This window comes from Notolepis coatsorum, assembly GCF_963971535.1.
Source record: "Notolepis coatsorum genome assembly, chromosome: 8".
In the NCBI taxonomy this organism is placed as follows: Eukaryota; Metazoa; Chordata; class Actinopteri; order Aulopiformes; family Paralepididae; genus Notolepis; species Notolepis coatsorum.
In genome coordinates this window covers 41,797,395-41,941,573 of record NC_140172.1, presented here as the reverse complement: position 1 = coordinate 41,941,573, position 144,179 = coordinate 41,797,395, and the positions used below count along the sequence as shown (strand labels likewise).

Here is a 144,179-nt window from a genome sequence, read left to right as displayed (position 1 = left end):
TAGTCCTTGACCCCCGACCTCCTGAAGTCCACAATCATCTCTTTTGTTTCGCTGACGTTCAGGGAGAGGCAGTTCTCCTGACACCACTGTGACAGATTCTCTACCTCTTCCAGGTAGGCCCTCTCGTCGTTGGCAGAGATCAGGCCCACCACTACTGTGTCATCAGCAAATTTGATGATTGTGTTGTTGTTCCGCTGTGCCACGCAGTCATGTGTGTACAGGGAGTAGAGGAGGGGGCTCAGAACAGAGCCCTGGGGGGCCCCTATGTTGAGCGTGATGGATGAGGAGGTGCAGTTGCCTGCTCTTACCACCTTGGGGTCTGCCCGTCAGGAAGTCCAAGACCCACTGGCAGAGGTCATAGTTCAAGCCCAGGTCCCTGAGCTTGGCTATGAGTTTGGAGGGGACTATGGTATTGAATGCTGAGCTGTAGTCGATGAACAGCATTCTCACATAGTTCCCCTGCCTCTTGTCCAGGTGTGATGCTGCTGTGTGCAGCACATGGGCTATGGCGTCCTCCGTGGACCTGTTGGGGCGATATGCAAATTGCAGGGGGTCCAGGTTGATGGGGAGGGAGGAACAGATGTAGCCCTTCACTAGCTTCTCAAAGCACTTCATGGCTATGGAGGTGAGGGCTACAGGGCGGTAGTCGTTGAGGCAAGCGGCGTAGATTTTTTGGGTACAGGGATGATGGTGGACTTCTTCAGACAGGTGGGGATGACAGCCTGTTCCAAGGACAGGTTGAAGATGTCAGTGAATACCGGGGCCAGTTGGTCGGCACAGACTTTTAGGACGCGGCCGGGGATGCCGTCCAGTCCTGCTGCCTTCCTGATATTCACTTTTTTAAAGGTCCGCCTCACCTCATGCTCTGTTACCCTGAACACTGAGTCTCCATCAGCAGACCCCCCCCCCCCCCCCATTGCCGTGGTTTGTAGGCTGGTGTTGTTATTCACAGCCTCAAACCTCGCATAGAAGGAATTGAGATCATTTGCTAAGGAGATGTCACTGTTCAGTTTGAGGGAGGTGCCTTTGTAGTCTGTCATTGTTCTGAGGCCCTGCCACATACCTCTAGAGTCAGCCTGTTCAAACTGAAGTTCAACTTTATCCCTGTAACGCCGTTTTGCCTCTATTACTGCTCTCCTGACGTTGTATCTTGCCGTCTTGTGTTCTTCCATGTTGCCTGTCACCAGCCCGGTGTTGTAGGCTGATGTGCGCACTTTCAGAGCCTCACGGACGGATTTATCTACCCAGGGCTCTTGATTTGGGTATATTCTAATTGTGGTAGAGGGGATTGTTTCTTCTACCAGAGTACAGACAAAGTCAAGCACCGTTTCAGTGTATTTGTTAATATTGGCTGTGTTATCACGGAATACACTCCAGTCTGTGCATTCAAGCGCAGCTTGGAGTGTCTCCTCTGACGTCACGGTCCAACGCTTAACCTCTCGCGATACTACCGGCGTTCGCTTGAGACTTTGTTTATACTTTGGCAAAAGAAAGATGGCGGCGTGATCGGACTTACCGAATGGACTAAGAGCCTGTGACTTGTACCCATTCTTAAGTTGCGAGTATACATGGTCTAATATGTTCTCGCCTCTGGTGGGACAGGTCACATGCTGATAGAAATTCGGCAACACCTTTTGAAATCAGGAGGTTGATCATGTTAAAAAAATTGTTTGATGAGAATAAATTGTCGTTTAATTTGAGTAAAACTAAATTAATGTTATTTGGAACAGTGAAAGTTATGATAGACAATGTATGTATTGAAAGAGTAAATCAAATCACATTCCTGGGGGTGATCATAGATGACAGGATAAGCTGGAAACCACACATCAGTCATGTAAAATCCAAGAATTTTGTCAACCAAAGGTCACTTCTCATCCTCTACCATGCACTTGTAGTCCCATATTTAAATTATTGTCTGGAAGTATGGGGTAATACTTATCGCTCCAATATATCACCTCTTTATATTCTGCAAAAAAAGGCCATTAGGATTGTGTACAATGCTAAGTACAACCAACACTCTACCCATTGTTTTTACAAGCATCAGCTTTTAAATTATGGGACTTGATCAAAATTAAAACGGCCGAAATCATGTTCAAAGCTTTGCATAACTCTCTTCCAACCCCCATCCAATATCGGTTCACTGAGAGGGTAGGAACCAGGATTTATAATCTTAAGGGAAACAAACTCCAGCTACCGGGTGTAAGAACCACTCTAAAATCTATGTGTATATCTGTTTGTGGAGTAAGATTATGGAATGGATTGGACGAGGAGGTTAAATTGAGTAAAAACATATACCAGTTTAAAAGAAAGTTAAAAAAAGGAATATTGGAAAGGTATAAGGAGGAGGGTGAACATGATGGTTGGCATTAAAAGGAGTATGTATATAAAATATGTATTGACTGGTCAGACTCATGTGTGTCTTGTTGAGATGTCAGGGGAATGTGGGAAGCGGAGCTGTGTTGCATGTTGTGTGTGTAGCGGTTGATGGTCGGGGTGTGGGGAATGGAAGTTCACAGGCTTGGCTTCTTCCATCCCAATTTTCGGACCATGGGTGGGGTCTGTTGTTGCTGTTGTCTATTGTTTTGTGGTGGTTGTAGTGCTGTTTTGTGGTTGTCTTGTATTGTATAGGTTGTAGGGTTTGAAATGAACAAATGGAACTGATACTGATACTTGTTTAGTTTAAGAATAGGGGGCAGGTAACCATAAGATTTATTCTTCTTCCTGCTCCTTTTGCCCATGGTAGAGCTGTATTTATGATTTTGTATGAAAACTGTATGATTGTATTGCTTCCATTGTTATGGTTTGAAACCGACCCCAATCGCACAACACAAGACAGGTATTAGAGTAAGCCAAAACAGGGCAATATTTATTAAATAACAAAAAGCGGCACAGTCTCTTTAAGGGAGAACACAAAAAACACAAGAGTCCATGAAATACGAAACTGCGGCACTGTGCCTTTAACAGGCGAACAGGCTAAGGGACCAGGGCTAAGGACCAGGGCTAAGGGCCAGGGCTAAAGGCCAGGGCTAAGTGTCAGGGCCAGGACCAGAGCTAAGGGCCAGGGCTAAGTGTCAGGGCCAGGACCAGGGCAAGTGTCAGGGCTAAGTGTCAGGGCCAGGACCGCTTACAGGGATGAGGACAGGGTTACGACAGCGGAGGCCTGGCACGGGGACAGGGGCCCGACAGCGGAGGCCGGGCACGGAGATCCTCCTCCCGTCCCTACACCGAGTAGGGCTCTGCTGCTCAGGAAGGAATCCTCCTCGGATGCTGCAGACGGGCAGCGCAGAACAAAGGGGGTCCGAGGGGAAACGGGATGGGCACACGCCATCCTCCCGTGGAATAATAGGGAGCGACGACGAGCCGGGGTCCGAGGGGAAACGGGATGGGCACACGCCATCCTCCCGTGGAATAATAGGGAGCGACGACGAGCCGGGGTCCGAGGGGAACGGGATGAGCACACGCCAAGTCACGCCATCCTCCCGTGGAATAATAGGGAGCGACGACGAGCCGGGGTCCGAGGGGAACGGGATGAGCACACGCCATCCTCCCGTGGAATAATAGGGAGCGACAACGAGCCGGGGTCCGAGGGGAACGGGATGAGCACACGCCATCCTCCCGTGGAATAATAGGGAGCGACGGCGAGCCTCACCCCAGGAACGAGGATCACGAAGAGACGCCTTCCTCCCGTGGAATCGGGAGCGATGGCGAGCCGGCTTGACGTCTGGAGTGGGAACACTGGAAACCTCCCGTAGAGAATTAGAGAGCGAAGGCGGTGTCCCACTCCAGGCAAACGGCGACAGGTGGTGATGGCTGGCACGTCGTCTCACGCCGGAGACGCGGCAGGTGATGGTAACGTACAGAATACAGAACGAACACAGAGTCCAGAACACAGAACGACCCGACAAGGACTGGAGGGGAGTCTGCAACCTAAGTACTCTCCAGACCTGATTGCAAACTCCCAACAGGTGCGTGAAGGTAGAGGAACAAGAATGTCCAAGGGTGGGGGCTGGTGAAGAGAGTAGACAGGGAAAAAAGGTCCAGGGACAGGCGAATCCTCACAGTACCTCCCCCTCCACGGGAGCCACTGGGCGACCCAAAAATCAGACAGCGGGGCAGGGGACATGACAGAGCAACAAACAAACAAAAAACTGGCCATGCTAGCAGGGGAAGCTACACCTAAAGTGGGGCTAGCAGAGGGACAGGGTAGCTGCCAGGGCATTGCTAGCTACAGGGCCTATGCTAGCTGTACTGCTACATTAACATAGAGGCTGCGCTAGCTGCCAGAGCTAGGCTAGCAGACAGGGCTGGACCAGCATGAGAACAAGCTAGCTGAAAGGACAGTCCTAGCTGTGGGGAACAGGGTAGCTATCAGGGGAGCTAACGAGGCTAACAGGGGAGCTAACAGGGGAGCTAACAGGGGAGCTAACGAGGCTACCAGGGGAGCTAACAGGGGAGCTAACAGGGGAGCTAACAGGGGAGCTAACAGGGGAGCTAAAGAGGGGAGCTAACGAGGGGCTCTCTAATACACTGTCTGTGCTGGCTGGGGTCGTCGACTGGTCGGGTCGTACTGTTATGGTTTGAAACCGACCCCAATCGCACAACACAAGACAGGTATTAGAGTAAGCCAAAACAGGGCAATATTTATTAAATAACAAAAAGCGGCACAGTCCCTTTAAGGGAGAACACAAAAAAACACAAGAGTCCATGAAATACGAAACTGCGGCACTGTGCCTTTAACAGGCGAACAGGCTAAGGGACCAGGGCTAAGGGCCAGGGCTAAAGGCCAGGGCTAAGTGTCAGGGCCAGGACCAGAGCTAAGGGCCAGGGCTAAGTGTCAGGGCCAGGACCAGGGCAAGTGTCAGGGCTAAGTGTCAGGGCCAGGACCGCTTACAGGGATGAGGACAGGGTTACGACGGCGGAGGCCTGGCACAGGGACAGGGGCCCGACAGCGGAGGCCGGGCACGGAGATCCTCCTCCCGTCCCTACACCGAGTAGGGCTCTGCTGCTCAGGAAGGAATCCTCCTCGGATGCTGCAGACGGGCAGCGCAGAACAAAGGGGGTCCGAGGGGAAACGGGATGGGCACACGCCATCCTCCCGTGGAATAATAGGGAGCGACGACGAGCCGGGGTCCGAGGGGAACGGGATGAGCACACGCCATCCTCCCGTGGAATAATAGGGAGCGACGACGAGCCGGGGTCCGAGGGGAACGGGATGAGCACACGCCATCCTCCCGTGGAATAATAGGGAGCGACGACGAGCCGGGGTCCGAGGGGAACGGGATGAGCACACGCCATTCTCCCGTGGAATAATAGGGAGCGACGGCGAGCCTCACCCCAGGAACGAGGATCACGAAGAGACGCCTTCCTCCCGTGGAATCGGGAGCGATGGCGAGCCGGCTTGACGTCTGGAGTGGGAACACTGGAAACCTCCCGTAGAGAATTAGAGAGTGAAGGCGGTGTCCCACTCCAGGCAAACGGCGACAGGTGGTGATGGCTGGCACGTCATCTCACGCCGGAGACGTGGCAGGTGATGGTAACGTACAGAATACAGAACGAACACAGAGTCCAGAACAGGGGAGGGGAGTCTGCAACCTAAGTACTCTCCAGACCTGATTGCAAACTCCCAACAGGTGCGTGAAGGTAGAGGAACAAGAATGTCCAAGGGTGGGGGCTGGTGAAGAGAGTAGACAGGGAAAAAAGGTCCAGGGACAGGCGAATCCTCACATCCATGTGGCAAATAAAAACTCTGAATCTGAAAAAAATCTCTGGACATGCGCATATGAGCAAGTAGGCAGTGTAAAAAGGTCATGGTGTGAGGATGGTGGTTTCTTGCGGAGCCCAATAGCAAAACACAGGAGGAGAGAATGGAGCGGTTTAGGGTTCTTTAATTATTCTTCCCAACCAAGCAGAGTATAACAGGAATGTGAACAACACAGAGGTTATAATGTTCTTGGGGGGGAAGAAGAATGAGAGCAGGTGCACTTCAGTGCAGCTGTCGGCAGCGCGAGAGAGAGGACACGGGTCTTGCGCTTGAGAGCGAGCAGGAGTCCTCTTTGCGGGGCTCGAGACGTCAGGGTGGAAGGACGCTGGGGCTCGAGACGTCAGGGTGGAAGGGTGCTGGAGCAAAGTCCTGGGGCACAAGAAACAGAAGGTTAGGGCAAGCATAAACAGGGGTAGTTACAGCTGGTCTTCAGGTAGCGTCGTCGTACCTCGGTAGGCAGTTTAACACTGCGACGTTGGATGACGGGTTCTGTTAGTTGAAGTAGGGAACGCGCTTGATGAGGTGATCTCCTGCAGCCGCGCTGATTGCTCCTCATCTGGCAGACACAAGCTCTGATCGTGACACATGGTGCAAGATGAGGGTATGTATGCCCTCTCAGTTATATTTGCCCTACAATAGATATAGTTACAATATATATATAATCTAATAACTAATATATAATCTAATATATATCATCTAAAAATGCTAAATATAGGTAGGTAAGTATACAGTATAAACATATGTTGCAGTATTCTAATCTAATATATATAATCTAAAAAACGAAATGCTAAATATATGCTCTGATGAAGTAGTATACACATAAGGTGCCGTATGCATAAGGTAGGTATGCCGTGATGTACTTCGTACGTTATATTGTCCGTTTAGGTAGTCCGTTTAGGTGGGAGTCAGACACACTCAGTATTGGAGGTTCCTAGTAGTTAGATGTCTGGCAGCGGTCCCTGCCCACTGTTGTGGAGCCTGATGGCCGCCCGCTGGTATGAAGGATTGGCCGAGGAGGTTAGTTGAGTGTCAGGGGGTATGAGTCTGTGACTGAATGTGCTTCTCATCTTGACTAGCTCGTCATAGAGTGGGTGGGAGGGATTCTCCAGGATAGCAGCCAGATTCCTTCTCATCCACCTCTCTGCCACCACCTCTAGTCTGACCAGCTTGACTCCCACCACGGAGCTAGCCTTCCTCACCAGCTTGTTCAGTTTGTTGGTGTCCCTCGAGTTAATGTAGCCCCCCCAGCATGCCACAGCATAGAAGAGGACGCTGGCCACTACAGACTGGTAGAATGACTGCAGCAGTCTATTGCACATGTTGAAGGACCTGAGTCTCCTCAGGAAAAACAGCATGCTCTGTCCCTTCCTGTAGAGGGCCTCTGTGTTGTCAGACCAGTCCAGTTTATTGTTCAAATCAAATCAAATGTATTTGTAAGGCCGGACAACACACGTTAATGTCCCCATGGGCCGGACACGTCTTCTTTAAACAAGTCAAGAAGAAACATCACAATGGATCAAGAACAAAACAAAAAGGGGGGATCTCCCTTCTTAGATGTCGGTGATAGTAGTGTTGCAATAAAACAGGCGAAACAGTTGGTCGCCTCGGATGGTGATGGGAGTCGGGGGGGGGGGCTCTTCTTGTCCCTCCGGAAGTCCACCACCAGCTCCTTGGTTTTACTGGTGTTGAGTTGGAGGTGGTTGCTATCACTCCACCCCACAAATCTCTCCACCAGGGCTCTATACTCCTCCTCATCGTCGTCTGTGATGTAAATTCCGGACGACTCACCAAGGACGAACCAGAGAGCTGCTGATAAGACTTTGCAGTGAGACTCCCAACTGGTATGCAAACTGCAGGGGGTCAAGGGATTCATGCACCAGGGGCTTGAGGTGTTGCAGGACCAGCCTCTCGAACGTCTTCATGACATGTGACATCAGAGCGACTGGCCTGTAGTCGTTGAGAGTGCTGGGTCGTCCCTTCTTGGGCACAAGGACAATGCAGAAGGTCTTTCAGAGCTGGGGCACCCTCTGTCTACAGCTTCAGAGAGAGGTTGAAGAGGTGTTGGAGCGGTGCTGCCAGCTGGGCCAGGGTTTGGTGTTGTCCGGTCCTCTAGCCTTGTTCACACTGGTTTTGGAGAGCTGCCTCCTGACCTGGCTGTTAGTGATGGTCAGGGTTGCGGCGGGGAAAGCTGATGTCTCCATGGGTAGTGTGCTGTTGGCTGAGGTGGTGGGGTTGGTGTTAGTGGGTGGTGGTGAGCAGGCTGCTGCTGTTGGGGGTGGGGTGCCTGTGCTGATGGGTGTCGGGGGAGGGGTGCTGGTGCAAAGCTTAGCATTGTATTGTATCTTAGTACTTTTATCATGTCTATTTTATTATCTATTCTATTTTATTCTATTATTATTTGTATTTTGTTCACAATCGAAGCGGGCATGGCCACCTTCATTTCAATGACTTGTGCAGTGGTCCGTTGGTCATGGGACGGGGTTGCACGCCGTTCAACCAGGTCTGTGAGCACGCAGGAGCTCCTGCAGGAGCACACAGGAGGACGCAGGAGCACGTACATCACATGCACAGATGTGCACGCGCGTGCACACAAGAATGCACTGCACTCAACTCATGTGCCAACTCGCCATGTACCCACCTGGCTACTTTGCATAACAATAGCTCAGGTCGTCAGGTGTGTTCAAATACGCCCTCGGATACATTCACACAAAACTTGTGAATGAAATGTGTTGCATTCCATTCCTAGAGGCAATTAGGCATCGTCTTTATTCTGTGCACACGCGAGGGAACATGTATGTGCATGCACGGGAGCGCGTGCATGCGCCCGGGAGCGAGCGTGCACGCGACGTCATTAAAACAGTGCAACCAGGTATGAAATCACCAACGCACCACTGGTCTTGTGTATGTATGTGATGAATAAACCTCTTGAATCTTGAAGTTGATGGGTGGGGGGAGGGGTGTGAGGAGGAGGCTATTCATGGTCAAAGCGGTTGAAAATGTTTACCAAATGGGATGAGGAAGGCTCAGATAGTTACTGTCTATATAGTATTATTAATATTAGTATTTTATACATTTGGTGCCAGGGCCCTATCCATTTAAGAAAAGGAAAGACGACGTTCCACTGCCAAACGTATGTTTGGAAAGCCAAAAGGACCACATTTATGCCTCAATTACCCACCCGTTTGTACAATAATAAACAATAATCGTCAATTATTGCCGAATTGCGTAAGAGGTGCGGTGCCGTGGCGTACGGATGTAGAGACAGCCCTGCGTTACTGCGTAGCGTGATTTTTTTCCGTAGCCTCTGTGAGCGAAGCCGCTTTTTGATTGCAGCGAAGAAGAAAAAGACGCTCTCCGATTGGCTAACTCTAAGCCTAACCACGTCGAAAGAGGGCCTAAGCATAACCACTTCGAAAGAGGGCCTAAGCATAACCACTTCGAAAGAATGCCTAAGCATAACCACTTCGAAATAATGCCTAAGCATAACCACTTCGAAAGAGGGCCTAAGCATAACCACTTCGAAAGAGGGCCTAAGCATAACCACTTTGAAGCAGAGAATATATACAAGGCGGAAGAGACCCTTCGGAGCTAAACCAGGTATTTTCTTCTTCGCTGTACGCGGCCTAGCCAATCAGAGAGCGTCTTCGCATACAGGGGCTACGGGGATAAAAATCACGCCCCTGGCGCATCTATGCCTTCTACAACGCTGTTCGGTTTCCGGGTTCCTCTGATTGGCCACTAAGCCCACGTGACCCTACGCTAGCACGCCCCCCTTATCGCCGCCAGTTATCGCTTAGGCCCGCGCATGCGCATGAGCCGCGACAAGCCCCTTCAATGACAGAGCTCTCATATTTGTGAATGCATAAACTATATCTTAAATTATGGCTATGTGTCTAATAATTTAAGATATAGTTTATGCATTCGTAAATATGAGAGCTCTGTCATTGAAGGGGCTTGTCGCGGCTCATGCGCATGCGCGGGCATAAGCGATAACTGGCGGCAATAAGGGGGGCGTGCTAGCGTAGGGTCACGTGGACTTAGTGGCCAATCAGAGGAACCCGGAAACCGAACAGCGTTGTAGAAGGCATAGACGCGGCCCTGGCGTGCGTTATTCTTTTTCGTAGCCGCAGTTTGCGGAGACGCTCTCTGATTGGCCACTGACGTTTCTGGTCATGTGACATGTGCACCCAATCGTGTGACGCCTGTTTCTTTCACTGGTTAAGCTTAGGCACTCTTTCGAAGTTGGTTAAGGTTAGAGTTTGTCTTAGAGCAGGGCGATAGAACGCCAGCCCTGATTCCAAACTCTAACCTTAACCAACTTCTAAAGAGCTTAACTAGTGATAAACTAGGCGTTAGGTAGTTTGCATGCTGTTCGAGGCGGAAATGGGCAAAGACAGAGGCGTCACGCGATTGGGCGCACATGTCACATGACCAGTAACGTCAGTGGCCAATCAGAGAGCGTCTCCGCAAACTGCGGCTACGAAAAGAAATAGCGCCCCTGGCGTAGGAGTGGCTCAAATTCAGTCCCGGAGGCGGGAATTATCACCTCAGTGCCTTCTTCTTCTTCTTCTTCTTGTTGAGGTTTAACGGCGGCCGACCACTTATTAGGGTATGTGCCGCCATCTACTGGTATCCTTTACCTCCTACAAAATCCAATTCCCCTCACCTTCATGGAGTGCAACTAATGCTGCTACTTCCTGATTGATCCCCCCTCTGCGAGACACTCCTTGCCCCCTGCTGCCTGACTCTGTACTCCTTGGTCACCCGCTGCCCCCTTATTCAATTCCCTAACCACCTCCTCCAATGTCAGACCTTCCATACCCAAATGTTGAACCGCTATCCTAACAATCATTTTTGTTCTATCTGTTCTACCCTCAATCTTTGCCGCAGTATTAACTACCCCTGCCACGAAGCCCACAATACTCAATTTCTCCTCCCACACCCTCTCTCTATCCCCCTGCCCTACCCTTTCTGCCAACTGCCCTTCTCCAAACCCCTGCACCCTAACTTGACTTCCTTGTCCTACCCTCCTAGCCGCCTCTGCATACGATAACTTACCCTCCCTTCTAACACTCTGAACCACTACCTCCCTCTTCATCACCTCACACCCCCTAAACGCTACACTATGCTCCCCTCCACAACTACAACACCACAGCTTCACTCCCTTTCCACACTTCCCATAGTCATGCTCCCCGCCACACCTAGCACACCTCTGTCCCTTCCTACATGAAACTGCTATATGACCAAACTCCTGGCACCTGTAACATCTCAGAGGACTCTGAACAAATTCCCTAACCCTATACACCCCATTCCCTACATACACCTTACTTGGAACAACCTCACCTTCAAACTTAATCACAACTGTCTCCGTCATTACCCCATCTGCCCCCCTCTTCATCCTTTCTGCACCATTAACTTTCCCATTACGCACATCTCTCCCTAACTCTTCCACCAGCTGCTCTACGCTAACCTCCACCGATACCCCAGCTATCACCCCCTTACATCCCCCCTCCCTCTTCTCCCCTACTCTCACTACCTTACTTATACCCACCCCTCCAATGCTCCTCATCTTCCTAGCCCTCTCCACCTGATCCACACTAACACACCCTACGGCCAGATTCCCATCCTCCAAAACTCTCGCATACTTTACCTCCCCTAATTGCTTATCTATGAGTTTGGGCAACTCGAAAAACCCTAATTTCCGCACTCCCCCCTCCCCCTCAAACCTAACCACTATATGAATCACTTCTGCAACAACATTTCCTCCACCCTCGCCTTCTGACCCACTCGAGCTATCTCCCCTACCCTTCTTCCTCTTTATCCCCTTCCCACTGTCCCTGCTCCTCTTCTCCACCTTACTCCACCCTTCTCCCCCGCTCTCACCCCCCTCCATACTTTCACCATCTGACTCCCTTCCCCTATCACTACCATCCCCGTCCATACCGACACCTCCCTCGCTCTCACTACCCGCCCCAGCTCCCAACGTCGTGAAGTATCATTTGATGAGAGTAGGCGCTGGTTTCAAGAGGAATTCAGACTGGAGATGGTTTTCAGAGGCAATGGCTCAGTTGGTGAAGAAAGTGATTTAATGCAGCATACAAGCATGGTTTCCACAGCACAGTAACAAGACGTCCATCCATGACCCAGCCTCGGCTAGACTGAGTCCCTTACAATGGTCAAACAGGGTTTTTATCTAAATTGTTGACCCCTCTTCTCATCAAAAATGAGCTGCTCCAAATCACACGTATTACAAAGGTTTCTTTGATAAACAGGTTTTTAACAACAATGCTCTTGTGATCAGGGGTGGGTCAGGGCCCCACCCTGGGTTTCTGTCTGTGTGTGTGTGTGTGTGTGTGTGCGTGTGTGTGTGTGTGTGTGTGTGTGTGTGTGTGTGTGTGTGTGACATGAAACTATTGTGTGACTGATTAGGTCAGTCTGGGGGATTGTGTCCTCCAGCCCATGGGGTGTGGCCAGGGGTGCAGTGCTGGACAAACGCGGTCAAACGGCGTTTGGCCTTCGTCACTGAGGCTGAAGTATGCGCAATCGCGCACGGATATGTACCCGCGTGTACGCGCGCAGTCACGCACACAAAAATCCGCTGTTCCCATTCGTTGTAACTAAGTACCGGCCCGGCCCGCGGCCACCGTTTTACATAACAAAAAGCACAGGTAGACTAGGTGTCTCCAACCACGTCCGCGAGTACACGTATAAACGGATAATTTTGACAACAACAATAGTATCATGTTCCTACCTGCAACGCAAGGATGCCACCGCCGCCCAAGAGAAGAAAGATTCAGCTCGGCTTCGTACAAAGCAAACTCAGTTTCGCGGCTCGACCTCCTCCGACGCCGGCGCCTCCGACTCCACTGAGTCCAGCAGCAGTCCTCTTGCCACTCCAGTACAACAAGGCTCTCTGCACAGTAGAGAACTTGCTCTTAATATTCTGGTTAAATCTGCTGTAATGTATATGTTCTAATGTTATCTGTTTTGTTGTATCAACAGGAGTCACAGGAGGACCATGAAACCATGCCCACCACTAGTAGAAAAAAAGCACCACCATCACTGAATGACACAAATAATGTAAGTGATTGATTGAAAAGTTTATTAACAGATTGCAGAATGGGTACAGTACAGCTAAATACATACAATTGTTAAGGGGATGCAGACCAGAGAAAGACTTTCGTCTTGTTTACATCAGGGTCCCCCATTTTCAATTCATCATAACATATATGACATACACGACATACAGATAGACAGTACTGCTACATCTATACATTTATGACATACCAGATTTGCAAATACAGTACTGTTTGTGATACAAAAGTTTCATACGCTGGGAATGTGTTTTGATGTTCTCTGCACAGTAGAGAACATGCTCTTAATATGCTGGTTAAATCTGGTTAAATCTGCTGTAATGTATATGTTCTAATGTTATCTGTTTTGTTGTATCAACAGGAGTCACAGGAGGACCATGAAACCATGCCCACCACTAGTAGAAAAAAAGCACCACCATCACTGAATGACACAAATAATGTAAGTGATTGATTGAAAAGTTTATTAACAGATTGCAGAATGGGTACAGTACAGCTAAATACATACAATTGTTAAGGGGATGCAGACCAGAGAAAGACTTTCATCTTGTTTACATCAGGGTCCCCCATTTTCAATTCATCATAACATATATGACATACACGACATACAGATAGACAGTACTGCTACATCTATACAAGAGTGTATATACATTTGATGTGTCATTCTCTTTCATAAGTTTGGAATGTGTTTTGATGTTTTTTTTCTGTCTTTGTTTGTTTTTTCAGCAGGGAGATGGAATTGTTCAACCTGATTCCAGTACAGCTTCACCGATACCTGACCTATGGTCAGACAAGATGTGGAAAGAACGACAGGCCAAATACCCGTGGCTGGATTGTAAAGATGGGAAGTTCGGCTGTAAAGTGTGCTCAGCCGTTCCGAAAAGCCGAGGTCAACGATTTGCAGCAGAATGGACCAACTACGAGATCACACACAGTGGAACAGTAAAAGCTGCTATGCTGATGACTCTCAGGAGAAAGGTGTGTACCCACAACACCTCAAGTGCGCATCTCCAAGCAGAACGCATTCTCAATGACGCAAAAAAACAGAGAATTGAGAAATCCACTGACACCATGCTCGTATCAGAACTGACGGCTACAAATAATGTTTTCCAGTCTGTGTACTATTTAGCAGAGGCGGACAGGCCGTTTTCAGATAGTGTTGATCTGCTGGCTTTACTAGAGAGAACTGGGTCTGACACTGGCTTCAGCTTGCACTCAAGAGAGAGTGCAGCAAACATCACCAAGCATATAGGTACAGAAATGTGCAAAGAATTTTGCAAACAAATCCAATCCATAGAAGGTAAAATTTCAGTTCTGATTGATGAGTCAACTACCCTTGCAGATAAAACTACACTGATTGTGTACCTCAAAACTGAAAGTTACAAGCACCTGGACCCAGAGTTCTTATTTTTAGATCTGATTGAACTTCCCAACCAAAAAGCAGAAACAATTATGCACCATCTGTTGAAATGCCTCAGTGAACATGGCTTTGATGATGCATATTTGAAGAAGCACTTGGTTGCATTTGCAAGTGATGGAGCCAGTGTCATGTTGGGACGCAAAGCTGGTATAGCTGCAAAACTGTCGGAACTGTATCCTAACATATTGACCTGGCATTGCTTAAATCACTGTCAAACATGCTACCCGTGAAATCATTAACCTTGTGCGGGTTGTGGAGATAATTTGATTCATGGCACTGAATCCCCTTTCACATTCTGCAGTGCTACATGGAATTACTTTTGTGCAATTCAATAAAGGCCTAAGCCCATCAGGTATCATTTCTCCATTGCTCTCAGTCTCAATGAAGTCCCTGAATCCATCAATAGTACTGTTAAGGGGCAGCCTGAATCTTTTGCACAGATGCTTTATTTCCACCTCGCCAAATCCTAGTGGCATTTCTTTTGGCCAGCTTTTACACTCAAGAACTTGGAGTTGTGCAAGCAATTGAACATACTGTGCTTCAGACTCTTTCTGTGCCACTAATGATGACCCCTTAAAAGATGCAGTGGTGAACAACCGATTGGTTAGATTATTGCTCAGACTTCTGATAAACTGTTTCCGGTTGATGGAAACAATTTTCGGTCTGTCTGTCAGATCAACTGTGCCAAATTTACCTTCTTTTACTGCAGTTTCAGCTTCAAGGACTTTGTTGCCTTGTTTTTCTCCCATTGCATCAATGAATTTAATGCAACGCCTCATACGTTTGTCTGCAGAGGTTAGTGTCATTTGGCGGTTTTGCAGAGCATCTGAAAGAATGCTTAACTCACTTAGGGTGTCGTACAGCAGTGCTAAATCTAGCAAAAACTGATATGAAGTCATTTTCCTGAATAGACCTTCATATGTTTTCCTATCAGCGCTCTGTCGTCTCTCGTCTGTCATTGCCATGCTGAAATGAGCACAAAGTGCATCATAACCATCCCACACTGCAGACACTGTGCGGAAAGAACTGGATACCCATCTTGTGTCTAGCACATGGCCAATTTTTCTCACTTGTTTTTCCAGGCTGGCTGCACACACTTTCAGTTGCTCTTGGTTTAGTGGTGATCTACTGTACACAGTATACAATTTATGCATAAACACCTGGAAATGGTTCATAGCTGTGATCTCATTAACTGTGTCACCTACAGCAAGTTCCAGCCGGTGATTTAAGCAATGCCAGGTCAATATGTTAGGATACAGTTCAGTCAGTTTTGCAGCTATACCAGCTTTGCGTCCCAACATAACACTGGCTCCATCACTTGCAAATGCAACCAAGTGCTTCTTCAAATATGCATCATCAAAGCCATGTTCACTGAGGCATTTCAACAGATGTTGCATAATTGTTTCTGCTTTTTGGTTGGGAAGTTCAATCAGATCTAAAAATAAGAACTCTGGGTCCAGGTTCTTGTCACTTTCAGCTTTGAGGTACACAATCAGTGTAGTTTTATCTGCATGGGTAGTTGACTCATCAATCAGAACTGAAATTTTACCTTCTATGGATGTTATGCGTTTGCAAAAAAAATTGCGCATTTCTGTACCTATATGCTTGGTGATGTTTGCTGCACTCTCTCTTGAGTGCAAGCTGAAGCCAATGTCAGACCCAGTGTCCCCTAGTAATTCCAGCAGATCAACACTATCTGAAAACGGCCTGTCCGCCTCTGCTAAATAGTACACAGACTTGAAAACATTACGTGTAGCCGTCAGTTCTGATACGAGCATGGTGTCAGTGGATTTCTCAATTCTCTGTTTTTTTGCGTCATTGAGAATGCGTTCTGCTTGGTGATGTGCACCTGAGGAGTTGTGGTAACACACCTTTCTCCTGAGAGACATCAGCATAGCAGATTTTACTGTTCCACTGTGTGTGATCTCATAGTCAGTCCATTCTGCTGCCAATCGTTGACCTCGGCTTTTGAAGACAGATAATTTCGTAACGGCTGAGCACACTTTACAGCCGAACTTCCCATCTTTACAATCAAGCCACGGGTAGTTGGCCTGTCGTTCTTTCCACATCGTGTCTGAGTCTGACCATAGGTCAGGTATCGGTGAGGATGTACTGGAATCAGGTTGAACAATTCCATCTCCCTGCTGAAAAAACAAACAAAGACAGAAAAAAACATCAAAACACATTCCCAGCATATGAAAGACAATGACACTAATGGACCTATCTCAAACCCTGCCCTCTTTTCTTGATCCTCCAATCACAGCTGTCGCTTATCTCGGACTTCCTCGTACAAACAAAGTTTGTCCGAGGTAAGCGACAGCTGTGATTGGAGGATCAAGAAAAGGGGCAGGGTTTGAGATAGGCCTCTATGGATGGATTGCAAGTTAACATTCCATGGCAATCACAGACACAGCCCATCTTTTTAACACAGCCCATCGTTCACACCAAACTTGATGAGGGGGCAGGGAATCAGGGATTCAATGTGGAACGCTCTACCCAAAGCTGTAAAGGAATGTGAATCACTACCCACTTTCAAAAACACTCAAAAAACAACTACGGGAGACTGCAATTCGAAACTGGCCCCAGTTGTACAGTAAATTACCAAGTATGGCTTTGTCAGTATTCCAATGTACAGTGTCCCCCCCCCCCCACCTCCAATGTACAGCCCCCCATCCATCCACCCACCCACCCAACCTCCTCCAATGTACAGTTTCTACGTCAAATGTATATACACTCTTTTTCTGGACACTTTTTGTATCACAAACAGTACTGTATTTGCAAATCTGGTATGTCATAAATGTATAGATGTAGCAGTACTGTCTATCTGTATGTTGTGTATGTCATATGATGAATTGAAAATGGGGGACCCTGATGTAAACAAGACGAAATTCTTTCTCTGGTCTGCATCCCCTTAACAATTGTATGCATGTATTGAGCTGTACTGTAGGCTACTGTACCATTCTGCAATCTGTTAATAAACGTTTCAATCAATCACTTACATTATTTGTTTCATTCAGTGATGGTGGCAGGGTACTTTTTGTACAAGTGGTGGGCACCGTTTCATGGTCCTGTTGATGAATAAACAAAACAGAGACATTAGAACATATACAATTAGTCAACTGAATGCTTTGTATCTTGTTTGCTAATTCAGGTTAAAGACAGCTGATTTAACCAGCATATTAAGAGAGCAAGACTAGAAGAATAGAATAGAATAGAAATACTTTTATTATCCCGTGGGAAATTAGACACTGCAAATCGCTCAACATTTAAACATTTAGACAGGACAGGTCACAAATTAGAATAATAACACAAATCAAATCAAGTTGCCTAGGATAAGAGTAGAGTAAAATAAAATAGGATAAAATGAAATGAAATAATATATACAGAAATAAATACGGTAAGAATATACTGAGCATACGGAGCATGGGGTAAACAATTTGGTCAATATAATTATAATTATAATTTAAATCTAACTAAATGAAATATGAACTATATATTCCAGTATTCAGTGTAACTAGGTGCAGTATGCTTTAGGTAGTCTATTGTCCTCCTTGGGTTCCAATAAGACTTAGATCAATGTCTGGCAGCCGTCGCTGCCCCCTGTTGTGGAGCCTGGAGGCCGCTAGTCGCGTCCTCCTGCCACTATTGAGTTGCCGCTCTGTGCTCAGTGATGCAGTGAGGCACAGTGATGCATTATATAGTCTGATGGCTGTTGGAATGAAGGACTTCCTGTGCCGTTCAGTGCTGCATTTGGGTAGTGTGAGCCTAGCACTGAACATGCTCCTCCTGTCAGCCAAGTCTGTGTATAGTGGATGGGTGGGGTTTTCCCTGATGGCCTGGAGCTTAGCAAGGCTCCTCCTCTCCGCCACCCTCGCTAGAGAGTCCAGCTCAACCCCAACCACGCTGCTGGCCTTCCTGACCAGCTTATCCAGCCTGGTTGTGTCCACTGCTCTCAGTCCGCTGCCCCAGCAGGTCACAGCGTACAAGAAGGCGCCCGCCACCACCGACTCATAAAACATCCTCAACATCCTTGTACAGACATTGAAGGATCTCAGCCTTCTGAGGAAGTAGAGTCGGCTCTGGCCCTTCTTGTATAGTGCTTCTGCATGTTTTGACCCGTTCAGTTTGTTGTCGATGTGCACACCGAGGTATTTGTACACCTCGACCATGTCCACATCAACTCCCCTGATGGAAACGGGGGTCACGGGTGCACTCCTCCTCCTCCCTAGCTCCACCACCAGTTCCTTGGTCTTCGCCACATTTAGCTGCAGGTGGTTTTTGTCGCACCATGTGACAAAGTCCACTACCAGTTCCCGGTATTCTCTCTCGTCACCGTCCTTTATACATCCCACTATCGCAGAGTCATCAGAAAACGTCTGAAGGTGGCAGGACTCTGACCGATAGTGGAAGTCGTTGGTGTAGACAGTGAAGAGGAAGGGAGAGAGGACTGTCCCCTGCGGGGCCCCGGTGTTGCTGACCAGTCTGTCTGACACACAGCTCCGTAGGCGCACGTACTGTGGTCTTCCCGTCAGATAGTCCACAACCCAGGACACCAGGGGGGCCTCTACTTGCATCGCCTCCAACTTCTCACCCAGTAGCCCAGGCCTTATGGTATCGAAAGCACTGGAGAAGTCAAAGAACATGATTCTCACAGTGCTCCCCGGCTTGTCTAGGTGAGTGTAGGTTCGGTTCAGCAGGTAGATGACAGCATCCTCTACCCCCAGTCGGGGCTGGTAGGCGAACTGGAGTGGGTCTAGGTGGGGTTTGGTCACCGGGCGGAGTTGCTCCAGGACTAACCTCTCCATGGTCTTCATTGTATGAGAGGTTAGAGCCACCGGCCTGTAGTCCTTGGACATGCTGGGACGCGGGCACTTGGGTACAGGGACCACACAGGAGGTTTTCCACAGTGTCGGGACTCTCTGCAGCCTCAGGCTCATATTGAATATGAACTGGAGCACATCACACAGCTGAGAGGCACAGGTTTTGAGTACCTTTGGGCTCACCCCATCTGGACCCGCAGCCTTGCCTGCGTGTAACTTGCTCAGCTGTGTACTCACCTGGTCTGCAGAGAGCCATACTGTGGGGGTTTCGGGTGTTGGGGGGGTCTATCTGGTGTATGTTATGATGAATTAAAAATGGGGGACCCTGATGTAAACAAGACGAAAGTCTTTCTCTGGTCTGCAGAGAACATCAAAACACATTCCCAGCATATGAAAGACAATGACACTGTCACTAATGGCCTCTATGGATGGATGGCATTCCATGGCAATCACAGACACAGCCCATCGTTCACACCAAACTTGATAAGGGGGGGCAGGGAATCAGGGATTCAATGTGGAACGCTCTACCCAAAGCTGTAAAGGAATGTGAATCACTACCCACTTTCAAAAACACTCAAAAAACAACTACGGGAGACTGCAATTCGAAACTGGCCCCTACAAATGTCCTAACCCAGTTGTACAGTAAATTACCAAGTGTAAAGGCCATATGAGTGTTTTGTTTATTAATATTATTATTATTGTGCTTAGGATAGTGTCTTATTTATATTTGAACACTAGAGGGCTCTCCGCCTCCATTATAGCCACTCTTCTATAAATAGCCTAGCTAATCAATGGAATTGCGTGCACCTGCTGAGGATTTACTCTCAAAACTGCTTTCACTGTTGGAACTGCTTATCTGTAACAAACAATTGACAACTGTTCTGTTCAACATCATCATACATCTTTCCTTTGGACAATAAAACCCTGCAAACTACATCGGCTGCAACTTGGACATTCAACTCATTCAACATCCACAACTTTGATTGCTGAGTATAGGAAATATCTAAGTGGGTGCATCGTGACGCTTGTCGATTCATTGGGGAGCAACAAGCGGCCACTACAAAGTTTGAGATTTCCCTCATACAAAGTTTGAGAATTCCCTCATGAAACATGAAAAAAAAGGATGTGAGTAAAAAGTACAGGACAACTTTCCTCACGAATGGAAGAGAGGTAAGAAGATTGGAAACTTTATTACCTGAAATTGAAATGGATAGTAGCGTGAAGAGCTGTAAACGCCTTCCGTGAAGATAGAAATGTTTGGACGCTATGCTGTAATTGCAAATGGAAAAGTGAGTCGGGACATTGTCACATTGTTGCGGTTCCGTGCGAACGCCAGAGGAGGATCCTTACGTCAGACTAATTAATTGTGATATTGTGGATTATGGAACGGACTGGAAGCCGTATTAAATGTAATGGATTGGATGCCGTATTACGTTGAACCATCGCAATTAATGCCGTCTGGACGTATGGAAATTGTAACTGAGGGGTACAATTCCCTGACTGTATTGATAAGTATGGTATCATTAAACCACTACCGTCTTATGTACATTCCTACTGGCCATACAGTACACAGGTATCTAATGATGAACACTTCCCCACAATGACTCGGTTCCACACAAAGCTGTATTTAAGTATTTATTAGCAGAAAAAGGTACATAATAGACTTTACTTTACTTCACTTTGGATGCGCTTATAAGGCAAAGGAATGTGCGTAGGCAAATCAATAACGAATGTCCATTCTCATATTACGCAGGAGATAATCATACAACCTGAATCTTAGGGAATTATATCTATGGTACACTAGTAATATAGCGGGAGATACTGGTAGGGTCCCCCCGGTTGTAAGCCAGCAAGGGTAGAGGATTTGTCGGTAGTAGAGTCTGGGTCAACGATGATAAGGAGACTCCGAGTACAGGAGACGGTGCAATAAGATCTTGATCCACAGACGAATACAGCTGTTCTCCGTAGCATGTAGCTCCACATGGAAGAAAGCTAGCCGGCCTCAGACTTCTGAGAGGCAGACTCGACGTGGCTCCTCACAGGTTAAATCCCACACACTTGTGGGTGTCGGCGATTCTCCGCTCCATTAATTACAGGACCAAAAGCAAATATAATCCAGCCGAAAAGGGCTATGCAGTCGTCGGTAGGTTATCCAGTGTACATAATCCACACGGTTCTCGTCTAGGGCCCCTCGGGTGAAAGCGCCATGATAAGCAGCCCAGCCTGGATAAGCACTCTAGCTGATACGAGGAAACGTTGGTGATGCTGGTCACTGTAGAACTTTAGCCGCACGATACACTATACACAAATAGACTATTACTGACTTAATAGAATAGGTCGAACTCGACGGTACAGCGTTAAACTCTGACACTTCAGTTATTAATTCGCACGCGGTCTCAATGCTCTATTTGGGGCCAAACAGGCCATACTTCACCACACGTCGTATCGTGGGTAAGGCTTCAACTTTAGTTACTAAGACTAAGACTTTAGTTACTAAGACTTCTGTAAGCTCAGCATTCAATACCATAGTCCCCTCCAAACTCATAGCCAAGCTCAGGGACCTGGGCTTGAACTATGACCTCTGCCAGTGGGTCTTGGACTTCCTGACGGGCAGACCCCAGGTGGTAAGAGCAGGCAACTGCACCTCCTCATCCATCACGCTCAACATAGGGGCCCCCCAGGGCTGTGTTCTGAGCCCCCTCCTCTACTCGCTGTACACACATGACTGCGTAGCACAGCGGAACAACAACACCATCATCAAATTTGCTGATGACACAGTAGTGGTGGGCCTGATCTCTGCCAACGACGAAAGGGCCTACCTGGAAGAGGTAGAGAACCTGTCACAGTGGTGTCAGGAGAACTGCCTCTCCCTGAACGTCAGCAAAACAAAAGAGATGATTGTGGACTTCAGGAGGTGGGGGTCAAGGACTACAGCCCCCTCAGCATCGACGGGGCACCGGTTGAGAGAGTGAACAGTTTCAAGTACCTCGGAGCCCACATATCCGAGGACTTGACATGGACCACACACATTGACAGTGTTGTGAAGAAGGCACGACAACGCCTCTACTTCCTCAGGCGCCTAAGGAAGTTCCAAGTCAGTCAGAAGATCCTTAGGAACTTCTACTCATGTACAATAGAGAGCATCCTGACCGGCAACATCACCTCCTGGTTTGGGAATAGCACTGCACAAGACCGTAGCAGACTACAAAGAGTGACACGTTCAGCCGAACGCACAATTGGAGGGGGGCTTCCCACACTCCAGAACATTTACAACAAGCGGTGCAAGGGGAAGGCTAAGAGAATTATTAAGGACTCGAGCCACCCGAACAACTGCCTCTTTGAACTGCTGCGGTCAGGCAAGCGATACCGGAGTCTTAAGGCGAGCACAGAAAGACTCAGAAGAAGCTTCTATCCCCAGGCCATCAGGCTGCTAAACGAACAATAAACACTATGCAACAACCATCAAATGCACACAGCACACACACCCACACTCACTCAAACAAACAACACACTGCAGCACCCACTCTCCACACTTTAGATCACACAAACACACTTTACACTTTATATTGATTGATAAAGGATTTGCACTACAACTCGTACACCTACTGTAAATTGTACCTAAATTGCACCCCATCCCATTTCTGCCTTGCACTATATAGTATTGTATATTAGTACACTGCACAGTATTGTATATTATATGGTAACTCAGTTATGTCTATTCTGCATCGAACATTGTACATATGTCTAAACTGAACACTGTGACCTCATTTTTTTTTTTACTTCTAATTTTACTATGTTATTTTATTTCATACCATCTTGTCTTGCACAGTCTCTGGAGCGTAACAGTAAGAAGCATTTTGTATAAAAGTATTCTGTACTTCTGTATGACAACTATTAAAGAAACTTGAAAACTTCTGACTAAGTGCTTCTGTATTCACCTGCGCCGTATTTATCCGCTTAGATGAATAAACTAGTACCAGCTTTATTCCTGTCTCATATCCTTGCGCAATACCGTTCATGTCCAGGCATGTCCCCGGCGGTGACTTTGAACCCGACATTGAAGGTATGGCCATGGCGCCTGTGGACCGCTGTCCAATAGGAGAATGAAATATTATGGTCTGTACTAGGCTAAAGGGATATTCCGTGTATATGTACAAGGAATATACAAGGGATATCAAACGATATACAAATATTATGCAATATATATCAATCAATAAATATATATATTCGGTTTAATCTGATCCTTCGTAACAGCCGCCTCCTAATTAGTCCCACCTAATTAGCTAAGCAGAGACAGATTAACCGCACTGTCCACTACTCAATGTCTGTTGTGAGGGTAGGGCAGTTCACAAAGTCATGGGGTCATGGTCGTCATCAATAGTATCGGGGAGCCTTGGCAACTCTATTAGCCTCGCCACGGGTCGGGTGTAGATCCGCCCTTGGACGAGCACTTCGACCGCTCTGACCTTTCCGTCGGCACCGGTGATCACTTTGCTTACGCGGCCAGCCGGCCACATAGCTCGGGGTAGTGACTGGTCGATAATCATGACGACTGTTCCTTCTGTCAAATTGTCTCTCTCTTTCACCCATTTCTGGCGGGTCTGTAGAGACGGTAGATAGTGGAGTAGGAAGCTGTTCCAAAACTTGTCAGCCAATACTTGACTGTACCTCCACATTCTTCGGCCGTTCGCTTCTTCAGGCCTGTACACTGTCTGTGGTAGCGCGGGGTCCAGCCGCCCCATCAAGAGAGTGTTGGGGGTGACTGGGTCGACATCTGCTACATCACTTGAGACGTAACCGAGGGGCTTTGAGTTCAAGTTCAAGTTTCTTTAATAGTTGTCATACAGAAGTACAGAATACTTTCATACAAAATGCTTCTTACTGTTACGCTCCAGAGACTGTGCTAGACAAGATAGTATCAAATAACATAGTATAGCATGTAATTTAGAAGAAGAAAATGAGGTCACAGTGTTCGGTATAGACATATGTACAATGTTCTGAGTTACCATATAATATACAATACTATGCAGTGTACTAATGTACAGTACTATATAGTGCAAAGCAGAAATGGGATGAGGTACAATTTAGGTACAATTTACAGTAAGGTGTACGAGTTGTAGTGCAATCCTTCATCAATAAATATAAAGTGTGGGGAGTGGGTGCTACAGTGTGTTTGTTTAAAGTGGGTGTGTGCTATAAAGTGTGTGGAGTGGGTGCTACAGTGTGTTTGTTTAAAGTGAGTGTGTGCGTGTGGATGTGTGTGCTATGTGCGTTTGGTGGTTGTTGTTGTGTAGTGTTCATTGTTCGTTTAGCAGCCTGATGGCCTGGGGATAGAAGCTTCTTCTGAGTCTTTCTGTGCTCGCCTTGAGACTCCGGTATCGCTTGCCTGACCGCAGCAGTTCAAAGAGGCAGTTGTTCGGGTGACTGGAGTCTTTAATGATTCTCTTAGCCTTGCCCTTGCAACGCTTGTTGTAAATGTTCTGGAGGGTGGGGAGCCCCCCTCCAATTGTGCGTTCGGCTGAACGTGTCACTCTTTGTAGTCTGCTTCGGTCTTGTGCAGTGCTATTCCCAAACCAGGAGGTGATGTTGCCGGTCAAGATGCTCTCTATTGTACATGAGTAGAAGTTCTTAAGGATCTTCTGACTGACTTGGAACTTCCTTAGGCGCCTGAGGAAGTAGAGGCGTTGTCGTGCCTTCTTCACAACACTGTCAATGTGTGTGGTCCATGTCAAGTCCTCGGATATGTAGGCTCCGAGGTACTTAAAGCTGTTGACTCTCTCAACCGGTGCCCCGTCGATGCTGAGGGGGCTGTAGTCCTTGACCCCCGACCTCCTGAAGTCCACAATCATCTCCTTTGTTTTGCTGACGTTCAGGGAGAGGCTGTTTTCCTGGCACCATCCCGCCAGGACCTTGACCTCTTCCAGGTAGGCCCTCTCGTCGTTGGCAGAGATCAGGCCCACCACCACTGTGTCGTCAGCAAATTTGATGATTGTATTGCTACTCCGCTGAGCCACACAGTCGTGTGTGTACAGGGAGTAGAGGAGGGGACTCAGAACACAGCCCTGGGGGGCCCCTATGTTGAGGGTGATGGATGAGGAGGTGCAGTTGCCTGCTCTCACCACCTGGGGTCTGCCAGTCAGGAAGTCCAAGACCCACTGGCAGAGGTCATAGTTCAAGCCCAGGTCCCTGAGCTTGGCTATGAGTATGGAGGGGACTATGGTATTGAATGCCGAGCTGTAGTCGATGAATAGCATTCTCACATAGTTCCCCTGCCTCTTGTCCAGGTGTGATGCTGCTGTGTGCAGCACATGGGCTATGGCGTCCTCCGTGGACCTGTTGGGGCGGTATGCAAATTGCAGGGGGTCCATGTTGATGGGGAGGGAGGAGCAGATGTAGCTCAATACTCCCTCGATCTCCGTGAGGACTGTCATTAGGACTTCTTCCGCCACGGTCTGGGCCCCAAGCACGGCGTACAGGGCTGTCTTTATTGAACGTACTTCTCGTTCCCAAGTTCCACCGAAGTGAGGTGCATTCGGGGGATTAAACTGGAAATCAATCTGGTATGGAGCGAGGTGGGTCTTAAGTTCTGGGCCCATAGCTTGGAAGCTCTCTCTCAGCTCTCTTTCTCCGCCTTTGAAGTTTGTCCCGTGATCAGACAATAATATAGACGGTTTGCCTTTCCGCGATGTGAATCTTCGGAAGGCCATAAGGAATGAGTCTGTGCTCATGGTTGGAAGGAGTTCTATATGCATCGCTCGGGTGGTCATGCATTTGAATACAATACCCCACCGCTTCTCGGTCCCTCTTCCTTTCTTTACATACAGCGGGCCGAAACAGTCCATACCGGTGGAGTGAAAAGGCTTGTCGCCGAGTCGGAGGCGACAGGGAGGTAGGTCAGCCATCCGGGGTATACTGGGCTGTGCTCGCCATTTACGACAGTCTAGACAAGTCCGCTGGAAACGTCGTACTGCTTCTCTCCCTTGCAGTATCCAATAACGACGTCTGATCTCCGCGAAGACTCTCTCTGCCCCGGCGTGATGCACATCCTCGTCGTATTTCTTTATGATCAGCTCTGTGACCTTGTGTCGGCTGTTTAAGACTATCGGGTACTTGACGTCATCCGGTAAGTCTGGAGCTCTCCGCAGACGACCACCCACTCTGATGAGACCATGGGCGTCGCTCTCGGGGGCTAGGTGGAGCAATCTGCTGTCTGACGGGACGGGCTTTGCTCCCTGTAGACAGTCTAGCTCATCAGGAAACGAGTCTCTCTGGGCTCGTTGTAGGAGAAGAAGTTCTGCTTCTTCGTAGTTAGCTGCAGTAATGTCAGTAGTGAGCTGAACCTCTGGGTGGTGCCACAGGAATGTCTTTAGCTGCGCACTCTCAAGGGTGAGGCAATCGTCTATGTCGGGGTCTGTGGAGACGAGTGTGGTCAATCCACAGAATATAGATTTCTTGTTTTCTGCCTCCTCTTTACTCGCTTCCCGTGGGGTGGGTGTAGGCCACTCTTCTTCCGGGAGCTTGAGGAACTCTGGCCCGTCACTGTATAGGTTGTGACGGGTGAGGTCATCCAGGGACATTCCCCGGGTGATGACGTCAGCTGGGTTGTGTTTTGTGTCCACATACCTCCAGCTTGCTGCTTCTGTTAAATCTTGGATCTCTGTGACTCTGACTCCCACGAAGACCTTGTATCTACACGAATCAGACCGGATCCATGTGAGTACTGTCGTGGAGTCTGACCACAAGATTGTTCTTTGCACCAGGATGGTGAGTTCACGTTGGATTAACGTGGCGAGTTGCGCTCCTGCTAGGGCTGCGCAGAGCTCTAGACGCGGGATAGATTGTTGCTTGCGTGGGGCTATTCTTGAGCGAGCCAGGATGAAAGCAGTATGTATTTCTCCTCCCTCCTCTCGGGCACGCAAGTAGGCCACCGAACCGTAGGCTACTTCGGAGGCGTCGCTGAAGACGTGCAGGTCCATCTGGCACGTCTCCGGCCTCACTGTGGGTGGGAAGTAGCTGCGGCGTATGTTGACACCTGGGAGTGAGCTGAGTTCTGTCTCCCACTCTCTCCATGTGGAGGCAAGGTGTTCGGGTATGGGGTCGTCCCAGCCCTGGTCCTTGTCCCATAACGCTCTTACAATCATCTTTGCCCTGGTGGTGTAAGGTAGAATACATCCCAACGGGTCATATTGTCTGGCGAGTGTTCTGTATACACTCCGTCTTGTGGTCGGTAGTGTAGTCGACCTTCCCTGCTCCTTGGTCAGGGGTGTGTGTTTATAATGGAGCGAGTCTGTTTTGAAGCGCCAGACTAGTCCTAATGTCATTTCTTGGGCTTCTCCTGGGATGGTCGCCATCCAGGTCTCGCTGCTTGCTGCCTTGTCCTCGGGGGAGAGGCTGCGCAATACTTGAGGGTCGCTGCTGGCCCACTGCCTGAGATCAAAGCCGCCTTTGATCAGGGAGGCGCGGAGCTTGAGTAGAAGGGCCTCGGCTTCTTCTGGCGTCGAGACGCTTTGCAGACAGTTGTCCACGTAGAAACTATTTCCTACACTTTGTCGGACCTCTTCATCAGCTGCTGGGTCCTCTGCGACGTGTTTTTGCAGTGCAAACGTAGCACAGCATGGGCTGCATGTGGTTCCGAAAGGGAGGACTTCCCATTGATAGATGGCTGGTTGCTCGTCCCCGATCCTCTCTCTCCATAGGAACCGCAGCAGGGGCTTGTCCTCCTCCACTAGTCTCACCTGCAGGAACATCCCTTTGATGTCGCCGCTGATGGCCACCTTGTCTTGGCGGAAACGTAGTAACACGCCTAGTAGAGAGGGGCCGAGTGTTGGGCCGGGCAAGAGCTCTTTATTCAGATTTTGTGATCCGATCTGGTAGCTGCAGTTGAACACAATACGATCCTTGCCTTTGTGGTGCGGCACGTACCATGATTCGGTCGTCTGATCGGCCTCTTTAATGTCAATTTTCTTTATGTGTCCCGCTGTGATTAGCTTGTCAATCTCAGCGCGGTACACAGTCTCTTGAGCGGGGTCTCTGGCTAGGCGCCGCTCTGTGTTCAATAGATACCGCTCCGTCGCTTCTTTTGGGGCGTGGAAGGTAGGCATACCTTCTCGCCTCAGGAGTGGAGTTGCGTATCTCATCACTCCGTTGACTTTGACTCTCTTTGTCCCCCGCTCGAGGAGGGCTATAGCATAAATGTCTTCCTTGGAACGAATGTCTTTCTTTTCGTTCTTAAAGGGCATTGTCTCTAGTGTCCATAGCCTCTCGACATGCTGTAGGAGGGTGGTGTCTTCTTCTGTCACTCTGGAGTGGAGGCAGCTAGTGGCTGCTGTTCGGTTAAGAGACCTAGCGAGGGGGCCTTGTAGTGTCCATCCTAGGCGGGTCTCGACTGCTGCAGGACAGCCTCTGGGCCCTGTGTGGACCCGGTCCATCGGGACGATGAGGTCTGCATGGTCGGAGCCTATCAGCAGGGTCGGGGTGGCACCGTCTATGAGCGGTATAGGTAGTTGACGCAGGTGCACATATTTATCCATCAGCTTGGCGATGGGGTAGGTGTACTGCGACAGGCCTATGTCTTGGCTGGTGAAAGCGTTAGTGATCCTATACCGTCTCTCTGGCTGCCCGCTTGCTGCGATAGTGAAGGAGACATTCTCGCCCTTTATCGTCTTTAGATCTCTTCTTATTGTCCGAATCGTCATCTGGTCTTCGCTCCCCCGCAGCCCCAGCTGGGCCGCAGCGGACGCGAGGAGAAGGGTCTTCTCTGACCCGTCGTCAAGGACGGCGTAAGTGTCCATGACCTTGTCTTGGTAACTCAATGTTACGCGGACCACCTTTAAGAGCACCCGGGTGCCCCCGCTGCTGGCGGGGTCAATGTACATAACACTTGCCTTTGTGCTGCTTGAGGGTGCAGGCTTTCTTCTGTTACTGTCGTGTAGGACGTCTAAGTGGGCTCCGTCACACCGACTACACCTCTTCTTTAAGCGGCAATCGGCTGCCATGTGACTGCGCGCACATCGGTAACAGCGTCGGTTGGACTTTATCCATTGACTCACCTCGTCGGTGGTCATCTTCTTGAACGTGTCACAGTGTGACAGCCAGTGTTCCTTTTCGCAGTACGGGCACACCATCTTCCACTTCTCTTTCATCGAGGGGGTACTGTGGTTCTTGTTGCTCTGTACTGATTCTGATTGGTGCGTGACGGTCACCAATCTGCGGCCATCGTTTGCTCTCCTAGGTCCCTCTCTGGAGCTTGGTGTGCTCCGCATGAACGTATCCAACCGTAGGCTGTTGACTTCTCTCGCCAGGAAGTCGGCTAGGTCTAGGAGGGATGGCTCGGGACCGTTAGGATCACGGTGGTCTCTTTGCCGCCTGAAGCGCTCTTGTCGGGCGGGCAGAAGCTTCTCTAAAATCCTCTCGACATTAGAGTTCGCGTACAGTTCGTGCATACCCTTTTCCTTTTGCGCCCCCAGCATCCCTACCAGGGATTGTACCTTGATAGACAGGTCATCTAGTGAGCGGTTGTCTGTGGCTGGGGGTAGACGGTCAATATGCCTTATCTCTTGTATTACGTAGTCCCATATGCGTCCATATCTTTGGTCGAGTGCTGCTAGAGCCGCGGTGTATGGGGTAGTAGAGGTGGCATATGCCAGCGCTATATTGTGCGCTCGGGGCACCTTGAGGTGCTTTAATAGGATAGCATATTTGTACGGTTCATCAGCTACATCGGACATCATTGTCTCTAAGCACATTCGTAGCTCTGTGTACTGTGCTCTGTTCTCGTGTGTGAAGTCCGGGAATGTCGGTGTGCCAATGTACGATGCCATGGATGGCTGGCACATCGGTGAGCGTTGGAAGAGAGGCCTCCTAGGCGAGTCTCCTCTTACGTGTCTTGGTGGGCTGGTACCTGCTGGGTACCATGGCCCGCGTACCCAGGTGCTGTTCCTCGGGGCTGGTCGTGCGTCAAGCTCACCCGTGAATTGAGTCGGGGGTCTGTAGCGCAGAGCCGCAGGGGTAAAGCCTGGGCTGTACTGGACCTCCTGGTCCTGTGGAGTACTGTGCTGCTGTTGGGCTTGACTCTCCTCCTCTCCCTCTTCTTCTTCCTCTGGCAGGTCATCTAGATCCTGTAGTCGTCTATTTAGCCTCTCCGCGGTATAGACCGTTTCTTCCCTGTAGCTGGGTCTCGCTTGGACCGGTCGGGGAAGGGGTTCGGAGAGGGGTATAGGCTCTCTCTGGTGGTCGGGCTCAGGGTCGCTTGATCGGGTAGGGGAGGGTGCCCTTGACCCTTGTCTTGACGAGGCCCTGGAACCCCGTGCGGAGGGAGGGGGGGTTGCCCTGGTAATCAGCTGCTCCATTATCTGCGCTTGTAATCGGTCGCGCTCGGCTTCGCGCTTGGTGAGAGCGAGGTCGCGCTCTGCTTCTCTTTGGGCACCGGCAGCGGCGCGCTGGGCTTCGGCGGCGGCGCCCTGGGTTTCGGCCCGGTCTCTTCCCATATTCTCTTCCGTCTGGAGGCGTCTAATCTCTAGACGTATACGGTCTTCGTCACTCCGTTGCTGCGCTTGAAGGCGTTCTCTTTCCATGGAAGAATGTTCGCGCTCACTAAGCGTCTGTGCTTGGAGTCGATCGCGCTCGGTTGAGGCTGCCAGGCTGGCGAGGAAGGCCTGTGCCAGCATCTTGTCCGCCTCGCTGGGGGAAGACGCTGGTTGAGGTGATCCGCTCCTGGTAGTACTCGTTGGAGATCCGTTCTCCTGTGGCGAGTCAAGGAGATCCATCTCTGGGGTGCTCGTCCCTTCTTGTAGTGGGTCGAGTTCCATCCCTGGAGGGCTTTCTTTATCCTGGAGCTCTCCGGGGACTACTTCTTCGGTCTTGGCGGGGGGTAAAGTCATGTCAGGTCCCTCCTGGTCCCCACCGTGAGCTTGGTCAGTTACGTTAGAACCCACTAGGGCCTCTATTGGCGGGGTAGCCTGGTCGATAGGGTCGGACATAATTTTACTATCTACTTTTTCCGCGTTTACCGTCTGTAGAAAGCTAGGTAGTATACTGGCAACGTAATCCTCTAAGTACTGAGGTGTCTGCCGTCTACGCTGCGGGCGATCTATTTTAGGAGAACCGTTTTGTGGAGTGTTCATCATTGGCCATGTTAATATTAATACCACTATATTAATATTACGCTAATTACCCTCCGGCTCGAAGGACCAATTGTAACTGAGGGGTACAATTCCCTGACTGTATTGATACGTATGGTATCATTAAACCACTACCGTCTTATGTACATTCCTACTGGCCATACAGTACACAGGTATCTAATGATGAACACTTCCCCACAATGACTCGGTTCCACACAAAGCTGTATTTAAGTATTTATTAGCAGCAAAAGGTACATAATATACTTTACTTTACTTCACTTTGGATGCGCTTATAAGGCAAAGGAATGTGCGTAGGCAAATCAATAACGAATGTCCATTCTCATATTACGCAGGAGATAATCATACAACCTGAATCTTAGGGAATTATATCTATGGTACACTAGTAATATAGCGGGAGATACTGGTAGGGTCCCCCCGGTTGTAAGCCAGCAAGGGTAGAGGATTTGTCGGTAGTAGAGTCTGGGTCAACGATGATAAGGAGACTCCGAGTACAGGAGACGGTGCAATAAGATCTTGATCCACAGACGAATACAGCTGTTCTCCGTAGCATGTAGCTCCACATGGAAGAAAGCTAGCCGGCCTCAGACTTCTGAGAGGCAGACTCGACGTGGCTCCTCACAGGTTAAATCCCACACACTTGTGGGTGTCGGCGATTCTCCGCTCCATTAATTACAGGACCAAAAGCAAATATAATCCAGCCGAAAAGGGCTATGCAGTCGTCGGTAGGTTATCCAGTGTACATAATCCACACGGTTCTCGTCTAGGGCCCCTCGGGTGAAAGCGCCATGATAAGCAGCCCAGCCTGGATAAGCACTCTAGCTGATACGAGGAAACGTTGGTGATGCTCGTCACTGTAGAACTTTAGCCGCACGATACACTATACACAAATAGACTATTACTGACTTAATAGAATAGGTCGAACTCGACGGTACAGCGTTAAACTCTGACACTTGAGTTATTAATTCGCACGCGGTCTCAATGCTCTATTTGGGGCCAAACAGGCCATACTTCACCGCACGTCGTATCGTGGGTGAGGCTTCAACTTTAGTTACTAAGACTTCTGACTAAGTGCTTCTGTATTCACCTGTGCCGTATTTATACGCTTAGATGAATAAACTAGTACCAGCTTTATTCCTGTCTCATATCCTTGCGCAATACCGTTCATGTCCAGGCATGTCCCCGGCGGTGACTTTGAACCCGACATTGAAGGTATGGCCATGGCGCCTGTGGACCGCTGTCCAATAGGAGAATGAAATATTATGGTCTGTACTAGGCTAAAGGGATATTCCGTGTATATGTACAAGGAATATACAAGGGATATCAAACGATATACAAATATTATGCAATATATATCAATCAATAAATATATATATTCGGTTTAATCTGATCCTTCGTAACAGAAATGAAATTGTTCGCTTGGACATCACTGATGTGTGGCAATAAAATTCCCTGTTCCATATAGCCCTACATCAGTGAAAATTGGAAGTTTCTTTTCATTGTAGTATATTACGTTACTGCATAATTTACTAAGCAGAAAGAAAAGGAAACTCACTTTTGAAGGCTCTGACGCCACACACCAAGTGAATGCAACGTTCAAACTACAATAAGGATAAATAAAAAATAAAAAGGATAAATAACATGTCTGAAGCCAAGATGAGGCCAAACAGTCATGGAGGTAGTAAAATAGCCTCTATGATTAGAAAGGTTGAAGCTGAAAAGGCAAGCTTAATGGAACGCCTTGCCAATTTAAAGAAAAGGCAAGAGCTTGAGAAACAACAAAGCGATTTGGAATATGAGACTGCCCTTGCCAATTTAAAGAAAAAACAAGAGCTTGAGAAACAAATGTATTTGAAATATGAAACATTGGAAAACAGACAAGCCAAGCAAGCAGCCAAACCGGCCAATGAATATCGCAACAATGGTGCTGATGTTTTTACTAATCACTGTGTTGATTTCAGCTCCAAGGAGTGCAAGCACAAGATACGTAAACTCCCCCTAGAACTTCACAAGTCGTGGTCGGAGTCCAGAGGAAAGGACGGTGAGGAGGAGGACAAGAGGACGACAAAGCGGGCGCGCCTCACGTTCCCTCCAAGGAGTGGATTGTTCCTCAGAACGTCGATGACGATGATGATGGTGGTGAGGAGGACGGCGTCGATGATGATGATGATGATGGTGGTGAAAAGAGCGACGTCGATGATGAGGAAGAAGAGGACGACAAAGCGATCGCACCTCATGTTCCCTCCAAGGAGTGGACGGTGGAGGGTGACCTGCTGGAGCCTTCCCAGAGGGTTCCTCAGAATGAACCAGATGACAATGGTGATGTGGGTGGTGAGGAAGAAGACGGCGTCGATGATGATGTCGATGATGAGGAAGAAGAGGACGACAAATCGGGCGCGCCTCACGTTCCCTCCAAGGAGTGGATTGTTCCTCAGACAGTTCCTCAGGGCGTCGATGACGTCGATTATGATGATGATGGTGGTGAGGAGGACGGCGTCGATGGCGTCGATGATGAAGAAGAGGACGACAATTTGATCGCATTTTATGTCCCCTCCATTCTGACTGTGCCTCAAGAGGACATCGAAGATGGTGAGAAGGAGGAGGAGGACGTTGATGAAGATGGGAATGACGATGACTATTCAATCCCACTTTATGTTCCCTCCAGGGTGTGGGTTGAAGGCGACCTGCTGAGTCCTACCCAGAGACTTCCTCAGAACGAACCAGACGATGATGATGATGGGGACGGTGAGGAGGACAACGTTGATGAAGAGGAGGACGCCGATGACGAAGGCAGAGAGGAAGAAGCAGTGACAGAGGAAATCGCTGTGTCAGACGCTGAGAGGGAGAGGTACAGTGTGGCAGCTGTGGGGGAGAGTGCTGCAGAGGAAATGCAGGAAGAACCTGAAACAGCACCAGCAAACCCAACCATTGACTCTGCTACATGGGCACCTGATGAAGACGAGGATGAGGAGGATGATGAGAGAGAGGAATCAGATGACTCCACAGATGATGAACGTACTGGGAAACCAGATGATGTGTGCGGCTGCAGCTCCTCAGAGAGTGAGGCAGAGGAGGAGGAAGATGCACACAACAGGGCCACTACTGAACCTCCAGTGTTTAAAACGAGAGCTCTCAGAAGCAGGACAGCAGCAGTCGCAGCCAGTCCAGGAGGGCTGACCGGGCGGCACCGTCCTGAGGAGGAGAGGGACGGCAGCATGGAGGTGCATCTCCCGAGACGTGACTCTGCTCTGCAAGGACCTGCTGAGGACGGGAGTGTTGGAGGAGATGACGAGCCGGTGGAGGAGCAACTGCCTGAAGAAGCTTGTCAAGTGAGGCCCATGGAAGCCCATGGTGTTACCGGGGCCGGTGGTGACCGAACACTTTTGAATGTGCCAGTTTCCAAGAGGAGAAACTACAAAAGACGACGGCGTAAGGAAACCTGGGAAAGAATGGCTGAGACTTCCCGACCGACTTACCGCCGACAGCCATCCTGATTACCCTGATGGAGAGCCACAACCAGTAGACATTGGCTATATGCCTATCAGAGCTATATGGCTCTGTTGTTTAAAAAAAGAGGCATTATTTCTTTGGCTCAAATATATCTTGTATGTTTATATTTTAGAACAGTACCCATAATAATGGAACCAGTTGTTGGACCAAAGTCTGACCAACAGCCTAGTGCTTGAAGTACTTTGAATATTATGGAAATACCTTGACTGTTACTTGACTCGCTAACTAATTTGTTCTTCCCATGCACAGGGACAAGCGAAAACCAGGACCCAGTCAAGCTTATTTGTGTTTGGAATTATGATTTGAAATTGATTATGTCGGTAGCTTCTCCGATATATATATATATATATATATATTTTGTAACTGTTTAGTTTAAAGCACAATTAGGCGCCAGTATGTAGAACAATGGCCAGCTATAATGAACACTCACCTGACCATGTTATTTGTTTTATAATTGTGTAGACACAATTAGGGGCCGGTGTAAAGGCCATATGAGTGTTTTGTTTATTAATATTATTATTATTGTGCTTAGGATAGTGTCTTATTTATATTTGAACACTAGAGGGCTCTCCGCCTCCATTATAGCCACTCTTCTATAAATAGCCTAGCTAATCAATGGAATTGCGTGCACCTGCTGAGGATTTACTCTCAAAACTGCTTTCACTGTTGGAACTGCTTATCTGTAACAAACAATTGACAACTGTTCTGTTCAACATCATCATACATCTTTCCTTTGGACAATAAAACCCTGCAAACTACATCGGCTGCAACTTGGACATTCAACTCATTCAACATCCACAACTTTGATTGCTGAGTATAGGAAATATCTAAGTGGGTGCATCGTGACGCTTGTCGATTCATTGGGGAGCAACAAGCGGCCACTACACCAAGTATGGCTTTGTCAGTATTCCAATGTACAGTGCCCCCTCCCCCACCTCCAATGTATACTCGGTAGATAGTAAATTATAACACTACCTCATGCATACTGCACCTTATGTGACACTGTGAATAATGTGAATATTCCTCAGCTAGTCAGATAGTAAATTATATTGACCATATTGATCAAATTGTTTACACTGCCTGTGTTGTTTTTTACTACCTGTATACTGTGTTGTTTTACTACCTGTACCCCCTCCCCCCCATGCTGCTATGATGCCTGAATTTCCCCAAGGGGATCAATAAAGGAATATCTTATCTTATCTTATCTTAATGTACAGCCCCCCATCCATCCATCCACCCACCCACCCAACCTCCTCCAATGTACAGTTTCTACGTCAAATGTATATACACTCTTTTTCTGGACACTTTTTGTATCGCAAACAGTACTGTATTTGCAAATCTGGTATGTCATAAATGTATAGATGTAGCAGTATGCTTTGTATCTTGTTTGCTAATTCAGGTTAAAGACAGCCGATTTAACCAGCATATTAAGAGAGCAAGACTGTATCTGGTGTATGTTATGATGAATAAAAAATGGGGGACCCTGATGTAAACAAGACGAAAGTCTTTCTCTGGTCTGCATCCCCTTAACAATTGTATGCATGTATTGAGCTGTACTGTACTGTACCATTCTGCAATCTGTTAATAAACGTGCAATCTGTTAATAAACGTTTCAATCAATTACTTACATTATTTGTTTCATTCAGTGATGGGGTACTTTTTGTACAAGTGGTGGGCACCGTTTCATGGTCCTGTTGATGAATAAACAAAACAGAGAACATTAGAACATATACAATTAGTCAACTGAATGCTTTGTATCTTGTTGTATGTACCCATTCTGCAATCTGTTAATACATTTTTCAATCAATAGCAAGGCAAATCATTACTGAATGATTATTCTTCCAATGTGATTGTGTGGCAAATACATTTCTTTGTAAGAATATATCTGCATTTTGTCAGTACAAGATTAATCAGTGATCACATTGAATTAAAACATGATTATTTCCAGTGCCACGATTATTTATTTCAAGAGAAACAAAGAGGCAAATAGCCTACCTTAGTCAATCTGGACAAATACATTAGGGCCTATAGACTAGAAAAAAAGAAAAGCTGTTTTAAATGCGGTTACTTGCCTTGTTGTGGAGTGGCAGGACAGCTGTCTCTGTTGTGGGGGGCGCGGGCGTTGGTATAGCGAAACTAAGTTTGCTTTGGATAAGCTGATTCTTCTGAAGCTTTCTTCTCTTGGGGAGCGGCGGTGGCATCGTTGGTTCAGGTAACAGGTTGCGTTGCAGGTAGGAACAGAACATACTGTTGTCAAATGATCTGTTTATATCTGTTTGTATTTGTGGGCGGGGGCGTGGTTGAAGACGCGCTTTTGTTATGGGTGGCCGGGTACTTAGCGCACAACAAATGGATAGAGCGCATTTTTGTGTGCGTGTCTGCGCGTACACGCGAGTACACATCCGTGCGCGATCGCACGTACTTCTGCCGTGTAACCGCGTGTGACCACGACTGCACCACTGGTTATAAGCACTTAAATAAAATACAGCACTTAATAAAATACAAATACAGCACTTAATAAAATACAGCAACGTTGAAAAGTGATTAATATTGCAGCGTGGGTGACTGCAACTGATGACTGCGATGTGAAAGAGACCTCAAAACCTACTCTAGCGAGGCCTTTAACCTTGAACTGGAGAGTCTGGACTGGTCAGATGAACTCAATGGTACACTGGTTGAAGAAACTTGGCTTGGCTTCAAAACCAAATTTTCATCAATACTAAACAACATGGCCCCCCTAAGAACCACCAGGGTAAAAAATCGCGCTGAGCCATGGATGCACACTGAAATACTGACCGCTATGAAAGCCAGAGACAAAAAATGCTCTGAGTTTCGTAAAAGCCAGTCAAAGCTTACCAAAAGCACGAGCAGTGAACTCCAAGACCACGTGACTGAACTCAAACTAGAAAGAAACAGACTAAGAAATGACGTAAACTCCATGATCAAAACTGCTAAAAAGAATTTCATCAATGACAAAACCGAGGAAAACAAAAATAAACCACGTGAACTTTGGAAATTACTCAACAATCAACTAGGCTGCAGTAAAAAACTTAAAACCAGGTTCTCAAACATAAACATAAAGACGGACAACACGCTCATCACAGACAAGCTGGATGTAGCCAATTACTTAAACACTTTCTTCTTCACCACAACACTGGTAAACAAACTACCCTCCCACTCAGGGCAGTATGGGGTAGAACACATAGTAGCATACTACAAGAACCTAGGCGTCCACAAAGACGACTTCAAACTGGAAATGGTAACTACAGATGAGGTACTCAAAAAACTGAGCGCCCTCCAACCAAACAAGGCCACTGGCCATGACAACATCCCCTCCAAATTCCTCAGAGACTCAGCAGCAGCCATCACCCCAGTCATCACACACATAATAAACCTCTCCATAAAACAGGGACACGTCCCCAAGGACTTCAAAATTGCGAGAGTAACACCCCTGCACAAAAAGGGCAGCAAATTAGACCCGGGTAACTACCGCCCTGTTTCTATCCTTACATCCATCTCGAAAGTCATGGAAAAAATAGTATACGAACAGATCGAAAAGTACCTCGCGGAAAAAAATCTAATCTACGAATTCCAATCTGGCTTCAGAACATCCCACTCCACTGACACATGCCTTCTCTACTTGAACGACCACATCAAACAAGAGGTGGACGCGGGCAAATACTGCGGCATGGTCATGCTGGACCTACAAAAGGCCTTCGACACTGTCAATCACACCATTCTGATTGACAAGCTAAAAGCAATTGGTTTATCAGTGAGCTGGATACAATCCTACCTGGAGGGGAGGGAACAGATGGTGGAAGTAAACGGTACCCTATCCCCCCCCCTCACAGTGAGCTGTGGTGTTCCACAAGGAAGCATACTAGGACCGCTACTATTCCTAATTTATGCAAATGACATGTCGTCAGCTTGTGACTGCAACTTGTTCCTGTTTGCGGACGACTCAGCCCTGCTGGTCTCTGACAAGAACAAGTTACAGGTTGAAAAAGCCCTCAGCTCGGGAACTAGGCAAAATCTGCATATGGCTCGCCGACAACAAACTATCATTACACATGGGCAAAACAGAGTCCATTCTCTTCGGTTCAAATAACAAACTCAGCAAGACCGACGGCTTCTCGGTTACAGTGGGTGACAATATTATCACAAGGAAAGATGAAATTACCTACCTGGGTTCCATCCTAGAGGCTAATCTTTCCTGTGACAAAATGGCATCCAATGTAATAAAAAAAGTCAACCAACGAACGCGATTCTTGTACCGGATCTCCTCTCTGGTAAACAAGAATACCCTGAAGACTCTATAGCAGGAGCACTCATTCAAGGGTACTACGACTATGCTTGCACCTCATGGTACCAAAGCACCTCAAAAGGCACTAAAAAACAAATTACAAACATCTCAAAACAAGCTAGTCAGACTACTACTTGACCTGACTCCTAGAACCCACCTCACCCCTGCCCACTTTGACAACCTAGGATGGCTTAGAGTAGACGACAGAGTACAGCAACTTGCAATGGGCCTGGTCTACAAGATACACTACGCGACCAAGGTACCCATGTACATGTCAAAATACTTCCCAAAGGTCAGTGAATACCACGATCACAACACCAGAGGGAGCTCCACAAATCATGTAAAACCCAGATTCGGCTCAAACAAGGGACTAAACACGTTTCGCAATTATGCCACATCAATGTGGAACGCCCTACCTAAAGCTGTAAAGGAATGTGAATCACTACCCACTTTCAAAAACACTCTCAAAAAACACCTACGTGAGACTGCAATTCGAAACTGGCCCCTACAAATGTCCTAACCTAGTTGTACAGTAAATGACCAAGTAAGGCTTTGTCAGTATTCCAATGTACAGTGTAAAATGTGTGTGTGTCCCCTACCCCCCCCCCCACCTCCAATGTACAGCCCTCACCCAACCCACCCAACCCCACCCATCCAACCTCCTCCAATGTACAGTTTCTACGCCAAATGTATATACACTCCTTTTCTGGACACTTTTGTATCACAAACATTACTGTATTTGCAAATCTGATATGTCATAAATGTATAGATGTAGCAGTACTGTCTATCTGTATGTCATGTATATGTTATGATGAATTGAAAATGGGGGACCCTGATGTAAACAAGACGAAAGTCTTTCTCTGGTCTGCATCCCCTTAACAATTGTATGTATTGAGCTGTACTGTACTGTACCCATTCTGCAATCTGTTAATAAACTTTTCAATCAATCAATCAATCAAAGGCGAAGTGAACTCGAGCTGAACTCCAGCGTCGCGGCAGGTCGCGTCCGCGTTCAAGTACAACACAGCGGCGGCCTCTCTCGCTGCCGCGTGTCACGTGGCCGTCACGGCCAATCAGGGCAACCCCGGAAATAGGATCCGTTGCTGAAGCGGTACACGCCAACAGCGTCCCACCCATAGATATATATAGATATCTATGGTCCCACCCTCCACTCCGGTGCCGCCTCCACTTTAACTTTCTGTCATCAACTTCCAAACTCCGCGCCAGCATCCTAGGGGGTAGGGGGTATCTGGGTTGGAGGCGGTCTGGACAAGTATTAGTGGTCTGGACAAGTATTTGGACAAGTATTTGCACTACTGCGCACCATTTTCAACTTCACTTTCGTCTCGTTTACATAGGTACATAGACAGTAATGTTACATCTAGACATTTATGACATGTAATAATAGAGTAAACTTGTAAATAGACAGTAATGTTACATCTAGACATACCAGATCTAGTAATAATAATAATAGTCCCTCAAACTGCAGGACATGTAAACAGTCAAGTTGCAGAACAACTGTTTGCACAAATGAGAAAGAACAATTACTTTTTAACGCAGCAACTACCATCGACCCATCTGTTCCTGATGAGAAACATCCTAGAACACTTCAACAACAACAAAAACAAGAAGCGAATGGACAACATCAAAAAGCTATTTGGGACGACAGCGGTGGCAATAAACAGCTACCACCAGGCTGTATTGGGTACATTTTCTACTTGCACTTGCATTAAAGATATTTAATGCATTAATCCTGTTTTTAATTGATCTAGGAAATAATGTATAAATGTCTTCATTCATCAAGTTCACTGTTCCTTACTAAGCTGTGTTTGTCATCTGCTTACAGTGTCACAGGAAGCAGTCCTTGATCTATCACTGGAAGCAGCAAGGTGTGCTCCCTGAAGCTGGTTCAGGTCTGCCCCCAGCAATGGCATGCATGTGTTACGATACGATACGATACGTGGTGCCTTCCTCCTCTCACCGACGCCATTCCACTCATCTTCACCTCAGTGCCGCTACACACCCTACACGACAGCAGACGGCAGACGTTTCAAGTTCTTCCTAACCTTTCTGTTGACTGGACACACATCGTGAGTATCTACCTGGTTTAATTTCATGGAGTAAGTAGGCAAAAAAAAGAAAATAGTAGGGATTCGAATCTGATACCAAGATCTAGAATGATAATTTCTTATTCGTCTAGTTTGGACGGGGATTGATTGGGTGAAAAGATGAGCCAAATGAGCAACAATTGATGTATTATGAAATGAAGGCTAGTGCTTTTTGTGAGTGACTCAAATGTTAAAATGTAGATACATGGAATTGTTTGTAATAATAACATTACTGATAAGACAGATCGTGACTAGTGTAGCCTAATTTGAATAACAAATCAAAAGTAGGTATTCAAATCTATAGGTCAAGTGTGATTAAAATCTGTTTTACTATCGATGCAAAGAGCATGTAGAGAGTTAAGTCGTCGACTGCAGAACTTTCTCGGCCTTCACATACTCCCCATGCGCTAGGCCCTTTCGTGACTTTCGGTTTGCAAGAATAGAAACCGAAAGTCACGAAAGGGGCTACCCATGCGCATGCTGCACAGATTGCCAATGGAATTTGGAACGTTTCGTCAGAGACCTCCAATAGGGGGTGCAGAGCCGGGTTGGAGACGGTCTGGACAAGTATTTGCACTACTGCGCACCATTTTCAACTTCACTTTCGTCTCGTTTACATAGATCCCCCATTTTCAACCTTAACTTTCGTCTCGTTTACATAGGTACATAGACAGTAATGTTACATCTAGACATTTATGACATGTAATAATAGAGTAAACTTGTACATAGACAGTAATGTTACATCTAGACATACCAGATCTAGTAATAATAGAGTAAACTTAACTTTCGTCTCAGTAACAATGTTCATAAAGTGTACATCTAGACATTTATGACATACCAGATCTAGTAATAATAGAGTGCTACAGTGTAGGTTAGTTAGGACAAGTGCATGACAGTAAGGTTAGTTAGGGTTAGATTTTTTTTATTTAGATAATGGTTGAAGTAGTGAGTCTTTAGTCGACGGCGAAAGATTAGACGGGATTCGGCTGTCCTAACTGGGGTGGGTAGTTCATTCCACCATTGTGGGGCAAGGACTAAGAATAGGTGACTTCTCTTTGATGACCAGACTTCTCTTTGATGACCCTCCCGGAGCTTGGATAGGAGTAGGAATAAACTGTACATATACAGCACTGTTTGAACCTGGCACACAACATACTTCACATGTCATTTTTCTTTTTGTGGAGACGAAGATGATGAGTACCGGTCTTCTCCTCAGACATATAAAATCAGTTTTTCAATACAAGTACGACTCAAGACACAGAACATTAGTATGCAAAATAAAAAATTAACACAGATTTTGAGTGAATGAAAACTTTATTTCAACAAGATTGCAGAATGGGTACAATACAGTACGGCTCAATACACACAATTGTTAAGGGGATGCAGACCAGAGAAAGAAGTTTTGTCTTGTCTTCTCGTACTGAAAACGTGACTGTTAGCACAGAGACGGCTGCAGTTACACACAGGGCCATTTTCTTGTTCTGCCGGCGCAGTGCGCGCACACCACACTGTGAAAGAGTTCTTCTTCTTGTTGTGATGTGAGAAAGAGTTAGGAAAAAATTGACTCTTTATACTCTCACGTGCTCCAGTCCACACGCATGCGCATACACATTGCGCACTCCAACACATAGCGAGAGAGCCCCCCCCCCCCCCCCCTCATCCGCAATACTTGTCCAGACCACTAATACTTGTCCAGACCGCCTCCAACCCGTCCAGCCTGGCTCTGCGGCTCTGCAGATACCCCCTACTCGAGACCGCGGTCAAACCGGACGCTCCTGTTTTTCGAGTGCGCGATTAGTTCCAGGTTTACGGTAATGCATTAAAACAACCACGGATGCATTCAAACAACCCTGGGAAGCTGTTGACTTTCGAATACAGTCTCACAAGTAGATCTTACAGAAATACTTAATATGACATTGACTGCGCATCGAATCAATAGGACGTTTCGTATGTGCAGTATTATTGAACATCGAATCAATAGGACGTTTCGTATGTGCAGTATTATTGAACATCGAATCAATAGGACGTGCAGTATTATATATTCGACCACTAAAGCTACAGACAATTCCACCGAGGAACACTTCCGGTGAGGATTTCAAAGTAAAGGATGGCATGTGGTTAATTTCTATTATTTCATAAGTAGTTTATGACACTGCCATGTTTGTACTTAATACACATGAAAGAAATGGTTTTTATCCCACATCAGTTAGTCGGAAATGCTCATTGTTCTATGGAAAGGACTTTGAAACTCAAATTACTCAAAAAGTACACAGTAAAAAAAATCATTATTTGTGCAAGTAGTCTAAGAAGTACTAAGTACAACCGTGGCAGTTTCATAAACTGCTTATGGAAGAAATGTTTTTTTTTATCCCACATCAAAGTTAGTCGAAAATGCTCATTCTTGAGGACTTTGAAACTCAAATTACTCAAAAAGTACACAGTAAAATTTGTGCAGTGTATTTTTTACTGTGTAGCAAGAAAAAGTCTGCATGCGAGGGGGGATTCCAGTTCATTACGCGGTTAGCTATTAATGTATTTGAATGGCGAAAACGTACGATTATCTGTTCAAACTGTTGGTCATCGGAGACGGCGCACATTTTCTCCTTGTTATGTTTTGGATAACGGATTCGTACCTCTACTCTACGATGAAGCTCAACCAGACAGAAGAGGAGAGAAGAACAAAATGGAAAAGGAGATCCAAGTTCAAGTTTCTTTATTAGTTGTCATACAGAAGTACAGAATACTTTTATACAAAATGCTTCTTTCTGTTACGCTCCAGAGACTGTGCTAGACAAGTATAAAATAATCCACGGCGACTTCTATTTTCAAAACGGCACGGAGCATAAGCACCGTGGGGACAGCGACCATTCACACAGGCTAATCCGGACAAAAAGAACAGGCCCCCGACTGGCAGAATGGACGAAATACTTTTTTGTCCCTTATCCTGCTACTCTCGGGAGACGTGCAGCTAAACCCCGGACACAGCCACGTCAGGACGCGAACCCAGACGCGACGACTGGGTCTGGCCGCTGGAGCTACAGGATGCAACGATGGCTTCGGGTGTCTACATCCCACCCGACACCGGAGCAATCAACACATCCGGTCAGCGAGACATCACCACAGGGAGCCGGCGGGATGGAATCAACACACAGACGCTAGCAGATGAACCAGGACAGGACAGGATAAAGAATCACACCCACCCCCCCTCACACACGGACCAAATAATAACAACACAGCCCCCCCCCCCCCACCGCGGGACACCCACCCTGATCAAAGGATCCCCCACCTCGGACATCACAGAGCCCCCCCCCCTCCCCACAGACGAAGAATTCTACTTTGATGAATGAATGAGAACTTTATTTAACAGATTGCAGAATGGGTACAATACAGTACGGCTCAATACACACAATTGTTAAGGGGATGCAGACCAGAGAAAGACGTTTGTCTTGTTTACATCAGGGTCCCCCATTTTCATTTCATATTGACATTTATGACATACTCAACATACATGACATTTATGGCATAGGGACATATAGGTATTTAGTACTGATACATTTGTGACATATACGGTATTCAAATATACAGTACTGTTACTCATAGATCCTGACAGAGTATATACATATGATGGGGAGGGGACTGTACATTAGGAGGGGGTGGGTGGGAGAGAAATATACGTGCGGTGGGGAGGAGACTGTCTATTAGGAGGGGGTGGGGGGTTTGGGCATTTACGGTGGCCAGTTTCGAATTGCAGCCTCCCGTAGGTGCTCTTTAAGAGTGGTTTTGAATGTGGGTAGGGATTCACATTCCTTTACAGCTTTGGGTAGGGCGTTCCACATTGATAATTGCGAAACGTGTTTAGTCCCTTGTTTGAGCCGAATCTGGGTTTAACATGATTTGTTGAGCTTCCTCTGGTGTCGTGGTATTCACTGACCTTTGGGAACAGGGGAGGAAACTAACTTTTTGGCTTACCAGCCAACTGGCGAGTATCTGATTTTTTTTACCAGCCAAACAGATTTTTTACCAGACAAAAAAAATCGCTAATTGTGATAATTACTTCTTTGTATGTCTTCGTCTAAATAGATTTTCAATCATAGTAAAATAATCACACCGTGTCTCTACTCTTTAAAATATGTATTAGCATAAAACATTAATCTCTACTCTTCACAATATTAGCATAAAACATATTAACATGAAAGAGGTATCTATTCTGGACTGGGTTGGGCTGAACTGGGCAGTGAAAGATGCTGGGTTGGACTGGGTTGGGCAGTGAAAGAAAAAAACCGAAGTATGTTGTGAAGTGTATAGATAGATGTGAAATATATAGATGTAGCAGTAGTCTATCTGTATGTCATATGTTATGATGAATTGAAAATGCCGTACTGTATTGTACCCATTCTGCAATCTGTTAATAAAGTTTTCAATCAATCAAGTTAACTTTGAACCTCGGTTGTCAAGCCTCGTCAATGTTGTGTATGCATCTGGGTAGGCACACTGTGCCTTTAAGACAGCACGGTGGTCTTACGACAGTACCGTCAAGTGTTGTGATAACGTCAGTTGGGTTGGTGTGCTGTTGTACACAGTGCACTGGTTGAGCTTAGCTAGCCCCTTTCGTGACTGCGATGTGCAAGCCAGGGGCTTTTGAGCATGAAATAAAATGTCTAACCTTACGTCGTAGTCCGGTGCTTTTTTGGAAACATTATAGTCATAACAGATACACCTAGCTGGCTGCTTTGAGCACACGGGGCTAACGTTAGCTAGCAAGCAGCTATCGCTAAAACTAGAAGCTAACCACTGTATACATTTCCAGTAGACTAACATTACACCTCTGTGATTTAAATGTGTCCTTAGTAACTTATACTCGAGGGTTGTACTAGGGTTGGATGCAGTTCCCCGTTGGTCAGTCTGTCTGTTTTCCATCTTCTGCTGTGTTTAACGTTATCCGTTTGCGAGTGCTCCTGATGGCTAGCCTAGTAACGCAGGACTTTTATCATTATATGTCCGCGGGTTGGCCAGTACTGTGCAAACTTTTATTAAACATTATATGTCCGCGGGTGGTCTTGTGCAGTGCTCTCGTGGCACTGTCAACTAAAGCGAGCACTCAGAAGACGCGCACCGTTTGCCAGTGCAGTGATTGCAGAATGTTTTTTTTTTGTATACTCGCCAGACTGGCGAGTGGTCTTCATGAATCACTCGCCAAACGTAAAAAATACTCGCATTTGGCGAGTAAAGTGGCCTAATTTCCTCCCCTGTTTGGGAAGTATTTTGACATGTACATGGGTACCTTAGTCGTATAGTGTATCTTGTAGACCAGGCCCATTGCAAGTTGCTGTACTCTGTTGTAAGCCATCCTAGGTTGTCAAAGTGTGAGAGTATATACATTTGATGAAGAAACATTGGAGGAGGTGGGGTGGGACTAACGTTAATAGGTTCCAATATCCATGGAATATGGATATATAAAATTGGTTGTTGCAAATGCAATCTGTCTGTGTCAATGAAGTGTGAAGTCACAGACAAACATAGCTGACAGCAGCAGTCCTCCTCCGCGCCGGAAGCACGACCACCACCACTCTCACCGGAAGTGACTAGCTGCTGTTATTGTTGAGAGAGAGAGAGAGCTGCTGATAATGGCGGTGTCTCGTCGCTCCTCGCAGCAGCAACAAAATACTTTACAATGTCCCCCACCCACCCCTCCTACCCAACCCCCCCCACCCCACCCACCCAACCACCTCCAATGTACAGCCCCCCCCCCCACCCACTCAACCCCACCCCACCTACCCAACCTCCTCCAATGTACAGTTTCTATGTCAAATGTATAAACTCTCTTTTCTGGACTCTTTTTGTATCACAAAAAGTACTGTATAATCTGGTATGTCATAAATGTATAGATGTAGCAGTACTGTCTATCTGTATGTCATGTTATGATGAATTTAAAATGGGGGACCCTGATGTAAACAAGACGAAAGTCTTTCTCTGGTCTGCATCCCCTTAACAATTGTATGTATTGAGCTGTACTGTACCGATTCTGCAATCTGTTAATAAAGTTTTCAATCAATCAATGCATGCAAAAAATTAAAACGCAGACAGTACCGCTCCTGGCCAGCAGGTGCCACAAGTACACAACCCATTATTTATTATTTAATCAACAAATGTGTATAATTGTGTTTCCCACATGCAATCATGCAGAACGAGCTGTTTTTTTTAGTGCTTATCAGAGATATACATGTAATCTTTTTCAGGAAATACCCCATTCAACATTATGAGCTTTATGAGTCAATATTTACTTCATGTGTCTTTTTCACTTTAATGTAATCCGCTTGAATGAGTCTCTACAGTCCTCCATAGTTCTTCCAACCCCAGATGGATCTTTACAACTCTGACTAAATATGAATTAAGAGCAAAATATTGGACAAAGTTGGCTGCAGCCTATATCCTAATCAATTTGCTTTCTGTACCTTAGGTGAGAGCCATCTCCTGTTTCAGTGCTATTAAAACATGCCAAAGAAAAAACTGGACGCATTGGACACCAGTTCCACTTCCCAGACAACATTGGACTCATTTTTAAAGGTACAGTTATTCAGTGTAAATTTAATTAAAGTAAAAAGTATAATATCCCCCCCCCCCCCCCCCCCCCCCAAGATATTTGGACTCCACTCTATTTCAGTTTGAATACATCTACAAAACACCAGGAACATACTATTTTTTAAGCCTTGCAACAACTAAGTGTTGTTTAAAAGAGGGTGCAACTCACTAGGAGGGTGAACTGATTATGGTGTAATTAACATGTCAATTCTGCTTAGTTGTCCCTTAAGTACCTCTCTTACATTTACCCTTCTTGAGTAAAGTATATAGTAGATTAGGTTAATAAGGGATCCTAGCTTTCACTTGGATTCTCGTGCTCAGTTGGTTTCGTAGAAAGAGCAGGCATTCCTAATATTTTGTACAGTCAGTGTATATTATAAAGACCAGCATTGTGTTGTGTAACTGAGGGGTACAATTCCCTGACTGTATTAATAAGTATGGTATCATTAAACCACTACCGTCTTATGTACATTACTACTGGCCATACAGTACACAGGTATATGATATGAACACCTCCACAATGACACGGTTCCACACAAATCTGGGTTATAATAATATTTATTAGCAGCAATGATAGTATATTACAATACTTTACGTAGGGTCGCGCTTATAAGGCGAAAGAATGTGCGTGAGTAAATCAATAACGTAAGTCCATTATCATATTACGCAGGAGATAATGAATACCACCTGTATCTTAGGAATTATATCTATGGTACACTAGTAGGGCAGCGGGAGATACTAGTAGGGTCCCTCCGGTTGTAGGCCAGCAGGGGGAGGAAATGTTCGAATGCAAACTCTGGATCAACGGGGAATCAATAAGCTCCAGCTACGGGAGTCGGTACATTACTCCCTTGATCGGCAGACGAAAGCAGCAGCTGTAATCCAAGTATGCGTGCAGCATAGGTGAAAGCCAGCCAGCCTCTCCAAGAGACGGGCTCGAGTGATGTTCCTCACGGGTAAATCCCACACAGTAGTGGGTGTAGACGATTCTCCTCCGCTCCAACAGCCACAGGACCAAAGCAATATAATAATAATCCAGCCGGAAAAGGGCTCTGCATTCACCGGTGTAGATTCTCCGGTGCGCGGTACTTCACATTAACTAGGTCGAACTTGACGTTATTCCACTAAGCTCTGATACTTTTACTGTCCTATTCGCACGCGGTTATAAGTGCTCTATTTAGACGCACGGTTGCTCACTTCACTTGGTCGTTGACTCGTGATGAAGGCTTTTACGGTTGAGGGTAACACGTTTCTAGGTTAACTTGACTTTAGGCTAAGTGCTGCTGTATCCACCTGCGACGTATTTATACGTACGGCGAATAATCTAGTACCAGCCTTATTCCTGTCTCGTATTCTTGCGCCGAACCGAGCATGTCCAGGCAAGCCTTGGCGGTGACTTTGTACTAGACCTTGGGGGTATGGCAGTGGCGCCTAGTGGATCGCTATCCAATAGGAGAACGAAATATTATGGTCTGTACTAGGTAAAAGGGATATTCCGTGTATATGTACAAAGAATACACAAGGGATATCAGACGATATACAAATATTATGCAATGTATATCAAGTAGTAAATATATATATTCGGTTTAATCTGATCCTTCGTAACATGTTGATTTGTGAAAGTACTCTTAGTCACCTCTAACTCCCCATCTCCATGATCCTTGTAAAAAGCAACATCATTTATCTTTTTACAAGCTACATTTGACAACATTCTAGATCAAGCAATGTCAAAATTTAGTAGTGAGTACATTGGTGATGTAGTACTTTTCTAAATTGTATGTATTGTGTATTTTCTATTGCAGAAGACGCGTCCAAATAACGAGCCGGCCAGCCAGAAAGGAGCATCGAGTCAATCTCCACGTCCTGGTTCAAAGGTCGGCCATTCATTGATTTGTAGCTATATTATCGTACAAAAATTAGGATTGTCCTTGACTTAAGAAAATCTTAGTTGACTAATCAGATTTCTTTCTTTTCTCAGTCTAATAGAATATTCTATTTAACCTCTTATCCATCAGGCAAAAAAGGGGCTAGTTTTGCATAACACGCCTGACGATTGCATACCCAAAGTAATTTGCGATTTATTCTTGAACCACTTATGCATGAGTCTGGTCTCTTTTGAAAGGAAACACTCTGAACCTTCTTTCACAACAGGAAGAATCACTCTGAGTGCTAATGTAATAGACAGAGGTTTGAACACAATGAAATAAAAGTTTTGTTTACTCACATTTTTGTTTACTTGTCGCCAGATGCCTGTTTTTGACTTCCAGCTGAGAGGTAGGAGCTGGAAAACATAACTGTTCCATAGCCTGAAGTCGTATCTAGTACAGGTCCAACGTTGATAACAATCCCATGGAAAATGAGTGTTTTATACATGTTTTTGTAATGTGTGTACTGGCAATAATTCTGCATTATTATCCAAAATGACCGTCCGTTCATTCAGACGCGCAAGTCAAAACAAAGAACTTGTTGGTCTTCTTCTGCCCCTTTGTCGTTGAAAGCCCTCACGTGGGATATTGTTGGCTCTAGAATTTCATTGGCTACAAAGGCGGTCAATAATTTTTACCATCAGAGGTGACTGGTCCGACGGTCCGTTCAGGTGGTCACTTGTCCGAATGTCTTGTCAAATGACGCTCGTCGGTTGTTTGGTTTTGTAACCCGAGACTGGAAGCACCCAATAGGTTGAGTGTGGTGTCGATCAAACGGTGGACAATTTTACTTTCCAACAATGTATTGGTTGATCGGGAAAAACGCAGCCCGAAGCCAATAGGCGAGGGGAAAATGCCACGACGTCCGACGTTTAAGAGGTTAATAAAGCAAAAACAGAATTTGTGATAGATTGCAACCAATTTGACTGCAGGAACCCCCCCATTTCTGTTCTTGCTGCCTGGATATGTGATTTAACCTGAGCAGAAAATAATGAAACTTTGATTATTCTATGATAATTACTGATGAAGATTTGAAGCCCAAACAGGCCTACAGTGAAAAGTTATGGCTTTTCACATTTGACCTGTGATTACAGAATCACCATCTGGCCGATTGGCATGATCCTTTCATGTCTATTGTTATGTCATTGCAAAACATTAAACAAATCTTTAAAAAATATAAAAATGACACCGCCTGACAGACCAAAAGACTGATGGACAGACAGATGCTATGATTCAACTGGATTGTTTGCTGAAAAGTGCGTCTGAAAAGTTTTACCCCGATCTGATCTCGGTCCATGACGTTTGGGAGACCAAAAGCCGGTACACCCAGTGAACACGCCCATCATCTAAAGCAGGGGTGGCCAACCTTTTTTGAACCAAGATCTACTTTTTTATTTACCACCTAGCCCGAGAGCTACCAGCCAAAATTGTATATTGTATGTAAGCCGTCATTTGAGGCTTTATAAAAGCAGCATAATGAACACAAATCTGTCAGTGCCGAGTCCGACCTCATCTTAAATAACAAACAGCATTGCTTGTTGTAGTTAACAAGGAGAGGCAGAGTTGATTTAGCAATTTTTTTTTTTTTTTTTAAATAATCAAATTTTATTAATCAAGATCTACTTGAAATCAGCCCGCGATCTACCTGTCGATCGCGATCGACTGGTTGGGCACCACTGATCTAAAGTAAAAAACTTTTTAAAATCATGAGCCACAAACTCCAGACTGTTCACTAGCCTTTGTGAAGAGGTTGGGTCTGTCAACCAGCAAACATAATATTATTTTATATTTTATACAGTTGATGTAATTAAAGCTTGTTATTCCATCATTTATTTTCTTTGTTTACAAAACCTGGACCATGCTTTAGCGCCAGCTATTTAGTAAATCTATGCATTTCAAAAGTAATTATTTCAGTGAATCTCTTAATTACATCAATATTGTGCTGTCAGAACAGTATTATCTTGGTATGTGAAGTATTTAATGTTCTTTACAGATCATTTCAAACTTGTTTAACAACCAGGAAATCCAGTAGCGCTCCAGTAGCACACCACATAGCGCGCTGAGTCGCGAAGTGGTCGTCCCGGGTTCGCTTCCCACACCCGGTGACCATTTGCAGCATGTCCTCCCCTCTTCTCCTCCCGTTCTCCCCGTTCTCTGTCGGTCCTGCGTGACCACGGGTGGCTGCAATTAGAAACTGACCCGGTAAATGTCAAAATCACACCACCCCTCCCCCCAAACCCCCCACTCAACACCCTCCAATGTACAGTTTCTTCCCCCTCGGATGTATATTTTTCTATGATCTCTTTTTTTATTACACAGTAGTAGGCTACTGTATATTTGTATGTCTTGTATGTCATAAATGTCTTGATGAATTGAAAATGGAGGACCCTTATGTAAACAAGACGAAAGTCTTTCTCTGGTCTGCATCCCCTTAACAATTGTGTGTATTGAGCCGTACTGTATTGTACCCATTCTGCAATCTGTTAATACAGTTTTCAATCAATCAATGTACTGTAACGTTTCAAAGTTTCACGTTATTGACGACTCTCGAGGCAGTTGTTATAGTTCTCACTCAGGTCTTTATTGCAACTTCAGGTATACAAGTCTGGGTGCATCACCTCTGCCTGCCATTGTAAGACTCATCTCCCAACTTCCCATGCCTCAAGAGACCGCACCCTAGGTGCCACACCCTCGTATACCTTTTCCAGGTCAGCCCTTGCCCCCTCCCCTCTGCCAACCCCCGGCTTGCACGACCAATAGTGTCGCTGCCAGCCCCAGGTTGGCAGAGTGACAGCTCGGCTGACCAACCGACCCAAATCCCAGGGTCGCTACAGTACTTACAAAGAGGTAGAGCGGTTGTCTGGTAATCGGATGGTTCCCGGTTCGATTCATGCTCCTCTCGGGCAGCGCATCGAAGTGTCCTTGAGCAAGACACTTAACCCCTTATTGGTCCTGATGAGCAGGTTGGCACCTTGCATGGTTGCCTCTGCCATCGGTGTGTGAATGTGTGAGTGTATGGGTGAATGTGAGGAACACAATTGTAAAGTGCTATATAAAATGCACCATTCATGATAAATTTGACAGGTGGCTTTCGTTATAGGAGAGACAATGCTTTCTATACAATGGCTCATTGCTGCCATCTGGTGGTCAGAAGATAATTATTGAAGCTGTAAGAGATTTGCTGAAATAAATAGTTTTTTAATGTTTTGGTTTATTGGGTTTATCAATTACAAGAGTGCTTTTATAGAAAGTTTGAAAAATAGGTGGAGCACGGTCCAGGTTGTCAACAAAGAAAATAAATGATGGAATAACAACAGACACTGGCTGGTACCATGAGTCCATGACACAACCATGGCTCAATGAGAGAGAGGTCTGGAAATGTGGTCCGCTTTAAAATGAAGCGTGCTGGCTTCACTTTAAATATATAGAAAATCTAGTGCTGTCTTTGGCAATGTAGTTATTGATTTACTCTACATGTATTATTTTCTATTACAGAAGACTAACCCAAATGGCAAGACAGCCACCCTCAGACAGGCAGCATCAGATGGACAGCTTCAGACGGACAGCTTCAGACAGACAGCTTCAGACGGACAGTTTCAGACAGACAGTTTCAGACAGATAGGCAGGCAGATACGGCCCTCCCTAACACTTGAAGCCGCAAAGACATACCTACACTGTATGGTCTTCTCCCACATTGAATATTGCCTTCTAAACTGGTCATTTACTGGGGCCACAGCCATGAAACCCATAGAACAACTTTACAACAGAGCATTGAAGGTATATGACAGGAAACAGTACTCATACCACCACTGTAAAATCCTGGATAAGCATCAAATTTAAAATTTTGAAAACCTCAGACGTTATAAAAGTTCCTGCTTTGTATATAAATGCCTGCACAGATTAGCCCCTCCCCCTCTCAAGGAGTTTATCCACGAGAAAAGGAACACTGGATTAGCCACTAGGTCAAACACCAGAGGGGATTGTGAGGTCCATTTTAGAAAGACCGCCTTCAGCAAAAATGTTCTATCGATAAAGGGAAGTGGAACATGGAACAGCCTTCCGGTCCCCTTAAGGGAATGTACCACCCTGTCCACCTTTAGGGGCCAACTCAGGAAATGGCTGTTAGACAGCCAAATATGCACTCATTAGGGATGTTAGTGATGTTGTACTGACTGAATGTCATGTTAGTGTGGTCATGTCAGTGATGTCAGTTTTTATGAATGAACGTTGTATGGTCTGTTTTGTGTTTGTTTTATGTTAGGACTACGGGTGGAAATTAGCCCTGTGCTATTCCCGGCATATTTACGTCCTTATCATGCTGTGATGTTATGCATACACTCATGTAAATGATGTTCATTAATTTGCATTGTCCTTAATAAACAAATCTTTAAATCTTAGCTTCAGACGGGCAGCTTCAGACAGGCAGCTTCAGGCAGACAGACAGACAGGCAGCTTCAGACAGGCAGACGGACAGCTTCAGACAGACAGGCAGCTTCAGACAGACAGGCAGCATCAGACAGACAGGCAGCTTCAGACAGACAGGCAGCTTCAGACAGACAGGCAGCGTCAGACAGACAGACGGGCAGCTTCAGACAGACAGGCAGCGTCAGACAGACAGACGGGCAGCGTCAGACGGGCAGCGTCAGACAGGCAGCTTCAGGCAGACAGACAGGCAGCTTCAGGCAGACAGACAGGCAGCTTCAGACAGGCAGACAGGCAGCTTCAGGCAGACAGACAGGCAGCTTCAGACAGGCAGACAGACAGGCAGCTTCAGACAGGCAGCGTCAGACAGGCAGCGTCAGACAGACAGACGGGCAGCTTCAGACAGACAGGCAGCATCAGACAGACAGGCAGCATCAGACAGACAGGCAGCTTCAGACAGACAGGCAGCTTCAGACAGACAGGCAGCGTCAGACAGACAGACGGGCAGCTTCAGACAGACAGGCAGCGTCAGACAGACAGACGGGCAGCGTCAGACGGGCAGCGTCAGACAGGCAGCTTCAGACAGACAGGCAGCATCAGACAGGCAGCTTCAGACAGACAGGCAGCTTCAGGCAGACAGACAGGCAGCTTCAGACAGGCAGACAGACAGGCAGCTTCAGACAGGCAGCACATGAGGTCCTGGAACAAAAAGGTCTTTAGCCACAGCGCAACATGCAAACAAATGTTTTAACTAGGGATGTTCGATATTGGCTTTTTTACCGATACCGATATTGTCCAACTCTTAATTTCCGATACCGATATCAACCGATACCGATATATGCAGGGTTTCCCCCCCCCAAAAAACAGAATAATTTCAGGTAATTAACATTACATATCTCTTGTCGTGGAATTAACACAACATTATGCATACTTTTGACAATAAATAAAATCAGAATTTGTTCTTACTTGCTTGCCTGGGTAAATAACGGTTAAATAAATGTAAAATAAAATATATAAATAATTTGAAAACCGATACAGATAATTTCCGATATCACATTTTAATGCCAATATCGGCCGATAATAACGGTAGGCCGATAATATCAGACATCCCTAGTTTTAACCACAACAGAATACAACAGTCCACATGATGGACTTAATGTTTGGACTTATTGCGTCAGTCTGGGAGGAGAAAATCAAGCATTATCTTGGAACTGGCTAGCTAGATAGATAGTAAATTAGTAATACCTTCTTAACACTTTGAGTGCCATGGGCGCGTTGTCGTTAGTTCATGCCGACTGTTGAATGCCACCAACGCTATATAGCGTTTGTTTGTCGTATTTTTTATTTATTAGCGATTTGAATTCATATTTCATCAATCGAGCCTCACTCTAGTGCTGCAGACTCTCTTTGAGCTCCATTGGGAAAATACCACCCCCTATCGTCTCTCCCTGTGTAACTGCACCCCATTGGATTTTTCCGTCAAGCCATCTGAAGAGACCGAAGTGATCGCTGAGCCGCAAAACAACGTGGAATACATATTTACAGTACCCAACGCTGAATCAATAAACGCGATCGATATTTGGAATTGGGATCAGGGATTGGAATAATCTTTTTGGAGAACATCTGATCTGAGGTAAGCAATTTATTTTACCAGTCCTGGGGTAATCGGATCTATTTTCACAGAGATATCAGCGTTTGCCCCATGTGTCTGTGTGTGTGTGTGTGCGCGCTGGAAATACAAGCTACATTTGACAACATTCTAGATCAAGCAATGTCAAAATTTAGTAGTGAGTACATTGGTGATGTAGTACTTTTCTAAATTGTATGTATTGTGTATTTTCTATTGCAGAAGACGCGTCCAAATAACGAGCCGGCCAGCCAGAAAGGAGCATCGAGTCAATCTCCACATCCTGGTTCAAAGGTCGGCCATTCATTGATTTGTAGCTATATTATCGTACAAAAATTAGGATTGTCCTTGACTTAAGAAAATCTTAGTTGACTAATCAGATTTCTTTCTTTTCTCAGTCTAATAGAATATTCTATTTAACCTCTTATCCATCAGGCAAAAAAGGGGCTAGTTTTGCATAACACGCCTGACGATTGCATACCCAAAGTAATTTGCGAGTCTGGTCTCTTTTGAAAGGAAACACTCTGAACCTTCTTTCACAACAGGAAGAATCACTCTGAGTGCTAATGTAATAGACAGAGGTTTGAACACAATGAAATAAAAGTTTTGTTTACTCACATTTTTGTTTACTTGTCGCCAGATGCCTGTTTTTGACTTCCAGCTGAGAGGTAGGAGCTGGAAAACATAACGGTTCCATAGCCTGAAGTCGTATCTAGTACAGGTCCAAGGTTGATAACAATCCCATGGAAAATGAGTGTTTTACACATGTTTTTGTAATGTGTGTACTGGCAATAATTCTGCATTATTATCCAAAATGACCGTCCGTTCATTCAGACGCGCAAGTCAAAACAAAGAACTTGTTGGTCTTCTTCTGCCCCTTTGTCGTTGAAAGCCCTCGCGTGGCATATTGTTGGCTCTAGAATTTCATTGGCTACAAAGGCGGTCAATAATTTTTACCATCAGAGGTGACTGGTCCGACGGTCCGTTCAGGTGGTCACTTGTCCGAATGTCTTGTCAAATGACGCTCGTCGGTTGTTTGGTCTTGTAACCCGAGACTGGAAGCACCCAATAGGTTGAGTATGGTGTCGATCGAACGGTGGACAATTTTACTTTCCAACAATGTATTGGTTGATCGGGAAAAACGCAGCCCGAAGCCAATAGGCGAGGGGAAAATGCCGCGACGACGACGTCCGACGTTTAAGAGGTTAATAAAGCAAAAACAGAATTTGTGATAGATTGCAACCAATTTGACTGCAGGAACCCCCCCATTTCTGTTCCTGCTGCCTGGATATGTGATTTAACCTGAGCAGAAAATAATGAAACTTTGATTATTCTATGATAATTACTGATGAAGATTTGAAGCCCAAACAGGCCTACAGTGAAAAGTGTCTTGTCAAATGACGCTCGTCGGTTGTTTGGTCTTGTAACCCGAGACTGGAAGCACCCAATAGGTTGAGTATGGTGTCGATCGAACGGTGGACAATTTTACTTTCCAACAATGTATTGGTTGATCGGGAAAAACGCAGCCCGAAGCCAATAGGCGAGGGGAAAATGCCGCGACGACGACGTCCGACGTTTAAGAGGTTAATAAAGCAAAAACAGAATTTGTGATAGATTGCAACCAATTTGACTGCAGGAACCCCCCCCCCCATTTCTGTTCTTGCTGCCTGGATATGTGATTTAACCTGAGCAGAAAATAATGAAACTTTGATTATTCTATGATAATTACTGATGAAGATTTGAAGCCCAAACAGGCCTACAGTGAAAAGTTATGGCTTTTCACATTTGACCTGTGATTACAGAATCACCATCTGGCCGATTGGCATGATCCTTTCATGTCTATTGTTATGTCATTGCAAAACATTAAACAAATCTTAAAAAAATATAAAAATGACACCGCCTGACAGACCAAAAGACTGATGGACAGACAGATGCTATGATTCAACTGGATTGTTTGCTGAAAAGTGCGTCTGAAAAGTTTTACCCCGATCTGATCTCGGTCCATGACGTTTGGGAGACCAAAAGCCGGTACACCCAGTGAACACGCCCATCATCTAAAGTAAAAAACGTTTTAAAATCATGAGCCACAAACTCCAGTAGCGCTCCAGTAGCACACCACATAGCGCGCTGAGTCGCGAAGTGGTCGTCCCGGGTTCGCTTCCCACACCCGGTGACCATTTGCAGCATGTCCTCCCCTCTTCTCCTCCCGTTCTCCCCCTCCTCTGTCGGTCCTGCGTGACCACGGGGTGGCTGCAATTAGAAACTGGCCCGGTAAATGTCAAAATCACACCACCCCTCCCCCCAAACCCCCCACTCAACACCCTCCAATGTACAGTTTCTTCCCCCTCGGATGTATATTTTTCTATGATCTCTTTTTTTATTACACAGTAGTAGGCTACTGTATATTTGTATGTCTTGTATGTCATAAATGTCTTGATGAATTGAAAATGGAGGACCCTTATGTAAACAAGACGAAAGTCTTTCTCTGGTCTGCATCCCCTTAACAATTGTGTGTATTGAGCCGTACTGTATTGTACCCATTCTGCAATCTGTTAATACAGTTTTCAATCAATCGACTCAAACGACTCTCGAGGCAGTTGTTATAGTTCTCACTCAGGTCTTTATTGCAACTTCAGGTATACAAGTCTGGGTGCATCACCTCTGCCTGCCATTGTAAGACTCATCTCCCAACTTCCCATGCCTCAAGAGACCGCACCCTAGGTGCCACACCCTCGTATACCTTTTCCAGGTCAGCCCTTGCCCCCTCCCCTCTGCCAACCCCCGGCTCGCACGACCAATAGTGTCGCTGCCAGCCCCAGGTTGGCAGAGTGACAGCTCGGCTGACCAACCGACCCAAATCCCAGGGTCGCTACAGTACTTACAAAGAGGTAGAGCGGTTGTCTGGTAATCGGATGGTTCCCGATTCGATTCATGCTCCTCTCGGGCAGCGCATCGAAGTGTCCTTGAGCAAGACACTTAACCCCTTATTGGTCCTGATGAGCAGGTTGGCACCTTGCATGGTTGCCTCTGCCATCGGTGTGTGAATGTGTGAGTGTATGGGTGAATGTGAGGAACACAATTGTAAAGTGCTATATAAAATGCACCATTCATGATAAATTTGACTCATGGCTTTCGTTATAGGAGAGGCAATGCTTTCTATACAATGGCTCATTGCTGCCATCTGGTGGTCAGAAGATAATTATTGAAGCTGTAAGAGATTTGCTGAAATAAATAGTTTTTTAATGTTTTGGTTTATTGGGTTTATCAATTACAAGAGTGCTTTTATAGAAAGTTTGAAAAATAGGTGGAGCACGGTCCAGGTTGTCAACAAAGAAAATAAATGATGGAATAACAACAGACACTGTCTGGTACCATGAGTCCATGACACAACCATGGCTCAATGAGAGAGAGGTCTGGAAATGTGGTCCGCTTTAAAATGAAGCGTGCTGGCTTCACTTTAAATATATAGAAAATCTAGTGCTGTCTTTGGCAATGTAGTTATTGATTTACTCTACATGTATTATTTTCTATTACAGAAGACTAACCCAAATGGCAAGACAGCCACCCAACAAGGCGCATCCAACCAACCTCCACATGAGCTTCCTGGTCCAAAGGTCTGTCATACATTGATATATAATGATATTATCATATAATTCAGGTTCGTCCACAACTAAAGAAAATATTAGTTTACTACTACTACTACTAATAATAATAATAGGATTTAGTGTGTTGTGCAATTGAATTACCTATTTAATCCACAAATCTATAAAATGACATTTCCCACATTACTATTCTGCAAATGAATGATAGCTCAGAATAAAGTGGTATGAAACACTTGCCAGTAGTGTAATCAATGCATGGCCATTAGCTGACTTACCGAGTCCCATGGTCCAAGTTCTAAGTTCTGGCTGTGTTCCAAGTGAGCCAGCCAGCGTCAGACAGGCAGCGTCAGACAGACAGCTTCAGACAGACGGCGTCAGACAGGCAGCATCAGACGGACAGCTTCAGACAGACAGCTTCAGACAGACAGCTTCAGACAGACAGCGTCAGACAGGCAGCGTCAGACAGACAGCTTCAGACAGACGGCGTCAGACAGGCAGCTTCAGACAGGCAGCATCAGACGGACAGCTTCAGACGGACAGTTTCAGACAGACAGTTTCAGACAGATAGGCAGGCAGATACGGCCCTCCCTAACACTTGAAGCCGCAAAGACATACCTACACTGTATGGTCTTCTCCCACATTGAATATTGCCTTCTAAACTGGTCATTTACTGGGGCCACAGCCATGAAACCCATAGAACAACTTTACAACAGAGCATTGAAGGTATATTACAGGAAACAGTACTCATACCACCACTGTAAAATCCTGGATAAGCATCAAATTTTTAATTTTGAAAACCTCAGACGTTATAAAAGTTCCTGCTTTGTATATAAATGCCTGCACAGATTAGCCCCTCCCCCTCTCAAGGAGTTTATCCACGAGAAAAGGAACACTGGATTAGCCACTAGGTCAAACACCAGAGGGGATTGTGAGGTCCATTTTAGAAAGACCGCCTACAGCAAAAATGTTCTATCGATAAAGGGAAGTGGAACATGGAACAGCTTCTAACAGCTTCTTAAGGGAATGTACCACCCTGTCCACCTTTAGGGGCCAACTCAGGAAATGGCTGTTAGACAGCCAAATATGCACTCATTAGGGATGTTAGTGATGTTGTACTGACTGAATGTCATGTTAGTGTGGTCATGTCAGTGATGTCAGTTTTTATGAATGAACGTTGTATGGTCTGTTTTGTGTTTGTTTTATGTTAGGACTACGGGTGGAAATTAGCCCTGTGCTATTCCCGGCATATTTACGCCCTTATCATGCTGTGATGTTATGCATACACATGTAAATGATGTTCATTAATTTGCATTGTCCTTAATAAACAAATCTTTAAATCTTAGCTTCAGACGGGCAGCTTCAGACAGGCAGCTTCAGGCAGACAGACAGACAGGCAGCTTCAGACAGGCAGACGGACAGCTTCAGACAGACAGGCAGCTTCAGACAGACAGGCAGCATCAGACAGACAGGCAGCTTCAGACAGACAGGCAGCGTCAGACAGACGGGCAGCTTCAGACAGACAGGCAGCGTCAGACAGACAGACGGGCAGCGTCAGACGGGCAGCGTCAGACAGGCAGCTTCAGACAGACAGGCAGCTTCAGGCAGACAGACAGGCAGCTTCAGGCAGACAGACAGGCAGCGTCAGACAGACGGGCAGCTTCAGACAGACAGGCAGCGTCAGACAGACAGACGGGCAGCGTCAGACGGGCAGCGTCAGACAGGCAGCTTCAGACAGACAGGCAGCTTCAGGCAGACAGACAGGCAGACAGACAGGCAGCTTCAGACAGGCAGCTTCAGGCAGACAGACAGGCAGCTTCAGACAGGCAGACAGACAGGCAGCTTCAGACAGGCAGCGTCAGACAGGCAGCACATGAGGTCCTGGAACAAAAAGGTCTTTAGCCACAGCGCAACATGCAAACAAATGTTTTAACTAGGGATGTTCGATATTGGCTTTTTTACCGATACCGATATTGTCCAACTCTTAATTTCCGATACCGATATCAACCGATACCGATATATGCAGGGTTTCCCCCCCCAAAAAACGGAATAATTTCAGGTAATTAACATTACATATCTCTTGTCGTGGAATTAACACAACATTATGCATACTTTTGACAATAAATTAAATCAGAATTTGTTCTTACTTGCTTGCCTGGGTAAATAACGGTTAAATAAATGTAAAATAAAATATATAAATAATTTGAAAACCGATACAGATAATTTCCGATATCACATTTTAATGCCAATATCGGCCGATAATAACGGTAGGCCGATAATATCAGACATCCCTAGTTTTAACCACAACAGAATACAACAGTCCACATGATGGACTTAATGTTTGGACTTATTTCGTCAGTCTGGGAGGAGAAAATCAAGCATTATCTTGGAACTGGCTAGCTAGCTAGATAGTAAATTAGTAATACCTTCTTAACACTTTGAGTGCCATGGGCGCGTTGTCGTTAGTTCATGCCGACTGTTGAATGCCACCAACGCTATATAGCGTTTGTTTGTAGTATTTTTTATTTATTAGCGATTTGAATTCATATTTCATCAATCGAGCCTCACGCTAGTGCTGCAGACTCTCTTTGAGCTCCATTGGGAAAATACCGCCCCCTATCATCTCTCCCTGTGTAACTGCACCCCATTGGATTTTTCCGTCAAGCCATCTGAAGAGACCGAAGTGATCGCTGAGCCGCAAAACAACGTGGAATACATATTTACAGTACCCAACGCTGAATCAATAAACGCGATCGATATTTGGAATTGGGATCAGGAATTGGAATAATCTTTTTGGAGAACATCTGATCTGAGGTAAGCAATTTATTTTACCAGTCCTGGGGTAATCGGATCTATTTTCACAGAGATATCAGCGTTTGCCCCATGTGTCTGTGTGTGTGTGTGTGCGCGCTGGAAATACAAGCTACATTTGACAACATTCTAGATCAAGCAATGTCAAAATTTAGTAGTAAGTACATTGGTGATGTAGTACTTTTCTAAATTGTATGTATTGTGTATTTTCTATTGCAGAAGACGCGTCCAAATAACGAGCCGGCCAGCCAGAAAGGAGCATCGAGTCAATCTCCACATCCTGGTTCAAAGGTCGGCCATTCATTGATTTGTAGCTATATTATCGTACAAAAATTAGGATTGTCCTTGACTTAAGAAAATCTTAGTTGACTAATCGGATTTCTTTCTTTTCTCAGTCTAATAGAATATTCTATTTAACCTCTTATCCATCAGGCAAAAAAGGGGCTAGTTTTGCATAACACGCCTGACGATTGCATACCCAAAGTAATTTGCGAGTCTGGTCTCTTTTGAAAGGAAACACTCTGAACCTTCTTTCACAACAGGAAGAATCACTCTGAGTGCTAATGTAATAGACAGAGGTTTGAACACAATGAAATAAAAGTTTTGTTTACTCACATTTTTGTTTACTTGTCGCCAGATGCCTGTTTTTGACTTCCAGCTGAGAGGTAGGAGCTGGAAAACATAACGGTTCCATAGCCTGAAGTCGTATCTAGTACAGGTCCAACGTTGATAACAATCCCATGGAAAATGAGTGTTTTACACATGTTTTTGTAATGTGTGTACTGGCAATAATTCTGCATTATTATCCAAAATGACCGTCCGTTCATTCAGACGCGCAAGTCAAAACAAAGAACTTGTTGGTCTTCTTCTGCCCCTTTGTCGTTGAAAGCCCTCGCGTGGGATATTGTTGGCTCTAGAATTTCATTGGCTACAAAGGCGGTCAATAATTTTTACCATCAGAGGTGACTGGTCCGACGGTCCGTTCAGGTGGTCACTTGTCCGAATGTCTTGTCAAATGACGCTCGTCGGTTGTTTGGTCTTGTAACCCGAGACTGGAAGCACCCAATAGGTTGAGTATGGTGTCGATCGAACGGTGGACAATTTTACTTTCCAACAATGTATTGGTTGATCGAGAAAAACGCAGCCCGAAGCCAATAGGCGAGGGGAAAATGCCGCGACGACGACGTCCGACGTTTAAGAGGTTAATAAAGCAAAAACAGAATTTGTGATAGATTGCAACCAATTTGACTGCAGGAACCCCCCCATTTCTGTTCTTGCTGCCTGGATATGTGATTTAACCTGAGCAGAAAATAATGAAACTTTGATTATTCTATGATAATTACTGATGAAGATTTGAAGCCCAAACAGGCCTACAGTGAAAAGTTATGGCTTTTCACATTTGACCTGTGATTACAGAATCACCATCTGGCCGATTGGCATGATCCTTTCATGTCTATTGTTATGTCATTGCAAAACATTAAACAAATCTTTAAAAAATATAAAAATGACACCGCCTGACAGACCAAAAGACTGATGGACAGACAGATGCTATGATTCAACTGGATTGTTTGCTGAAAAGTGCGTCTGAAAAGTTTTACCCCGATCTGATCTCGGTCCATGACGTTTGGGAGACCAAAAGCCGGTACACCCAGTGAACACGCCCATCATCTAAAGTAAAAAACGTTTTAAAATCATGAGCTACAAACTCCAGTAGCGCTCCAGTAGCACACCACATAGCGCGCTGAGTCGCGAAGTGGTCGTCCCGGGTTCGCTTCCCACACCCGGTGACCATTTGCAGCATGTCCTCCCCTCTTCTCCTCCCGTTCTCCCCCTCCTCTGTCGGTCCTGCGTGACCACGGGGTGGCTGCAATTAGAAACTGGCCCGGTAAATGTAAAAATCACACCACCCCTCCCCCCAAACCCCCCACTCAACACCCTCCAATGTACAGTTTCTTCCCCCTCGGATGTATATTTTTCTATGATCTCTTTTTTATTACACAGTAGTAGGCTACTGTATATTTGTATGTCTTGTATGTCATAAATGTCTTGTTGAATTGAAAATGGAGGACCCTTATGTAAACAAGACGAAAGTCTTTCTCTGGTCTGCATCCCCTTAACAATTGTGTGTATTGAGCCGTACTGTATTGTACCCATTCTACAATCTGTTAATAAAGTTTTCAATCAATCAATGTACTGTAACGTTTCAAAGTTTCACGTTATTGACGACTCGAGGCAGTTGTTATAGTTCTCACTCAGGTCTTTATTGCAACATCAGGTATACAAGTCTGGGTGCATCACCTCTGCCTGCCATTGTAAGACTCATCTCCCAACTTCCCATGCCTCAAGAGACCGCACCCTAGGTGCCACACCCTCGTATACCTTTTCCAGGTCAGCCCTTGCCCCCTCCCCTCTGCCAACCCCCGGCTTGCACGACCAATAGTGTCGCCGCCAGCCCCAGGTTGGCAGAGTGCAGAGTGACAGCTCGGCTGACCAACCGACCCAAATCCCAGGGTCGCTACAGTACTTACAAAGAGGTAGAGCGGTTGTCTGGTAATCGGATGCGGCAGCGCATCGAAGTGTCCTTGAGCAAGACACTTAACCCCTTATTGGTCCTGATGAGCAGGTTGGCACCTTGCATGGTTGCCTCTGCCATCGGTGTGCGAGTGTATGGGTGAATGTGAGGAACACAATTGTAAAGTGCTATATAAAATGCACCATTCATGATAAATTTGACGCGTGGCTTTCGTTATAGGAGAGGCAATGCTTTCTATACAATGGCTCATTGCTGCCATCTGGTGGTCAGAAGATAATTATTGAAGCTAAGATTTGCTGAAATAAATAGTTTTTTAATGTTTTGGTTTATTGGGTTTATCAATTACAAGAGTGCTTTTATAGAAAGTTTGAAAAATAGGTGGAGCACGGTCCAGGTTGTCAACAAAGAAAATAAATGATGGAATAACAACAGACACTGGCTGGTACCATGAGTCCATGACACAACCATGGCTCAATGAGAGAGAGGTCTGGAAATGTGGTCCGCTTTAAAATGATGCGTGCTGGCTTCACTTTAAATATATAGAAAATCTAGTGCTGTCTTTGGCAATGTAGTTATTGATTTACTCTACATGTATTATTTTCTATTACAGAAGACTAACCCAAATGGCAAGACAGCCACCCAACAAGGCGCATCCAACCAACCTCCACATGAGCTTCCTGGTCCAAAGGTCTGTCATACATTGATATATAATGATATTATCATATAATTCAGGTTCGTCCACAACTAAAGAAAATATTAGTTTACTACTACTAATAATAATAATAGGATTTAGTGTGTTGTGCAATTTAATTACCTATTTAATCCACAAATCTATAAAATGACATTTCCCACATTACTATTCTGCAAATGAATGATAGCTCAGAATAAAGTGGTATGAAACACTTGCCAGTAGTGTAATCAATGCATGGCCATTAGCTGACTTACCGAGTCCCATGGTCCAAGTTCTAAGTTCTGGCTGTGTTCCAAGTGAGCCAGCCAGCGTCAGACAGGCAGCGTCAGACAGACAGCTTCAGACAGACGGCGTCAGACAGGCAGCATCAGACGGACAGCTTCAGACAGACAGCTTCAGACAGACAGCTTCAGACAGACAGCGTCAGACAGGCAGCGTCAGACAGACAGCTTCAGACAGACAGCGTCAGACAGGCAGCTTCAGACAGGCAGCATCAGACGGACAGCTTCAGACGGACAGCTTCAGACAGACAGCGTCAGACAGGCAGCTTCAGACAGACAGCTTCAGACAGACAGCTTCAGACGAACAGTTTCAGACAGACAGTTTCAGACAGATAGGCAGGCAGATACGGCCCTCCCTAACACTTGAAGCCACAAAGACATACCTACACTGTATGGTCTTCTCCCACATTGAATATTGCCTTCTAAACTGGTCATTTACTGGGGCCACAGCCATGAAACCCATAGAACAACTTTACAACAGAGCATTGAAGGTATATGACAGGAAACAGTACTCATACCACCACTGTAAAATCCTGGATAAGCATCAAATTTTAAATTTTTAAACCTCAGACGTTATAAAAGTTCCTGCTTTGTATATAAATGCCTGCACAGATTAGCCCCTCCCCCTCTCAAGAGTTTATCCACGAGAAAAGGAACACTGGATTAGCCACTAGGTCAAACACCAGAGGGGATTGTGAGGTCCATTTTAGAAAGACCGCCTTCAGCAAAAATGTTCTATCGATAAAGGGAAGTGGAACATGGAACAGCCTTCCGGTCCCCTAAGGGAATGTACCACCCTGTCCACCTTTAGGGGCCAACTCAGGAAATGGCTGTTAGACAGCCAAATATGCACTCATTAGGAATGTTAGTGATGTTGTACTGACTGAATGTCATGTTAGTGTGGTCATGTCAGTGATGTCAGTTTTTATGAATGAAAGTTGTATGGTCTGTTTTGTGTTTGTTTTATGTTAGGACTACGGGTGGAAATTAGCCCTGTGTTATTCCCGGCATATTTACGTCCTTATCATGCTGTGATGTTATGCATACACTCATGTAAATGATGTTCATTAATTTGCATTGTCCTTAATAAACAAATCTTTAAATCTTAGCTTCAAACGGGCAGCTTCAGACAGGCAGCTTCAGGCAGACAGACAGACAGGCAGCTTCAGACAGGCAGACGGACAGCTTCAGACAGACAGGCAGCTTCAGACAGACAGGCAGCATCAGACAGACAGGCAGCTTCAGACAGACAGGCAGCGTCAGACAGACAGACGGGCAGCGTCAGACAGACAGACGGGCAGCTTCAGACAGACGGGCAGCGTCAGACGGGCAGCGTCAGACAGGCAGCTTCAGACAGACAGGCAGCATCAGACAGACAGGCAGCATCAGACAGGCAGCTTCAGGCAGACAGACAGGCAGCTTCAGGCAGACAGACAGGCAGACAGACAGGCAGCTTCAGACAGGCAGCGTCAGACAGGCAGCACATGAGGTCCTGGAACAAAAAGGTCTTTAGCCACAGCGCAACATGCAAACAAATGTTTTAACTAGGGATGTTCGATATTGGCTTTTTTACCGATACCGATATTGTCCAACTCTTAATTTCCGATACCGATATCAACCGATACCGATATATGCAGGGTCCCCCCCCCCCCCCAAAATGGAATAATTTCAGGTAATTAACATTACATATCTCTTGTCGTGGAATTAACACAACATTATGCATACTTTTGACAATAAATAAAATCAGAATTTGTTCTTACTTGCTTGCCTGGGTAAATAACGGTTAAATAAATGTAAAATAAAATATATAAATAATTTGAAAACCGATACAGATAATTTCCGATATCACATTTTAATGCCAATATCGGCCGATAATAACGGTAGGCCGATAATATCAGACATCCCTAGTTTTAACCACAACAGAATACAACAGTCCACATGATGGACTTAATGTTTGGACTTATTGCGTCAGTCTGGGAGGAGAAAATCAAGCATTATCTTGGAACTGGCTAGCTAGATAGATAGTAAATTAGTAATACCTTCTTAACACTTTGAGTGCCATGGGCGCGTTTTGTCGTTAGTTCATGCCGACTGTTGAATGCCACCAACGCTATATAGCGTTTGTTTGTCGTATTTTTATTTATTAGCGATTTGAATTCATATTTCATCAATCGAGCCTCACGCTAGTGCTGCAGACTCTCTTTGAGCTCCATTGGGAAAATACCGCCCCCTATCGTCTCTCCCTGTGTAACTGCACCCCATTGGATTTTTCCGTCAAGCCATCTGAAGAGACCGAAGTGATCGCTGAGCCGCAAAACAACGTGGAATACATATTTACAGTACCCAACGCTGAATCAATAAACGCGATCGATATTTGGAATGGGGATCAGGAATTGGAATAATCTTTTTGGAGAACATCTGATCTGAGGTAAGCAATTTATTTTACCAGTCCTGGGGTAATCGGATCTATTTTCACAGAGATATCAGCGTTTGCCCCATGTGTCTGTGTGTGTGTGTGTGTGCGCGCTGGAAATACAAGCTACATTTGACAACATTCTAGATCAAGCAATGTCAAAATTTAGTAGTGAGTACATTGGTGATGTAGTACTTTTCTAAATTGTATGTATTGTGTATTTTCTATTGCAGAAGACGCGTCCAAATAACGAGCCGGCCAGCCAGAAAGGAGCATCGAGTCGATCTCCACATCCTGGTTCAAAGGTCGGCCATTCATTGATTTGTAGCTATATTATCGTACAAAAATTAGGATTGTCCTTGACTTAAGAAAATCTTAGTTGACTAATCGGATTTCTTTCTTTTCTCAGTCTAATAGAATATTCTATTTAACCTCTTATCCATCAGGCAAAAAAGGGGCTAGTTTTGCATAACACGCCTGACGATTGCATACCCAAAGTAATTTGCGAGTCTGGTCTCTTTTGAAAGGAAACACTCTGAACCTTCTTTCACAACAGGAAGAATCACTCTGAGTGCTAATGTAATAGACAGAGGTTTGAACACAATGAAATAAAAGTTTTGTTTACTCACATTTTTGTTTACTTGTCGCCAGATGCCTGTTTTTGACTTCCAGCTGAGAGGTAGGAGCTGGAAAACATAACGGTTCCATAGCCTGAAGTCGTATCTAGTACAGGTCCAACGTTGATAACAATCCCATGGAAAATGAGTGTTTTACACATGTTTTTGTAATGTGTGTACTGGCAATAATTCTGCATTATTATCCAAAATGACCGTCCGTTCATTCAGACGCGCAAGTCAAAACAAAGAACTTGTTGGTCTTCTTCTGCCCCTTTGTCGTTGAAAGCCCTCGTGTGGGATATTGTTGGCTCTAGAATTTCATTGGCTACAAAGGCGGTCAATCATTTTTACCATCAGAGGTGACTGGTCCGACGGTCCGTTCAGGTGGTCACTTGTCCGAATGTCTTGTCAAATGACGCTCGTCGGTTGTTTGGTCTTGTAACCCGAGACTGGAAGCACCCAATAGGTTGAGTATGGTGTCGATCGAACGGTGGACAATTTTTACTTTCCAACAATGTATTGGTTGATCGGGAAAAACGCAGCCCGAAGCCAATAGGCGAGGGGAAAATGCCGCGACGACGACGTCCGACGTTTAAGAGGTTAATAAAGCAAAAACAGAATTTGTGATAGATTGCAACCAATTTGACTGCAGGAACCCCCCCATTTCTGTTCCTGCTGCCTGGATATGTGATTTAACCTGAGCAGAAAATAATGAAACTTTGATTATTCTATGATAATTACTGATGAAGATTTGAAGCCCAAACAGGCCTACAGTGAAAAGTTATGGCTTTTCACATTTGACCTGTGATTACAGAATCACCATCTGGCCGATTGGCATGATCCTTTCATGTCTATTGTTATGTCATTGCAAAACATTAAACAAATCTTTAAAAAGTATAAAAATGACACCGCCTGACAGACCAAAAGACTGATGGACAGACAGATGCTATGATTCAACTGGATTGTTTGCTGAAAAGTGCGTCTGAAAAGTTTTACCCCGATCTGATCTCGGTCCATGACGTTTGGGAGACCAAAAGCCGGTACACCCAGTGAACACGCCCATCATCTAAAGTAAAAAACGTTTTAAAATCATGAGCCACAAACTCCAGTAGCGCTCCAGTAGCACACCACATAGCGCGCTGAGTCGCGAAGTGGTCGTCCCGGGTTCGCTTCCCACACCCGGTGACCATTTGCAGCATGTCCTCCCCTCTTCTCCTCCCGTTCTCCCCCTCCTCTGTCGGTCCTGTGTGACCACGGGGTGGCTGCAATTAGAAACTGGCCCGGTAAATGTCAAAATCACACCACCCCTCCCCCCAAACCCCCCACTCAACACCCTCCAATGTACAGTTTCTTCCCCCTCGGATGTATATTTTTCTATGATCTCTTTTTTATTACACAGTAGTAGGCTACTGTATATTTGTATGTCTTGTATGTCATAAATGTCTTGATGAATTGAAAATGGAGGACCCTTATGTAAACAAGACGAAAGTCTTTCTCTGGTCTGCATCCCCTTAACAATTGTGTGTATTGAGCCGTACTGTATTGTACCCATTCTACAATCTGTTAATAAAGTTTTCAATCAATCAATGTACTGTAACGTTTCAAAGTTTCACGTTATTGACGACTCGAGGCAGTTGTTATAGTTCTCACTCAGGTCTTTATTGCAACTTCAGGTATACAAGTCTGGGTGCATCACCTCTGCCTGCCATTGTAAGACTCATCTCCCAACTTCCCATGCCTCAAGAGACCGCACCCTAGGTGCCACACCCTCGTATACCTTTTCCAGGTCAGCCCTTGCCCCCTCCCCTCTGCCAACCCCCGGCTTGCACGACCAATAGTGTCGCCGCCAGCCCCAGGTTGGCAGAGTGCAGAGTGACAGCTCGGCTGACCAACCGACCCAAATCCCAGGGTCGCTACAGTACTTACAAAGAGGTAGAGCGGTTGTCTGGTAATCGGATGGGGCAGCGCATCGAAGTGTCCTTGAGCAAGACACTTAACCCCTTATTGGTCCTGATGAGCAGGTTGGCACCTTGCATGGTTGCCTCTGCCATCGGTGTGCGAGTGTATGGGTGAATGTGAGGAACACAATTGTAAAGTGCTATATAAAATGCACCATTCATGATAAATTTGACGCGTGGCTTTCGTTATAGGAGAGGCAATGCTTTCTATACAATGGCTCATTGCTGCCATCTGGTGGTCAGAAGATAATTATTGAAGCTGTAAGATTTGCTGAAATAAATAGTTTTTTAATGTTTTGGTTTATTGGGTTTATCAATTACAAGAGTGCTTTTATAGAAAGTTTGAAAAATAGGTGGAGCACGGTCCAGGTTGTCAACAAAGAAAATAAATGATGGAATAACAACAGACACTGGCTGGTACCATGAGTCCATGACACAACCATGGCTCAATGAGAGAGAGGTCTGGAAATGTGGTCCGCTTTAAAATGAAGCGTGCTGGCTTCACTTTAAATATATAGAAAATCTAGTGCTGTCTTTGGCAATGTAGTTATTGATTTACTCTACATGTATTATTTTCTATTACAGAAGACTAACCCAAATGGCAAGACAGCCACCCAACAAGGCGCATCCAACCAACCTCCACATGAGCTTCCTGGTCCAAAGGTCTGTCATACATTGATATATAATGATATTATCATATAATTCAGGTTCGTCCACAACTAAAGAAAATATTAGTTTACTACTACTAATAATAATAATAGGATTTAGTGTGTTGTGCAATTTAATTACCTATTTAATCCACAAATCTATAAAATGACATTTCCCACATTACTATTCTGCAAATGAATGATAGCTCAGAATAAAGTGGTATGAAACACTTGCCAGTAGTCCCATGGTCCAAATTCTAAGTTCTGGCTGTGTTCCAAGTGAGCCAGCCAGTGTCAGACAGGCAGCGTCAGACAGGCAGCATCAGACGGACAGCTTCAGACAGACAGCTTCAGACAGACAGCATCAGACGGACAGCTTCAGACGGACAGTTTCAGACAGACAGCTTCAGACAGACAGTTTCAGACAGATAGGCAGGCAGATACGGCCCTCCCTAACACTTGAAGCCGCAAAGACATACCTACACTGTATGGTCTTCTCCCACATTGAATATTGCCTTCTAAACTGGTCATTTACTGGGGCCACAGCCATGAAACCCATAGAACAACTTTACAACAGAGCATTGAAGGTATATGACAGGAAACAGTACATTTACATTTACATTTAGTCATTTAGCTGACGCTTTTATCCAAAGCGACTTACAAGTTCTGTACGACAAGCCATCAGGAAGAGCACAACTCTATCAGCTGAGTAACAATGTTCATCAAAGTGTTGAGTGCTACAGTGTAGGTTAGTTTATTAGGACAAGTGCATGACAGTATGGTTAGTTAGGGTTAGATTTTTTATTTTTTTTTAATTCAGATAATGGTTGAAGAAGTGCGTCTTTAGTCGACGGCGAAAGATTGGACGTGTTTCGGCTGTCCTAACTGGGGTGGGTAGTTCATTCCACCATTGTGGGGCAAGGACTGAGAATAGGCGACTTCTCTTTGATGACCCTCCCGGAGCTTGGATAGGAGTAGGTCTGAGGCGGCCAGAAGATGCAGAGCGTAGGGGTCTTGAGGGTGTGTAGTTAGAGACCATTGACCGGAGGTAGGCGGGAGCAGTTCCCTTTGCCGCACGGTATGCTAGGTCGAGGGCCTTGAAGCAGTACTCATACCACCACTGTAAAATCCTGGATAAGCATCACATTTTAAATTTTGAAAACCTCAGACGTTATAAAAGTTCCTGCTTTGTATATAAATGTCTGCACAGATTAGCCCCTCCCCCTCTCAAGGAGTTTATCCACGAGAAAAGGAACACTGGATTAGCCACTAGGTCAAACACCAGAGGGGATTGTGAGGTCCATTTTAGAAAGACCGCCTTCAGCAAAAATGTTCTATCGATAAAGGGAAGTGGAACATGGAACCGCCTTCCGGTCCCCTTAAGGGAATGTACCACCCTGTCCACCTTTAGGGGCCAACTCAGGAAATGGCTGTTAGACAGCCAAATATGCACTCATTAGGGATGTTAGTGATGTTGTACTGACTGAATGTCATGTTAGTGTGGTCATGTCAGTGATGTCAGTTTTTATGAATGAACGTTGTATGGTCTGTTTTGTGTTTGTTTTATGTTAGGACTACGGGTGGAAATTAGCCCTGTGCTATTCCCGGCATATTTACATCCTTATCATGCTGTGATGTTATGCATACACTCATGTAAATGATGTTCATTAATTTGCATTGTCCTTAATAAACAAATCTTTAAATCTTAGCTTCAGACATGCAGCTTCAAACAGGCAGCTTCAGGCAGACAGACAGACAGGCAGCTTCAGACAGGCAGACAGACAGCTTCAAACAGACAGGCAGCTTCAGACAGACAGGCAGCATCAGACAGGCAGCTTCAGACAGACAGGCAGCATCAGACAGACAGGCAGCGTCAGACAGACAGACGGGCAGCGTCAGACAGACAGACGGGCAGCGTCAGACAGGCAGCTTCAGACAGACAGGCAGCATCAGACAGGCAGCGTCAAACAGACAGACAGGCAGCGTCAGACAGGCAGCTTCAGACAGACAGACGGGCAGCGTCAGACAGGCAGCTTCAGACAGACAGACAGGCAGCTTCAGACAGACAGGCAGCATCAGACAGGCAGCTTCAGACAGACAGACAGGCAGCTTCAGGCAGACAGACAGGCAGACAGACAGGCAGCTTCAGACAGGCAGCGTCAGACAGGCAGCACATGAGGTCCTGGAACAAAAAGGTCTTTAGCCACAGCGCAACATGCAAACAAATGTTTTAACTAGGGATGTTCGATATTGGCTTTTTTACCGATACCGATATTGTCCAACTCTTAATTTCCGATACCGATATCAACCGATACCGATATATGCAGGGTTCCCCCCCCAAAAAACGGAATAATTTCAGGTAATTAACATTACATATCTCTTGTCGTGGAATTAACACAACATTATGCATACTTTTGACAATAAATAAAATCAGAATTTGTTCTTACTTGCTTGCCTGGGTAAATAACGGTTAAATAAATGTAAAATAAAATATATAAATAATTTGAAAACCGATACAGATAATTTCCGATATCACATTTTAATGCCAATATCGGCCGATAATAACTAGGCCGATAATATCAGACATCCCTAGTTTTAACCACAACAGAATACAACAGTCCACATGATGGACTTAATGTTTGGACTTAATGCTTGATTTTCTCCTCCCAGACTGACGCAATATCTTGGAACTGGCTAGCTAGATAGATAGTAAATTAGTAATACCTTCTTAACACTTTGAGTGCCATGGACGCGTTTTGTCGTTAGTTCATGCCGACTGTTGAATGCCACCAACGCTATATAGCGTTTGTTTGTCGTATTTCTATTTATTAGCGATTTGAATTCATATTTCATCAATCGAGCCTCACGCTAGTGCTGCAGACTCTCTTTGAGCTCCATTGGGAAAATACCGCCCCCTATCGTCTCTCCCTGTGTAACTGCACCCCATTGGATTTTTCCGTCAAGCCATCTGAAGAGACCGAAGTGATCGCCGAGCCGCAAAACAACGTGGAATACATATTTACAGTACCCAACGCTGAATCAATAAACGCGATCGATATTTGGAATGGGGATCAGGAATTGGAATAATCTTTTTGGAGAACATCTGATCTGAGTTAAAGGGGAACTATTTTACTATTTCTTTCACTATTTGGGCACTTTTACACAATTCCTGTGAGTTTATGGAACACCTCTGTAATTTTCTATTTTTTTTAATTCATTGTTTTGTATTTCTAATCAAGTCCTCAAAAACAGCATTTTTCTACCTCAAGATCTTAAGCCGTTTTGAGCCTGGGCTCCAACCACCATGGTAAACCACTGCGCCGCCTGAACATTATCATGCAGCGGTGTCTCTCTGACATCACAAATCAGCACATTTTCAAATGACTCAGTTCAGTGAGGGTGAATATTGTGAGAGGAGAATTGGAAGAATGCGCCAATATGAGAATTAGAGACATAGATCATATTAATATAAGTCCACATAGCTAGGAAACAATGCTAAACACTGAAAAAGGCCATTTATAAGATAGTTCCCCTTTAAGCAATTTATTTTACCAGTCCTGGGGTAATCGGATCTATTTTCACAGAGATATCAGTGTTTGCCCCATGTGTCTGTGTGTGTGTGTGCGCGCTGGAAATCCGCGCTGGAAATGAGAGAATATTTTTCAGAATAATAATAAATAAAAAAAATCCGTTTCGACAATGTTGACTGCAAACAAGTCATTGATAAGCGACGGGCAGATTAGACACATAGCCATAATTTAAGACAGAGATTATGCGTTCACAACGCTATCATTGAAGTGGGTGGTGGCATTCAACCATGTTTGACCATGTTAACAAGTGGCAACCAAAGTGTTAAAGAGACAAAATAGCTTCAAGATGAGAGAAGAATCAAGCATCAGAAATATAAAAGGATGGTTCAAACATTTGTTTGCATGTTGTTTTGAGGCTTAAAGAAAAGGTTTTACTGTCTGGATCCTGTGTGTCCGGTTAGCTGGGAACACAATCGGAGCCTGGACCAGATTACACTACTGGCAAGTATTTCATACCACTTTATTCCTTTAAATATCCCACAGCATGGTTTAGGGTTAAAGGGTAATTCCGGTCTTTTTAAACCTGGACCCATATTTTTCCATAATTTGGGGTCTAAATTACAAAGATATTGGATTTGGTCCAGTATTGAGCGATATCGCTTCAGCCAGCAGTCTCGCTCTGAAATCTCGCGGGACATGAGTTGTTGCAGGAACAGATGGTGGAAACATGAGTGAGAGTTGGAGAGGAAGAGTTTGTTGTGTTGGAGTACAGAAAGCGTGGCGTCATCTAAAAGATCGAAAACAATGGCTCGTGAGCATAAGTGAATTGTGCCAGCAGGCACAGTTTTCATAGACTATCTTTGTTGGATAGGGACACGCTGAAGTTGTGACTAGTTGTGCTACAAATGGATTTTTATTTTTTGTATTTATTGGTTTAAAATAGAGACAGTGCATATTAACACTTTCAGTGCCCGGCCATTAACATGGGAAACATGGTTAAATGCCAGGACCCACTTCAATGATAGCGTTGTGAACGCATAATCTCTGTCTTAAATTGTGTCTAATCTGCCCGTCGCTTATCAATGACTTGTTTGCAGTCAACATTGTCGAAACGGATTGTTTTTTAATCGGTTCATTTTCGTTTTAAAAAGCCCTCGTTTTTCAGGAAAATATATAGATTCCGTGATAAAAGGCATTTACTGGAATATTCTAGCATACACAAAAACGTTGTCATTTTTCTGCCTATTTATGAGATCGTTTTCAAATAAACGGTAGATTATCGATAGTATATGTGTACTTATGCACACTATAGAGGCGGGCTGAAATATCGATTCTCTCATTTCCTGATCGCGCACACACAGACACACACACGCATAGGGCAAACGCTTATATCTCTGTGAAAACAGCTCAGATTATCCTAAGACTGGTAAAATAAATTCCTTACCTGAGATCAGATGTTATCCAAAAAGATTATTCCAATTCCTGATCGCCATTCCAAATATCGATCACGCTTATTGATTACAGTGTTGGGTCCTGTAAATACATAATCCACGCGTTTTCCGGGCCGGCGAGCACAATCGATCCTTCAGTTGGCTTGAGGGAAAAGTTAAATGAGCAAACTGGCCACCCCCCCTTCAGCAGTGTAAAGTAATGGGGTGCAGTTACACAGGGAGAGACGATAGGGGGCGGTATCTTCCCAATTGAGCTCAAAGAGACTCTCGATTGATGAAATCGCCAATAAATAAAAAAAAACTACAAACAAACACTATATAGCGTCGGGGGCACTCAAAGGTCGGCATGAACTAACGACAAAACGCGCCCGTGGCACTCAATGTGTTAAGGAACATTTTACTGTAAATATGCCAGGTTGGCAAATTTTCAACTGTAGTCTCTGGGGCAGGTGACATGAGCACTACAATAATTAAGACGGTACAATAATTAAAACAGTAGGAATCAGTAGTTTACAATACACTCAAATACATTAAAATACATTATAATACTTCACAACCCCTCTGTTGTGAAGGGCCAGATTAAAGCTGAGAATCTACATTTATTGTTTTATATACCTTGTATATTATTTATATATACACGTTATATCCCTTTTAAGCCTGCGTGTAAATCCTAGTAATATTCGCTTTCCTTATGGATAATGCCCCCTGACGGCGGCGCCAGGCAGTCTCGCACTCAGACAGGTTCAAGGGCGAGTCTGGGCAAGTCAGGACATGCCCTTGGCAGCACATTGATTCCGGGCAAGTGGTTAGGTTTGGCACTAGAAAGCCCCTTAAGTATATATATGGCGGCAGGTGCGAACAGCAGTAGAGTTCAGCAAGTTCAACGTTCATCAAGTTCGGTAAAACAGTGAAGTGAGAAGCAGTGCGTCTAACAGAGCGTTGAGAACCACGTGCGAAGTGAATAGTAAAAGTGTCAGATTTAATGCAGTAACGTCAAGTTCGACTTAGCTTAATGTGAAGTAAAGAGTCGTTAATTATTGTGTATCGTGCCAACAGCAGTTCGTTCGTGTGTAGCATTACCTAGCAGTTCGTTTGTTTAGCTAGTGGACCTTAGCCAGGGTGTGTGGACTAGGTTCTCGAGGAGGCCTAGTCGGAGAACCTACTGGACATGTGCACAGGAGAACCGACGGCGGCGATTGCAGAACCAGTATTGGTTGGATTATATTGATTGTGGAACGTACTACCCGGAGAAGAGCATCGTTAATCTCCACTGTCGTTTGGATTTAACCACCTTGAGTATCTACATTCGGGCTGGCCTCATGGACCGAGGCTAGCTGGCTATCATCATTGCTATCGTGCAATTGGATTACAGTTATTGCTTTTGATGCTGAGCTTTGGATTACAAGGACTGGCTTCTGTACGTGAATCCCCTTCTTCAATTGATCAGACTGAGTATCCGGACATTCCTCTCTCCTCCAGAACTTACAACTCTGGGAGGAAACCCATTGTCTCCAGCGGTACCAGCGTTGCCCCCTATAATTGCCATCCTACACCAGGCGGCGTTAGCCTAGTACCCCATCGTAGGAATTATTCTATTCCCACTGACTTATGCTACTGACTGACTTATGCATATTCTTCGCCATACAAGCGCGACCCTAATTCTCATATCTGTACATTTACTGCATAATAATAAATACCCTCAAATGATATTCCTTTGTCAGTGCCGTGTTATTATGAGTGTCTGCCATATATTAGATGTACTGTCTGGCCAGTAATTAAAGTACATAACTAGCAGTGGTTTAATCTATCACAATCTTTAATACAGTCAGGGTTTTGTAACCCCTCATGGTTGCACACATGACCATCTCTCAACCATGATTTTAAGTTTGATTGAAATGAAATGTATCTTTGATACTCCCTGAGCCGTATTGGCAGACTGTTCCAGGTGTGGGCTGCTCTCACGGAAAAGGCTGCCTGACTAAAAGCAGACCTCCTGTTTGGGACTACACAGTCCCCTCTAGCTACAGACCTGGTATATCTGACTGTCAGCAGATGCTTTCTGTTTTATGAAAGTACAGAGGGGGGAGGAGCCAAGCCATGTAGGATTTTATAGGTAAGGCAGGCATCTTTGAATTTTGTTATGCTATGACAATGGTGGTGGCTGTTTGTTTTCCTGTCTAGTACTTTCACAGCCACAAATGTGACATAGTAATGGCATTAAAATACAGTGCTGCTGTATGATGAACACACTCCTGTCCGTACACTGCACCTTGCAGACCATCGGGTCTGTAGTGACCATTTTGACCAGCGGAGAAGAAGAAATCCTACACAAAAGAACCTTTTCCTAAAGAAAGATGCTGTTCCAAGAGAGATCTGCTGCAGACAGAGTGGAGGTGATAACTTATTAGCTGAAGTTGTTGAGTTGACCTGGGAAGTTACAGACTGGAATATATTATAAAAAATGCCACAATCCCATTTCCCTCTGCTCACACGCTCTGGACAGAGCTGACGCAGGCTTGAATGGCAGCAACTGGCATACTAACCACTGTACAGTAGGTGTCTAGTTTGGGAGAGTGATATGTCTGTGGAAGTCAATTAACCTTTACTTATCTTTTGTACACTCAGGAAGAAGCAGACCATGGAACTCATACCATTAAATACCGCTTCAGATTCAAGAAAAGAAGCATTACCGGCAAAGCAGGGACAGTCGAGCAGTTACTACAGCAAGTCACGTTTTTTACACAAAACAGAGAAAAGAACAAAGACAAAGAGATGGTTATAATCAGAGAGGACAGGAGAGCTGTTTGTTCACACTTTCCCTGCAGTGCCATAGGAGACGGAGAGCTACTGACAATCAAGTACATAGAAGCTTTAAAAGAGCCTAAGTGTTCGATTAGAGTAACTAGTCCTCCCCAAGGTAGAAAGCAAGTGATATTCCATGTAAATACGAAGGGTGGTAAGAGCATAACGAAGCAAGTTGTGAAAAACAAGGCACTAAAGACGATAGCAGCGGCAGTTAGTGTTTATGCATATGAAGGGGACACAGTGAAGCAAGCTCTGAAGCGAGACGGACGTTTCAATAAGACCCTATTCACCAAAGAGTGTGTCCTTTCTGAGCCCATTACTGACCCAGTGGAAACTGAATTGACCAATTTAGTTGATGACCTTAATGGCAAAAGTTTCAATATTGTATTAACTGGGCGATCAATTCAAACAGACAGTCAGCCAAGTAGTCTTGAGGACTATTTGCCAACGGAATCTCAAGGATCCCCCCCACAGCAGTCTGCAACAAATGGGCCATTAAAACCCCTTGTGCCAGAACAGAGAGGAATATTAAACAGTAGTAATCCTAAAGCACCATTACGTGACATTCCAGATTCTGGAGACATTCTGAAGCTCCTGCGTTCACAGTTTCATGATTTGGTCAAGCACATGAAAGAACGAGAGAAGGTCTCTAAGCTTTCCCAAGTGAAACGCATATTCACTGAAGAGTTTGGAAAGAATGTGCAGACCTGCCTGGAAGTGAAAAGGGTTAAGGAACTGATTCTGCACGGCGAGTCTGTTTGTCAGGTGAGAATCAACGGGAGTCCAGTAGGAAGTGGCTTCCTTCTGTTTGGTAGGTTCGTCCTCACAAATGGTCACGTAGTTACAAATATTTACGATAAAAAAAGCGGTGAACTACGAGAAGCGGTAACTGTCACATTCTGTTTTGAGGATCATCTAGACAAGGGAGACCAGTGTAAGCCGGTGAGAAAAGAGGTTGTTGCCTTTGCCCATTTCGATTCAGGATCTTTGCTTGACTTTGCTTTGCTAGAACTTTGCAATGATCCTGGCCTAACAGGCTTGTTGGGAACCTTTGGATTCCCCCCTCTAAGGGGTGGAATCTGCATCATCGGACACCCTGAGGGTGGGGTGAAAAAGATAGACCCGTGTTTCATTGTCCCATTTGCTGACCGCAGGGACACTGCAAAAGAGCATCTGGAAGAAAACAAAGATTGCATGCATCTCATTACTGCAGCCTCTCTCAAAAATAATTGGGATCATGATTTGATCATAAGTGACAGGCAGAGGTTAACGTACAATTCATGCTTTTATCATGGGTCATCCGGCTCGCCTGTCTTTGACGAACATTGCAAACTTATTGCAATGCATTCTGGGGGGTATGCCTATGAGAACAGACAAAAGCAAAAGCAGAGTGTCATTGAGTATGCCTTTCCCATGTCACTCGTGCTTGAAAAAGTCCTCATCCAAGTAAGACGGAAGAGAATTGATGTCTGGCAGGAGTTCCCCAAACATGCAAATCCAGAATGTCAAAATATTATCAAGAAAGTCTTGATGTGGTGCTAGATTCAGGAGATTGGAGATTGTCAGACATCCTTCTCTCAGAGTCAGGAAGACATGCAGATGGTTATTGATTGATGTTTAAAGCGGGGTCAGTGAGATAGTGGCAGCTTGTCACCACAGGCTTCGGACATTAGAATGACAACCATTAGCTGGTTTCAGTAAGCAGGAACGGGAATCATGTTGAATATAGCCATACCATATTGTTATTGGTTGATTAAAATGTAATCATGCATTCTACCTTGGGGATGGAGGCAAGGGGATGTGGTGAGAAATTATTTTAAACACATTCAGTTGAGTATCTAACGTGTGAATCGAAATGTTCTTGGATCCTGTCATAATATTTTTTATTAATAGTAGTAATAATAAAGTGTATTTGTATAGCACTGTTCATACAGGAATTGTAGCCCAAAGTGGTTCACAGCAGTAAAATAGATGATTAAATAAATGATGATAATATGATTAGCATAAAATAAACTGAATAAAAGCAATGCGGATAATAACGATACAAATATTGTCTCACAGGGTTTAAAACCTGAGTATTTCTTCCTGATGAATTGTCACACAGTTTAGAACCTGACTATTTTTCTTCCTGTTTGATACCCACACAGTTTAAAACCTGACAGCCTTTCTTCCTGTTTGATACCCACACAGTTTTAGAACCTGACAGCCTTTCTTCCTGTTTTATACACACACACGGTTTAAAACCTGACAGTCTCATCCTGTTTGATATCCACACAGTTTAGAACCTGACAGTCTCATCCTGTTTGATATCCACACAGTTTAGAACCTGACAGCCTTTCTTCCTGTTTGATACACACACACGGTTTAAAACCTGACAGTCTCATCCTGTTTGATATCCACACAGTTTAAAACCTGACAGTCTCATCCTGTTTGATATCCACACAGTTTAAAACCTGACAGTCTCATCCTGTTTGATAGCCACACAGTTTAAAACCCAACAGTCTCATCCTGTTTGATATCCACACAGTTTAAAACCTGACAGTCTCATCCTGTTTGATATCCACACAGTTTAAAACCTGACAGTCTCATCCTGTTTGATATCCACACAGTTTAAAACCTGACGGTATCATCCTGTTTGATATCCACACAGTTTAAAACCTGACAGTCTCATCCTGTTTGATATCCACACAGTTTAAAACCTGACAGTCTTTCTTCCTGTTTGGTATCCATTATCCACACATTAATTTATCCACACATTAAAACCTGACAGTCTTTATTCCTGTTTGATACAACAAAATATCTCATTTACAATACAATAATCACTGTGGATGTGTTACAAAGTTATGGTGAAGAGATACGTTTTTAGTTTACTTTTGAAAATATTTCATGTCCATAGGGAGGGAATAGTGTTAAATTACTCTTATGTTGTGGATTTACAGTTATCTTTGTCTACATGGTTTACAGGTATGTTTATATCTAAACATGCTCATGTTCTGACCATTCTTTGTGTGATGATTTTTATGTTGATGTACGTGGTTTTACAGGTGTGTATATGTATATGGTAGTATCTGTCTAGATCTCATCTCCTGGAACAATGTTGGCTGTGATCCGGAGTGGGGATGTCACAGACTACATTGAATATGTTTTATTTTTATTTTTTACATTGACTATAAAAGAGAGGCACCCAAACCTCAGTGTATTGTGTGCAGGCGATGTGCTCTCACCTGAAAGCATGAAGCCATCACAAATGAAATGCCATTTAGAAATTACAAGATAAGTTTACCTTTTTATTTTTGCACTAGTTGCACTTTTCTTTTTCTTTTCTTTTTTGTATGACTGCACCTTTTTGTAAAATCTATTTTGAGTGTTCAGAAATGTGGGTTGTGACTTAATGTCTAAGGAACAAGGTGGGTCCTGAGGCTGGACCAGTTGAGAAGCACTGTTTCAGTAGAATACTGTCAGACATGGGATTATATCAATGTGAAAGTTTCTCTGCCTCAAGTATGGGGTTATTTTACTGCCTCTACGCCAACTGAAATTAGGTAGCTAGCTACACAGGGAAACTAAAGGATTACAAAAAAAAACGAACCATACTGTCTTCTATCATGCACTCTTTCTCTTCAACACTGCACCACCCAAGTTTCAGCACTGTTTGGTGAACAGTTACTGAGCTGAAAGAGTTGTACCCTTCCTGTTGACTTGTCGTACAGAACTTGTAAGTCGCTTTGGATAAAAGCCTCAACTAAATGACAAAATGTAAATGTATCTACCCACCTCTCCACGTGTTGCCTTTCAGCAGTGGACACATGAATGATTTCTGATATTGTGCAATCAAATAAATCTTTACAGGACCTTTCTTTGTGTCTGCTTTTGTTCTTACAGTATATGATGAACAAGGAATGTTAGATGATGCAAGAGTATAATTGTATCTGTGTAATTCATGTGTGCTTTCAACTCTCTTTCGCAGAAGTATAAATGTGTTGCTGGCATAAGGTGATAAGATTTGAGTGGTGGAAACATGCAGTACTACACTCCAGACGGGGACCAACACCACACTCTCTCTCTTAACACGTACAAACACACTATCTCTGTTCCTCTTATCCACTAACTCACACATGCACAATCGCATACAGATAGCCTTCACTCCCAGACATACAGTATCTACACTCACTACCCCCCCCTCTACATATTGTCTTCAATTTGTAAACACACACACGCACAGCCTTCTCATAGTTCACTTAGTTTTGTCTACTCCTTTATAAATACTTTTGTTATCTCACTATTCTTTGGAGATCTAGGCTATAGGGCCATTGCTGTAAACTAGGTATCTGTGTCACAACATGTCACTGTGTCAGTAGTAGACTCTTGTCCGCCTCTGAATAATATTTGGTAAAATTATTCCACATCAACCCTGAATCACAGACAAGACACTCATCAGGTTTTGCCATTGCATAATGGTTTTGTTAATGATGATAATGAAGTTGCTTTTACTTCAAAATTAACTCTTGAAACGCTAAAGGTGAAGGAAAATTCACCCTAAAACAGAATTAACATTGTGCAATGTTCTTGGGACAGTTACGTCAATATCTTTAAATGTACTGTAGACAACAGTCTCCCTAAGCTGGCGATCAGAGCGTGAAGTTGCATAATTAATTTGTGATGTCATCAAGAAATACTATTTGGAGTCGGTCCATTGACTACACGGTGGCCATTGTGTCATGCCCAGGTTGGGATTCCTTTCCACCCTGTTCCCACCCAAGGTCGCTGTGTGAATATGGTCAATTGACAATGAATTAGTGGACAATTTATAGCAGCATAAATAACAACAAAATAGCTCTAATTTACAATACAATAATCAGTGTGGATGTAATGAGTGTAAAGTCGCAGGATGTATTAAAAGGTTATTGTGAAAAGATATGTTTTTTTAGTTTACTTTTGAAAATATTTTGTGAGCTGGCCTCCCTAATGTCCATAGGGATTAGGGAGGGAATAGTGTTAAATTACTCTTTATGTTGTGGATTTACAGTTATCTTTGCCTACATGGTTTACACTTTACAGGTATGTTTATATCTAAACATGCTCATGTTCTGAGCATTCTTTAATGTAAAGCATTCAAGTAAAACCCACTGACATTACCACTGTTGGGACTATAATAACATTGTGCTAGTGCATGGTCTCAAATGTAATGCTACAACCAAGATACAGGATATGGAACTACAGACCTTGAGGAATCCGAATTTTGTGCTAGCTATAATATATATATATATATATACTATATATACACAAGTGTGTGTGCACACCAACCAAGAAACAGCCTGTTTAATAAAAGGAAAGAAAGATGTGCTGGAAAATTAATTATAAAAGATATTTGATACATTTTGTTGGGAACTTCACTGAAAAACAATGCTGATGTATTATGCAAATAATCTCACATATCCCCAAACTGTAAACAGTTTTGCACACGTTAATTTAGTTTGGCAGTTAATCAGTTTGGATGTCTTCCAGTGATGTCATCGGAAGACACTGAATCCTTGTGTGTTAAGTACGTCTCAATGAAACGATGGTAGATGGAAAAGATTGTGAGGAGCCTAGAAAACAGAAGTGTTCAGTGTCTTAGTAGAGAGGGTGCATGGACATAATAATCCATTTCTCAAAATGGCTCATCTCAATCCTTCATAGCCTACTGCACTCGACGAGGCATCCAGCTGGAGAAAAATAACATCTCAATGAAACTGAACAGCTGAAGGGGAACTAGACAAAAGGGTCACTCGACTCGTTTTCTCGTTAAGTGAAGGTTCTATGAAGGTGGGTGGACCCTGTTTAGCATTCCATGTGTACAATATCATGTCCATAGGAGAGATATCTATTGATACAATCACCTCATTCCATTATCTATTCTGTGCCCAGAACCTGCTATAATAGTTTGTATTTCAAACATGACCCCCCCCCCTTCAAATGAATATGTTTTCCCCTGTGTGATGTTGTGTAAGAGAGGCGGAAGGATGTGTGTTTTTGGGCCAAGCACCTCTCTGCTTTTGGCTTCCTGTTGGTTTCTCACACCAGTATCCTACTCTTAAAGGGATAGTTCTGATTTCTGCAGGTCACCTAGGCATATTTCTTACTTACCAATGATGCTGATTATATTGATCGGTAGAGTCCATGCTGTGCCTTGTACTAGCTCCGGATTGTTAGCCGCAAAGTCAATGGGATCACGCTCTTGTTTCTACAAGCTGACCGATAGATGAAGTAGATTTCAGTGAGCTTCAGTCAGCTTGTACAGACAGGAGCGTGACCCCATTGACTTTTCATTGGTTTGTGGCTAACTATAGCCAAAGCTAGTATGAGCCAACAACACCCCTCTGCACTTGAGAGCAGACTAGACCTGCTGCATATCGCAGCAAGCCAACTGGTGTCGAGGCCAAATTACATTTACTGTAACCTTTCATTCAAACCAAATCTAAATTATTAATAGAAGAGTTAATAACTCTTAATAAGACTGTCTCTGATATTTTGAAGATATGTTGGTAATGTGTTTTTATTTTATTTTGTTCCGTTTTTCAGTTGTAGTCTTATAATAATAATAATAATAATACATCAAATTTGTATAGCGCTTTTCCTAATGCTCAAAGACACTTTACAGGACAAAACAAACAATACAGTTTTAGTAGAGAAAATTAAAAAATGTAAAAGATTATATACAAAGGTGAGAGAGGAAGGAGTTCAATGCTTGAAAGTAAGGGTAAAAAGGTGGGTTTTGAGTTTTATTAATTTTTTTATTATGAGAGGGTGTCTGCATGACGGATATGGTTGGGAAGGGCGTTCCAGAGGGTGGGGGCAGCTGCAGCGAAGGCCCTGTCGCCCCAGGTCCGGAGCTTAATCCTGATGGGTTGGAGGCGGTTAGCATCTGCGGACCTGAGGCAGCGGGCCAGGTTGTTGAGGGCTTTGAAGGTGATAAGTAGAATTTTGAACTGAATCCTGTACATGATGGGGAGCCAGTGGAGATCGTGGAGGATGGGGGTGATGTGGTTGGAGCGGCGGGTGGAGGTGAGCATGCGAGCAGCAGAGTTTTGGACGTATTATAGTTTATTGAGGATTTTGGTGGCTGTGCCATACAGAATGCTGTTGCAGTAGTGATAGTGATGGGTCAGTGTTTCGGCAGCAGAGAAGGATAGTGAGGGGTGTAGACGGGCAATGTTCCTGAGGTGGAAGAAGGCGGTTTTAGTGATCTGGTTTACATGCAGGAGGAAGGAAAGGGTGGGGTCGAGAATGATACCTAGGTTGCGGACGTGGGTGGAGGGGGTGACAATGGAGCCGTCGATGTTGACTGAAAAATCCTGGGTGGGGCAGGTCAGGGAATTTGGGCCAATGATGATTAGTTCAGATTTGTCACAGTTGAGTTTAAGAACGTTTTTTTGCATCCAGATTTTTATGTCAGAAAGGCAGGTGATGAGGGTGGAGTGGGTGGCGGCAGTGATGGTCTTGGTGGAAAGGTAGAGCTGTGTGTCATCAGCATAGCAGTGGAATCGGGGGCCATGTTAGCGGAGGATCTGTCCAAGTGGGAGAATGTAGAGGATAAACAGTAGGGGACCAAGTACTGAACCCTGGGGGACACCGTGGGGGACTGTGGCAATGGGGGATTTGGAGTTGTTGGTGTAGATGAATTGGTGTCTGTCAGAGAGATATGATTTGATCCAGGAGAGGGCAGTGCCAGTGATCCCAATGGTGGACTGGAGGCGAGATATGAGGATGGAGTGGGTGATGGTGTCGAAGGCGGCGCTGAGGTCAAGGAGGATGAGGATGGAGAGGGAACCAGAGTCAGCAGATAGCAGAATGTCATTGGTGACCTTTAATAGAGCGGTTTGTACTTATGGTACATTTGAGATTTTCACCTTATCTCCATACAGAAGTTTAAACAACGTTGGTCTTAAACGAGCCCTGTCTATTACATGTTGGGTCATGACATCCAAACAAGGGCCCAACAATGTGTAAGAATCTATGGATTCACTGAATCACTCTTAAGATTGACATCAGAAAGACATTATTGTAACTTTTGGGGTAGGGCTGGGCGATATGGCCAAAAATGATATCGCGATAACGATATCATATCACTCGATATCGATAATTATAAGTATAAAAAAAATAGGATTATTTGGGTGTATCCTCATATGAGGGTTTATCCTCAGTGTGTCAGTTTGGGAGTTGTATTTCTTTACATTTGACTGAGCTAGGCTAGCTGCTCCCTACTGCTTCCAGTCCTACAGGACCTTTCTCTGGTGTTACTGAACGCAGATATGATGCTGATATCAATCTTTTTGTCTCACTCTGGGGAAGATGGCAAATTTCCCAAAATGTTGAAGTGTTCTTTTAACATTAACATCCATGGATTAAGATGTGTAGGCTCCCAATCCCTGGAATACAAGAACATATCATACAGAATGTACTTTTACTTTTGATACTAGTACATTCAGTATCATACTTTTACTTTTACCAGAGTACTATTCTATCATGATATTTATACTTTTAAGCAAAGGAACTGTAGGCCTATATATATATTTTTTTTTTACCAATGGACATATATCACTTCTGAAATACATCGTAATGCAGTGTATCACCAGAAAAGATAGAAACAGACTTGGCCTGTAGACTATCTGTCATCAGGTGTAGGCTATACCTCTGAGCCACAGGTGATCCCATGTCAGGTGAGGTTAGAGGTAACAGGTGTGGAACAGACCTCTGCTGAAACACATAATCTCTTCAAAGTCCCACGGCTAACAAACTGGAAACCATAGGAACTACCAGTATATGATGGAATGAAGGAATCACTGACTAACATTATGCACACATACACACACATGCATGCACAAAGTCATGCGGCACACACACACATTGATAGAGGGTTGGAATTGGACTCAATCTCTCTCTCTCTCTCACTCTCTCTCACACTCCATACCATATAGCTCTGAACTCTATACTCAAGACTCTGCTGCCTATACTCAATCCATACTATATGAACTCTGTTGCCTATACTCATTCCATACATATCTACTGCCTTACACTGTAGGCCTACTCATAACTACCTTCATTATACCACTATATCCAATCTAGAGTCTATCCATATAACACTGTATTGTAGGAATGTACAATAACACCGTAAATGCTGTAAATTTGTTTCTGATTGAGGGAAGGTGTTCACCCTAGTGGGTATTGCCTGGTACCGAGTTAGCATGTTTAGCGAGAAACCAGTCTATTGGCCTGGCCAATTTATTCTTCAACATTTCAATCCCGGGTTTAGCTGTATGGGGCTTACCCGCCGAGCTGTCAAAAAGGAAGTTTGTCTCGCTCTCCTTTCTGATAACACTGCAACACTACAATATCTGGTGATAAATATATATCTATAATACCTGCTCATATTAGTTAAACCACAGTATGGTTTACTACCATAGTGTATTCATACTTAGTTGTACCACTGTATATAATAATAATAATAATATAATAATACTGTACACACATTTTCACATGTCGTCACCCTCTTAAAATAATGGCCTAAGTCATTTTTTGGATTTTTTTTTTTTTTGCCTAATTCATATCTTCATGATGCTGGCCACCCTCTGGTACAATCGCCTACATCCTTAATTGAAAGGATCATGCTGTTTCTACCCTGGACGAATTTTGCCTATGTCAAGAGTGTGACTTAGGCAGTTTTATCTTTTGCCTAAGTCACAAGAGATGCGACTTAGGCAATTTTACAACGTTTCAAGATGGCAGATGCTTCGAGAAGCAAGAAAAGCTACAGTCTGGATGAAGTAATTTCCATGATTCAGGGCTATTGGTAAGTGATAAGGTTTACTATAATATAGGCCAGGCTATACATGTGTAGTTATTTAGTCTTTTACTGTCACAAATTATAGTTTAATTAAACACAAAATAGTGAATGAATCCAAGCAGAAACGTCTCAAATGCCGTACAAGGGCAAAGGTGGCAAAAAAATACCTGCGAAGGCTAAGTGTCCTCCCTGCAATTCAAAGTTGTCAACAAGTCAAGACTCGAGACCAATCCATTACAGAAGAACAGAGGCAGTGGATATTTCAGAATGTTTGGTCGATGAACACCTGGGAAGAACGTCGGTTATACATCAAAACTTTGGTCACAAAGGTCGCCATAAAGCAAAGGAAAGTTGCTGAAGAATCCAGGCGCAATGTGTCATTGTCCTACCAACTTAAACTTCAGGATGGAACGAGTCATAAAGTGTGCCAGGCACTTTTTTCTTCTACACTTGGTTTCCATGAAAGAACCATTAGACACTGGCTGAATGAAGACACCATCGACCATGACAGACAAGCAGCAGCCCCGCCAACTAAACCTGGACCTAAGAGTGGCAAGCATGCAAAGCTGGAAACTGACGTCACAGATTTCCTTAAGGACTGGTTGAAGGACCTGCCCACTGTTGATTCGCATTACTGCAGAAGCACAGCGACCTACAAAGACAAGAAGTTCCTTCACCCAGGCACAAGCATCTCCCAACTACATCGGGAATATCAACAAGCAGCTGCAACTGCTGGAGTGAGGGCCGTTGGGATACGGCATTTTACAGATGTGTTCCATGAAGGAAAGTATTCCGTATTCATTCCTCGAAAAGATCAGTGTGATGTTTGTGTTTCATTCAAGCATGGTAATATCAGTAAGGCCAAATATGATGCACATGTGATGGCAAAAGATGAAGCAAGACAAGAGAAATCACACGACAAGGATTCTGCAAACAATGAGAAGCCGTTTGGACAATGGACTTGCAAGCCGTGCTGCTGTGTCCAAAAACCCAAGCCAGCTGCCTGTATTATAAAACAAAACTACAGGTCCATAACTTTACCCTCTATGACTTGAAATCAAAGGAAGGGTACTGCTACATGTGGGACGAGACTCAGGGCGATCTCAGTAGCGAAGTATTCGCACACCTTCATTATCGCCATTTTGAAGGTTTGATCAAAGATCATCCAGAAATCAAGGAGATAGTAGTGTGGAGCGATGATTGTGGTTATCAGAACCGCAATGCAAATGTGGCGAATGCATTTTCTGAGCTTGCCAGGAAATATGGGGTACTAATAACACAGAAGTACCTTGTTGCTGGACACATACAAATGGAGTGTGACAGCATGCATAGTACCATTGAACGTAAAATTATTACGGATATCATCACCCCGAGACTACGTGATCATACTCCAGACTGCAAGAATCAGACCATCACCCTACCATGTGAAGGTGGTCAAGCATGATGAAATCCTGAAATTGAATGGCTCTTACATCCTCAGCATCAGACCAGGCAAAAAAGCTGGAGATCCGACTGTACATAATTTGCGGGCTCTTCAGTTTAGCAGTGATGGCAAGGTCCATTACAAGCTATCCTTCTCGGATAACTCATGGGAAGCACTGCCACAGAGGGTCCAGGTGCCAAACGAGCTGATGACATGGATTTGAATGTTGCCACATGCTCTGCCAATCACAGAGAGGAAGTTTCAGGACCTTCAGTCCATGAAACATGTCATGCCCACCGAGTGTCATCACTTCTTCGATAATTTGCCACATAAATAGGCATCAATCAATAGCTCTGCAAAGAAGAGCTGAAGGGAGAAGTGAGGAGAGGAACATGCCTCCCAGTGTTTGATTTTCCTGCCATTTATTTGATTTTGAGTGATTTAACTACAATAAAAACCCAGTAAAGAAGAGCTGGGGGAGAGGGACATGCCTCCTCCTCAGTGTTTGATTCACCTGGCATGTTTGATTTAGCCAAGAGTGATGTAGGAGCCAAAGCTATATATTTAGGTTATTGTATTATATGAATGTTTGTTTTTATAACCTTACATTGAAACGGCATTGGAATATTGATTGGATTTAGATAAAGTCATTGAACTGTCTTATTTGTCATAATAGAACATTCTAGAACATTTGTGATGTCACAGTATGATGTCATGATCGAACGTTCTGGAACATTGGTGATGTCACCATATGATGTCATAACAAGGCGAGCCATGCAGCTTATGGAGAGCGGGGAGAGTGGAGTCCTCGTGAATGGCTCCGGCCGGAGCAAGACAGTCCAGGGTTTTGGGTGAATCGAGATGGGAGCGAGTGGAATGAGGGCTTGCGTCAGGAGGGACGCGAGTCACCGGGTGCGAGCCCAGTGTCCCCTCGGGGTGTGACGTGTGGAGAGGGAAGTGAGAAGGAGGTCTCGGAGATGGTGGAAGACAAAGGGAAGGAGTCGGATGGTGTAAAGAAGAAGAAGAAGGAAGAGGAAGAACGGCAAATGGAGCTACGAATGTCCAGAACGACCGATATTCGCGATCAGTCGGAGTACAGTGGGGAGGAGAGGGAGAAAGAAGAGAGGGAGGAGGAGGGGTGGGAAACGGTGGGGAAGAAGAGGAAGAAGCGGACAGAGAGGAACGACAGCGATGGGGATAGCCAGGGCAAGGGTGAGAGTAGGGGGGAGGAGAGGGGGGGAGAAGGGGGGAAGAGGAAGAAAGGGGGGGACGATAGCTCAAGTGGGCCGGGAGACGAGGGTGCTGGAAAAGATGTGGCAAAAGCGGAAGTGATCCATATAGTGGTCAGGCTTGAGGGGGAGAGGGATGAGAGGAAAGTAGGTAGGCTCGAGTGGCCCAAACTCATTGCCGAGCGATTAGGAGAGGTAAAGTACGTGAACGTTTTGTGGGATGGGAATCTGGCCGTAGGGTGTGGTAGTGAGGGGCAGGTGGAGGTGGCTAGGAAGATGCAGAGCATTGGGGGGGTGGGTATAAGTAAGGTGGCGAGAGTAGGGGAGAAGAGGGGGGGGGGATGTAAGGGGGTGATAGCTGGGGTATCGGTCGAGGTTATAGTAGAGCAGCTGGTGGAAGAGCTAAGGGAGAACGGGCGTAATGGCATAGTTAAGAGTGCAGAAAGGATGAAGAGGGGAGCAGAGAGGGCAGTGACGGGGACGGTAGTGATTACGTTTGAGGGTGGGGTTGTTCCTAGGGAGGTGTTTGTAGGGAGTAGGATGTATAGGGTTAGGGAATTTGTTCATAGTCCTCTTAGGTGCTATAGGTGCCAGGGGTTTGGCCATATAGCTACTACGTGTAGGAAGGGGATGAGGTGCGCTAGGTGTGGCGGGGAACATGAATATGGGAAGTGTGGAGAGGGAGTGAAGCCGAAGTGCTGTAGTTGTGGTGGGGAGCATAGTGTAGCGTTTCGGGGGTGCGAGGTGATGATGAAGGAGGTCGCGGATCGGAGAGAGAGAAGGGAGGGTAAGTTGACGTATGCTGGGGCGGTTAGCAGGGCAGGACAGGGTAGCCAGGAAAGGGTGCAGGGGGTTGAAGGAGGGCATTTGGCAGTGAGGGTAGAGCAGGTGGAAAGAGAGAGGGGAAGGGAGGAGAAATTAGGTATTGTGGCCTTCGTGGCAGGGGTAGTTACTGGTATGGCAGAGGCTAAGGGTAGAACAGAGATGGTGAAGATGATTGTTAGGATAGCGGTTCAACATCTGGGATTGGAAGGTCTGGACTGGAAGGAGGTGTGTAATGAATTGGCTGAGGGGGCTGCGAGGGACAAGGCTGCGAGGGACAAAGCAGCCCAGGATAAGATAGCAGGGGGCAAGGAGGGTCCCGCGGAGGGGGGCTCAGGCAGGAAGTAGCAGCAGTAGCTGCACTCCAATGGACAATGTAGTTGATGACGGGGTCCAGTAGAAGAAGAAAAAGAAGGTGAAGAAGGAGAAGAAGGAGAAGAAGAAGAGCCCATAAAAAGAATTGCGGAGGGCAGTAATACGCCACGATGCGTCTACTCTGCCGGAAATTCAAATAAGAAGAAGAAGAAGAACATCTCATCTCATTGTGAGAACCACCAGTTGATCACAGAGGCAGTGCTGACATTTCTGCATGCTTCAGAGTTGTACCAGAGGATATAGCGTTAGTGTATGTATTAGTATTGGACAGGCAAGAGGAGCAGAGAAGAAGGAGAAAGTGTGAGTTGAAGAGGCCTAAAGATGGAACACCACTAGTGTAGTATAAGAAATGAGGAGGGAAGAAATACGCCAAGAAAGAAGAAGAAGAAGAAGAAGAAGAAGAAGAAGAAGAAGAAGAAGAAGAAGAAGAAGAAGAAGAAGAAGAAGAAGAAGAAGAAGAAGAAGAAGAAGAAGAGATCATCAAAAGAAGTGCAGAGGGCAGTAATACGCTACGATGCGTCTACTCTGCCGGAAATTCAAAAGAAGAAGAAGAAGAAGAATTGCGGAGGGCAGTAATACGCCACGATGCGTCTACACTGCCGGAAATTCAAAAGAAGAAGAGGAACAGGCAGCGTGTAGCTTGAAACAGGACTGAACAGGACTCAACAGATAGACTAAACAACATAGACTGAAGCCTGCATTTCTCAACCAAGGTGCCATGCCTACCGTTTTGCTGTGGAAAGAGCCAGCAAGTTGATTTCCAGTGTGGAGGAATTTTCATGTGTCGAGTCGGCTGTGATTTTGGAGACTGTGAAAATACAGTTTTCTTACCTTGTAGTAGTAACGTGAATATTTAGGAAAATAGCTTTAGGACCACTTCTGTAAAGAAAGACTTCGCTGTGGAAGAGAAATAAACCATTTGGATATCTTTGTTTTACACTGGAGCGGCTGTGGACAGTATTTTTCTTTATCAACGAATGTACTACTCACGAGTAAGCAACTTTAACCAGTAGAGTGGAACGTCGGCCCTCATAAGTGATTTGAGTTGTAACTGTTGAGTTTGCTTTATTGAATTTAAAGGGCCAACCACGGCCAAACTGCCCTCTGTCTCCTGAGTCTCTGTGTGCCCTGCTAGTGTGGCTTATCCTTCCCCATTGTCTGTCAAAGAAATGGGAATAAAAGAAGTGACACGTTTTGCCCAAGTCACTTACTCAAGAAGTAATTTGGCCTAAGTCAGTTTTAAAATGGCTCAAATCACAACGGCATGTTCGTAAATTGGCCCAAGTCATTTATTCCTTTTATGTTACATAATTGATAGACATCGTTATTTTTATGTTAATTGTCTTCTATTGTCATAACATTTTTGTGTGAAATTATTAATAAATATAATATATTCTATATATGGTTCAGTTTATTATGTTTCCTGAAAAACGAGAAATTATGACTTAGGCCACTATTTTAAGAGGGCGACGATGTAATGTAATCTTGTCTCAACACAACAGAAACCAAACTCCACAGTCTTCCTAAATATTAAGGAAGTAGTGCTACTTCACGAAAACAATGGCCGACAGCGGACGCGACTTGCGAGTAATAATAAAGATGCCGTTTACATTGAGGTGAAATCGGTGAAATGTCTCTTTAACATCATCCACCAATGGAGATCGCCCATGCAGATATACTTTGGAATGTAGACCCATCATTGGCCAATCAGCGGTCCGTTGTCTTCGCGTCAACAGCGTTCACTTCTGCACGACAGACGAGTCGACTGGTCACGTACAGTAACTCAGTAAGTTACGTACAGTGTAACTTCGTCTCTAACCGTGTGTGCATGTTGTGTCATTTATGTGATATTATAGATGGCAAATCACGAGGAAACCACTTGCGAGTTTGATAGGTGACGTCAAATCAAATGCTAAATACGCGGCCGCTGGGTTCATGACATCGCCGTGCTCTGGTCGCGACAGACGGGGCAGCTGCTGAATTCTACCTTTGGATTTGGGTTCATTATTAATATTTCTGCAGTTTTCAGACGGCGGTGAGTTGATCGTGATTGTGTGACTATAATAACTTTGACGTTGATGATGCTTACTAGCTAACGCTAGCTAAGCAAGATCAACCTCCTAAACGCTAGCTAGATAATACTTGTTTAAAAAAAATAAACACATCTATACGTTTTTTTGGCGTTTTCACGATGGTGGTCACTGGGCACAGTGGGCAGTCAGAGGCTTGATCGATTGCAGGACCAGTCGTTCACCTGTCCTGGTACCAGTGGCCCCCGGGGCCCCGGAGCTGCGTTCCTGCAGACAGACACGACCACTGACCGTCTAGCCTCTTTCCTCAACATCATCCAGACCAGATGTTCATGCAATTCGAGATTCTGGGCCTGCGCTTTCTTTAGTGCCATGGAATAATCCTGCGAGACACACACACACACACACTGTTGACCCATGGAAACGCGCCTGTTGTGATTATTTATTACAATAATAACTGTTGTGTTATGTATCATATGATCTCCACCACACACGGTAGGCTATTATGTGTTGTCTCAGGCAGCCACCCTAGTCTTCATGAAGCTGGAATAGTCGTGGTTTTCTAAATGTTTTGTGTCAAGGACCTGCAAATTGCACACATCGAACCCACATTTGATATATTCTGTCTCAGTGGCACCTATCTGACAAGACTTTTGTTGATATGATTAAGTCCGGGATTCCATTACCGTCTAGTAGTAATACTGTAGTTGAAATAACAGTGGAGAGAAACCTGTTATCAGATGTTATACGGTCAATCTTATATACTCATACTCTAATTGGGCTAACTACTATTATATTGGAATTAAACAATTTCCTAATCTATGAAAATGCACGAGTGTTTAGGGCTGTCCTCAACTAATGTCCCCTGCCCATTCTGAATGAGTAATTTCTTTAAAGATGAGACTCGACTAACAAAGTCTTGCTTAACTAAGACCAAAAACCATTTACTATTCAGGGGAACAGCCTAGGGTGCATTTGTAGTTTTGGCCACTAGATTTCTCCCCCTTTTCCACATTTAGAGTCAGAAATGTACAAGTAGACTACTTGAGCCTGGGAAGAAGGGTGTTTCCCCTTCTCTCTCCCCACACATGTCATCCAGATGCCCAGCTCCTTCCCATACACTCTGAACTAGCAATAGATGAGAAGGACACTCGGGGAAGCTTTTTACGGGGTAATACTTTTAAGCTTTCCTCTAGTTGTCGTGCGTGAAGCAAGGTGGTTGCATGCAGCACAAAGTTAGGGGTTAATGTAACGTTAAGTTAGGGGTTAATGTAACTTTAAGTTAGGGGTTAATGTAATATTAAGTACGCCCTGCTTCATATTTCGCACAGTTAGATTCATACCTGGGAACTGTCCAGTGTACAACCACAGTCTGACACCGTTGGCCACTGAGCAACTCAACTAGAGCAGAAGTGCCTTGCTCAAGGGCACTTCAGCGATTGGTCTTGAGGGATTGGGAGAGTTATTCACTTCCCTGCCCAGATTCTTCCTGCCAGTCTGGGGGATAGGCTAGAACTTTTATGCCACCACTGCCCCAAAGGCTGTGTTAAATGGCCACTTCACCAAAAAACAATGCTGATTTATTTTGCACATAATCTCACACATATCCAAAAACTCTAATTGAGTTTTGCACACATTCATTTAGATTGAATGAATGAAGTTTATTTTTCGGTCTTGTTTACAGACAAATAAAAAACACACCTGTGTGGACTTACAAAAAGAAAAGAAAAAAATCACAAATGTACATATACAAGTCAAACTCACACACAAAATCCAAAATCAACACCTGAAAAAAAGGAATAGGCTGAAGTACATGCTTATTTTTTGCCTATCCTTTACAAATTCTTAAAAACTAAATATATTATAAGAAAAAATGTGCTGCAAGATATAATTTTTATATATATATTTTTATGTTTTACTCAACTTTACTCCTGAATTATTTTATCCTTTAAGGCTCCCATGAGAAGTACACAACTTCAACCTGTCACTATGGCTATTCCATAATTTAACTCCCAAAATTGAAACACATCTAACTTTTACATTAGTTCTTACCTTTTTTTTTTTATCCACTTTTTCTCCCATCCCAATTTTTCGTATCGTCCAATTCAACCCTCCCCTGTCTCGAACGCTGTTTCTTGCCTCCCACAAGCCGGCTGCAATGTTGACGAAGCCAGCCATACATAGCACGAGTCCCCTCCGATACTCAAGGTAGCAGCCGTCGCATCTTTTCAACTGCGCAGCGCGATCTTTCAGCGTCAGGGGTCTGCGCTTTGGAGGGGCGCCGCCCCCATCGCTTCTTTATTCTACTGCGCAGGCGCACCAACCGTCCTGTAGGAGTCGCTGTCCACAATGTCCGATCCCCACCCCTCAGTTTTCCCTCGCCCTAATACTGCCAATTGTATTAGCACGGACGACCAGCCAAACTGAAAACAATGTGGAGAGCTGGGCTCGAGCCCGGCGTCTCCAGCATTGGTGGTGAGTGCCTTTCCCACTGCACCACCTAGCCGCCCCACCTTTTTACATGTTTTAAGAATACATAACCCTCTTAAATTATACTTTCCTTCTCTTGGTTTAAAGAGACATTGAATACAAACTGGTAGGCTTTTACTCTTCGCACGAAAAAAGATTGAGAGTAGACAAGTTTGAATATGGCCACCAATGTTGTTAATTACAGCCCAATGAAATGATAAGGTAGCAGTCCTTATAAGACAAGGGTATCGCTATTTATATATAAAAAAAACAAATTTAAAATGTATGTACAAAATAAATCGGCATTGTTTTTTTTTGTGAAGTGCCCCTTTAAGGGTTTCAGGCCTGAGTCCACTGTCAAAACTGAGCTTGTAGTGTGGTGTAACCGAGGACTCAAACAGCTTTGAGACACGTAATACAACCACTGCAAACTAGTGAGGTCAGACAGTTTGACATTAAATTGATTTGATTTGATTTGAAAAAAATCAAATTAACTGCCTACACATTGCAGAAGAGAAAGGGGGAAGTTGCACGTATGACCTTAAAATAAATTGGTTTCTGTTTATAGTGTGGAAGAAGCTGTCACTACTAAATATGAAAATATGGAACAAATGTAATTAGTGGCTTTCCATACTGTGTACATGAGATGCATACCACTTTGAACTGTGGCTTGTCAAATGAGAGGCTGTGAAACAGGTTATGAGTGTTTTAGAGTTCCATCTGGACAGAGTTCATGTCAACTTGTCTCTGCCTGTGGTGAAGATCAATATCCTGCAAAGGCCTGTCGACACACTTTTGTTGTTGATGGAGGCAACAAACTGCCCCCTCCCCTCTCCTGTGTATAAATAAGGCCCCGTCCTGTGAATCGGTCTTCTTCTCTTCTGTGACACAGCCGGTCACTGGGTGAGAGCCATTCAAGCCATATTCTCTAACTTTGTATTTGATACGTTCATTCTGAGTTAATAAATTGTATTAACCGGATCTCCATTGACTGAGTAAGTTATTATATGTAATGTAATCCACAATAGTCTATCCCACAATGCATCTAGCATAATCTTTGCCTGTGTCATAGAGATATACACTGTAGAGTGCATGCTTCTGAAAAATCCTGTTCCTCATGCCATTTTGAGTCAGATAATCTTCTTCTACAACAACGTAGGGGACATTTACTTCTCATGTGTACCATGTATTCTGTAATGAGGTTACTGAATCCCATATCGCTTCCCACTATGTGGCAGTAATGTGGACAATTCATTTTTCCAACCACCACTGAATTTCAAATGAGGAAGAAGCAGTGTTGTTTTCTGGTTAGAAAACAGGTGGAGTTTTCAGAATTTGCATGTAATGACGCATGTAGAAGTGGGAATGCTTTGGCTGTACCGTGCAGATAGAAGGCTGAAGCGCACACTCTAAATTGATTGAAATGTAAGGCAATTAGTAGCCTAAACCTATAGCATATACTTAGTAGTACTAGTCATCAGTCTAGGTGATGTGCACTACAGTATGATGACAAAATGAACTGCCTACACATTGCAGAAGAGAAAGTGGGAAGTTGCAGAATGGCTTACTCACTTATGACCTTAAAGCGAATTCGTTTCTGTTATAGTGTGGAAGAAGCTGTCACTACTAAATATGAAAATGTGGGAAAATTGTAATTAGTGGCTTTGCATACAGTCAGTGTATGACATGTGAGAGTATCTAAGATGCATACCACTTTGAACTGTGATGTAGCAGTCAGTGGCTCGTCAAATGAGAGGCTGTGAAACAGGTTAGGAGTGTTTTAGAGTTCCATCTGGACAGAGTTCATGTCAACTTGTCTCTGGCTGTGGTGAAGATCAATATCCTGCAAAGGCCTGTCGACACACTTTTGTTGTTGATGGAGGCAACAAACTGCATCTAGGGGTGTAACGGTACACAAAAACCACGGTTCGGTACGTACCTCGGTTTTGAAGTCACAGTTTGGTGCCGGTTTTCGGTACAGTGGGGGAAAGTTTGGCTTCCCATGTTCCACTCAGGGGTGATGTAGTGTGTGCAGTAACTAATTGTACTTAGGGCTGTCAACTAATATTCTATATTGAAATTAATAATCGATTTGTAAATTATATATATTTTAATTAATTATATTAGATTGTGAAAAAAAACTGCCCCCGGTGGGCGGTCGTTACTGTTAACATACCATTGTATTTGTTCGGTACACAGCCGTACTGAACCTAAGGTCCAGTACTGAAATGGTTCGGTACGGATACGTGTGCATTTACACGCCTAGCATCTAGCTATCACGGGTGTAACAATGGCCTGCATGAAATTGGATCAATACATCGAGAAAAGATCCAATTCAACATGTGCAACTGTTGATATTGATATACTGTAATAATAGGCAGTTCAGAATGCTTTTTTTTGGTCCACAATCCCACATTCAAAGAAGGGTTCTTTAAGTTAAGCAGAAATTACACTCAACTTAATTTTGGTTGTATAAGCTTGTGACTCGATAGAAATGTTGTGACATGGTTGTGTTGGCTGAATGGCAGTAGCCTTGTATCATTGATTGTTTGTTTCCGCATTGAATTGCATCACAGTAAAATTAGTTTATTTTCCTCAAGCAGTGTTGTCTTCTGGGTAGAAAACAGGTGGAGTTTTCAGAATTTGCATCTAATAACACAGGTAGAAGTGGGAACTTTGGCCATGCAGATAGAAGCGCACACTCTAGATTTAATCTCTCTAGGCTGTGTGCAAGCATGAGCGCTAACATTAGAGCTGCTATGTCAGGCCTAACAGCTCATGATTAGGCCTAACAGTAGCTGGCATTGGCTATAAGATTTGGTACTGTAGTTTCAAGTTTCAAGTTTCTTTAATAGTTCTAATAGTTCTAATAGTTCTTTAATAGTTGACAATAGCTCTATGTTTGAGTAGTTAAGGTTAGTGCTAATGCTAGTTAACAGTAAAAGAGGATGTGTTAAATGCTTTGAATTGAAACATACTGTACTGTTGCTGGTCTGGACTGGTCCTCTCTGAGCTCCTCTCCAGTCGAGCTTTCGCTGCTGCTGGGTTTAAATCCGAAAGATTGCCAAATCCTCCACCATTGTTGTGTTACCCGTCATGCCGTCTCTAGACCCTTTCTCTCCTTCACGTGAAGTTGAATCGACTCTAAAAATAGTTCTACTCTCCACGCAGACACTTTCAGTTTATAATGTTGTCTGACTAAGTATTGATAACACTATTTTTAATTTAATGAACTGTTATGTAAAAAGGAACTAAATGGGTTTTATTTCGATAACAATTTTTTTTTATTTTTTTTTAAGCATACAAGTAGGCAAGTAATGTACTCTGTGATTGCCTGAACACAGAGTAACAGATATTCCTCTGATGTCTTACACAGGTACAATGAATGAGGGACACGGTTGGTTGTGGACTGTAGCAGGGTTGGACCCTTCTCTGAGACACCAGGGCTGAGCTGTCTCCCCAAGCCCAGTCTCTTGCCCTGAATCCCTGGACCCAAACCCTGCTTCCCCAGGCCACCTCAGACCTAATTTCCGGCTTCCTTAATCCCGTTTCCTTGGCGTTCACTCCTGATTCTGTCCCTCCACACACCTTCAGGATATTATTTATGTTGACCTGACCCAGTCTGATTCGACCATGAGGAACACCAGGGCAAGCCTGTTGCTGGGCTGTGTCCTTTTCTGCTCCGCATCTCTCCTTTACCTGGGCATGAGTGGGATAGAGTGCCCTCCTAAAGGCGCTTCCCGTCGACACAGGTGGGTGGAGCTCAACCTTGGATCCAGCAATCAGAGCTTATCCGTGCCCCCACACCTGCCAGAGGACACGCCCCTCATCTTCATCGGCGGGTTCCCTCGGAGTGGCACCACACTGATGCGCGCCATGCTGGACGCCCACGGCTCTGTGCGGTGTGGAGAAGAGACCCGTGTAATCCCCCGCCTGCTGGCCATGAGAGCCACCTGGAGCCGCTCGACTAAGGAGAAGATACGACTTGACGAGGCCGGCGTCACTGACCACGTGTTGGACTCGGCCGTACGAGCGTTCCTGTTAGAGGTGAGTCGGTGGTGGTGTTAGGTGGTGGTGTTAGGTGCAGTCTGCTCCATTCACTGTAGCAACTAGATTCAGTTGGTAATTCTGGACTAATATGAATAGGCCTATGTAGCATAATTATACATCTTCTCATATGTGGGTTCCTGAGGCAGGATTTTCCCAGCTTGATACTAATGTTTTGTTTTTGGACAATACGAGTCAGAGTTTCTTTCTTTACGTAAAATCATAATTCACAAACTTAAATGATAAATGGTGCATTTATAGAGCGCTTTTATCCAAAGTGCTTTACAATTTTAAGCCTCACATTCACCCATTCACTCACACATTCACACACCGACGGCGGAGGTGCAAGGTGCCAACCTGCTCATCGGGAGCAATTCAGGACACTTGGACACGCTGCCCAGGAGGAGTGGGAGGAGCGGGAATCTTGATCAGATCAGTGTCCTGGGGAATGTGGTTTGGAAGGGAATTTACAAGTAGGGGGTATTTCACAAAGCAGGGTTACATAGTTAGCCAGCTAACTTTCCGAAAATATCATTGGATAACTGGACCCCACTCCTAAACCTAATATTCAAGTTTTATTTTGACAGATTCAAATCCAAAACATCAAGATTGTAATCGACCCATCTCAAACCCTGCCCTCTTTTCTTGATTCTCCAGTCGCAACTGTTGCTTCAAAGTTTGTCCGAGGGAAGCATGTGTTGTGATTGGAGGATCAAGAAAGGAGGGGCTTGAGATGGATCAATTACGATTGTTTACTACTGGTGCATTTGCTTGAGTTGTGTACATGTTATTTAGACCTGCCTATGATATTTTCTTAAACTTAAAAAATTTAAATCTGTTCATGTATGTTCCAGGTGATAGTTGGTCATGGGGAGCCTGCAGCCCGTTTATGTAACAAGGACCCGTTTGCCCCGGTTTTCGGTGCCCAACCCTACTCCCACGTAGGGCCCGATGCAGGGAGTGAAGATGAACAAAAATGCTGGAAAAATAATGTGTACAAACAATTCTAGGGCTTCACTAAAAGGATCCTGGATGAGGGTTATGCATTATTTGTTCTTAGCCAGCATTCTAGATAGCAGTAACTGCGCACGGCATGGGTTTAATGGAACAATAGCGGGGCAACTGGGTCTCGGTGTAACCAATGTAACCGAGGAATAGTCCGCCTATACTTTCAAACTATAGTCAAATAAAATCACAGGAGAATTGATGGCTGATCATCAACATAACGGTTTTATTCACCTTCTTCATCTTTCCACTCCACAACAACGGACCTGTCCCAGGCGCGTGCCCCACTCTTCCCCAAAACAAAACCCCAAGAGGGTTCGCAACTCCACCTAATAATGTCGCAACTGTTGCTTCAAAGTTTGTCCGAGGGAAGCATGTGTTGTGATTGGAGGATCAAGAAAGGAGGGGCTTGAGATGGATCAATTACGATTGTTTACTACTGGTGCATTTGCTTGAGTTGTGTACATGTTATTTAGACCTGCCTATGATATTTTCTTAAACTTAAAAAATGTAAATCTGTTCATGTATGTTCCAGGTGATAGTTGGTCATGGGGAGCCTGCAGCCCGTTTATGTAACAAGGACCCGTTTGCCCTGAAGTCTCTGTCTTACTTGGCCCGCATCTTCCCCAAGGCCAAGTTTGTGCTCATGCTGCGAGACGGGCGAGCCACCGTCCACTCCATGATCTCACGCAAGGTGTGTTTAGGTTCTCTCCTGACAGTTGTAGTTACTTTTGGGTTAAGATAGATAGATACCACTTTCCTCTCTATGCGTTCAGTACTGTTTGATGTACTCAAGTTCAAGTTCAAGTTCTTTAATAGTTGTCATACAGAAGTACAGAATACTTTCATACAAAATGCTTCTTACTGTTACGCTCCAGAGACTGTGCTAGACAAGATAGTATCAAATAACATAATAACATAATATAGCATGAATTTAGAAGAAGAAAATGAGGTCACAGTGTTCGGTATAGACATATGTACAATGTTCTGAGTTACCATATAATATACAATACACAATACTATGCAGTGTACTAATGTACAGTACTATCTAGTGCAAAGCAGAAATGGGATGAGGTACAATTTTAGGTACAATTTACAGTAAGGTGTACGAGTTGTAGTGCAATCCTTCATCCATAAATATAAAGTGTGGGGAGTGGGTGCTACAGTGTGTTTGTTTAAAGTGGGTGTGTGCTATAAAGTGTGTGGAGTGGGTGCTACAGTGTGTTTGTTTAAAGTGAGTGTGTGCGTGTGGATGTGTGTGCTATGTGCGTTTGGTGGTTGTTGTTGTGTAGTGTTCATTCATTGTTCGTTTAGCAGCCTGATGGCCTGGGGATAGAAGCTACTTCTGAGTCTTTCTGTGCTCGCCTTGAGACTCCGGTATCGCTTGCCTGACCGCAGCAGTTCAAAGAGGCAGTTGTTCGGGTGACTGGAGTCTTTAATGATTCTCTTAGCCTTGCCCTTGCAACGCTTGTAGTAAATGTTCTGGAGGGTGGGGAGCCCCCCTCCAATTGTGCGTTCGGCTGCACGTGTCACTCTTTGTAGTCTGCTTCGGTCTTTTGCAGTGCTATTCCCAAACCAGGAGGTGATGTTGCCGGTCAAGATGCTCTCTATTGTACATGAGTAGAAGTTCTTAAGGATCTTCTGGCTGACTTGGAACTTCCTTAGGCGCCTGAGGAAGTAGAGGCGTTGTCGTGCCTTCTTCACCACACTGTTAATGTGTGTGGTCCATGTCAAGTCCTCGGATATGTAGGCTCCGAGGTACTTGAAGCTGTTGACTCTCTCAACCGGTGCCCCGTCGATGCTGAGGGGGCTGTAGTCCTTGACCCCCGACCTCCTGAAGTCCACAATCATCTCCTTTGTTTTGCTGACGTTCAGGGAGAGGCTGTTTTCCTGGCACCATCCCGCCAGGACCTTGACCTCTTCCAGGTAGGCCCTCTCGTCGTTGGCAGAGATCAGGCCCACCACCACTGTGTCGTCAGCAAATTTGACGATTGTATTGCTACTCCGCTGAGCCACACAGTCGTGTGTGTACAGGGAGTAGAGGAGGGGACTCAGAACACAGCCCTGGGGGGCCCCTATGTTGAGGGTGATGGATGAGGAGGTGCAGTTGCCTGCTCTCACCACCTGGGGTCTGCCAGTCAGGAAGTCCAAGACCCACTGGCAGAGGTCATAGCCCAAGCCCAGGTCCCTGAGCTTGGCTATGAGTATGGAGGGGACTATGGTATTGAATGCCGAGCTGTAGTCGATGAATAGCATTCTCACATAGTTCCCCTGCCTCTTGTCCAGGTGTGATGCTGCTGTGTGCAGCACATGGGATATGGCGTCCTCCGTGGACCTGTTGGGGCGGTATGCAAATTGCAGGGGGTCCATGTTGATGGGGAGGGAGGAGCAGATGTAGCCCTTTACTAGCTTCTCAAAGCACTTCATGGCTATGGAGGTGAGAGCTACAGGGCGGTAGTCGTTGAGGCAAGCAGGCTTGGATTTTTTGGGTACAGGGATAATAGTGGACTTCTTCAGGCAGGTGGGGATGACAGCCTGTTCTAAGGACAGGTTAAATATGTCAGTGAATACTGGGGCCAGTTGGTCGGCACAGACTTTTAGGACGCGGCCGGGGATGCCGTCCGGACCTGCTGCCTTCCTGATATTCACTTTTTTAAAGGTCCGCCTCACCTCATGCTCTGTTACCCTGAACACTGCGCCTCCATCAGCAGCCGACCCCCCCCCCCCCATTGCCGAGGCTTGTGAGCTGGTGTTGTTATTACCAGCATCAAACCTCGCATAGAAGGTATTGAGGTCGTTTGCTAAGGAGATGTCACTGTTCAGTTTGAGGGAGGCGCCTTTGTAGTCTGTCATCGTTTTGAGCCCCTGCCACATAGCTCTAGAGTCAGCTTGTTCAAACTGGAGTTAAATTTTATCCCTGTAGCGCCGTTTGGCCTCTGACACTGTCCTCCTTATGTTGTGTCGCGCCACCTTGTGGTCATTCATGTTGCCTGCCACTAGGCCGTCATTGTATGCTTTGGTGCGCTCTCTCAGAGCTTCACGGACGGATTTGTCTACCCAGGGTTTTTGATTTGGGTAAACTTTCATTTTGGTAGTGGGGATTGTTTCTTTCACCCTAGTACAAACATAGTCCAGCACTGTCTCCGTGTAGGCATTAATGTTATCTGTGTCGCGGAACACAATCCAGTCTGTGTGGTGAAACACTGACCGGATCGTCTCTTCTGACGTCAGATCCCATTTCTGCACCTCTCGCGAGACTACGGGAGTACTTTTAATTCTCTGTTTGTACTTTGGTGAAAGAAAAATTGACGCGTGATCTGATTTACCAAAGCCACTATCAGAATGAGCCTTGTAGCCACCTTTAAATTGCGTGTAACAGTGATCTAGGATGTTACCGCCTCTGGTGTTGCAAGTCACATGCTGATAGAAGTCAGGCAATACCTTTCTCAGATTGGCGCTATTGAAATCTCCCAGTACTAAAATGGCGGCGTTAACGTTAGCCACTTGTATTCTATTTACCTCGTCGTGTAGTCTGGAGAGCGCAACCTTGTTGCTGGCTTGCGGTGGAATATACACTCCGATCAGGACGATCGCCGTTAACTCCCTCGGGAGGAAGAAAGGACGACACTTGATGGTTATATATTCCAGTTCTGGGGAGCAGTGGTTGGATAATTCCTTCACGTTCGTTGGATCACTCCAATTTTTGTTAAACATGAAGGCAATACCTCCTCCACGTTGTTTACCGGACTCTGATGACCGATCCTTGCGATGTATAAAGAAGTGATCCGCTGGTTGAATTGCGTGATCTGGAACCTCCGGTGTGAGCCATGTTTCGGTGAAGCAAAGGACATTGCAGTCCCTAACGTCTCTTTGATATTGAATCCTTGCTCGGATGTCATCCAGTTTATTGTCTATTGATTGTACATTGGCTAGCAATATACTGGGCAGTGGTGTGCGGTGGCGTCTGGATCTCAGCCTGTTTCGGATCCCAGCCCTCTTTCCTCGTCGTCTTTTCCTGGGCTCTGGGAACAAAGGGTCTGGTCCTAATCTCCGGAGAATTTCTTCAGGCCATTGATGTGGTTCGGAAAGCTGATCCAGCGAGTAATCCAGTTGGTAAGTTTCCCGTAATCCAATGTCTATGAGTGACTGACGGTCATATACATTAAATGCACCAACAGTTGGTACGCACAAAACTCTAAAAACTATAAATATTAACAAAAGTAAACACAGTCTCGACGGAGCGAACAGAGAGGCAGCCGGTCGGAGCGGCGCCATCATCATCTTATATTAGCTACTGTATATCTCCCCTTTTCTCTCTCTCCCCTTTTCTCTCTCTCCCTCTCCCCTTCTCTCTCTTCCCCCCCTCTCTCTCTCTTCTTTCTCTCCCTCTCCCCTTCTCCCTCTCCCCCCCTCTCTCTCCCTCCCTCTCCCCTTCTCTCTCTCTCTCTCTCTCTCTCTCTCTCTCTCTCTCTCTCTCTCTCCCCCCTCTCTCTCTCTCTCCCTCCCCCTCTCCCCTCCCCTCTCTCTCATTGTATCATATGTATATTTTCTTGTGTCCAGGTGACCATCTCAGGCTTTGACCTGAGCAGCTACCGGGACTGTCTGACCAAGTGGAGCGGTGCTGTAGAGACGATGCTCAGCCAGTGCCAGGAGGCCTCGGAGGGCCGCTGTCTGCCCGTCCGCTACGAGCAGCTGGTGCTTCACCCAGAGGAGGAGATGCGGACGCTGCTGCACTTCCTGGGCTTGCAGTGGGACCCTGCTGTGTTGCACCACGAGGAGCTGATCGGCAAGGCGGGAGGGGTGTCTCTGTCCAAGTGAGTTGGTGTGCGTGCGTGCGTGCGTGTGTGTGCTTGCATAGGTGCAGTTTGTTGGCCTTAAAGGGGAGATGAAGCATAGCGATATAAACATACCGGTAGTCATAGCATCAAATTAGTTTAAAAGAAATTTATTTAACCTCTTAGCGGGCCGTCATGCCCGAGCACTCGCGGCACTTTGCGAGCATCTACCGGCTCGGGGCTGCATTTTTCGCCGATCATGTAATATACCATTCGAAACTTGAATTTGCCGCTTTTCGAACGCCACCTCACTCAACCAATTCCGTGCCTCGGTTCTTGAGTTGCATGACGATATGGCAGGCGAGTGTCTTTTTATAGGCCACACGTCAAATGACCATGTCTGACTGTATATGCTCGAGAACTGACCAATCACCGCTGATGGCAAAAATTATTGGTCAGCGTTGTAGCCAACGAGTGTCCGCTTCCACTATTTTATTAGCACTAAAAGTGTTTATCCTTTTTTGCTTTAGTAACTTCAGAATGTTACCTTTCAAAAGAGACTAGACTCATGCATGTGCTATAAGTATAAAGCTAAGCTTTGCAAAACAAGTATGCAGTCCTCAAAAACAAAAACAAAAATTGCCCCGTTTTGGGGGTCATGCTTAAGAGGTTTTTAAGAGGAATTTATTTTCAGCTCCAACTATCCCCCATTGTGTACTCACCAGGAGATAGGCACCTACCAATCCCAATCCAATGTCTCACCAGCAAACAGAGCAAGGTGTCTCTGACATGAACTGTAGTCAGTCAACAAAGTCTTCTCCCCACCCAAAAAACAACCAAACAACCAAATGAAAATGAACATAACAATAAAAAAGGGCAAAGCCAACCAATCTTAAAGCTAATTTTAAGTATGTAACCAAATTAACATTTCAAATTTCCAATTTGCACCTGAATCTCCCCCAACTTTAACACATATCCAATTAGTTTCAGCTAACAAGTAGTTTCCAGGTTACTTACCACACTGGAAAACAGTCCACCATAGATTCACTCCCACGTAGGGTTGGGCATCGTTTGGATTTGAACGATTCCGATTCCGATTCTTTGAGGTGCAGGTCACAGCTTATTTCGCAGGAGATTTTTTTATTTTTTTTGAAAATTTAAAAAAAATGTCATACTATTCACATTTTCAGTTGACTTGATACAGTTTAATTTGGTTGCTGTACTGTAACTAGGGTATTAACACTTTAAGTGCCGAAAACGTGTTTAGGCGTCCTTCCCCGCCATGCTCAAGTTGCCGAGGACGCCGTAACTCGTCTTTAATATCAATATTTCAAAAATCTGTGATCGGAATCATATTTTCCATCCGCAGCCTTCACACACAGTTCTGAGCTCCTCTTAAACCTCTAGCGGTTCAAGAGCGCCATCTGGTGGCCGATCGGCAGAAGCGCCAAACAGGAAGTTATGAGGTTGAAGTGCTGATCGTCCATATTACTTCCGGGCACTCTCTATAGGTCCCGGGACTCGATCTCGACACAATACATAGCGATCCGTTGCCAATAACTCGATAAACAACATGATTTGGACGTATATACTATTATACAACCTGTAAATAGATCGCGTATTTCTACATCCCATAATAGGAATATTTCAGTTCCACGCTCATCGTCCAACGGCGCAAGGAAGATACGGTAAGATTCAGCGTTATTTTTGAACGTGTTCGATATAAACTGCTCTGATGATCATATCACCCACACTAGATGAATGATATAACGCTGCCCACGGAATTATAAACGATCCCCCGCCCATCCGGTCATCATCAGATGATACGTAGAAACTTCTAGAAGTACGTCCAATTGAAATTTTTGATCTCGCACAGATTCCTACCAAACTGTATTTCATCATCAATATAATGCATTTGGGGCTATAAATCACGTTCTGGAGAAAGCTGCAGAAAGAGATGAAAACATACTTATACTTTAGACCATATTTTACTATGAATATGTGAATGAAAAAGTTTAACGTTGCTACACAATGAACAATACATATAGGACCTTGAATGGGCCCTAATAATGGCAATTTAGCAATAGAATTTAAAAAGTTATAGCCCTGCAAAGAAGGGGAACTTTTCCATAGACAAATAGAGCTGGCAAGGGATGGTATATCATGAATTTTGCCTTAGGCAATCAAAGTGTTAATTAACAAAGTAAAAAAAAAAATCAAAATGCAGATATGTTACTTCCGGTTCCAGAACCGGAAGTTAGGAACCGGTTCCTAATTAGAACCGGTTTTCGGTGCCCAACCCTACTCCCACGTAGGGCCCGATGCAGGGAGTGAAGATGAACAAAAATGCTGGAAAAATAATGTGTACAAACAATTCTAGGGCTTCACTAAAAGGATCCTGGATGAGGGTTATGCATTATTTGTTCTTAGCCAGCATTCTAGATAGCAGTAACTGCGCACGGCATGGGTTTAATGGAACAATAGCGGGGCAACTGGGTCTCGGTGTAACCAATGTAACCGAGGAATAGTCCGCCTATACTTTCAAACTATAGTCAAATAAAATCACAGGAGAATTGATGGCTGATCATCAACATAACGGTTTTATTCACCTTCTTCATCTTTCCACTCCACAACAACGGACCTGTCCCAGGCGCGTGCCCCACTCTTCCCCAAAACAAAACCCCAAGAGGGTTCGCAACTCCACCTAATAATGTCAGCATCACTAATAACATAGTGTAGTGCCGAAGAATAGGAGTCGGAGGCGGGGTGTCGAAAGACGATGCTAAATGTTTATTCAACATCAACTTCAACACTGTTTACTTGCTATCTAACAGGAACTTGTTTGCCAGCAGGAAAGTAACAAACAATATTGTCCGTGCGGAACCCTTATCCCCAGCACACAGTTCTGTGGGTGAATTATGTTGATCCCCCACAATAGAACACTTAAATAAACGTACATAAGTCTAACCAGCTAGCACTAACGTTAGCTTGTTTTTGTTTAGGCTGTAACTGAGTGGCGAGACTAAATCAAATCAAATGTCAAATCAAATTGGTAAGACACACGTTAAAACCCTTCTACTCCTACTGTTCCTAATCTGAACCTTCCTGAACTTGACCTTCATGGGTTTGTGATGGATTATTTGTTAGTGGGTATTTCAAAGTACCTCATATTTGGTACCATTTTGAATCTTAACAACTAGGGCTTTCCAATGATATAAAATATGTAAGAAGATAAAAATGAATTTTCAAGCACTTTCCTTACTTACTGCTGTCTTACCTAGTATGTATGGAATGTAGAAAATTGTGTTGGCAATATAGAACAGCTGACAGATTAGAAATAGCATCTATTGTTCAAAAGTTATGAATGAATTAGTGAGATGAAATATCATGATAACCTTTTTTTTATTAATCTTTTTTACATATTACATATTAATTCATAAAATAATTTAATGTTTGTGTTGAAATGTTTCTTCAAACTTACCCCATTCTCTTCTTAGAGCCTTGTCTTCCTCCATGCCCTCTGCCTTCTTTCAAGCACCATTTCCAGGTGGTCTTCTCCTGCCTGCTCCTGGTTCTCGCACTAGCTTGTTTGGTCAGCAAGCGCCTACTCCCTGGCCGTGTTGAACCGCACATCTCGGTGAACTGCACATCACATCGGTCTCTTTTGTCCGATCTGGGCAGATACAATTTAATATATTATATATAGAATATGACCCAGTAATGAATAAACTAAATACATCAATGTGGCACAGTCAAATCTCTATACCCGGGCTATTTTCAACCACTTCCGGACTTTTAGAAACATGTTTCTAGAGTGAAAAACATGACCAAAATCACTGGAACAAAACTCACAGAAGACCTATAGACTGTCGTTAACTGAACAAATGCTATAATGTGGCCAAAAATGGCCTATAAACAATACTTGCGTCGTCGTTTCTTGCGCTAGCTTTTTTAGCAAGCATTAGCGTGGGGGCTGGTAGAGCTAATGCTTGCTGCCGCCTCGGGCACCATATTGCTGGGTAAAAAATCACTACAGCCCGGCGATTTCCAAACGGGCTTTTCGAAAATGAAGACATTACCAAAACCTCTGGAAAAACCTCACGGAAGCACTATAGACTGTCATACAAATGTCTTGACTTACTTGACTTAAGCCTTTGCACTCCCTGCGGAGCATAGGCCACTGATGATTTCTTTCCATGTTGCACAGTTTTTGGCCTCCCGAACGATGTTGTGCCATCCCAGTCCAGCCTCTTTCATTTCCCCTTCCCAAGACTGTCATACAAATGTACAAATGCTATAATTTGGCCAACAATGGCCTATAAATTGTACTTACGTCGTCGTTTCAAACTGCGCGCAAGACATTATTTCCTGGGGGGAAATATTCCTTCGGCAAAATACTAGTCTCTCACTCCGAAATATCTTATAGATAGATAGATAGATAGATAGATAGATAGATAGATAGATAGATAGATAGATAGAAACTCTATTGCCATTTCAACACTGTTGATTGGGATTTGTCTTGGTGCCACATACAGTACAGACAATGTTAAAAACATACAATATAAAAACACAAGAATACAATCCCCACAATAAAAAGTTTTACACAAACAATTAAAAAGAAAAAATGCTACAGTACCTAAAATAAATTGCTCAGTGTTCCAGTTTTAAAGTGCATATTGCCTTAAAGTGCATGTTGGCTGGTGCTAGCCCTTGTTGTGCAAAGTGCCTGTACATTTGTACTCGAGTTCAGGTGACGGACAGCCTCGGGATATGTACTGTTTTTAAAACTGGATGTCCTGCACCTGAGACTTTGGAGTCTTCTGCCAGAGGGAAGGGGGTTAAAGAGGTTGTAAGCAGGGTGAGAAGGGTCCCTGATCACCTTTTCCCCTTTCCGCCGGATTTGTGTGGCATAAATGGAGGCCACAGAGGGGAGCTCACAGCCGATGATTTTTGACGCTGTGCGTACAGTTTGTTCTAAATGTCCCCTATCATGGACGGTGGTGTTTCCGTACCACACAGTCATTGAGAAGGTAAGGACACTCTCCACAGTGGCTCTATAAAAACTGAGCATCGCCTCCCTGGACACACCAAACTTTTTAAGCTGGCGCAGGGAGTGGAGCCTCTGGTGGGCTTTGCTAATTATGAGGCTGGTGTTAACTTCCCATTTTAAATTATCACATATGGTGATGCAGAGGAATTTGAAACTGTCTACCCTTTCCACCTGCTGGCCGTTTATGTACAGAGGAGGGTGGACTGCCTCCCCGTGCCGGAAGTCAACTATAATTTCCTTTGTCTTAGAGATGTTTAAAAGCAGGTCGTTCTCCTTGCACCATACAGCAAAGCTATCGACTTCAGCTCTATAGGCCGATTCATCCCTGTTCTTAATTAGTCCCACTACTGTTGTGTCATCCGCATATTTAAAAAATCTGACAGAATCAGAGTGGGAGGCACAGTCATTAGTGTATAGACCGTAGAGCAGAGGAGAGAGAACACAGCCCTGGGGGGCCCCGGTGTTCAAGGTCCTGGATCTAGAGAAGAAATTACCTACTTTAACCACTTGTTCTCTGTCTGAGAGAAAATCTAGAATAAAATAGCACAGAGACTCATCAATTCCGAGCAATTAAAGTTTTTCAAATAGTTTAAAAGGCACAATTGTGTTAAACGCTGAACTAAAATCAATAAACAAAATTCGTACATAAGTGGCAGAGGCCTCCAGGTGCTGCAGGATGGTGTGTAAACACATAGATACAGCATCCCCTACAGACCTGTTGGGCTGATAAGCAAACTGATACATGTCTAATTTAACAATACTAGATAAATGATCACAGACAAGCCGCTCGAACACCTTCATAATGACAGAGGTCAGAGCGACGGGCCTGTAATCATTATATACTCCCTGTGGCGACTTGCGGAGTGATACTTCTGGTTATTCACCTCATAGGCCCCAGTGAAAACTTGTAAAAATGTTATCCTTCCATTGTAAACTGCCAGAACGGGAGCAGTTCGCTTGGCAGCAGGTTAAAGTAGGCTTTGCGGATACCACCGGTGGCCCCGTCGGAGAGTAAGGGTTGTGTTGTCCCCATGGGCCAGACACGTCTTCTTTAAACGAGTCAAGGAGAAACATCACAATAAATCAAGAACAAAACTAAAAACACCATGAAATCCAAAATAAAATAAATGCAACACTCCCAGACATACCCCAAGGAAAAACTCACAAAAAACCTAGCAATAGGAAAAAAGCACCACAGGCAATGTGGAGGGGAGAAACCTTAGAAGGGCTGTTCAAGGGGGGATTTCCCTTCTTAGATGTCGGTGATAGTAGTGTTGCTAAAAAACAGGCGAAACACAAATATGTACATGCAATAGCAACTGGGGTACATGAAAATGGAATAGAGCTGATGACTGATCCATTTGAGGTATGGGGGCGACGTAGAGAGGATCATATCCTCCTGGCCATCACCACGGGACGTCCACCACTCCGGTCATCACCACGAGACATCCACTCACAGGGAGACAGGAGACGGGGACAGGCGTTAGACAGTTTGTGTGTTTGTGATGGGCAATAGATACATGTAGTAAGCCATAAGCATATATGTGAATAGAATCGGAGTCTATAAGAGAATTGCGAAATCAAGTAATAAATAGAACTAAGAACAACTGCAAGCGTATATATACAGGATGGGATACGAGACGATGGCTCAGGGCCATATGCCCCGGGGGGAAGGAGAAACCACTCAGAATAGGTCAAGGCAGAGCAGGTAAGGTTCAATGCTGCAGGTCAGACGGAAGGTGGTATGAAGCTGTTCCATGGGACCGGTGGTGCTCATGTCCAGTATGAGGTAGAAGGTCACTGGAATGTCTATATCGATAAATTCACTCAGAGAGACGGGGACAGGGGTTAAAAAAAATTATAACAGATAACAGACATCCTAACTAAACTAGACCGATTAAGCTAAGGGTCAGTCCCCGACCAGGTGAGATCAGGGTAGGTTGAAGGAGAGAGAGAAAAGATGGGTCTTAAGCGAGGATTTAAAGGCTTCGAGACTAAACAAAAAAGACAAAAACTAAAAAGTCAACCTGTAGTTGACTAAAACTTGACTAAACAAAAAAATAGATAAAGGTGAATATGATGAAAACGAAAAAGAGCATTTGAGACATGACTAAGACTAACATTTTAAATAGCTGACGAAATGAACACTGCTGATTAACGATCTTTAAATATTTAACCTGCTTAGTTCAATCAATCGAATTGTAACCAAGAGATTTGCTGGGGAAAAAAACAATTGCTTTTGTGCATAGATCACTAGATATATATGTTTATAATATAATAAGCTGTAAACAATCAAACTAAAATATTTTCTGGGGGGAATGTTTTTAATGCATAGCTCAATTAACAAAAAACGTATGTGCTGTGGATTTTTGGAAATGGCGGTTGAAATGTAATTCTGTGAGGATCATTCAGAATGTTCAGTGGAGAGCAGTTGATGTTTTTAAAGAGTCACAGCATCCAGTAGAGCAGGTGATGTTTTTAAAGAGTCACAGCATCCAGTAGAGCAGGTGATGTTTTTAAAGAGTCACAGCATCCAGTAGAGCAGGTGATGTTTTTAAAGAGTCACAGCATCCAGTAGAGCAGGTGATGTTTTTAAAGAGTCACAGCATCCAGTAGAGCAGGTGATGTTGTGAAAAAACTGTCACAGAGAGAAATGTTTTATATATATATACTTAATTCTATGACACCTAATGGTCTAAATCAGGGGTAGGCAACGCGGGGGCATTTTCATAGGCACAGGGGGCACCATTAAAAAAATAAAAAATAAATAAAAATTTTTTTTTCTTTTTTTTTGCTTTGAAATATTATAGTGAAATATTTTGCACTGTTGTCGCATTTATCTTGTTGAAATCCTCCGACAGGTTCTTTTTACTACCACATATTTAATTGAGACCCTTTATTTGTTTATTATTTCAATTTAGCTGGAAATACATTGCTACATCATTTAGTAACATTGGCAGAGCCTTATAACAAAAACATTATTAATTAATTAATCAACACATTTTATTATTTATTTTTCTATTTTATTGAACATTGCACATGTTAAAAGCCATTTTTTTTACTCAAAATGTGAGTATTACCAAGTCAACTTGTGTTCTTAAAACAATGACAATAAACATAGTTTTATTAGGTTGAAATAATGTGGTTGTGTACTTATTTTTCTGTTAACTTATTATGGATTGAAAACTGAAAACCTTAATGCACAGTAACTGAACTCAATATTTTTAAGTTCTGGTAACTTATTATTATTTATTTTTTTACAGTGTAGTCTTGCGATCAATCAAAACTTATTTACACGATATACCTCACATTCACCCTCCATTCACATCCTGGTGTTCTCCTGGTGTTCTCCATTAGGCCTGTAGGTGGAGCTATGACAGCACACGTACAGTACACACACCGAGTGTGATGTGTCCAAAAATGTATGGGCAAATGTGAGTGAAATGGTCGCACTGTATGCAGCTGTTTGTCTGCATTGCACCCCCCCCCCCCCCCCAACTCAGATTTAGGGTTGATACAACCATCATAATAATATTGTTAATAATAACAATAACAATAATGATGTAATAATGTAGAAATTATCATTAAAAATACCTGATTATGAGAGAAAAAAATTACGATGCATGGAATACGGTTGAGGCGCACTAGTTACAACTATATTTCAAACAGGCACTCCATGTCAAAAAGGTTGCTGACCCCTGGTCTAAATGCTGACTTCAGTTTCTCTCTCTGATCTCTGAAATGTGACTTTAGATAATCCAATTGGGACAAAGGGTTATGTTTCAAATGGCTACACAGTATGCAGTTAAACATTTATTTAACTAGACCTGAACTGTATCCATATAGGCCAGGGGTGGCCAACCCGCGGCTCGCGAGCCGCATGCGGCTCTTTGCCCGTCAATGTGCGGCTCTTCCATCCATAAAAAAAAAAAAAAAAAAATTTTTTTACTTTTTTTTTTTTTTTTTTACTTTTTTTTTTTTATGTCACTCATTCCATAAGGACGTAGAATAAACATTTACAATTTTTTTTTAAATGGTCCATTTGCATGTTCTTGGTATCTGAATCTAGGGACATATATGGATCAGTGTCAGAAATAGTGTGTCTGTTACTAGGCTTGAGTAAATTGTAATGAACCAAAGGAGAATATCAATTCTATTTAAAAAAAATAATTATCTTTGACTGTAAATAACACCATGCTAAAATTGACCAGACCTGAAAAATCTAAGCAAATGAATAAAGGGAAGATGATTAAACAGAGGTTTTGTAGATACAGTACTGAATTCTGCCATCTTTTTTATAATGTAAATTTCTCCACCATTTTTCATCATATTGCAACACCGTTTTTTGCAAGACGTTCACAGAAAGGTAGAGAAACTAACTGCGTTCTGTTTTATGGCAATAACGTTCAGGTTTGTGGGAGATAATCCCAAAAAATAAGAGAAATTAAAAAGTAAATCCAGAAGTCAGATGATTGACAGGGGCTGGTGTGAGCTGGGTAGGGTAGTTTTTCGAAATTTGAAAGCCCTGAGTCTCTTCCTTCAAAAGACTACACTCACTTTTGGCTGTGCCACTTCCTCCTGTCAATATGCGCCGGTTTCCGACTCAATGCCCTGAGATTTCTATAATCTTATATTTCACTAATAACAGTTCAAATAATTGGTAAACAAACATAATGCTGAAAATATACACTTTTACTGTATATCTCGGGCTTAAGAGGTTAACCCTGTGAGGCCCAAATTAAAAAGAAATTAGCAACTTCAGAGGCCAGAGGGTGGGACATATAAACACATTTACTATCAAATAGCATTGTGAGGCTGAACAACAGGACCAATACATGTGCTTAAAGGGGAACTATCTTATAAATGGCTTTTTTCAGTGTTTACCATTGTTTCTTAGCTATGTGGACTTATATTAATAGGATATATGTCTCTAATTCTCATATTGGCGAATTCTTCCAATTCTCCTCTCACAATATTCACCCTCACTGAACTGAGTCATCTGAAAATGTGCATATCTGTGATGTCAGAGATTTCTCAGCTGCATAATAATGTGGCAGTTGATGTGGCAGTTGGCACCAGGCCACACAGTGGTTGGAGCCCAGCCTCAAAACGGCTTAAGATCTTAAGGTAGAAAAATGCGGTTTTTAGTACTTGATTAGAAATACAAAACAATGCATTTTTTTTGAAAAAAACCTAGGTGTTCCATAGACTCACAGGAATTGTGTAAAAGTGCCCAAATAGTGAAAGAAATAGTAAAATAGTTCCCCTTTAACATTTTTTAAATAAACATTATTTTTTTAAATGGCTAAAAGTGATTTTGAAATTTTGAAACCGTTAAAAGTACCCTGTGAGGCCCAAATAAAAAAGACATTAGCAACTTCAGAGGCCAGAGGGTGAGACCTATAAACACATGAAGGGTGCCGTGACTGAAAAAAAAGGTTGAGAAACGCTGGTATATGGTGTGGCTCTTTGTGGTACCACAGTCATTTTTTTGTGGCTCTTAGTCTCTGACTGGTTGGCCACCCCTGATATAGGCTGTCTTTGTTTTTTGTCTAATAATGAATTCAGACTGTGATTGGACATCCTGTAACTAGATCCATTAATTAAGACTGTGATTTGGCTAAGCTGTAACTAGATCCATGAATTAAGACCATGATTGGCTAAGCAAGCCTGTAACTAGATCCAACCCAACCCAACTGAGCTGTGATGACTACACCCCTCCCGCCTGCGTACATAAACCTGACAAAAAATTTGTGAACTTTAAACGCTCTGATGAAGGCTTTGTGGCGAAACACGTAAACGTTTATTTCTGTGATGTGTGCCTGAATAAACATGTGAAATGTAAGCCTAGAATAATTTATGTTTGCAAAGAAAATGGCAGGCCCTGCCTTTGTAAAGAACAACACTGAAATAGACTTGTCAGGTCATCTTTTAGCTTCAAACTGTGTTGCAGGGACCTGATTTTCCAGTTTGTTTATTCAGTTATGAATATAATATCACTTTTCTGCCTCTCCCAAAGCTAGATACTGCACCTTTTGATTTATGAACATAATGCAAACTAATAATTGGGTGTGAGATTTAAATAGCATATTAAAATATTACCAACTTAATCAGGCCTGTCACATTTTGATACTAAATTATTTTAATTTTAAGTATAGACATTTATTGAAATTAACCATGGTCAAAATGTACGATTTTATGATGATCAACTCTCGTTAAACTATATAATAATAATTCAATCGAAGTTTGAGAATTGCTACTCTCCATATCTCTCACCTATACTTGTGTACAAAGTCACTAATAGTGACGGCAAATAAAATGCGTAAAACTTGTGTACATGAGATGTTCCTTTTTATTAATCCCCTTGGGGAAATTCAGGGGTCATAGCAGCACAGGGGAGGATAGGGGAGGTACAGTCAGGGTAATATAAATGGCAATAGAAATATAGAGAACAAGGTAAATGATTAATAAAAAAAACAAGTATACTGTGTATTTAGACACGTACAGTATGTGAGCCTTGCCCAGAGTATTTCTCCATTATATGTTATGTTGCAAGGCGGCGTGGAGCAGGGGTATTTTTAGGGCAAACTGCTCAAAGGTGGCTTTGTAGAGAGAGAGAGAGAGAGAGAGAACCACCCCATCCCTCTCTCTACCTCCTTCTCTCACAGAGACACAACAATGTTCACCTGATTCAGTGAACCGTATAAACGTCTTGAACTGTATACTTCAGGTGTAGGTGTAGAATTTACATCCATAGCGCTCTGTATATATACACCCTACCCATCTGGTTAACATCAGCTCTATACAGCCTACCCATCTGGTTAACATCAGCTATATAAAGCCTACCCATCTGGTTAACATCAGCTATATACAGCCTACCCATCTGGTTAACATCAGCTATATAAAGCCTACCCATCTGGTTAACATCAGCTATATACAGCCTACCCATCTGGTTAACATCAGCTATATACAGCCTACCCATCTGGTTAACATCAGCTATATACAGCCTACCTATCTGGTTAACATCAGCTATATACACCTACTATGAAAGTGTGTTATTAGGATAGGGCTATATTTTGTTAATGCCATGGAGCAAAACGTCTCACTAGAATTGACTTTGGAACTGCTTTCTGATAGCTGCACACTGCTCAGTGCTCACTCTCCACTCTAGACTAACTGAACCACTGTCTCCTGTCATGAGCCACAACAGTGCATTTGATGACGCACCACATCCGATTCTACATCTACAGAAAGTTATTGTAAAGAAAGTAAAAAATATAATAAATAAATAAATAATTATTATTATAATAATCTGCTGGTTTGTATCCTTCACCAGAAACTGTGCCTACTTCAAATTGAAGTAAATCCACACTGTCAAACCTAGGAATGGCTATTTTCTGTGAAGAGCAATGCTTACTGGGTCAGAAGGTATTTGGTGACTACATGCTGGAAAGCCCAGGTTTGGTACGCATTTGGCCGTATTAGGCTACATTTAGAAAGAATTTGATTTAATATTGGTTACAGTATGCAATGGTTGCATAATACCGAAGCATGCTGATCCTGGAGGATTTGCTATAGGGTCTTGTAAAGCTAGTTCAATGCAACAATGCTTTGCACCTATGCCATTGTTTGTCCTTGTTTTGTTTGGATATATATATATATATATATTTTTTTTTTAATCTACTTTTTCTCCCCATTTTCAATTTTTCTCCCATCCCATTTTCATATTATCCAATTCTACCCTCCCCTGTCTCGAACGTTGCTAGACTATGCCTCCCACTGGTCAGCTGCAATGTGGACGAAGCCTTGCATCACGTGTCCCCTCCGGTACACGAGGAGGCAGCCGTCGCATCTTTTCACCAGACAGCGCGATCTCTCAGTGGCGAGGAGTAACGCGTGGGAGGGCTCACGCTGCCCCCGTTGCTTCCTGATTCTGCTGTACAGGCGCACCAACCGACCTGTAGGAGTCGCTGTCCACAACGTCCGATCCCCACCCACCGGCTTTCCCACCCCCTAATACTGCCAATTGTGTTAGTATGAACGACCAGCCAAGCCGGAAGCAACGCCGAGAGCTGGGCTCGAACCCAGCATCTCCTGCATTAGTGGCGAGCGCCTTGTGCGGGAGCTTAGAGGACTGTATATAATTATCACCTTAGGGGGTGTGGTAGGATGCCTTAACTCTTAAACTAATTGTACCAAATACACAACTGAGTGAATAACTTAAAATGGAGTCACCTAAACTAGAAAGAGCGAGGAAACTGTTTGAATCATAATGCTTTTATATAAGCAAAAAAGGGGAAAAAAGATACATACAAAATATTGTTATCACGTTACACAATGCCTAATTAAATACTATTACTAAATTTAGATGGGCGCCCAAATAGTTCTATTAAAGTGTTCTGGCCAAACGTTGCCGCGGTTACCACTGTCAGAGGAACAATTCCCTCTGCAGGATGAGAGAGATGGAGAGAGTTAATAATCCTGGGGGTGAGAAAAGGACCCGGATGAGTTCTGTGATGAGGAGTAGTAGACCGCTGCGTGGTGATGAGGGCGGGAAGACGCTGCCCGGTCCAATAGGCGCCACCAGTCTGCTCCTGCAGACCAGATGCTCCGCTGTGGTGGATCCGAGTGTCTCGCTCCGCTCCGTGGTGCTGCACGGCGCACGCCGACAGCTGCTGCAGACACGCTGGTCCCCTCTGTACCACAGGCTACTGCTATGGCTACTACTTAGGACTAGTTGTGTCCTTTTACAGCGACACAGACCCTATCTAAATGTTCTCTGGTCTGTGTTATATATCGACTGATATGTCCAGTATAGAGCAGCTATCGAAGCATGAGCCGAAGCTACTTTAGGTATTAGCGCCGAGCTAGCTAGCTTCGGCTAACTGGTAACGATAGATGGGGAATACTATAGTCCGCTGTAATATGCTAATCCCAGACGTTTACTAAACATCAAATTAGCTGGGTACTAAAACTCACTCTCTCTTGGTGGTATAATGTCCGCTTGGTAAGCCACTTTACATACTTGGTCACCGTCAAACTATAACGTTAACGAGAGCAACGCTGGGTGTACGTCCGCTCTCTAACGTGTCCGGTCAAGTTCAACGTCAACAACCTCATAGAGGAAGTGACGCATTTACGAGGGAACACTAAACCACCTCTGGCCCACTAGATGGCAGCACCGTCATATAACCTGAGATGCCATAAGTAGGCACTAGGCAGCGTAACATTATGTGGTAAATAATAACTTAACTCCCACATATTAACTTAAAGGGGGATTATTTTAGGTCTAATTTTACCTAATTGCAGACCCTTCAGCACAGCCACCCCCTGATTTGCAGTCGCTGTCCACAACGTCCGATCCCCACCCACCGGCTTTCCCACCCCCTAATACTGCCAATTGTGTTAGTATGAACGACCAGCCAAGCCGGAAGCAACGCCGAGAGCTGGGCTCGAACCCAGCATCTCCTGCATTAGTGGCGAGCGCCTTGTTTGGATTTTTTTGTTGTTTTTTTACATTGTCAGTTTTGAAACATGTGCCATGAAAACTGGACCTGAATTTGAGACGTGACTATTTTCTCTACAGGGTTGAGCGGTCGACAGACCAGGTGATGAAGCCGATCAACACGGACGCCCTGTCTAAGTGGGTGGGACACATCCCAAGTGATGTGATGAATGAGATGGCTGAGATCGCCCCCATGCTGGCTCGGCTGGGCTATGACCCCCAAGCCAACCCTCCAGACTACACGAGACCAGGACCCATTGTTTCTCTATTCAACTACTCGCACGTGAGAACAACACACTGGAGCACAATGTGATATAATGATTAAATAATAATATTTATCCTAGCTGTAGCCTGAGCCTGTTACTCAGTGATGTGCCTAACATCACAATGCCTCAAAACTAGGGATGTCCGATTATTATCGGCCAATATTGGCATTAAAATGTGATATCGGAAATTATCGGTAACCTATCGGTTTTCAAAACAAAAATGTTTATTCATTTATTTAAACCTTTATTTACCCAGGCAAACAAGTAAGAACAAATTCTGATTTTATTTATTGTATTTATTGGGGGGGGGGGGGGGGGGGGGGCCCTGCATATATCTGTATCGGTTGATATCGGTATCGGAAATTAAGAGTTGGACAATATCGGTATCGGTAAAAAAGCCAATATCGAACATCCCTACTCAAAACACGAGGCATTCAAATCTTTTGGCGTCGATTACCATTGACTCTTCAAAACATTCGGCTCAGCCCTAAATTAAAATAATAATATATCATAATAATAATAATAATAATAATAATAATAATAATAATAATAATAATAATAATAATAATAATAATAAATCATATACAGTACCAGTCAAAAGTGTGAGTACACTCGCTAGAAGCTAGTATAAGCTTTATTATTGACTTTGTATACGTTTATGTAAATACTTGAAAATGTTACATACAAAACAAAACAGATTAGAGCCATTTATTATGTCAAGTCTCAAGTGAAAAAAGTAGTAGAACGCGCTCACCTCACTAGACTTGACTAGACTAGACTTGGTGCTGTAACCTCTGTCCTATGTCACGTCTCCCAATTTCACAAGTGACCATAAGTATTAAGTACTGGGACCAAATGACTTGTGAGGTGGTTTCAAATGGCTTGGCTGTTCAATGTCATTATAATGGACCTCAAACTCCACCCTTTTATTTCGATCCTCCAATCACAACGGTTGCCTTCCTTGGACATACTTTGTCCAAGAAAAGCAACAGTTTGTGATTGGAGGAATAAGAAAAGAGGGTGGGGTTTGAGAGAGGTCCATTATTTACATGTTGTATAGGTTAATACTGGTTTCCTCATTCTGTACTAACATTGCTTCCCGTCTTCAAACCTAGTAAAGACAATGATGATGTCCTCTTTCTCTTCAGAGTATGAAAGCAACAGAAATGCCACACCCCAGTTAAGAGGAGGAGGATGCAGAAGGAACATTCTAGAATGCCCTTTTACCTTTTGCCATTTCAAATGCTGTGAGTGCACCTTCAACACAAGTTCACCAGTAGATTCACTTTAACACTTTGAGTGCCAGCGACAAGATTTCTCGTTAGTTCATGCCGACCGTTGAGTGCCAGCGACGAGATATCTAGTTTTTTTTTTATTAGCGATTTGAATTCATATTTCATCACGTTAGTGCTGCAAACTCTCTCTGAGCTCTATTGGGAAAATACTGCCCCCTATCGTCTCTCCCTGTGGTACTGCACCCCTTTGGAATGGATTGAATGAAACACATGGGGGGGGGGGGAATCCAGCTTCCTCATTTTACTTCTCAGGCAAGTCACCCGAGAGGATCGGATTCATTCTGGAGCCTCAGAACAGCGTGGAATACATATTTCCAGTACCCAGCGTTGGATCAATAAACACGATCGATATTTGGAATGGCGATCAGGAATTGGAATAATCTTTTTGGAGAACATCTGATCTGAGGTAAGGAATCTATTTTACCAGTCTTAGGATAATCAGAGCTTTTTTCACAGAGATATCAACGTGTGCCCTATGTGTATGTGTGTGTGTGTGTGTGTGCGTGTGTGCTGATCAGGAAATGAGATAATCGATCAAGATAATAATTTTCAGCTCGCTTCTATAGCGTGCATAAGTACACATACTATCGATAATCTAGCGTTTATTTGAAAATTATTCATAAATAGGCCGAAAAATTGGGCGGCTACGTGGCGTAGTGGGCAAGGCGCTCGCCACGAATGACGGAGACGCTGGGCTTGCCTGTTCGAGCCCAGCGCTCCACATTGCTTTCAGTTTAGCTGGTCGTTCATACTAATACACATTGGCCGTATTAGGGGGTGGGAAACTGATGTGTGGGGATCGGGCGTTGTGGACAGCGACTCCTACAGGTCGGTTGGTGCGCCTGCGCAGTAGAATCAGGAAGTGTCGGGGGCAGCGTGAGCCTCCCACGCGTTACTCCTCGCCACTGAGAGATCGAGCTGCGCAGGTGAAAAGATGCGACTGCTGTTACCTCAAGTACCGGAGGGGACTTGTGCTATGTATGACTTAGTCCACATTGCAGCCGGCTTGTGGGAGGCAAGAAACAGCGTTCGTGACAGGGGAGGGTTGAATTGGATGATACGAAATTGGGATGGGAGAAAATATAGAAAATGGGAGAAAAAGTGGATAAAAAAAAATAATAATAGGCCGAAAAATTACAATGTTTTTTGTGTATTCCAGAATATTCCAGTAAAGGGCGATTATCACAGAATCTTTATATTTTCCTGAAACTTTCAAAAGACGAGCGTTTTTCAAAATGGTATAAAACGGAAATGAACCGACTATTAAAAAAAAAAAAAAATCCCTTTCCACAATGTTGACTGCAAACAAGTCATTGATAAGCGACGGCCAGATTAGACACATAGCCATAATTTAAGACATAGTTTATGCGTTTGCAAATATGAGAGCTCTATCATTGAAGTGGGTGGTGGCATTCAAGGGGGGTAAGGCGCACCGCATGGCTGGCACTGAGTGTGTTAAGAGGACAATTTTAAAATGTTGGGACATGGATTTTTCTTTTTTGTATTGACCACAGTTCTTGTTCGTAATGCCTATGTTTGGTGTTATTTCTTTTGCAAGAGGGTATTAAATATGGACCAATAAAGTGGTTCACAATAATGGGGGGACAGGGTGTGTACCACTGTGTGAGAAACTATGGCTCTCACTTGGATTTAATTTTCAAGGAAGATCCCTGTTTCAAAGTTGGCCCCCTTTCTTCCATAATGGACCATAATAGTATTACGTTGCATTGTAATTTTTCTAATTCTGTTAAATTGTTCCTGAAAGTATTTCTATGTCTGTAATTTATCATTAACTCATCACCAATGTGAATGTGTGTTCGAGAAATTACTTACTTACTGGGAGTACAGTAAATGTTCATAGAACATAATAACTGTATATTTTTAAAGATGTATGTTTATTTTCTTAATAAATTATTTTGTTGTTGATCATTCATTAAATAATTTGATGGTGTTTTGTTCCACAATAAGCACTATATGAACAATAAGCACAATATTACATTTTAATTTAGTTTAACTACCACACATTCACTTCTATTTATTAGAAATAAGTACAAAACGTGTATGGGGAAGCGCATGCAAGGACAAAAATAATACTTAAATTCTCAATTTTTATATATGCTGCTTGTGAGTGAGGAATACATTGCAACCATACTTCATTTCATAGTTAATTTTTGCTGGACCGGGAGGGCCAGCCTACAATACTGACTGACTCCCCATTGTTGAAACAGACATGTGTGAGTGCAGTGCCCTTTAGGCTTTACTAGTCTAGTTTTTACTTGATAAGTCCTATGAGGACATATATTTGATCATAAATGAATAACATCTTTTGAAGGCTATTGACCATGAAATAGGGATGGTGGGCTTCATTGGGGATTATGAAGGAGCCTGCCAGAGGGAAACACCATTCTTTGTTTATTGTTATTTGCACTTACAAACATACATTTTGGAATAAAAGAAGTAAAGGAAGAACAGTTCAAATGTGCAGGAAAGGTCAAAAAGCCCAAGGGCTTATAAGCGACCTCCCCTCTTAAACCTATATAGGATAACTACACAGAACCCCCCCCCCCCCCACACGCACACACACCGTATGCACAAACACTCATGCGCATATCCCTCTCTCATACACACCGATACATACAATACAGCATTATACAACAATTATAATGTTGGGGGGAAAAAAGACTACTCACAAATACACATGAATCTGTAGTTCTTTTTAAGCTTGCTTTTGAATTTATTTAAAGTGGAACATGTTTCTATTAGATTTGGTATATCATTCCACATCACTGCACCTTGATAGACAAATGACAATTTGGCAACAGAGGTCCTACAGAAAGGAATGCATAAGTCATTATTTCTTCTTGTGAGATGTGCATGATAATGAGAATTAAACTCAAAATAACTTTGAAAGAAGTTAGGTAAAGATGAAGGAAGACCAATTACTTTATACATAAGAACCCCTGTTTGGTACTTGTTGACCTCGTAAATTGTGAGTAGTTGCAGTTGTTTAAATAAGAAGAGTTGGTTGAAATTCTTACAAAGGATTTCTGAGATCTATGGATTGCTTGTAAGTAAAAAGAGTAAGTACATACACTGGATATTACATAAACTGTTTTGTATGGATAGGAAGGACCTTTCCTAGAATATCATAATCTCCTTTGGTACACTACAATATGGCTGGCAATGATTTTGATAATCATGTTATGGAAATCGGCATGTTTCATGTGAACTGGCAATGCATGAAATTCAATGTCCCAACCCAACTGTCACAATGTTGATCTGAATGATGCGTTTCTTTTCCACTGTAAACATGTCCTAAATTAACATTGATTTCTATGAAAACATTATCATAAACATTCCATGGCAGTCATTTCACAGTGCACCAGCAGCCAAATGACCATGAATGTTGATCTGAAATGGAATGGCGGCTGTTCTATCAAAAAATGCTTTAAACTTCATAAAAGTCAGTCAAAGCTTGCCAAAAGCTCAAACAGTGATCTCTAAGCCCACGTGGTTGAACTCAAACATCAAAGAAACAGACTAAGAAACGATGTAAACACCATGATCAAATCTGCACAAAACAAATTCATCAATGACAAAACTGAGGAAAACAAAAACAAACCCTGTGAAGTTTGGAAATTACTCAACTACCAACTAGGCTGCAGTAAAAAACTAAAAACCAGATTTACAAACAAAGACAGAAAACACTCATCACAGACAAGCTGGATGTGGCCAATTACTTAAACATTTTCTTTACAAACATAGCCACAACACTGGTTAATAAACTACCCTCCCACTCAGGGCATTTTGGGGTAGAACACATCATAGCCTACAAAAACCTAGGGGTCCGCAAAGACGACTTCAAACTTGAAATGGTAACAACAGATGAGGTACTTAAAAAACTGAGCGCCCTCCAACCTAACAAGGCCACTGGCCATGACAATATCCCCTCCAAATTCCTCAGAGACTCAGCAGCTGCCATCACCCCAGTCATCACCCACATAATAAACCTCTCCATAAAACAGGGATACATACGTCCCCAAAGACTTCAAAATTGCGAGAGTGACCCCCCTGCCCAAAAAAGGCAGAAAATTAGACCCAGGCAACTACCGCCCTGTTTCTATTCTTACCTCCATCTCGAAAGTCATGGAAAAAATAGTCTACGAACAGGTCGAAAAGTACCTTGCGGAAAAAAACGAATCTACGAATTCCAATCTGGCTTCAGAACATCCCACTCCACTGACACATGCCTTCTCTATTTGAACGACCACATCAAACAAGAGGTGGACGAGTGGGCAAATACTGCGGCATGGTCATGCTGGACCTCCAAAAGGCTTTCGACACTGTCAATCACTTCATTCTGATTGACAAGCTAAAAGCAATTGGTTTTGATAGTTTATCAGTGAGCTGGATGCAATCCTACCTGGAGGGGAGAGAACAGATGGTGGAGGTAAACGGTACACTATCCCCCCTCCCTGTGAGCTGTGGTGGTCCACAAGGAAGCATACTAGGACCGTTACTGTTCCTAATTTATGCAAATGTCATTTCATCAGCTTGTGACTGCAACTTGTTCCTGTTCACGGCCGACTCAGCCCTGCTGGTCTCTGACAGGGACAAGTTGCAGGTTGAAAAAGCCCTCAGCTCTGAACTCGGTAGAATCTGCACCTGGCTCGCTGATAAAAAACTATCAGGGTAAAACAGAGTCCATTCTCTTCGGTTCAAATAACAAACTCAGCAAGACCGACGGCTTCTCAGTTACAGTGGGTGACAATATTGTCACAAGGAAAGATGAAATTACCTACCTGGGTTCCATCCTAGAGGCAAGTCTTTCCTGTGACAAAATGGCAACCAATGTAATCAAAAAAGTCAACCAACGAACAAGATTCTTGTACCGGATATCCTCCCTAGTAAACAAGAATACCCTGAAGACTCTAACAGGAGCACTCATTCAAGGGTACTACGACTATGCTTGCACCTCATGGTACCAAAGCACCTCAAAGGCACTAAAAACAAGATTACAAATATCACAAAACAAACTGGTCAGACTACGCTTGACCTTACTCCTAAAACCCACCTCACCCCTGCCCATTTTGACAACCTATGATGGCTTAGAGTAGACAGAGTACAGCAACTTGCAATGGGCCTGGTCTACAAGATACACTACACCACTAAGGTACCCATGTACATGTCGAAATACTTCCCAAAGGTCAGTGAATACCACGACCATAACACCAGAGGGAGTTCCACAAATCATGTTCAACCCAGATTCGGCTCAAACAAGGGACTAAACATGTTTAGAAATTATGCCACAACAATGTGGAACGCCCTACCCGCCTCGCTGTGCAGGCGCCCAGACCGAACTGTAGGGGTCGCTGTCCACAACGCCCAGGACCCACCCATGGCTTCCCTTCCCCTAACTCAGCCAAACGAGTTAGTATAGCGATCAGCCCAAGCCAAGGCAATGCTGACTCTCCGGGAGTCGAGACCGCAGCCTCTTGCATTGGTGACGAGCACAATCTCCGCTACGCCACCTGACCGCCCCATTCTGCAATCTGTTAATAAAATGTTCAATCAATCAATCAATCAGTTGTACTGTTGTAACATTATCAGTTTTTGTCCTGATGCTCTGAAGCTTCCACACATCGGAGTAGGCAAAAGTAGAATACAATGGACTAAATGAATGTGACTATGATGTTAGTCTTTTATTTCTTCAAACTTTTATTATTTGAACACATAAACCACAATGTTATTATACTGTATGTCTCTCTTTAGTACCACATCAGAGTGTGTGGATGTTTCATTGGTCAGTTAGTGAAGTTACTGTGCCCTCTAGTGGTGAGTATAGAGTCTACTAATCAAATGTCCTGGTCCCAAGAGCACCTTATACTCTTATGGCACAACTAATTATGAAAAATCTATTGAACAACCATTTCATACTAAATCACTTAATGTCGGGGTCTCCCAGTGGCTAACTCCATACTAGCTAGCTGATACTACTCCATACTAGCTAGCTGATACTAGCTACACCATCACACCTCTCTCTTTCTTGTTTGTGCTGAAATAATTATAAAATATTGAAGGAAGGTAGACTGTGTCCCTTTGAAAAGGGCACTACTTTATACAAAAGCACATAGTGGAATGCAGGCTCTCTCGTCTTCTCTCCTGGAAACTTTCTTCTGGTTGCTACATAAAAGACAGATGGAGATCAAGGAGAGAAAAACACGTGCGTACACCTGGGCTGCCATTATGTGTTGTAATACTGCATACACAAATATGTATGCTTAGTCTGGGATGTCAAGCATTTCCAGGCAGCAGAATTATGACCAGATGTATCGCCAAGCTGTCCAGACAACACACCGTTCTCGAACTGCACAAATGGTTATTTTTCAGAGGCTATATCAGAGTATGGTCACAGTCAACAAAATCAGTTGTCAACAACAACAAAAGCTGCCATCAGAGCTTTATGTTGTGTAGTGAGCCACTAGAACCAAGGCAGGCTGCTCCATTTGCGAATCCCTGGAGTGGGGTGTTGCTGTGTTAGTGATGGGTGTCCTGTTCCTGCTACTGGGCAGGGTGTGGGGTCCGGTGGGGTTCCGAGGGGCATCAGGGCTGCATCTCAGCATGTACAGGAAACACATGGAGAACTAGGAGAAAAAGTGAAAAAAAGATGCACCAAACAGATCCAACAGTCTTCAGTTACTGTAGCAAAATAATCAAAACTACTCACATACCATGATTATTATGATGATATATATTATTATTATTATTATTATTATCTCACAGTCGTGCTGCTAGTGTTATCTAGTTCCACTGTTGCCCATACTCAATCTATACCCATCTACTGCCTACAACTGTCTTACACTGTAGTCATAACTACCTACCTCAACCCATAGTCTATACCCCTATAACACTGTATGATAGCCATGTACAGTAACAATGTATATACCGGATATATATTTATATCTGTATGAATATATCTGCATATATCCGATTTACATACCCACTCTGTACACTGTACATACTGTATCTATATACAGAAATGAGTAATGTGGATAAACAAAGTTATGTTATATTGTGTTAGTGTTGTATTGTATTTACTGCTGTCAAGCGACTCAAGTTTTTTCTTTTTGTACTATAAGTAAAAGTATATTCTATAATGTATAATACTAAATTATGTTATCAAGTAAAATTAATGGAAGAAATGTTCTTTTTCATTATGATTGTTCTGTTTGACGGAGCTTGATACTGTGATTTGTTTGGAGGAATGTGGAGAATACATGTTCAAAAATAAACTTTTTCATTCATTCATATATATGTATATCCTATACTCTTATTAGTTATAATGGCCAGTGTGGCTTACTACCACAGTTTATTTATACTATCACTGTACATAATAATATATCACTGTACATAATACTGTACATACATCAGATTAGCATATTTCCTCAGTAGCTTTGTTATATATTCCATTTAATCACTTGTTACACTATATTGTTAATTCACTTTACTGTTACCTTGCACACCAGTTAGATGCCAAATTATTTTTGTTGTACTTTACTTGTGCTGTATGATGTACGATGACACAACATTTGTATCTGATCTAATCTAATCTGTTCGAATTAGCATATTATATTATAGAATATGGTATTAATTGCATATTATCATGTTACTAATGTGCTATCAGTATGTTCCTCTCATGTTGCTGCCAGGTTAATAAGCTGGATGCAAGTGACAGTTGCTCTATCTAGGTCTGTCATTATTACTATTAATACATTCTTTCATTCCACTAATTCGACTATAGGATTTTGTCAACTAATTGACTTGTTGACGTAATCGACAAATCTGTAAAATTGTGTTTTCCACATGCAATCGTGCAGAAGGATCTCTTTTCTGGTGCTTACTAGAGATTCACATATCATTTTAAAATCTAGTGCTTACTAGAGATGTATGTATAATCTTATAGTGTTTACCAGAGACGTACGTATCATTTTTAAATCTAGTGCTTACCAGAAATGTAGGTATAATTTTGTACGTATAATTTTAAAATCGAGTGCTTACCAGAGATGTATGTATAATTTTTAAATCGAGTGCTTACCAGAGATGTATGATTTGATTTGATGTTTTTTATTTTCGTGTCTTACAGGTGTATGCCCAGCCCATATGGGCTTACAAGACACAAACAATAAGTATATAGTATACTTGACATTGACAATAAGTTATATAGACCAAGATGGCCACACAAAAAACAGAAAACTAAATAAAACGTAATATAACAAGGTGTAAATAATGGATGTAAACAAATAAACGAGGAATTCATATACAATTATATAGGATATAGTGTGTTTTGTCTCAAGTGCCATGCTTTCTCCAAAAATCCTGCAAAACTGAAGATCTCCTCCACAAAAAAATAACAACATACAACTCTCAGACTGCCAAAACAAATCCGGATTTACAAATTGAATTTTCTCAAATAAAGCCCTCCTCAAATCGGTGTACAAGGGGCAATAAAAAATAAAATTATATTCATCTTCCACCACTCCAAGATCACAGAGAACACACAACCGCTCCTCCTCAGGTTTACCTTGGAACCCACTTCCACAGCCAATGGCAGGGTGCCAGATCTCAACTGGGCACACAGAGACCTCCGTCTTCTCTTTAAGTTTAACATTACATAAGGTTCAGTAAAATACTCATCTTTAATTTCAACATATTTTCTAAGTTTAGGTTTTTTCCAAGTCTCTCCACCTTCCACTTATCCTGATGGATTGTTGATCATTTTGTTTTAATTATGTGAACCTTATACTGATTGTTCATAAAAATCATACTTAAGTCAGCAGAAGAAAAAATCATGGACATCTCTCTTGACCAGGGATGACCTTGGGCTCTGTCCCAGTTAAATATCTTTTTTGTCACCCTGTCATTTGGCAGCTGGACCAGGCGGTTCCATAAGCTAACCATTTCACCATTTTGCTTGACCAAGCATGAGTCTCAACCCATGTCCCCTTCTATAGCCCCTTTTGCTGTATATTTATGGACTCCCAAGAAGTATTTCATGGCACGGTTCTGGATACTTCATTTTTAAATCTAGTGATCACCAGAGATGTATGTATAATTTTTCAGGCTTTTCTGGAAAAAAAAACCATAAGAATTGACTAACAAAATCTTAGTCTACTAAAACCAAAGTAACAAATTAATTGACTAAGAAGGGGTAGCCCTAGTAAAGATGTACCTATCTCAAACCCAGCCCTCTGAGATAGGTCAATTTGCAAGTTCAGCACTTAACTATTATAGTTCAGCATTTAACTATTATAGGCATCCCCATCATGCTATTTCACAAGCTAAACTGCTGAAGTTGAACGTTGCCATTTAAACTAAGGTAGTGAGTTTGGCTTGACCACCTCTGCCATGGCACACTGTTACCTGGTTATTTAGTAGTACATATATGATGGGGTTAAGGACTGTGCTGGTCTTCGCCAGCACGGAGGGGACTAAGCTGGCGGTGGGTGGTACCAGGCCGGGACGTCCAAAGGAGGCAAGCATCGCCACTACCCCATATGGCAGCCAGCACAACAGGTATCCTGTTACCATGGAGAGCACCATCAGCAGAACACGGCTCTCCCTCTGCTGAGCTGACGACTGGTTTACCCTGTTGACCTGATGGCACACAAACAAAAACAATCTTTATACAGTTGTTCACACTACAATGAAGAACACATCATTATACACAGGCCTACTTCTGTTGTGGCCTATCATGCCATAGTGGCGCTGATCTATGGTGGCCATGGGATGCAAAACCACATCAGCAGGAGGGTTACAAGTCGTCATTTGGGTCAGAGGTCGGACGTCAGGGTGTGTACCTGTCTAGTTACCCCTCGTACAGCCATCAGGATCCTCCCATAGCAGAACAGCATGACCAGCAATGGCAGCAGCAGGCAGAACACAAACAGACAGCTCACGTAGGAACGGGCCCTCGCAGACCGATGGTGCCACTGTACCGAGCAGGTGGTGCCAGGTCCCTCCGGCCCGTAGCTGACCCAGAACAGATTAGACATCACGCCAGGTTTGAGTTTATGAATGAATGATTAATTAATAATTTTCAAACAAAACGTATGAATGAATAAACAAACTAATGAACAAATTAATGTATCATTTTCATTGTTGTATCAAGTCATCCATCAGACCTGCTCCAGCCCAGCAGTGGTGGCAAGGTCCAGGCCAGCGAGTAGAGCCAAGAGCCTGCTATGGCCAGCCAGGCTTTGGAATAGTCCGACAAGTCGGGCAGTGAAGAGCGCAGCACCGTGGAATAACGTTCATAGGACAACAGGGCTAGAGAGACTAGAGAAACCATGCCTGCAGGTAGAGAAGTCACGTACATTTTATTTATAGCGCATTAAAATAACAAGCCAAATAGCTTTACAAACTAATTTGATATGGCCAGAGAGATTGATCATACAAAATACACATATACTGACTATGGAACAAAGTAATTAGCTGCAGTAGCCAATTGGTTTAAAATCTGTGTTCGCTTTATCATCAGGACAGGACCAGAGGTGCAAAGTAACCAATTACATCTACCCGTCCATAATTACTGTAATTGAGTAGATTTAACTTATTTTGTGAAGTGAACTTCATTGTACTTTAACTTGAGTACAGTTTATTTTGGACGTTTGTTTTATCAAAGAGGACGGTAAGCGTATTTCCAATAATGTTGGCATGTTCCTTTGAGTACTTTGTTTGGAGTGCTATATTTTATTCGAGTACTAGACAAGTATAGCTTACACTTAAATAAAGTGTACTGTAATTTAGCCTACTTCTGATTGAGTAGCCTAATGCATTTCTGTATCCTACATACCTCTGGTTAAAACTACAACGAAGCCTGATGAATTGAAAATGTGGGACCCTGATGTAAACAAGACGAAAGTCTTTCTCTGGTCTGCATCCCCTTAACAATTGTGTGTATTGAGCTGTACTGTATTGTACCCATTCTGAAATCTGTTAATAAAGTGTTCAATCAATCAATCAAGCCTACCGTTGGTCTCGTCTCCAGGACAGACACATGTGGGACTATTGGGAACGTCTATAATCAGTGGTCACCAACCCGTCGATCTTGATCGACTGGTCGATCTTTGAGACCTTCCCTGTAGATCTTTCCCTGAAAAAAAAAATGTAAAAAAAAAAATTTAAATCTTTCCCTGAGAGTCCACATTACAGTTCTACTTTTGTTTTGATGTGAAAAGTGATGCTGCATAAGATTACTGCACTTAGCACTGACTGAGAAAGTACATATTACAGTTCTACTTTGACAAACATATTACAATTAGCATTTTCTAATGTTAATAATATGAGAGTCCACATTACAGTTCTACTTTTGTTTTGATGTGAGAAGTGATGCTGCATAAGAGGACTGCACTTAGCACTGACTGAGAAAGTACACATTACAGTTCTACTTTATAAAATGCTAATTGTAAATATGTTTGTCAATGTTAATAATATATGAGAAAGTCCACATTACAGTTCTACTTTTGTTTTGATGTGAAAAGTGATGCTGCATAAGATGACTGCACTTAGCACTGACTGAGAAAGTACACATTACAGTTATACTTTATAAAATGCTAATTGTAAATATGTTTGTCAATGTTAATAATATGAGAAAGTCCACATTACAGTTCTACTTTTGTTTTGATGTGAAAAGTGATGCTGCATAAGATGACTGCACTTAGCAGTGCACTGATTGAGAAAGTACATATTACAGTTCTACTTTGACGTTTTAATGTTGGACCAAAGCATTGCATGTAATTAGAATACAGGCAAATAAATTAGTTAAATTTAGTTTAAAGTACAATCTTGGCTGTCTTTTTCTCTCAACGCTTCAATAGGTAGATATTGCCTTCACCAAAAAAAAGTGATCTTGGGCTTAAAAAGGTTGGTGACCACTGGTCTATATAGATATTATTTACATTCATATTAGAAGGAGTGGTAAAACAAACTCACCGAAAAGCGCATTGGCGAAACCGTACCACCTACACCCATCGGAACCGATCAACCACCTGCCATAAATGCTCGCGGCAAAACTGAAGGGAGTCCCAAAGATGCACACGAGCATGTCGCTGGTGCTGATGTTGATCAGAAGGAGGTTAATGGGAGTTCTCAGCCACGGGAAGCGTGCGAACACCAGGAGCGCGAGGAAATTACCTAGAAAGCCAAAAATCAATATAGCACCGAGGAACACGGCCACCACGGTGTGACCCGTCCGGCCCAACAACACGGGCTCTTTGAAGTGAGTGGCAAAGCTGGAGCTGTCCATGGTGCTTAAGTTACTACCGTGGATGATTGCCATGGACAAGTGATTCATATAACTTGGTCGGCTAATATTGATATATAATTAAAACAATTCCGATTTCCTGTACTACTTTATTAGTATGTAAGAGAGTAGGCTACCATCATCCCCTCTAAGAAAAAGAAACTGGAAAACGGGTTGGAACATGACATCTTCGGTCCCAGATTTTTATACTCGAGGCGATGGTGAAACGCCAACTCGTTGTTTTGGCTGCCGGGGGAATTTCAGCAAGTGCCAAGGGGAGAGCGAGGCGGGGGCGGACTACTCAAGTAGAACGTTTTAATTGTATTGTATTTATTTTATTTATTATTTATTTATGTATAGGCTACAGTGGGCCTTTGAAGTGGAATTGCATTTCTAGGGAACAGCTTGGGCCCACGTTTATTTCCTGTCCTGTCAGTTATGGATATTTGCAAACACTGCAACATTAAATAAACGTGGGCCAATTTTGAATGTTTATGTTATCAAGTTTGAATATTATTCTGTCATATGTCATCATGAAACGCATTGCACTTGCTGAAAAAAAACAATCATGCACCATAGCCATGCCTGCCTCCAGCCGCATATCATCATCATCATGATCAAACCTTTATTTGTATAGGCAGGTTAGTTAAAGGGGACTTCCTAGCACTATTTGGGCAACTTTACACAATTCCTGTGAGTCTATTGAAGACATCTGTACGTTTTTTTTCAAAAAAATGCATTGTTTTATATTTCTAATCAAGTACTCAAAACCATCATTTTTCAGCATCAAGATTTCAGGCTGTTATGGCCTGGCTCCGCCCATAAGCACTTTGAGTGACAGTCAGTCCACACAGTCTGCGACTGGTAGACAGAGAGAGAGAGAGAGAGAGAGAGAGAGAGAGAGAGAGAAAAAAAAGACAGGCCGTTATTGATCAGGCCCCCTCTCTCCCTCTCTCCTCCTCTCCCTCTCTCTCTCCCTCTCGGGTGTGCCGCGCGGCAGCTTGTGGGGGGGGGGGGGGCCTCCCTTCCTCCCTTCCTCCCTCTCTCTTCCTTTTTTTCCCTCCCTCACTCTCCTGTTCGGAGGTGTGTGCCGCGCGGCAGGTCCCCCCCCCCCCCCCCCCCAAGTGCTCCCGAATGCTCTCTATCTCTCTCTCTCTCTCTCCCTCCAGAGTGCATGCAGAGTATGAGGAAGTGGTTTCCACTCGCAGTGTACAGTCAGTCTAGGTAGATTGTGGGCGGGCATTAGCTACAACCACAGAGCCAATCACATCACTGTCTGCTACCCAGAGCCTGAGTAACGTCACGCAGGCCTTCAAATCAGGATGGCCTAATTTACTGGAGCAGGAAATGATCTGAGCTGAATCGGAGCAATCCGCCAATATGGTATTTAGACACTAAAACACATTGATACTAACTCCTATTACTATAATACAATGCTAGAGACTGAAAAATGACATTTATAGTGCATGTCACCTTTAACTCATTCCGGGCCAACAGCGCCCTCTGCTGATGGCCCTTCCGTGCCAACGCTATATCCAATGGCGAATAGGACTTATTTGCGAGTGCATAAAACACATCAAATATAATAGCAATAGATCTAAATAACACAATGATCGTCAATGAGTTGCTTCCAGTCAACATGTACGAAACGGATAGTTTTTTCATCTGTACATTTCCGTTTTATACCGTTTTGAATACGAGTATTTGATTGCGCGGTCTGAACGCACAATTGGAGGGGGGCTTCCCACCCTCCAGAACATTTACAACAAGCGGTGCAGGGGTAAGGCTAAGAGAATCATCAAGGACTCCAGCCACCCAAACAACTGCCTCTTTGAACTGTTGCGGTCAGGCAAGCGATACCGGAGTCTCATGGCGAGCACAGAAAGACTCAGAAGAAGCTTCTATCCCCAGGCCATCAGGCTGCTCAACGAACAATAAACACTATGCAACAACCATCAAATGCACACAGCACACACATCCACACGCGCACACTCACTTTAAACAAACAACACACTGCAGCACCCACTCTCCACACTTTAGATCACCTAAACACACTTTATATTTATTGGTAAAGGATTTGCACTACAACTCGTACACCTTACTGTAAATTGTACCTAAATTGTACCTCATCCCATTTCTGCTTTGCACTATATAGTATTGTATATTAGTACATTGCATAGTATATTGTATATTGTATGGTAACTCAGTTACTTCTATTCTGCATCGAACATTGTACATATGTCTATACTGAACACTGTGACTTCTATTTTTACTTCTATTACATGCTATACTATTTTATTTCATACTTATCTTGTCTAGCACAGTCTCTGGAGCGTAACAGTAAGAAGCATTTTGTATAAAAGTATTCTGTACTTCTGTATGACAACTATTAAAGAAACTTGAAACTTGAGTATAGTTTGAGATGTCTAGTAATTCCAGAGAAAGACACGATAATAGCCCTTTAGTGGAATACACAAAACATGTTGTAATTTTTCGGCTGATTTATGAATAGTTTTCAAATAAACGCTAGATTATCGATAGTAAATGTGTCCTCGTGTACGAAGAGAAGCGCGGTCTGAAAAATCGCTTCTCCGTACTTTGGTCGGCGCAAACCTCACACACACACACACACACACACGCTCCAATGGTGGCGATAGGAACATCTGATTACCCCAATATTCGTAACATAAAGGCCTTACCTCACATCTGATGTCATGCAAAAAGATTAATCCAATTCCTGATCGCCATTCCAAATATCGATCGCGTCCATTGATCCAACGGTATAGTCCAAAACACATAATCCACGATGCTCCCAGTGGGGGGACTCAATGCAATAGTATCCAGCTGCATGCCCGAGAAGTAAAACCTGGACCGGACTTGTTTTTTTGATGCACAGTTCCAGTCAATCCAATGATGTGCGATACCATCCGGGAGACGATAGGGGGCGGTACTTGCCCTTTGCAAGCTCAGACCCATTCCCAATGATAACGTCAGGCTGGATGGATAAAAAATGAATGGATATCGCTAATAAAAGAAATAACGCTTTAAAACCCGACTATACTCGTGATTGGCACGGAAGCGATGGCGAGTTAACCCGACTATACTCGTGGTTGGCCAGAGTATAAAAAGTAATAAAATAAAAATAAAACACAAAGGAACATTATTAAAAAGGCAGGACATATAGAGCAACAACTGAACTGAACAACAACTGACAGACAACAGAACAATAGTGGCAGCATGGTGTTAGCTCACGGAGAAGCAGCTACATGAGTGCTCTAGGGAGTTTGTTAAAGTTTCCTTAAACAATCGAATTGAAATAAACGTTTCCATATTTAAGGTTTTTTGTAGTGTGGTCCAGCTATTAGCTGCCGCATTTGGTGTCGATCCACACTCCCAGGTATTTATAGGACACAATGGTGTCAGTCTGGGAGGCACCCTTGTGGCCAAACCACATAACTTTGGTCTTGCTGGTGTTTAGGACCAGGCAACGGGCGGTGAAACTAGCTTGGATTTTTAGAAAGCTCTCCTGGAGAGTTTTCAGGACAGCATCCGGGGAGGGACCAGAGGACTGTGTCATCAGCATAGAGGTGAATTAGGGAGTTTCCAGCGAACTAGCCTATGTTGTTTATATAGATGGAGAAGAGGATTGGAGCTAGTAAGGAGCCTTGGGGGACCCCCTTAGAGATGGATAGGGACTGGGTTAATAGGTTGTCGGATTTTACTGACTGAGTGCGATCAGAGAGGTAGTTCTCGAACCATGCTACACTGTGATTAGTGACACCAATGTCTCTCAGCCGCTCCAAAAGTTGTTCATGATCTACAGTGTCAAAGGCTTTAGCCAGATCTATAAAGGCGGCAGCACAGTAGAGTTTGGAGTCAAGGGCGTTGAGGACATCATTGAGGACTTTCATTGCAGCAGTCTCACATCCATGCCCTGAGCGGAAGCCAGATTGGTTTTCCGAAAGTATGTTGTAGATTTCTATAAAGCTTGTGAGTTGTTTGCCAACTAGCCTCTCTAGCACTTTTGCTATACAGGGTCAAATTGAGATTGGGCGGTAGCAGTTGGGGTCAGTATTGTTTCCTCCTTTGAACAGGGGCCGTACCAAGGCTGCTTTCCAAGCTGAGTGTTACGAGGCTGGGGGGGAAAGTAGAACCCAATATGCGGATAGACCGGCGAGCACCGAAACTGCGGAATGACAGGTGAATGGAGGAACTGGAAACGGCGGTTTGCTCTTCTCAGATACTGTGATCCATTTATTAGAGAATCACTAGAGCCATGAAATATATTACAGGAACAAACAAAACAAAAGGCACAGCTGCGCTGGCACTAGATACAAAACGAACTGATAACACGAGAAAACAAAGAAGCATAAAAACGGAATACTAAACTTACTTACAAACTCAATACAATACAGCAAGGCAAGGGAGACGACAGGAGACACGACGGGCAAGGGAACACGGAGGTAACTGGAGGTAACACGGAGGGATGACGCCACAACGGGGAGCAGACCGAACCACACTTAAATACCAAGGCTAATTCTAATTGGAACCAGCTGGCGAACCAGTCCAAAACACAGAATCAACAACTAGACACAAACAAAACAACACTAGCCAGGGGAACAACATCACACAAGGGAGGGGAAATTCAACAACAACACACACAGTGACATCACATTAATTATCACATTAATTATACTAAACATATGAGTTAAGACAGGTAGAATCAAAGTTTGCACCATCTGCTGGTGACCACTAGAGGGTGGTATGAGACTGGAGGGAGGTAGGTCTCCAATGTTTCTTCTCCCATCACAACCCAACAGAGAGCTGAGTCTGGGCTCGTTACAGGAGGGAGGTAGGGGACCAATGTTACTCCTCCCATCACAGCCCAACAGAGGGCTGAGTCTGGGATCGTTACAGCTGAGGGCAGTTCTTCTGTATGCAGGGACAGGTTACATAGATGGAAAATAGGTTCAGCAATGATGGGGGCTGCAGTTCTGTATAAAAAGGGGTCTAACACGTCAAGGCCAGGAGGTTTCTTGGGGTAGAGTTTGCTGAGTACTTCTAAAACCTCCTTCTCAGTAAATTCCTGCAGTGCAAAACTGTGATGCATGGCTGGACTAGGGGCACTAAGGTTGGATGATGAGGCAGGTGGCACTGTAGGACTGAGGGGCAAGGGGTTGGATGGTGGGGCAGGGGGTGCCATGGACTCAAACAGGCTCCCAGCTTTAATAAAGTGATTATTAAAGGCCTCTGCCAGACGCTCATTTCCAGTAATTATCATATCCCCAGTTACTAGGGAGGTGGGCAGCTGGGAGGATGAGGGTTTGATCTCCATCTCTTTAACTGTTTTCCAAAACCTGCTTGGGTTTGAGCTACTGAGACTAAACTTCTCTTGAAAGTAACCAGTCTTGGTTTTGCGGATGGCCTGGGTGCATTTATTTCTTATTTGTCTAAAGGATAACCAGTCTTCATAAGATTTTGACTGATGAGCTCTACGCCAGCTGGTGTTTTTGAGGCGAAGTTGTTCTGCTAGGTCGTGGTCGAACCATGGGCTGCATCTGTTTTTGATCCTCATTCTCTTCATAGGGGCGTGTTTGTTGACTATTTTGATGAACGAGTCATTAAAGAGGGACCATGCGTTGTCAATGTCAGGGATTAGACTTATTCTGTCCCATTTAACATTAGCTATAGGTCATGGAGGAAAGCTTGCTCATCAAACTTTTTCAGTGGTCGTCTGTGGGTGGTTAAGACAGGCTGTTTAGCTGTACCACCATTTAGGATGCAGGCAGTGAAACAGTGGTCACTCATATCGCTACAGAAAACACCAGATGTGTATCTTTCAGGGTTATTTGTCAGAATGACATCAATAAGTGTGGCCTTTTCTATTATTTCTGGGTTTTTGGTGTTGTATCTGGTAGGCTTGGTGATAATTTGTGTGAGATTGAGTCCCATTGACGGAGGACTTGGGCAGGGGGTTTGAACATGTCCCAGTTTAGGTCACCCATTAGCACAAGCTCCGACTTGGTATAAGGGACCAGGAGGGCGCTGATAGCAGGTAGCGCACTAGCAGGGCCAAGATTCAGAAATTACCAATACCTAAGGTTCGGAACTGTGTACCCATACCTTTATCTGATTCATTTTGAGCCGTATGCTTCTAGCATTTACATGTAGGAAACCCATAGCTTTGCGAGAGCAAAAATCAGAAAAGGTCAGATCGTTCAAACCAGCGTTGGTATCAGGACATTGGTTAACAGCAGCAGCACATGAAACAGAGCTTGTGGGGCTAGGTACAGGACATGGACCAGGATGATCATGAATATTATTAGACATTAATAATAGCAGGATCGGGCGGTCAGGTGGCGTAGCGGAGATTGCGTTCGTCACCAACGCCGGAGATGCTGGATTCGCCTGTTCGAATCCAGCTCCCGGCGTTTGCACCAGCTTGGCTGGCCATTCACACTAATACAATTGGAGGAGTGGGTCCGGGTCGTTGTAAACAGCGACTCCTACAGTTCGGTCGGGGCGCCTGCTCAGCGCGGATAGGATCTAAGGGGGGTAGTGTGATCCTTCCACACGTTACACCCTCTCAGTGAGAGTCCGCGCTGCCAGGTGAAAAGAAGCGGTTGATTGGCTAGACGTGTGTCGGAGGAAGCACGTGATAGCCTCCACTCTCCCAGACCGACTGTGGGGGGTAAGTGCGCAGTGACCAGGAAGGGGATTGGGAATTGGCATAACGTTCGGCTACTCTCTGGCCCCTCGCACTTTCACCAAGTGCCTGGAAACCGCGCTGGGACCTCTGCGTCGTCAGGGGATACGAATTTAATTTTATCTAGACGACATTCTGGTCTCAGCCGGTCGGAGGAGGTCGCCAGGTCCCAGACCAGACGGGTGGTGGAACACCTTTCCAATCTCGGATTTGCTGTGAACTGGAAGAAGAGTACTCCTCTTCCCAGCCAGCAGGTGGAGTACTTGGGCTTGATCCTAAACTCAAGGTCTATGAGAGCAACTCTCTCAGAGCGACGTCAGGAAGATATTCTCGGTGCGCTCAAGGAGTTCCATCCTCGCAGGATGGTTACGGCGTTGTCCATAATGCGCCTGGCATCTGCCCATTCCGTGGTCCCGCTTGGCCTCCTCTTTATGAGGAAAATCCAGAGGTGGTTTTCCCGCATGAAAATAGACCCTGTGAGAGGCAAGTGGAGGCGCCTGAGAGTCCCCACGCCAGTGATAGGAGACCTCAACCACTGGTGGGGCGGCTACGTGGCGTAGTGGGCAAGGCGCTCGCCACAAATGCAGAGACGCTGGGCTCGCCTGTTCGAGCCCAGCGCTCCACATTTGCTTTCAGTTTAGCTGGTCGTCCACAGTAATACACATTGGCCGTATTACGGGGAGGGAAACTGAAGGGTGGGGATCGGGCGTTGTGGACAGCGACTCCTACAGGTCGGTTGGTGCGCCTGCGCAGTAGAATCAGGAAGTGTCGGGGGCAGCGTGAGCCTCCCACGCGTTACTCCTCGCCACTGAGAGATCGAGCTGCGCAGGTGAAAAGATGCGACTGCTGTTACCTCAAGTACCGGAGGGGACTTGTGCTATGTATGACTTAGTCCACATTGCAGCCGGCTTGTGGTAGGCAAGAAACAGCGTTCGTGACAGGGGAGGGTTGAATTGGATGATACGAAATTGGGATAGGAGAAAATATAGAAAAGTGGGAGAAAAAGTGGATAAAAAAAAAGGAGACCTCAACCACTGGAGGAAGCCGGGGACCCTTTCTGTTGGTGTTCCCATGGGCAGCGTCACGTCTCACGTGACGTCTTCTCCGATGCCTCCCTCATGGGCTGGGGGGGGGGGGGGGGACATGTCGGACCAACACGGTAGGAGGCAGTTGGCCTGCTCTGTCTACCCTACATATCAATGTGTTGGAATTGAAGGCAGTGCATTTTGTCCTCACACGGCTCATCCCTCACGTGAAGGACAGTTATGTTCTGGTCAGAACAGACAGCATAACGTCGGCGGCTTATATCAACAGACAGGGAGGAGTGCGCTCCCCCTGTCTCCACCAGGCGGCAGTTGAACTCTGGCTATGGGCATCTCATAATCTGCGCAGCCTGAGGGCTCTCCACATTCCAGGCAGAGAGAATGTGGGTGCAGACTTAATGTCACGAGGAGGTCCCAACCCAGACAAGTGGGGACTGGACCCAGACATAGTCAGACGGATCTGGAACCAATTTGGAGGGCCACCGTGGACCTGTTTGCGAGCAGCCAGTCCCACCAGTGCCCCCTGTGGTTCTCAGTCAGTCGGAAGGACAACCCTCCTCTGGGAGTGGATGCCTTCTCGGTATACCAGTGGCCACACGGGATTCTATATGCATTTCCCCCCATACATCTGATATACCAGCTGTTGGAGTGGGTACGTCAGGAGCACAGGACCCTGATCCTGGTTGCGCTGGACCGAGGTTGGTTCCCGGTCTTAATTCAACTCCTAGTGGCCCCGCCATGGCCTATTGGGTTGATTACGCATGGTCTACTCACGTTGTGCGTTCTAGGGAAGCTGTGCCCTCTTACGCATAGTATCGGAGTCTTCCCGCTCCTCGTTAGGACGAGTGTGGGGATATGACCCTCCTCTCCGCTTTGATGGTTGTAAGGGACCTCAGGGGGTACATGTATCAGGACTACGCGCCTTGCTCCGCCCATTAATCCAATAGGTGAGCAAGATGCGGAGCCAGTATGAAAT

The 144,179-nt window shown here is 44.2% G+C and overlaps 3 protein-coding genes across 10 annotated transcripts; 2 read left to right on the top strand and 1 right to left on the bottom strand.

Moving 5' to 3' along the window:
• Nucleotides 1-40,274: 40,274 nt before the first annotated feature.
• On the top strand, nt 40,275-83,070 carry LOC311233177 (serine protease FAM111A-like). 5 transcript variants are annotated; one of them, XM_084320077.1, is made up of 11 exons: nt 40,275-40,747; nt 40,889-41,132; nt 47,608-47,714; nt 49,532-49,603; nt 55,926-55,997; nt 59,240-59,317; nt 62,333-62,404; nt 65,257-65,334; nt 68,265-68,336; nt 71,192-71,269; nt 83,007-83,070. In XM_084320077.1, exons 3-11 carry the CDS (start codon nt 47,643-47,645, stop codon nt 83,034-83,036), a joined length of 624 nt encoding a protein of 207 aa, XP_084176203.1. In that variant the 5' UTR covers nt 40,275-40,747; nt 40,889-41,132; nt 47,608-47,642; the 3' UTR covers nt 83,037-83,070. The 5 variants fall into 5 exon arrangements, with proteins under 5 accessions (XP_084176203.1, XP_084176199.1, XP_084176200.1 ...); XM_084320073.1 differs by lacking the exon at nt 83,007-83,070 and adding an exon at nt 78,860-82,884; XM_084320074.1 differs by lacking the exons at nt 62,333-62,404; nt 83,007-83,070 and adding an exon at nt 78,860-82,884.
• Nucleotides 83,071-93,507: 10,437 nt separating this feature from the next.
• On the top strand, nt 93,508-125,080 carry LOC311233184 (protein-tyrosine sulfotransferase 1-like). 4 transcript variants are annotated; one of them, XM_084320085.1, is made up of 6 exons: nt 93,508-93,703; nt 100,587-101,257; nt 102,798-102,956; nt 106,823-107,076; nt 121,674-121,875; nt 123,007-125,080. In XM_084320085.1, exons 2-6 carry the CDS (start codon nt 100,844-100,846, stop codon nt 123,040-123,042), a joined length of 1,065 nt encoding a protein of 354 aa, XP_084176211.1. In that variant the 5' UTR covers nt 93,508-93,703; nt 100,587-100,843; the 3' UTR covers nt 123,043-125,080. The 4 variants fall into 4 exon arrangements, with proteins under 4 accessions (XP_084176211.1, XP_084176212.1, XP_084176210.1 ...); XM_084320086.1 differs by lacking the exon at nt 93,508-93,703 and adding an exon at nt 94,427-94,497; XM_084320084.1 differs by lacking the exon at nt 93,508-93,703 and adding an exon at nt 94,512-94,746.
• A 4,534-nt stretch (nt 125,081-129,614) lies between these two features.
• LOC311233422 (pinopsin-like) lies at nt 129,615-135,457 on the bottom strand (the record flags this gene model as incomplete). Its single annotated transcript, XM_084320389.1, has 5 exons — nt 129,615-129,797; nt 132,574-132,807; nt 133,011-133,182; nt 133,335-133,503; nt 135,145-135,457. The coding sequence occupies 5 exons, from the start codon at nt 135,455-135,457 to the stop codon at nt 129,615-129,617; spliced, it is 1,071 nt and encodes a 356-aa protein (XP_084176515.1).
• Between the last annotated feature and the right edge of the window lie 8,722 nt (nt 135,458-144,179).

Bases quoted from the DNA above. Each gene is read 5' to 3' on its own strand.
- LOC311233177 (XM_084320073.1), top strand. From the start codon at position 47,643: ATGCCAAAGAAAAAACTGGACGCATTGGACACCAGTTCCACTTCCCAG. The intron at 47,715-49,531 runs GTACAGTTATTC...TTTCTATTGCAG, and splicing joins CATTGGACTCATTTTTAAAG to AAGACGCGTCCAAATAACGA. The intron at 49,604-55,925 runs GTCGGCCATTCA...TTTCTATTGCAG, and splicing joins CTCCACGTCCTGGTTCAAAG to AAGACGCGTCCAAATAACGA.
- LOC311233184 (XM_084320085.1), top strand. From the start codon at position 100,844: ATGAGGAACACCAGGGCAAGCCTGTTGCTGGGCTGTGTCCTTTTCTGC. The intron at 102,957-106,822 runs GTGTGTTTAGGT...TCTTGTGTCCAG, and splicing joins ACTCCATGATCTCACGCAAG to GTGACCATCTCAGGCTTTGA. The intron at 121,876-123,006 runs GTGAGAACAACA...CTTTCTCTTCAG, and splicing joins CTCTATTCAACTACTCGCAC to AGTATGAAAGCAACAGAAAT.